Below are 130,357 nucleotides of genomic sequence, written 5' to 3'. Positions count from 1 at the left end.
TAACCCTAGCCCTAAACCTAACCCTAGCCCTAACCCTAACCCTAACCCTAAACCTAGCCCTAACCCTAATCCTATCCCTAAGTCTAACCCTAAGCCTAGCCCTAACCCTAACCCTAACCCTAGCCCTAAACCTAGCCCTAACCCTAATCCTATCCCTAAGTCTAACCCTAAGCCTAGCCCTAACCCTAGCCCTAACCCTAGGCCTAACCCTAGCCCTAACCCTAACCCTAGCCCTAACCCTATCCCTATCCCTAAGCCAAACCCTAACCCTAAGCCTAAACCTAACCCTAACCCTAGCCCTAGCCCTAACCCTATCCCTGTCCCTAACCCTAACCCTAGCCCTAACCCTATCCCTATCCCTAACCCTAACCCTAGCCCTATCCCTAAGCCCAACCCTAACCCTAACCCTAATCCAAACCCTAACCCTAACTCTAACCCTAACCCTAGCCCTAACCCTATCCCTAAGCCAAACCCTAACCCTAACCGTAGCCCTAACCCTAACCCGAGCCCTAACCCTATCCCTATCCCTATCCCTATCTCTATCACATTCCCTAGCCCTATCGCTATCCCTATCCCTATCCCTATCCCTATCCCTAGCCCTAGCCCTATTGCTAGCCCTATCCCTATCCTTAACCCTAACCCTAACCCTAGCCCTAGCCCTAATCCTCTCAGGTTGGGTTTTTGTTGGTTTTCCACGGTGGAAGCTGGGATTGCCTCCCCTCCTCCTGTGGGATGTCCATTAGTTGATTGTGATGTAATTAGCTCTCTTCCCGTTATCACTGATTTCCACAACTCCACCTTTCGACTCCATTTTTAAGGTGTTTTGGTTTTAATGACTTTCTCCATCTCTCAGTACTGGATGGACATGGGTTTGGTGTGTGTGTCTGTCCCTTCCCCTGGCCTCCGGCTGCCCCGGGGAAGGGCCCGCTGCCACTCACTGGCCCTGCTTGTCCGTGTTCACCGTGACCCGAGCCTGTGGTCGGGGCGGCGGTGCCAGTGGACAGCGTCCAGCAGAGTCTTCCATGGCCGCTGCTGGCCACCCCTCCACCACCCGTGTGAGGGGGGGTTGGCCCCGCCAGGAGGCTCCGTGGTGGGGCGTCCAACTGTGACCCAGGAGGTCAGGTTTGCTCCCTGTCAGGGCACAGGCCCCGGCTGCGGGCTGGTCCCCCATGCGGGGCGCCGGGGTGGCCCGTCCATGGTTCTCTCTCATCATGGATGCTTCTCTCTCTCCTTCTCCCTTCCTCTCTGACATCAATAAACGTCTATTTTTAAAGAGAGAGCGCGCTGGTTTGGGGTAAAGAAACCTGGCGGGTGCCTCAGGGGCCATCAGCCTTCACAGGACACGGGTCCTGCCAGCGTGACCACCCGGTGGGGGTGGGGGAGGCTGAGCGCGGGGGACACGGGGAGCGGAAGCCAGGGCTTCTCCAGGGGCCTCCCTGTCTGACCCGGCAGAGGGGCGGGGGGGGGGGGATGGGCTGATTAATCCGGCCGCAAAGCTTCTCAAACAGCAGAGAGGCCCCCGCAGCATGGAGCACAGCCAACACGGCGCCTGTGCTTGAAGCCTGGGCGCCTCCCCCACCCCCGTAAGTGTTCTCACAGCGACTGCACCTGAGGGGAGAGCGGGGCGTGGTGTCCATCCGGTGTCTCCCCCCGACCCCCTCTCTGCTTCCCCGGCCTTCGCTCTAAGTAGGTCAGGCTCCCTCCTCCTCCCACTGCGGTTCCCCGTCCGGCTGCCAATGTCCCAGCAGGCCCAGCGCCATGCCGGACCCACTAGGACCAGCTGTCCACTCGGCCGGGCCAGCCTGGGTCTCGGGCTCAGCGGGGACAGGGTGCAGCCAGGAGGCCGCTGCCAGGTGTCTGGGACTCTCGTCTCGAGTCCAAGGATGGCATTTGGGGGGGAGACACGCAATGCCCAGCACAGGCCGCACCTGGCAGAGACCCCGTGAGGAGCAAACAACGTGGAGCAAGTGTCCCAGGGCGACACCTGTCTGTGCCTCACCCGAGAGCCTCGCCCGTGGGGTCAGGGCAGGGGGCCCCTCGCTTGCAGCTGCGGGTGGTGCGGCGGCTGAGGAAGAAGTGGAGTCAGAAACAGAGCAGTTTTGTGGGGGAGCAGGGATGGTCCCTTCACTTTTTAAATGTTTGTATTGATCTCAGGGAGGAAGGAAGGGAGAGAGAAACATCCGTGATGAGAGAGAACCAGGGACCACGGCCCCCTGCGCGCCCCGCACGGGGACCGGCCCGCAGCCCCGGCGTGGCCCTGCCGGCCGGGATCGAACCTGGGCCCTTCAGTCCGCAGGTCGCGCTCTGTCCACTGAGCACACCGGCCAGGAGGGTTTCTCTTTTAAAAGCTTTAGGCAGACACACCCTTTCGCGCTTGGCCAGGAGCACACGCCTCTGCCGTGCGGGCACACGAGACGGAGATGCCCACGACCGGTCTCAGGGCAGTCGCTGGCCGCTGCTACCGGTCACTGCCTGTTACTCGAGTGACAGGAGGGGCGCGAGGAGGCACAGGTGGTTCCCGCAGCCGTAACTTCCAGGCACAAAACACCTTAAACTTTGAGCCAAACTCAGAGCCTGGAAGCCTGGGTGGCCTTGACTCGCCGCCGGACAAGCTCTGTGACTCCCGGCAGACGTGCCCCCTCCCCACCAGCTCCGGCGTCTTATCAAGCCGTGGCTTCGTTTCCCGCAAGGTTTCCGTCGAGGAGCCCGCACACCTTGCCCCTGAGCAGGCCCAGCGTGCGGGACGGTCTGAGGCTCAGGTCCTCGAGAGAACGGGAAACAGCCGCCGCCTGGCTCCGTGGCTGAGCGTCCACCTCTGACCAGGCGGCCAGGGCACCTGCCCGGGTGTGGGCTCCATCCCCAGTGGGGGGCCTGCAGTGGCAGCCCATCAGCGATCCTCTCTCATCACTGATGTCTCTCTCTCTCCCTCTCCCTTCCTCTCTGAGATAAACAAAAACATATTTAAAAAGAATAGCTAGACTCCTCCTTTAAAAAGAAAGAGAGAAAAAGAAGAGAGGAGCGATTCCTAGACCTCGCGCTCCAAGACGAGGGCGCCCCGCGGGGTCTGAGAGCCCCGGGCCCGCCCCTCGCTCAGCGAATCGCGGGGTGCACGCGGGGACCCTGAGCCCCGGAAACCCCGGCGGCCTTGGCCTCGTTCTGTGCTCTGCGTCCCCGTGTCCTCGGAGCAAAGCCAAGAGCCATCAAGGGAACTGGAGGGCGTGTTTTTCCACAAACTAAGGGATTTTGTGGCCCGAGGTGTTGAGGTTTCACAAGACGCTGTATGTGAGCCTCTCCCTCGGGAACAGCGAGTGCCAGGCCTGGGAAAGAGGCGGGGAGCGCCTCCCACGGCCTCCAGGTCCGGGCGACTGGGCGGAGGGGGACGCCGGGCCCACGCCTTTCAGGGGCTCAGGGCTGGAGCCACGGCGGCCACCATCGGGGACAGCGACGCCCGAGGCTTCCTGTCATTTCTCAGACACATCTGTCGCCGGGGCAACGCCTCCAAACAAGAACGGCGCGTCCGGTCACTCAGCGTGACCCTGCTCGCATGGGGGGAACAGAAAGGCAGGCGCCCGCGCTCCGCGTCCAGCCCACAAGGGTGCTGGGGGGGGGGTGCTGGGTGCTGGGTGGCTGCTGGGGGCTGGGGGGGAGCTGGGGGGGTGCTGGGGGCTTCGCCCGCGCCCTCTGCTCAGCCCCCACGGCACCCAGGAGGCGAGGGCAGTGCTCACCGGGTGTGGGAAGCCGCAGACTCCGCCCGTCATTAGCTCCCATGTCAGCCCCCCCTCCCGCCAACGTGCGCCTCGCCTCGCGGGGGACCCCGGGGAGATCAGCCTGAGCGAAGTGCCTGGGGGAAAGGCCACCGCCAGCGTCATGGATTAACTTGGGGGCCCTGGTATCACGGGGCCCCCACGCTGGAGTGTGCACGGGACTCCCTGGGGCGCGGCTATGGAGCGCCTGACCCAGCCCGCGCGGGTAACAAGCGCCCGCGAGTTGCGGTGCCGCTGGTTCTGGCGCCGCGTTCAGGGAAAATCCACGATTCACTGCGACGGCACCGCTCCACTCGCCATCAGTGAGAAAGGCGCCGCCAGTCAGCAGGCGGAGGCTTGGAGGACACCGAGCCACTGGTTTACCTGAGGCTGCAGGCGGTTTATTTCAGAGGCAGATCGGCTCCCGGAGCACCTGGGCCCACGGAGACAGGACACGGGCAGCCCCGCCACGGCCACCGGCGCGTGCAAGGACCTGAGCACCAACTGCATTTCCAGCGAAGACGGGATCAGCCTAGAAATGGAGAACACCACCACGGGGAACCCCACAGGTTCAGGAATTAAATGAAATCTGTCTGAACACGTGAGTCAAAGCAAAAGTCTCCAGGGAAATTAGAAAGGGTTTGAGTGGAATGAAAACAAAAATACAACATATAAAGGTTGTGCGTGACTGAGGCAGTGCTTACGGGGAAATTCTTAGCATTCGGGCAGGCGTGGGCCAAGGCCCGGGAGGCCCCACCAGATGCTTCCTCTGCATCTGATGGTCCCGACTGAATCACAGGGTGTCCACAGAGCAGCACGTCCACGGAGCAGGGCGTCCACGGAGCAGGGCGTCCACGGAGCAGCGCGTCCACAGAGCAGCGCATCCATGGAGCAGGGCGTCCACGGAGCAGGGCGTCCACGGAGCAGCGCGTCCACGGAGCAGGGCGTCCACGGAGCAGGGAGTCCACGGAGCAGCGTGTCCACGGAGCAGCGCGTCCATGGAGCAGGGCGTCCACAGAGCAGGGCGTCCACAGATCAGCGCGCCCACGGAGCAGGGTGTCCACGGAGCAGCGCGTCCACGGAGCAGGGTGGCCAAGCCAGCAGCTCCTGGAATATTCAGCCTCTGAAACAGAAGGGTCTGGGGAGCTGGGGTGCTGACTTTGTCCCCATGGGGCCCCCATTAGCATCAGTTCTGGGGGAGGGGTGCTCCGGCCACTGGCCACCAGCAGGCCCAGGCCAGCAGGATCCACTCTGTTGGTTAAAATCTGACTTTCATCAGAGGAACACGTGCTTTGGTTTTACAATGGAGCCGTCACCTTCGGGGAACACACATCGCCGTCTAGGCTGTGGCTCCGAGAGACGTCCCCTCCCAGTAGGTGGTCTCCGGGGGCCCTGGCCAGCCCTCCCAGCCGGGCAGAGCGGTGTGTCCCATGTCACCGCCATGGACTGGCCTCTATGCCTGAGCCACCCGAGGTCCCCTTTCCCGCCCCTGGAGCCGGGGCTGCCCCTCAGCAGGCACCCCCGGGGACGGGGGCCCAGGCAGGGTCCACGTGAGCTCCAGCCCCGCCCTGTGTTGGGGGGACGTCCTCGGCCTCCTGGACGGAGAAGCCAGGACACAGCCTCTCTGGCTGTTGTACTTTATGAGCCGTTGGTGCCGGCACATCAGCCAAGCACGGCCCTGCCTCAGAGGCCCCGCTGGGATCTGCCTTGGGCCGGGGCCGGGCCGGGCCGGGGCCGCACGGGGGTGCGGGACGCCGCGTGGGGCAGCCGAGTGTCTGTCATTCCAGGAAATCTCCGAACAGACTGTCAGTCCTCCTCGGCTCCAGTGTTTGCCTTTGTTTGGTTTCTAACGGTTGTTCTGAAGTTGTTATGACACTTGACCTCTTTCTGTTGATTTTTCGAGAATCCTCGTCAGGAAAATAAACAACAGTCTAGGAAAGTTGCGCGTGTCCCGGGCGGAACGCCTGTTGCGGCCGAGCCTGCTGCTGGCACGGCTGCTCCTCCCAGCCTTGCTCCGGGTCAGCCTGTCCCAGCCCTTCCAGCCTGGGCGGAGCAGAGCTGCGCACTCAGCATTCCTTTCAGCACCAAGCCCAGTAAACAAGGCGAGGCCGGCCCAGTGGCCGGGGGGGAGGGGGTGAGAGCGTGGCCCCGGGGACCCCCCCAAATGAAACTGACAGCGGGGCCCTGTCATCGCCTCAGGGCTCCAGGCTGCAGCTTCCTTGGGTACAAAAACGGAAGGAAAGTGTAACTTCTTAGAGCTGCTAGGACCTTCCCCCACAGCTGACCACGTGTGGAGCTGGCGTCCTGCTGCCCCGCGAGGACCCTACTGGCCGGGGGCTGCCCGGAGGGAGCACGGGCTGGGGCGGGTCCACCTAGAGAGACTGGGGGCTCCCTCGCGGCCACAAGGCTGGCGGTCTGCAGGCAGCACCCACCCAGCCCTTCCTCCGGTCACATCGCGGGGCATCCTGGGCCCGCAGGCGGAATTTCTCCATGTCCGGCTTTGTCCCGCCCTGGCTGCATCCTGGCTCGGCCAGTGGCTGCTGCTGACATGGAGCCTCTTCCTTCCCCTGTGGTCATGGCCCCCTGAGGCCGCCTCCTGGTCAGCTGGAGCCCACACTCCTCTAGGCAGGCACCATCGCTTGGTAACGGCTATGGCCGAACTGCCTCCCCAGACGCAAGAAGAGGTCTGGCCAAGGTCACAGAGCAGAAAGTGGTAGCGTGACCATCACACTGTGGCCCCCCCACCCCAACCCCCCACTGGCAGCCTGGTCTTTCTGCCGCGTTTACTGCCTCTCGACTCCCAGACCCTCCGTTCAAGGCCAACAGGTGCTCATGGTGAAATACACACAACGTGTGGTTCAGTCTCAGCCGCTGCAGAGGTGCAGTTCGGCACACGCTCAGCACATCCTCAGCACACGCTCAGCACACGCAGTGTGTGGCTGGCCCCCTGGCCCCAGAGCCTGTCATCACAGACAGGAAACCCGTCCCACTCAGCAGTCACTCGCTCCCCTGCTCCCGCCCGCCTCCACCTGCGTCATCTGCACGTGTCACCTCGGTGTCACCTCGAGAGCTCCTACTGCGCGCTGTTTCTGGTCCTACTGCGCGCTGTGTCTGGTCCCTTACTCACAAGGTGTTCGAAGCTCATCCATGTGGCCGCTGCCTCGGCCCCTCTCAGGGCTCCCGACCTCCCACCGAGCGCAGGGCTTTGCTCCGTCCGCCGGGGTGGACAGACCCGGGGTGGACAGACCCGGGGTGGACAGATGCCGGGTGGACAGGTGGTTGGCTCTGCCTCGGGTGCTGGCTGCTGCGTTGGTTTCCACATCATTTTCAGCCCCTTGGACGGCAGGCCTAGCAGTGGAGTCGCTGGTCACGAGGGAAGTTGAGGGTGATCTTGTCACCTGGGGTCGTGGTGATGCTGCGTTTAGACGGAACGTTGCAGCTTTTATGTTGATGGGAGGAAGTAGAAAGACTGTTCCATCGTGCTGAGCGACGATTCCACGGAACGGACCTGCCCTGTTTTGATAAATGAGGGGGGGGTGTGGAGCGAGGAGAGGGCGAGGGGCGCTCACCCCCCTGAGGGCTTCGACCCGGGCTCGCTCCTAAGGCTTGAGTTCCGGTCTGTTTTCCAGCGATTTCTCGGATTCCGGGACACAACACGTGACAAGACGCCTGTTCACTCTCCTTCACAGCGAAGGCCAAGGTCGCGGGGAGCAGGGTCCCAGCAGCCAGGGCAGGGGCGGCGCCACGTGTCCAGGGAGGTCTGGCCCAACAGCGGCGCTGCTTGGGAGGAAGGAGTCAGAAATAAGGTGGTTCCGACGACTTCAAAAATCAGCGGAATGCAGCGTTTTTCCTGATTTCCTGGAAAAGCTGTGCTCAGGGTCAGCGGTCAGCTGATCCGGGGAGAACGTGGGACAGTGAACGGGACGCGCAGGACCGTCCCCTCGGCGACCCTGACGTCAGGTGACACTGCAGCACAGGTCCCCAAAGGGATGGGTCGGGGTGCGGGCAGGGTTTACCCCAAAGTCCCAGAGGGGCGGCCCTGGGACACGGGGTGGGTGTTGGGACGGCAGTCAGGGCCTCGGCGCCTCCCCCACTCGCCCCCCCGCGTCTCCACTGAGGACAGAGGAGGGGCCAGGACAGAGGGTCCGCTCGCCCTGCAGGAGCGCCCGGCGGGGGTCGCGCACGGAGACCTGACCCTGCGACACCCACAGGTAGCTGCTCTGAGTCCGCTCGGAGCCAGGATGCTCTGAGTGCGCACTGGGCCCCGCGCCCCCTGCCGACCCCGTGCACCCCCACTCCGCCCCCCGCGCCCCCGCCCCCGCTGGCCCCCCTGCCCGGACGCCAGCTGACCGGCTGCCCTTGGATAAAGAGCTGCAGTGTTGGGGCCATTCCTGAAGATTCACAAAAAGGGAAAAACCCGACCTGTGGGGGCACAACTGCATTTCGTTGCCATTCGTGTTTTCCCTTCATCTCCCCACACGGCGAGGGCCCACGGGTGGGAGGGGACGCCCCCCGCCCCCCGCCCCCCGCTCTCCGCCCCGGGAGCAGCCGGGCAGGTGCGGAGCCAGCACCACGCGCTCCAGCCCCGCTCCCTCCGCATGAAAGCAACGCGCCCCGCAGGCCGGCCCCGCGCAGTGAGCCCGGAGGCCACCAGGGGGCGCTGCCGCCCGCGCTCTGGGCAGGGACTGCGCTGCACCTGGAGCCGGGAGCCTGGAGTCGGGGTCCCGTGGGGAGCCGGGGTCCCGTGAAGGAGGAGGGATCGGTCCGGAAAGCGGAAAGCGCGCCTGGAAGAGCGCAGGGCGGCCTCCAGGCCACGGGAGGGTCCAGGTCTGCAGCGAAAACCACAATGAGGGGCAGCTGTACAGAACCGGTTCCGTCTCGTTTCCGGGCCGGTGTCCCGGGGCCTGTGAGCGGGAGCTCCCACGCCAGCGCCGCAGACCTCACTCCCCCGTGACCCAGGCGCGGGGCGCCCCCGGCAGCCCCCCCGCAGCTGCTGGGGTGGCTGCTCCGGCTTCAGGACCCGGCGCAGCGGGGCCTGGTGCCCACACAACCCAGGGGGCCTGGGGGCCACCGTCACCACACCTTTTGGACACGGGGGGGGGGGGGTGACCTTTCCATAGTCAGCGCCAAACCAGCCACACCTGCCGGCACCACAGCACAGGCCCTGGACCGCGTCCACCCACATCCACACGATCAACACGGACCTACGCACGGATTTTAGAGCCGAAGGGAGAGGGGGCAGGATCGCCAGTGACGGAGAGTCAGCCACGGGCTGGCTCCGCGCGCCCCCCCTGGGGATCCAGCCCCCAACCCGGGCCTGTGCCCTGACCGGGAACTGAACCGTGACCTCCTGGTTCCTAGGTCGATGCTCAACCACTTCAATTCCTGCCGGGCCTGGAATTAAATTCTTAAAACCCTGTATGCACATGTTCAAGTATCCCTGAAGGCAGAGGATCCCCGAGTTTATGCCGAGTCCATCAGCGATCCCTCCACTCCCCTCCCACAGACACCCACACACAGTCCCCCCGGCCGTGTCACGCACACACAGCCCCCCGCCCGTGTCACGCACACGCCGCACCCCATGTCACGCACACACAGCCCCCCTGCCCGTGTCACGCACACACCGTACCCCGCCCGTGTCACACACACACAGTACCCCCGGCCGTGTCACGCACACAGTCCCCCTGCCCGTGTCACGCACACACAGTCCCCCATCGATGTCACGCACACACAGCCCCCCCCCCCCCCCCGCCCTTCAGTCTCCACAGGAAGCAGACGGCCCGGGTTACCAACATTAATGTTTATTATACTCCGGAGAGAGATGCAGGGAGCAGACTGCACACAGGGCGCACGAGCAGCCGTTCACACGCTGGATACACTTGACAACATGGGGCGGCACGGACACCGCGGCGTTCAGGCACGGGAGACGCGAGGGCTTCGGTGCCAAGGGCTTACAGGTTAACACTGAGGGACGCAGTGACTGGTTAATGAGGGGCCAGGGGAGCCTGGCCAGGACACCTGAGGGGCACACTGCCGGGAGCGCCCAGGACAGTGCCCTGTGCCCGCTGGTGCCCGGGACCAGGAGCCGGGGGAAGGGTCCTGCCCAGGCTGAGCCGGGCGGGCGGTGGGGCTCACCTAGGGCCCGACACCCCCAGGTGTGACACGCGAGGAGGCCTGTCGTACCGACCAGGGCCGGCTCCTGGGAGCCTGGGCGCCCGTGACCGTGGGGAGGGCACGTTGCCGCCGGACGGTCGGTTTGAGAGCAAAGGTGCCCGGCTTCTCGGGCGTCCGGGACGGGGACTGCGAGGGAGGCCCAGGTCCCTGACTCCCGTGGGCTGCGCGTCTCACCGTCTGGCTCTGGCTTCTCTGCAGGCCTGTCCATCTTCATCCGGAGGTCAGGGCCGGCCCTGCAGCCTTGGGTCAGACCTGGGTGTGAGCCCTCAGGGGCTGAGGCCTCTGGGGGCAGCACCAACCCGTCTGCTCCCCGATTCCCGCAGGAACCAGAACCTCGGCCCAGCAGTCCCTGCGGCCACAGGCACGAGAGGCGGAAGGCTGCCCGGGGGCCCGGGCGGAGTTTGGCACAGGAATGAGGCACTTGCGCTTGGTGCTTTGGTGGGAGCTGCCCGGGCCACCGCCCTCGCGGTCCCAGCCCCTCGCCCGAGGCGCTGGCTGGCTCCTGGAGCACAGAACGGGCCTCAGGCGGAGCCTGTGGGGCTGGGCTCAGAGGAAGGAGGCGGGGACGTCACTGGGACGGCACCTGCAGGGCCACCGGCTTCTCCTGAACTGAGACCACGTGCGGATCGGGCGATGGGCCCGGCACCGCCACGGCCGTGGCACATGCCCGACGGGGGAGGGGGCCCCAAACATCCACGAGAGAGATCCTCGCCGCCCCTCTGGAGCCGCAGACGTGGACGAGGGGCGGGACGGGAGCTTCCGGAGCTCAGCACGTCCCGCCTCTAGAACCTCCCGCCCCAGGAAGGACGGCGCCTGTCCTGGTGCCCCGGGCATGGCGGGCACAGCGGGCACAGCGGCTGCAGCCGACACCGCGCAGGTTACACAGAAACGGCATTTCACCTCCGTCCACGCCTTTCTCCCCTCGGCCTCGTGCACCTTCAGACCCGATGTGACGAGGCGGGTGGGGCTCTTGGCCACGGAGGTGCCCTTGTCCTCACAGCCCACCACGCGTCCCCTCTCGTGCCCTCGTGCCCAAGGGCCCACCTGCACGACCTTCGTCACAGGTGCGTGCCTGCTGAGGCAGAGGCCCCGGGGGCACAGGAGCCCTCGGCCACAGTGGGGGACGCTCTGGCGGCCCCTCAGGCCACGGCGGAACGGGCAGGCGGCCCCTCCCACAGGCCCTGCATGGGGAGCCTGCGTTTGCACACACGTCCCGGGTGCGGAGCTGGGCAGAGCCCTGGTGCCCAATTCTGCCCAGAAGGCCCGGCTGCGGACGCGCGGACGTGTCCGTCTCAGGAAGGGGCTGGGGAGGTGCTGGGTCTCTGGAAGCCGGAGGAGCCAGGTGTCGGGGTCACCCCAGGGGCCCAGCAGGGGCCCAGCCGGTGGCCCGGCCGGGAGGGGCTCAGATCTTCCTCGGGGAGCCGATCATGACCTTGGACACGAAGTTGACGATGGCGCTGGCGGGCTGCTCGGGGTCGTGCTCCGCAAACAGGTGGCACACGTTGTCGGTGGCGCTGCCCTGCTTCCGGGCCACAAACCCGAAGACTCTACGAAGAGAGGCGGGGTCAGGGTCCATCTCCTGTCCGGCCAGGGCCACGGTGAGCGGGCAGAGACCTGCAGGGCGCCATGCGGACCCCTGCCCGCCCCGCTGCGCCTTCGCGAACCCCGCGGCAGGAGGCTGCCACTGCCTCTGCAGTGAGGGCCCCGAGGGTGGGAGCAGGTCAGGGCCGCCCGCCGGGCCAGGACCTGGGTCACAGTGGCTGCCTGGTGCCCGGCCGCTGTCCTGAGCCCCGAACCTCTTGGGCGTCACATGCCGGGAGCACGGGCCACGCGGGGGCCAACACCAGCGACGGTGCTCGCCACCGACACGCCGACCCCACCCCGGTTCCTCCCCGGTCCCCACACCTGCGTCACACTGCACGCCCCTGGGGGCACGGGCACGGGGAGGCGCCTCAGATCTGCAGCCTCGGGCTGGCCCGGCCCTTCTCCTTCTTAGAAGAATGAAGGGGTTTTGAGTCCAGCCGTCCCCACCCAGGAGGGAGCGGCCCAGGGCACACAGGTCACCCGACGGCTTGCACATCCCCCCCCGCCCCCCTGCCCCGACCCCCTGGAACGCAGCCAGCTGCCGCCAGGGCCTGGGGCTCGAACCCACCCAGACCCGGGACCCCGCTGGCCTCCGGGAACTTGGTCAGACCCTGAAACAAGGGGGACCGTGAAGCAGGAATCCTAGGGCAGGGGGTGGGGGACAGCCCCCTGTGGGCGTGCAGGGCCCCACACTGCCCGCCCCAGAGTGAGGCATGAACTCGGTCCCTCTGAGCCTGTGGACACCAGGCACCGCGTCTCCGTCCCCCCAGCTCCGCCAGCTCACGCCGCCCTCGACGCCAGCCAGCCCCTGCCCGAGCGCACGCCCGAGCCCTGGCCCCGGGCAGCCATTTCCTCCCAGGGACCCCCTCGGAGGGAAGAAGCCGGGCACTCACCTGCACGCCTGGCTGTCCGCGACCCACCTGCCAGGTTAGAGAGAACAGTTAGGTCAGCGTCTGTGCGGGCTGGGGCGCACGCACGCACGCAGGGCACCCCCGCTCTTACTTCCTGTCCTGCGGGTCCAGCGCGCAGAAGATGACGCTGCTCACGGGGTAGTGCCTCCGGAAGAAGAGCCTGTGGGGGGGGATGGGAGGGGTGAGGCGCCGGCGGGCCCGGGGGACATGGCCGGCCCCCGTGTGTGGAGCGGGCAGGGGGCTGGGGGCACAGGCAGGAGTTGTCCCTGGGAACCCGCCCACGGCGCCCCCACGGCAGATGCGCTGGCAGGTGGTGAACGGTAAAGGGCTGAGCACGCTGGAGCCCCCGGAAGCCCCGTGAGCGCTGGGCCTGCCGGGCTCTGGCGGAACCACCACGACCCCCCTGCCCTGGCCGGGGTCACGGCCCAGCCCTCCTGCGCCCGCACATCCTCCAGGTCCTGGGGCCCCAGCCCCTCGTCCAGGGATGACGGGGGCGCGGACGGAGCGCTGGCTGTTCTGGGATGGAAGCTCTCCCTGGGGTGACCCAGCGCGGCCAGGGGAGGCCTGAGGGGCGCGCCGGGTGTGAGCAGAGCCTGCCCGCCCGCCCTGCCTGCCACTCACTTCCTCTGGTTGTCCGTCAGGGTGATGCCCTGGGCCGACACCTTGAAGTGCACGACCGTCGACAGGGGTGGCGGCTGCTGGGCCAGGGTGGCGCTCAGGGCCTTCTGCACGGCCTGGTGGCCCGTGAGCGACTCCATCTCCAGGGAGCCCAGGTACCACACGTTGCAGGCTGCGGACGGGACACGGTCAGCGCGTCGGACACGGGCCGGTGCCTGGGGCTCAGGACGACTCAACCCTCGGCCGTGCCAGGTGCCCTGAAAGCTGCCCTTGCCCGATTCCGAGGCGCGGAGAGCGAGTGACCCAGACACACACGGTGCCCAGGCCGATGGGGAATGAGCACCCCCCCTGTGCGCCTGGCGTCCCCGGGGCTGGGACCCTCCTCGGTGGCCTGGGCGGGCTGGACAGGAGCCCGCCACACGGAGCGAAGGACACGCCCGAGAGGGGGGCGTGCAGGGGGCAGCCGATCCATGATTCTCTCTCATCATCCATGTGTCTCTCTCTCCCTCTTCCCTCCTCTGAAATCAGTAAAAGTATTAAAACAACCCCGGCAAGTTCCGTTGTAGACACTGAGACACGGACTCCTAAGCTCACAGGGAGGCCACGCTGGATGGGAGGGGGAGCTGGAGACGCGGCGCCGCTGCAGCCGCCACAGAGCTGCAGCCTCAGGCCCCGTGGTGTCGATGCAGGAACAGACAGACGCACGGCAGGACAGACCCATGGACAGACAGGCCCACGGTCAGACAGACCCATGGACAGACAGGCCCACGGCAGGACAGACAGACCCACGGACAGACAGGCCCACGGCAGGACAGACAGACCCACGGACAGACAGGCCCACGGCAGGACAGACAGACCCACGGACAGACAGGCCCACGGCAGGACAGACAGACCCATGGACAGACAGACCCACAGCAGGACAGACCCACGGACAGACCCACAGCAGGACAGACAGACCCACGGCAGGAAAGACAGACCCACGGACAGACAGACTCATGGCAGGACAGACAGACCCACAGCAGGACAGACAGGCCCATGGCAGGACAGAGCTGGACCTGGACCCCCACACCCAGCCCCGACCCTTGTCAAAGGGGTGGAGGCAGCCAGCAGAGGAAAGATGGTCTTTCCAGCCAGCGCTGCTGGGACCGTGGGGCGTCCACATGGTTCTCTCTCATGGTGGATGTTTTTCTCTCTCTCCTCCCCCTTCCCCTCCGAAACCAATAAAAACATAAAAACCCAAACACTGCGTGATTCCACCGTGTGCGCCCCGGAGCAGGCAGAGCTGCGGGCGGTGAGGACGGTGGTCGCCGGGGCTGGGAGGGCGGGCGGGAGGCTGAGCCTGTCCGTGTGCACCTGTCCCACCCCCTCGACGCCACCGAGGGGCCCTCACGGAGTCCGTGGACCTGGTGGTGACGCGTCGGTGCAGGTCCCTCAGCCGTGAGGCCTGTACCACCCGGTGGGGTGTTTACAGCCGGGGGGGGGGGGTGCAGGGGAAGGGCTCTATGGGAACCCAGTGGCTTCTGCTCCATTTTGCGGTAACCCTAAAACTGTTCTATAAAAATAAAGTCTATGAAAGGGCTCTGGGGAGGCTGCCGGGTCGGGGGTGTCGCCATGGGGTGCGGGTGGGTGGGGGGCAGCGTGGGCTTACAGTGGCATCCAGAAGGGCAGGCCCCCCCATCCTGTCTCATGACATTTCCCCCAAACTCAGCACAGACGTGGCACGTACCCCCCGAGCTGGGCCACGTCGGAGCCCCAGGCATATTTCCAGCCGCGGAGCCGCCTTCCAGCCATGATGTGGAAGGAGCCGTCAGGCATGGAGAGGAGAGGAGCCCCAGACACCAGAGGGGACCCCAAACCCCGCTGCCGCCCGACCAGGGGAGACCGAGACCCACCTGCGCCCTGCTTCAGCAGCTCGGCTGCCGAGTTGGCCGCCGTCTGGGGCGGGCTGTCCGGGGCCTCCTCCAGCGGATCTGCGGGGAGGGGCAGGACACCGTGGCGCTGAGACGCTGAGCCAGGAGCGATCTCCCGACAACCCGCGACCCCGGCCGAGCGCCCGGACGGCCTGCCTGGCGGTCGGGAGCTTCTCCTGGCCATGCCGTCCAGCCGAGGCCGGCCCCCCATCTGAGAAAAGCCGGGGCCCGGCCAGCAAGGGGCGTCCTGACTCTGAACCTCAGAATGTATTCATAGCAGCGATTTTCAGGCTTTTCGTCTCACGGCACATAAAGTAAGGACTAAAATTCTGTGGCTCAGCAAGAAATATGTATTTTTCCGTCCTGTCAAGAGCAATAGGTGTGGCTTCATTCCTTCACACGGCGGCGGCTGGGTGGCTGGCCAATCATTGGACAGCCTCGGGGAGTAGAGGCCGGGCCGGGCCACAGGCAGGGCTGTGTGCGCCATAACCTCGCGGCACCGGTGGAAACCGTGGGCCTAAATCTACCTATATAACAGCCTGAGCGACCTTCCAACTGTAGACCGTCTGACCGGTAGCTATGACGCCCACTGGCCACCAGGGGGCAGGCGCTCAGCGCAGGAGCTGCCGAGCTGCGGTGACTTGGCAGCTGCGTTTCTCGGGTGACACACTGGAACCGAGTGGAGGGAGCCCGATTCCGGGGTGCGTCACCCGAGAACCGCCCTCTCGCAATCCGGGACCCCTCGGGGGGTGTCGGAGAGCCGGTTTCGGCTCGATCCCCGCAGGCCGGGCCGAGGGACCCACCTGAACACGACTCCGGGCACCGGCCTCTAGTGAGTTCTACAAGGTAAACAACATTGACCCGGGCTGTGAATTCGTCTTCACGGAAGAGAATAAAGTAACGTGACCGGAGCTGGGACACGGGGTTGGACACGCGTGGGCGTGTGCGCTGCTGCCTGTGCCCGTAGCTGTTCTCACACCCACGAAGGGAGCGGGCGCCCGCCCAGCGCCCTGAGCCGGCAGTGCCCCCGCTCCGCTGACTGCGGGATCACAGGTGAGGTCAGCGGCTCGAAGGACGGCATTTGCAGGTCTGAGCCGGAGCCTCTGCTGCCGGAGCCTTTGCTGCAGGAGCCTCCGCGAGGCCCGGTGTCATGGCGGCCGGTGAGGGCGCAGGGGCCGCCTTCCTGTCCCTGACCTGGTCGGCCCCTCGGCCTTCTCTAGGGCTCAGCCGGCTCTCCCCGGGCCTTTGGGGGTCCTGACCCCGCGTGGCTGACCCCGTGGCGATGCCCCCCCGCCCACCCCCCCACGTACCTCTGTCGGGGATGAGCAGCTTGCAGGGCAGCGCCAGGGGCGTGATGGAGTGCTGGCACACCAGGGCCGTCAGGCTCCCTGCGGGGGGCAGACAGGTCAGCGGGGCCCCGACAGGCACCGCCCGCCCAGGGAGCCCCCAGCCAACACGCTGCCTCGTGGGGGGACTTTGTGCAAAATGTCAGCAAACAGGGAGGGGAGGTGCGAGCGGCGAGGGTTCGTGGCAGACGCAGTCCTCAGGCTTCGTAAGAGTAAGCCACTGTCTGCGAGTCAGGGTGGCGACCTTCCCGGGTCTCTGGACGCGGCTCCAGGGCCGCGGGAGAGCACCCAGGCCTCGCCCAGCGCTCAGGGCCGCCCCACAGGCCTGCGGGGTCAGGGCTGCCTGCACAGAGGCCGGCCCGTCTCTGCTGCCCCCGCAGTTCCGGCCGCCCGGCTCTGCATTTGCTGGGCGTGGAGCAGGCTTTCCAGGGCCATTTCGCACCCGGTTCACTCAGGGGCGGGCGTGGGGGAGGAGCCTGGGGGGCGGGACTACAGGAGGCGCTGAGAGGGACGCTCCCAGGAGCAAAGGCCCCGCTGGGGCTGGTCCGGCCGCGCCCGCACTCACCGAAGTAGGGCTCGTTGGAGCAGCCCTTGAGCCGCACGCCCTTCGGGGTGCACTCGACCAGGAAGTGCCGGACCAGCTCGTCGGCCAAGTCACCGGCTGCGGAGGAGGTTAACCGAAAGGCAGAGCATTAGACACTGGGCGGGAGGGCGGGAGGGCAGTGGTCAGAAGTAGGAGGCGGCAGTCAGAGCGAGGACAGTGGTCAGAGGGAGGAGGCGGTGGTCAGAGGGAGGAGGCGGCGGTCAGAGCGAGGACAGTTGTCAGAGGGAGGAGGCGGTGGTCAGAGGGAGGAGGCGGCAGTCAGAGTGAGGACAGTTGTCAGAGGGAGGAGGCGGCGGTCAGAGCGAGGACAGTTGTCAGAGGGAGGAGGCGGTGGTCAGAGGGAGGAGGCGGCAGTCAGAGTGAGGACAGTTGTCAGAGGGAGGAGGCGGTGGTCAGAGGGAGGAGGCGGCAGTCAGAGGGAGGAGGCGGTGGTCAGAGGGAGGAGGCAGAGGTCAGAAGGAGGCGGCAGAGGTCAGAGGGAGGAGGCAGAGGTCAGAGGGAGGAGGCAGAGATCAGAGGGAGGAGGCGGCAGTCAGAGGGAGGAGGCAGAGGTCAGAAGGAGGAGGCAGAGGTCAGAGGGAGGAGGCGGCAGTCAGAGGGAGGAGGCAGAGGTCAGAAGGAGGAGGCAGAGGTCAGAGGGAGGAGGCAGTGGTCAGAGGGGGGAGGCGGCAGTCAGAGCGAGGACAGTTGTCAGAGGGAGGAGGCAGAGGTCAGAGGGAGGAGGCAGAGGTCAGAGGGAGGAGGTGGAGGTCAGAGGGAAGAGGCGGTGGTCGTGGTCAGACCAAGGAGCTGCTGGGAGGCCGCTCTGTGGCACATCCACGCTCATGTGGACGCAGCCATCTCGATCCCCTGAGCAGGAGGCAGGTGCTGTCCTCGCCTGAGAAGGACAGGTCACGCCTGCAGCCGCCAGGCCATGAGTCCTGGGGCGGGGCCGCACCGTGCACACAGTGTGCCCTTTATGTAAGGAAACGGGCGCGGGCCGCCTGCTGGGAGACATCCCGCTGGACGGGGGGAGCACCTGGCAGGGACCTGGGACAACCATCGGATCCCTGGACAGTGGGGAGGGCCACCGTTCAATGAGGAAGTGAAACTTACGAAGAATTAAGCTCCTTTTTCGCACGAGGACCGAGCTTAATGAAATGCACCCGAGAGGACAGATACCAAGAAGGCACCTGGGAGCACCGCGTCGCGAGGGCAGCGCAGAACCAGGATGTGGGGGCCGGCACCCACCTTTCCTGTTCAGCTGCAGGACGGAGGGTGGGGGCGTGGCCACCTTCATGGCCAGGCCGTAGGCGCCTCGGAAGGAGTGGCTGTCCCGGACGACGAAGGACCCGGGCTCCTTGTCCCTCAGCATGGCGATGGCTGCGGGGGGTGGGGGGGGCACGAGGGTCTGTGGGCGCACGTGCTTCCCCGTGATGCCCCGCGAAGCCCTCTTCTCCTCTGGCCACTGGGCCAGTGGGTGAGGGCCAGCTCCCGCTGGGGGAGGTCTCCGGGATGACACGCGGTGTTATTAGGCCCCCCAGGACGCAGACGCGAGAGGCGGCCCCTCCCTCTGGGTCACAGACCCCCGTCCAGTAGCCACCAGCAGCCGTGAGGCCCACACGCAGCCCCGGCTGGCAGCCAGGGCCCAGCGCACACAGCCTGGGGTGCGGGGGGGGGGGGGGACCAGCTAAAGAGGTTTCCACCCACATAGACCTGCCCTGAGGTGTGACTCAGGGTTCAATAGTTGATACAAATTCCAAGACGGGCCCGAGGGGTGGCTGTGCGCGCCTGGACGCTGGGAAGTCCTCCCAGGACCAGCACCGACTCGGGCGACAGCGGAGCTGGCACATCTGGGCTCCGTCTTTCCTGGGTGACAGGGGCATTTGGCTCGTAACTGTTCCCTAAAAATACCCCCTCCCTGCCGGGGCTGAGGAAGAGGGGCGCGTCGGGGTGACGGCACCCTCAGGCCGATGCTGCCCAGACACAGCCAGAGTTTCTCTCATAACAATTCTTAGAGTTTCTTCTATAGGGTTTGGTATTTACAAAAAAAAAAAAAGAGAGAGAGAGAGAAGGAAAAAACTAGGGATTTCAAGCATAAATACAAATTCCAGCCCCGAAGACGGGGCCCCCTCTGGGCAAAGGACAGACTAGTGAGGGGCAGGAAATGGCATCAGCGACGTCAGTGTCGGTCCGAGGCCGCCCCCATCCCCCACAGGCGCCTTCGGGGGCCCAGAGCAGCCGCAGGACAGCTGTGTCCCACCCGCTTCCTGCAGCCACTCCCTCCTGCGCTGTTTACGTTCATCTCAGAAGCGCCCAGGGAGCATGTCCCCACGTCGCACGGGGCCCGCTGGCGCCCTCCTGCCTCTTCCTGAAGCTCCCCCCTGGCTCTGATCGGAGAGGCGCACCCCGACCCTACAGACAAAGCAGCCCACAGCGCTCTGCCCGGGGGCGGCACACCCCACCCGTGGGCGCCCGTCGGACCGGCCTCCTTATAAGCGTCTAGAAGTGACGTGAGTCCAGCTCTAACATCACCAGGCGCACGGCAGCGGCTCTGAGATGAGCTGCACCCAAAGGGGCCGGCGCTGTGCGGCTGAGACTCGACGACAGGCGGTGCCCCCACCCCGGCGTCCTGCCCCGTATCCCGCCCCCTCCCCCCGCGTCCTGCCCTGTCCTCCTGCAGGGTCCCGCCCCGTCCCCACGCCAAGACCAGGGAGTCACCTGCCCGCGGCCACGCCTGCCTGCTTCCTGGGGAGCCCTGGTTTCCCGGCAGAGGAGGGGCAGCCCCGCCAGCCCAGCCCCTGGTCTAGAAGGCTGCTCTGGTGGAAGACGGGCCCACGTGGACTATTCTAGAACACGGTGCCCGACAACACTTGTGGTCAGCGTCTGTCCAGCGGCCGAGGGCCGAGGCGCCGGAGCTGACGGCCACAATCGTGGGGATTCTTGCGACCAGAGCGGGTGGCGGGTGGGGATGGAGGCCTGACCGCGGAGCCGGCTGGGCCACGGAGGCCAGCGCAGGGCGCGAGGGGGCTGGGCCGCGGGCTCCCAGGAGGACAACAGGGTCACTGACTCGGAGAAAAGCTTCTCTCCATCGCTTCTGCTGACGGACAGGCTGCACCAGGAAGCCGGCCGGGCTGTCCGCAGCCACTCAGCTCCTTGGTCCCGGCGGCTCCGGGAGCCCCGAGGCTGAGGCCCCGGCACAGAGGCCTGGCCGCCGGGGGCCGCCCCTCACCGAGCGACGCCGACCCCCCTCTCAGCCGCGACCCGGAAGCCGCGAGGGAACTCATTCCTGGGATCTGGGCGGCGTCTCCGGGCTCCTGGCCGGCCACGCCCTCCGCTCTGGGGGACGCCCTGGAGTGACCCCCACGTGGCTGTGACTCAGCCTCCCCAGGGCAGCAGGCCCCGTGGGCGGAACAGCACCCTGGGGACCACGATCCTGCTGGGAGGCCTCCTCCCCCCGGGGCCCCGCCCGGCTCCCAGGCGGCAGCTCGCCTACTCTTGTTCCCCTAAGAGCGACCCAGGACTGAGCTGCCCAGAACCACGGTGCAGCCCGGCCGGCGGGGCTCAGGGGCTGAGCGTCGGCCTGTGAACCAGGAGGTCAGGGTTCGGTTCCGGTCGGGGCACAGGCCCGGGGGGCGGGCTCGATCCCCAGTGTGGGGGGTGCGGGAGGCGGCCGATCCGTGATTCTCTCTCATCACGGATGTCTCTCTCTCCCTCCCTCCCCCCTCCTCTCTGACATCAATAAGAACATATTTAAAAACAAAAACCCACGACGGTGCCTGGACTCCTGAGCTGCCCGAGGCGCCCGGACAAGGGGTATGGGAGCGAGGGGCTGTCTGTCACCAGCCCCTGCCACTCAGCGCTCGCCTCTCCCTGTGGACAATTGCAGGTGTGCCCTGCAGATGCCCGGGACCCCAGTCCCCCCTCTCCCCCGGCCCCGCCTCACGCTGACCGAGCCCGCACACACCTTGCTCCCTGGAGATGTCCGCCTTGTACCAGAACTTGGAGGTGTCCTGCACAAAGCTCACCGTCACCTGCTTCTCACCCGGGTTTTCTGCAAAATGGGGTTGCAATGGGCGCTGTGAGGAGCGCTGTGTCACCAGCTCTCACCTCCCAGGGGCTGAGGGTCGTCCCCCCTGGGCTGATGGGGGTCTGGCACGGGCTGTTGAATAATGGGGGTGAGACACGGAAGTCGGGTCCGGGGAACATCCAACAACGCGTCCTTAGAAAGACGGGGGTTCAGCCGGCCCAAGGGGCTCAGTGGTTGAGCGTCACCTCATGAACCAGGAGGTCAGGGTTCGATTCCCGGTCAAGGCACAGGCCCGGGGGGGGGGGCGGGCTCAATCCCCAGTGGGGGGCGTGCAGGAGGCGGCCGATCCATGATTCTCTCTCATCGTTGATGTTTCTCTCTCCCCCTCTCCCTTCCTCTCTGGAGTCAATAAAAAGTCTCTCTATATTTTAAAAAGAACGGAGTTCTTCCTTCATTTAAAAAAAAAGCAGACAGACAGACGGGCACAAAGCAAGGCGAGCCGTGCTTCCCGGAGCCCAGCTCGTAAGAGTGTGAAAGAACGAACCGGAAACAAATGCGCTTAATTAGAGACCAAAGTTACTTCTCCAGCCCTGGTTCCGAGGGAAGGGGGTCGCCCACGGCAGGTGCTCCTCTCGGGGGCAGGGAGGCTCCCGGGACACGCAGCCGCCGCGGGGAGGGCGGTGGGAGGCGCCCGGCCCGGCACAGAGGCTCCCCGCTTCCCGAGGGCCCCCCCCCAGAGGGACCCACGTACCCGGAGAAGGAGCCGCCGCGGGGAGGACGGTGGGAGGCGCCCGGCCCGGCACAGAGGCTCCCCGCTTCCCGAGGGCCCCCCCCCAGAGGGACCCACGTACCCGGAGAAGGAGACGCCGCCTCGGGGGGCTTGGAGAAGTCGGGGAGCACGCTGGGGAAGGGGATGCTCATGGTGCTCCCGCTGTGGGGGCTGGAGAAGCCGCTGGAGGCTGGAGAGACGGAGCCCAGGGAGCGGTCGCCCTCCGAGGCCCGCTTCTTCTCGGGGAGCGGCGGCTGCCCGGGCCCCCCCGGGGGGAAGGGGGGCAGGAAGCCATTGTCCGCAGTCCCCCCCGGCGCCTCGGGCGACTCCGCCAGCGACAGCGCGGGGCCGTGGAAGGCGGGCGGGAGGTGCGGCCCGTCCTGGCCGGGACCCGGGAACTGGCTGGGGCCCAGGAGGCTCCGGGGGGGCCGGCTGCTCCCAGGCAGGGCCGGCGTGGGTTTGGGGCTGGTGTCCGCCCACGGGTGCTCAGCAGACACGGGGCTGTTCGGGAGGCAAAGCGTCAGGGCAGACGCAGGAAGAACACGAGTCAGACGGCGCGGGCCATGGGCCACGGGCCACCCTCCCACGGCCGGCCACGGCTGCCCGCTGACCTGTCCCTCCGGGAGCCGGGGCCGCTGCTGGAGGAGGCGCAGGAGGCGGCGAAGGCCCGCGGGAAGGGCGGCGCCGAGGGTCTGGGTCCCGCAGGGCTCTCGGACATCCCCACGGAGCGAGCGAGGGCCTCAGGGCTGCCACGTGGCTCTGGAGACAGGGCAGGGGCGGAGACTGTTCTGTCTGCAGGGAGCAGGCCCCCCGACGCCGGCCACACGCGAGTCACGTGGCGTCGGCCCCGCACAGCGCTCGGCAGGGACGCGTGAGCTGCTGTCCTCGCCGTGCAAGCGGGGGACCCGGCGACCCAGGGCCGTGTCACCAACAAGGGCAAGGCCACCTCCCAGCAAGCGCCGCCATGGGAGCCGTGGGAGCCGTGGGAGGGCACACAGCCCACACGCCCCCCCAGCTGGTCACTCAGGTCACTTCCCACCTGAGCACGGTGTTACCCGTGGCGTCTTCACCTGAAGGTGCAACCCGCCCAGCCCCCGTCATGCAGGGGAGAGGCCCTCACAGCTGCCTGTGGGACACCCAGCCCACCCGTCCCACGCATGCCACACGTCCCACGGATCCCACACGTCCCACGCATGCCACACGTCCCACGGATCCCACACGTCCCACGGATCCCACGCGTCCCACGGATCCCACCCGTCCCACGGATCCCACCCATCCCATGGATCCCACAGAAACTCCCACATCCCACTGATGAGAAGCTCATCCACCAGGGGCTGTGCCAGGACCAGGACAGGCCTCCAGGCCACGGATTCTGGGGACGTTTAAAACCATCACGGTCACAACAGCACGACTGAGACCCAAGCTGTTCTGCATTCTGCCCTGGAACGAGGGGCTGTGAGGAGCAGGGACATTAAGAGAGGCCACGAGCCAGTCGACACCACGCTGTGTCTCCAGCCTCAACGTTTCCACGTGGAACGTGTGGAACGGAGGCCAAGCGGAGGCCGTGGTCGGGCGGTGGCAGGCCACAGCTCTGGGGAGACAAAAACTGGGGTTCAGGGCTCAGAGCGAAGGGGCTGCAGAGGCGAGGGACCCTCGGAGCACTGTCTCCCTGCCCGGCATCCTGACTCCCAGGCCCAGGGGCAGAGCCAACGCGGCAACCGGGAGGACAACCAGGAGGAGGCGCTGCCGAGGAGCCAGGCGCGGAGTGTGGGCAGGGCGCTCTCAGCCCGGGACTCAAGGACCCACAGGCCAGAGACGGACGGACAGACACGCAGTTCTGTGGCAAGTCTCTAAAAGGACTGCCCGCCTGGCTGCCCGGCCCGGCTCTGGGCTCAGCTGCAGGGCCTGGGCACCATCAGAGGAGGGCGGGCTCCAGCCTCACGGGAACTTAGGGTGACGCTCCTGGGAGCCGCCTTCTGCGGGGCCTGTGCAGGGCCGGCCGTCTCCGCTCCGGACGGGAAGCCACTGTGGGTTCACAGGCCCTTCCCCGGGTCCGAGAGGGGCCCTTCCCCGGGTCTGCGGGGGGCCCTTCCCCGGGTCCGCGAGGGGCCCTTCCCCGGGTCTGAGAGGGGCCCTTCCCCGGGTCCGAGGGGGGCCCTTCCCCGGGTCTGCGGGGGGCCCTTCCCCGGGTCCGAGAGGGCCCTTCCCCAGGTCCGAGGGGGGCCCTGGGGCAGTGCCCAGCTTCCTGGGTGTGGCCCCCTGGGACGAGCATCGCAGTGTGGGGGACGCCCACCGGGACCCCGCACCTCAGCTCCGACCCCATCGGGGCCCAAGGAGCTTCCTTAGGTCCCTGCACCTCCCCACACAGCTGGCGTGGTCCTGGCCACACCCCCGTCCTCGCCTCCTCCCTTCCCTGCCACACCCGGGGGCGGCCCGGCCTCAGGGTCCTCTGTGTTTGGGACTCTGACCTGCCACTCACCCCCGGGTTCCCGGTGCCCGTGGGTGGCCTGGCCTGGGGACCAGGGCGCCGGCTCCCTCGCCCGGGATGTGGGGAGGAGGCCGTGCCCGGCTTCCCCTTCCCGCACTTCCTGCACCAGAGGGCGCGGGCGGAGGGGTCAGGGCTCCTCCGTGAGTCTATTTTAGGCTCCGGCTTGGGGGGGGGGGCTGGGCCGGATGACGCGGCTCCTGCTGTCCACTGTTTACATCGCGTGCGAGTGACAGGACGGGGGACCCACTGTGCGGAGCCCGCGTCCGCCGGGGCCGGGCACTGAGGGCACAGCCTGTGGCGGACACGGGAGACGCTGGCGCAGGGGCCACACGCACTCACGAAGTCGGGCAGGTGACGTCTTTAAAGACGAACATCAGCGTTTCCGTGTCCCGTGTTCCCGCCCAAAAGCTTACAAAGGTATAAGCCTCACTCGCCTGCCAATCGCTGTGAACTACAAACGGCCACTGAACGCCCATGTGGCCTTTAATGAGAATAAGGTCACGTTACGGAGGCCAAGGGGCCTTGCCTAGGCCCCGCCTGTGAGCCCGACCAACAGGCGTGTTCGTGATAAAGCGTGAGAGTAAGAGCATGTTTCTTCCCTCCTCCTCCCTCCTCCCCTCCCTCCCCCCTCCTCCCGCCCTCCTGTCTGCCATCTGTGGTCTGCGTCCTGCCCCCGCCCTCCGGGCGCCCCAGGGCCGTGCGGTCAGTAGGGGAGCCCGAGCCAGCCCTTCGTCTCCCCTTCGCTGCACTTCAGGGGGAATCTGGGAGGAAGAGCTCTGACCTGGGGTCCTGGTCTGGACTCCCCACCACAGTCCCAGGCCCCAGGGCATGACCTCTGGGACCTCTGGGGTCGCCTGGACAGACCGGGGAGTGGGTCTGCTTGGCTCGGAGCCCCCCCCCCCCCCGGGCCGGTTTTCCTGGGGATTTGCTGTCCCCTTCTCCGCGCTTCTCGCTGCCGCTCCAGATTCTCGCTTTCCAGTGGCCGTGAGGCTCACACACCACGTCCCGGACAAGCAGCCCTTCCTGCTGGCCAGCTACGCGGAGGCCCCGTGAAAGCAGCCTTTGTGCGGGAGGCTGTGGCGTGTTTCAGCCGAGCCCTCATTTTGCAATTCTTCTGTTAATTGTCTGCGAACAAGGAGCCATTTACCAGCCTCTGGGAGGCGGGGGACGGGCCAGCGGCCAGAGGGGCCGGCCGGTGGAGGCCGAGGAGGAGGCGCCATCTCGGGCCTTTCCTGGAGAAACCCCCGTCCCGCGTTCGGGCCACACACAGGCTCACGAGAACACGCACACGCCTTCCCGGCCTCGCCTCCTCTTACAGCCCACGTCACACACACACACGCGTGCTCCACGCGAGGCCCTTCCTGTGAGTCCCCGGAAAGCTTTCTCCTGGACCCGGTCTCAGCCTGTGGGTCCCGACCCCTTTGGGGGTCGAACGACCCTCTCACAGGGGTCGCCTAGGACCATGGGAAAACACGTCTATAATTCCGTACTGTTTTGTGATGAATCACTCTGCTTCAATTATGTTCAATCTGTAACAATGACATTGGGGGTCACAGCATGAGGAGCTGTATTACAGGGGCGCGGCCTCAGGAAGGCTGAGGACCGCTGTTCTAGAAGCATCCGAGGTCCCACTCCCCCGACGGGCTGGGTGTGCGGCCCACAGCACTCGGGGTCCCCGTCTGTGAGGTCCTCATGCAAAAGGGGAGCGATCCTTCAACACCTACGGCCCCTCTCCCTTCCCCCAGTCGCACAAGGACCAGAAAACGCGACCGAATGGCTCCCCCCCCCCCCGCCCCCCCGGACCCTCGCGAGGACGTCCCCTCTGGGAGGAGGCTCACCTCCCGCGGGCAGGCGCCCAGGAATTCCTTCCCTCACAGACTGTCTCCCGGCAACGTCCACAGGCAGGATGGTGCCCGCCTGCCCAGCGAGTCTCCGAGGGGCTGACCAGCCCCTGGCAACCCTGAGAGCGGCCTGGCGCCTGCCTCAGGGAGCTCCCGGGATGCACTCTTCCCTGCCTCTCAGGAGCTGCAGGGGCCGGGGGGCCTAGGCCGAGGATGGGGTGCACCCGAGGCTGGGGGTGCTGAGGGCTCCCAGAGCACCTGGGCCAAGAATGGGGTGCACCCAGAGCTGGGGTGCTGGGGCGGGGAGAGGCCGAGGGGTGGGGCGCACCTGGGGCTGGGGCGCTGGGGCGGGGAGAGGCCTCATCACAGCAAACCTGGCCCAGCCCCTGTGCTCCCTGAGTGCCCTTCCTTCCACGGGGGGAGCACACCCAGGGGCTCGACCGCCTCCCCCAGCTGCAGGCTCTGCGCCCTCAGCAGCTAAGGGAGGCTGCTCCCCATGTCAGAAAGCGGGGGCTGCTGCTTGTAAGGCCCCCAGGACCGCTGAGTCCCCCGGGGCCCCTCCCTGAGACGCCCCCCCCCCGCTGAGTCCCCCGGGGCCCCTCCCTGAGACGCCCCCCACCCCCCGCTGAGTCCCCAGGGACCCGAGTCCCCCTGGAACACGGGACCACACCACGCGTCCCTCCTCAGGTCTGCACTGCGTCCAGCCCAGCTGCACCTCCTGTGGACACGGCTCCCTGTGCCCATGCTCAGCGCCCACGTGCCCCCCACTCCACGCCCAGCACCGGGAAGCTCCCCGGATGCTGACGTGACCGGGCAGTAAAGCAAGACAGGAGGCACGCGCCCCCGACCCACATCCCGGCCTGTCAGTCCTGCCCACCTGGGCCCTGTGGGGACGGGGCACGGGGTGCACATGGGCAGCCCCCCTTCATCCCCGGGTTCGGGGTCCTCGCTACACAAACCCCTCCCTCCCCCGCGAAGCTCCACGCAGAGCCTGGTGCTATTTGGACCCAAAGCCTGTTAATCCCAGACCCGTCGGGAGGCCTGCCCCTCGGGGACACGGGCGCCCCACCCGTGAGCGTGCCCTGCCCCCCCCCCCGATCTATTTATGCGTCTGAGTAAACCCCAGAAGGTTCTGTCCCTGCAGCTACGACCCCCGCTTCCCCCATCGCCGAGGGCCCCGACTCAACCTCCCCAGCGAGCTGCGAGCTGCGAGGGGACCGCCCCTCACAAGGACAGACGAGCAGCAGTGGGACTGACGGACTGACGGACTGACGGACGCCGGGACGGCTCTGCGTCTGCCCTGGGCGATGCACGTGGCCGGGTCCCGAGACCCCGCCCCCAGAGCATTCCAGAAGCGTCTTTATCGTCACCGTCACTGGGTCGCCCAGGAGAGCTGGCTGCCCTGTGCTCTGCCCCTGCCCCCCGTCACCCCCGCCCCTCACACTCCGCCTGCGGGGCCCCGTCCGTCCTGACCTGGCTCCGGCACCCGCCCCTCCCTCTGGGCCGACAGGGGCCACACCAGCACGGCCCTGCCCAGGCGGCTGCCTCGTTGGGCCGATGGGGAGGCGGCACTGGTCCCGACTCCTCAGCGCCGTCCACGCTCCTGGCCGAGGCCGCGGCGCGGGAACAGGGCCGTGAGGTCTGTGGGCGGGTCCGCGGGGCCTGGGAGGAGCGGGTGGAGGAGCTCTCCGCGGTCCTGGGCCTCGGGGTCAAGTCCACGGGTTCCACGGACGGCCGTGCTCCCTCCGCACGGCACTGCCACGACTCCCTCAGCCACGCCGCCCGCCCCCCCCAGATCCACCGCGAGCAGCTTCCCGCCTTTGCCTGCTGTTTCCTTAAACCACAGGGAGGGGAGGCCAGAGACGGAGAAGGCACAGCTTCCGAAAGGGCCTTGAGCGCCACGCTCCGCACGGCCGCGGCTCACGGCTCAGTGTCACGGCTGTGGAGTCACAGGAGGCTCCACGGGGTTAACACCCGGGTCCCTGACACCTCCGCCCACTTTACAAGGACAATCCTGATGTCGGAGGACGGGCTCCAGGCTGCGAGCCCAGGACGTGCGGGGACAGCTGAGCCGCGGGCGCCCCAGGACGGAGCCTCATCCCACGGCCCCCAGGTGCCCCTGTTCTGAGGGCTCCCAGGCCCGGGAGGCCCCTGTCCCGCTGTAGCTGCACTCTTCCCACGCGAGGTCCCTCCCCCACGCCTGCTCCCTCCTCCCTCCCTCCTATCTCCTTCCTTCATCCTCCATCCTCCTCCCTCCTCCCTCCTCCCTCCCGCCTCTGCCTCCCCCACGGCCGCAGGGACATCTGACAGCCAGCGCCTAACTTCACAGCTGCACCACCTGACGGGGAGGGAGCCGTGGGCCTCATCGCCGCTCAGAACGCCCAGACCCTCAGCAGGACGCTCCAAGCTCGGCCGGAACCCCCGCGGCCGTCCTCGCCCGTCCTCGCCCGTCCTCGCCCACCAGGCAGGGTCCCCTCCCTCCGCACGCACACCAGCCGGGGCCTGTGTCTCCCGTGGTGAGAAAGCCACCGCCCTCCTAAGAGACAACTCCACGGCCACAGCGTGCGGGATCCACGGAAACGAGACGGTGCGTGACGGGCAGCGGAGCCCCAGCCACGGGAAACCTGGACAGACGTTACCGCCACTCGGCCCAGAGCGGCCCCCGGCCTCCGGCGGGAGAACAAGCGGGTGACCCTGGCCCCGGGCGTCTCCTCTGGCCACCGCCTGCTCTCCACAAGGCAGTGTTTTGGGGTCCCCCTCTTTGTTATTTATCCCCCTTCCTTCCAGCAGAATCCACCACGTCGGCCGGGTCAGCAGAATCAGAGGCAGCAGGACCCAGACACGGGCCGGCTCGGCCACCCTGTCCCCGCCCCTGCCCCTGCCCAGGCAGCCTGGAGCTCACCGCCCACGGAGGTGGGAAAAGTCGGAGGGGAGACTCAGGGAAGGACCCCACCGCTGCTGGGAGGCGGAGGGGAGGAGCCGGCCCGCCTTGGCCCTGTCCTGGGGGCCCCGGGGCAGGACGGGCCAGGCGCATTTTTTTCATTTTTCTGAATTTCTTGGTTTTAGCAAAAGAATGTGCTGCGCTGGGAAGCCGCCGGCGGCAAGCCCACATCTGTGAGCCAGGCTCTCGCCGGCCGGGAGCCACGCTCAGACAAAGCCGGCTGTCTTCCGAAGCTGCCCCAGCTCCGGGCGGGCGGGCGGGCGGGCGGGCGGGCGGGGCAAGGGACCCGGAGCCTCAGGGACCCCAGCGCTGCCTCCACGGGACAGAGCCCCCTCCTCCCAGTCCTGTCCCCCCTCCTGGCTGCAGACCCCTCCCCCAGATCAGGTTTCAGCATGGGAGCCCGCACGTGGCAGGAGGCTGCTGGTTGGGCGGAGCCTCACCTGGGCACCAGGGCAGATCGTCCAGGGAAGGGCCTGGGGCGTGGGGCGCGGTGGCGGTGCTCTGCCGGCAAGGCCCTGGGTGGCCAGCGGTGTCCCACACGCACTGGGGCAGGGCCCCTCTGCTTCTGCGTCCGGGGGGAGCTGGGGCGTCCCGGGGGGAGCTGGGGCGGGCGCGGGGCAGCCACCTCCCGGAGGCCCATTCAGAGGCGCCTTGAGCACTGGCCGAGGAGGGGCTGGCCTGGGCGGTGTGGGCGGGCTGGCGGTCAGTCCCGGGCAGTGGCTCCGCCCCGCTCAGCTATGTGCTCGCTTCCTCTGGAGTCTTCCCCCTTTTCCTTTCCCCGCCCTCTCATCTCATAAACTCCCAGCCAGCGAAACCCTTTGCTCTTCATTTCAGTCCCGGGCCAGCGCCACCCTGTAGGACACCCAGACCGGCCTGGGGGGTCCCCCACCCAGGACCTGCCCCTCAGGAGCCAGCTCCCCCAAAGTGGGACCTGGCTCCCTGGTCCGATGCTCACAGCGGAGAACCAACCCTCCAGCCGCCACCAGAGTCCGGGTCAGCCCTGCGCCTGCCCCCTGCCCCTGGGTGAGGGCACCGCCCCCCGAGGCCACCCCTGCCTGAGGGCTGGGAACCTTCCACCTGCCCCTGCCCTGCTCTTCCTGGCCCAGGTGGACTCCAACACCCTGCCCAGAGCCACCTGCAGGCTCTCACCTGCACTGAGCCCAGCACCGGCTGGGACCCCCTCACCAGCAGGCTGCTGGCCATCTAAACACACACTGGCCCTTTCCTCCCTTCTCTGCTCATATTCTGCCCTCTCTCTGAAAGGTCAGCCCCTGCAAACCAGCTGGTGAAGAACTCCTATACATTCATCAAAACCCATTTCAAATGGCCCCCACTGCTCTAGGACTTGGGACCCTGCCCCTCAGTCAGCATGCGCTCCATTCCGGAGGCCTGGACAAGTCCCTGGAGCAGAAGAGGGGCTCTGCCAGGTGTGTGGCCTTCGGGATGGAAGCCTTCCTCGGTTTACCCCCAAGCCCAGCGCGGAGCGGGCACCCACCCTCGCCTCACCTGCCTCCTGGTTGGGCAGCCCCACCCACCACCAGCTCCCAGTGCTGACACCACCCCCGCCCTCCCAGGACACGGTCCACCCCCCTCCCAGCCGGCACCGCCTCCCACACATTCGGAATGGGCCCAGGCGGTGCCCAGGCAGCAGCCCCGTGCAGCCCGGCCCACGGCCAGGGCAGGGCCAGGAAGAGCCCAGGACCCCCCGCGGTCGCAGCACTTCCTCTGCTTGTTTGTTTCCTGTGTCTCGCTTGGGGCAGAGGCTGTCGGAAATGCAGGCTCAGCGAGGGCGGCCAGCTTTCCCACGCCCCTCACTGCTGATGGGAGGAAGGCGAGCGGAGCGCCAGGCCCAGGAAGGGCTGGGACAGACGGACGGACAGACAGACAGACGGCGCTCCTCGTGGGCAGCAGCCACGGGGGGAGGGGTGTGCTCCGCGAGGGGCAGCTTTGCTGGTGCAAGTCACACGCGGCCCACGGGGCCGGGTCTCATCCGCAGCGGGGACGCCACAGGCCCCGGCTGGTCGCCACGGACGAGCGCGCAGCCTGAGCCGCCAGGCGGCCTCCGCACAGGCCCCCGGGGACCAGGCGCGGCCTCCCCGAGGGTCAGGCGCTCTCCGGTCCCTCACCCACGACTGACATCGGAAAACGAGGCCAACGTCTCACCGCGGCCTCTCCACGAGACGCCGCGTCACCGGGAGCGAGACGGGACGGACAACAGTGAGCCGCCCAGAGGGGGATGCGGCCGGGCCCCCCCTGCCCCCCGGGGCGCAGCCACTGCAGGTGGGAGCCCAGGGCCACTCCAGGCACAGCCTGGGACCCTCCCACCGACGGACAGGCAACCTGGGGCCCTGAGGTGAGGCCTAGACTGCTCAGCCATGAGGGGAGCCAGGGGGAGGGGGACAGGGGCGGGGGGAGGGAGGAGAGAAGGAAATCTCCACAGGCAGAGGCCTCAGGAAGGCCGGCTGTCCGGGTGCGAGAAGGTGGGAGCTGTGGGGGATCAGGAGGCAGACCCGTTGCCTAAGGTGCCTGGAGAGGGCGCAGGGAAGGGGGGAGTGTCCCCTGGGTGCCCCCTCCTGGCCCAGCCATCCTAAGGCACCAGCAGGACAGTGCTCCACGCCCGCCCAGCCCCTGGCATGCCCGCAGGCCCATGGGTCCCGGGGGGCTCTGTCTGCCTGGTGCCACTCAGTGAAGGGACCCAGGTTCCCCCACGACAGGCGCGTCCAGGAGGGCGGGGCCGGGACAGAGAGGGCGGGGCCGGGACAGAGAGGGCGCCTCCGTGACCCACACGCACGACAAACGAAGAGGAATCTTAGAAGCCCCAGTGACCAGGCCTCAGCCAGAGCCTGGGCCACTCTGCACCCTCCTCCCCCTGCCCCCCCCCCCCCCATCCCGGGAGCTGCTTGTCCAGCACCGGGAGGCCCTGCTAGGATCCAACTCCACGGTCGCAGAGAAGGAGCTGCAGACAGACAGACAGACCTCAGCGGCGCCCGCGTCACGCGGCCCCACCTCCTGCCCCCCAGGAGGCCCCGGCAGCTGCCCCTCCTGCACCGTCCTCTCCCGCCCTGCCCCCGCACGCCCTCCCCAAGGCCCTGCCTTTTCTCAAAAGGATGGCGTTCTCCTGGCTTTGGGGTTTTTACAAGCTCCCTCTTCCTCTACACGTGCATGTGTGTAAACACGCAGGAAGCCACGAAGACCTCGACCAGGCACAGCCGTGACCACACATACACACACATACACACGGTGCACACATGGTACACACACACATACACACACACACACACACGGGGGCCAGCAGGTTCCACTGTGAACACCCCAAGGCTCCGACAGGCTGGGCCACACCAGTCACCAGGGTGAGCCTGGCGCCCCGTCCACACCCCGACCTTCCGTGACTCAGGAGGCTGACCCTCCTCGGCTCCACCCCCACCTCCTCCCCAGGGAGTCCCGCGGCCTGCCCTCCCTCCGGGCTGCGAGGGTGCCGTCCGCACGGGGCCCGGCTCAGAGGCCTGGGAAGAGGACAGCCCGCAGGGCGCTGGCGGGCACTCCCAGGGGGGACACCCCCAGGTTTACAGGCAGGGCCGCCCACACATCGCCTGTCCCAGCGGCGGCCTGACCCCCAGGCGCCCTGAGACCAGGCGCCCTCTGTGGGTCCCGGATCCCAGTGCCTGCTCCTCCCACCCAGGCTCAGCCACGCGGCCAGCACCCCCGGGAGGGTCTGCAATCCAAAACTCATCTCACTCCCATGTGCACGAGCGAAGTCTCCCTTCACGGCCGAGCCGGCCCAGCGAGCAGTCATTTTTGCTCGTTCGCAGACGCCCAGCAGCGCCCGCACAGGGCAGGACGGTGAGCTCGGGGCGCCCACGCCGGCCGCCCTGTCCTGGTCCCCCACCTCCCTCCCGCCCGCGGGCTCAGAGCCAGGACGGCAGACACTGAGCGGACCCCGCGGGTCCATCAGAGTGACGGCCCGGTGCCGAGCGGCCGGAACGTCCAGAGGGGCGACAGGAGGTGCTCCCCAGCTCAGAGACAGGCCCCCTCAGCCACAGCAGCAGCAGCAGCAGGGCCCTGGCCGCCCGGGGGTGGCACGCACGGGGACGCGGCGCCTGTGTGGCTCGGTGTCGGACCGAGAGCTGTCCCTCGCCCCCCCCGCCCGCCCGCCTGCCTCTGCGGCTCATTTTCACACAGTTTCCAGCCGGCACCTTCCCTTTCCCGTGTTCCACCGGGGGGTGGGGAGGGGGTGACAGGAGCTGCCCCACCCCAGCCTGTGGGTCTCCACCCAGGGGGCCTGCCCAGGTCGCACACGCCACCGTCCCACCGGCTCCAGCCCCTGGCAGACATTCTCAGTCACATCACGAGGTGCCAAAGAGCGAGTCCGCAGGGAGGGGTGCAGGCCTGGCAGAATGTTCCGTGCCAGGCTTTGAGGACTGACCCCTTCTTCTGAAAACAAAACCACAGCCTCGCCCGCAAGTGCCTCTCCCCGGACGGGCACGGGGTCTCCTTGCTTCCTGGGGAAGGCGCGGCAGGGGGCTGAGCACCCCATCGCCGGCAGGTAACACTCCGCCTGCCCCGCCCGGGCCCCTGACACGCGGCGTGGAGCCCTCCAGAGGCTGCCCACCCCAGCCGCGGCCACGCCCCTGGAAGCTAGAGGGCAGGGCCCAGTGTCGAGGACACAGGAGCCAGGACAGGTCAGGGCACTGGGCGTGGCGAGGGCTGCCTCACCGCCTGAGCGCGGGGCCCCTTCCTCTTAAAGGGGGTCCCGTGTCTTCTCCCAACTCCGCGCTGCGCCCGCTGCCTGGCCGCCGAGGCCACTGTGACCTTCCCCAGGGGCCCGCCTCACAGACGCCCCACAGACACGCAGCCGCACTGGGCGGCAGGCGGAGACGCGTCGCCGATGCCACCCTCACCCTCGCTGAGACGTGGCACACACAGGAGACGCGCCTGGAGCGGGGGGGGGGGCGGCCCTTACCGTGAGCCGCTCGGTACAGGCTGCTGGCGCTGCCCATCGGGGGCCCGGGCGGGCTGAAGGCGGGGTGGTGCGGGGGCGTGGTCACTGGAAGAGACGCAGGGTGAGCAGGGCCGTGTCCCGGAGGCAGGGCGGGGACCGGGGTGCCCTTCCCTCCGTCCTCACCATACGGCGTCAGCGGAGACACGGGGAACGCCGGGGTGGGTGACGCGGAGCCGCTGCCAGTCTTGCTCGGAGAGAAGACCCTGCCGTCGACCACACATTCACCAAGGTTTGTGGGACGCGCGGGAGTCACCGTCTGAAAGCCACACGGCCGGGAGGCCGCCCTCCAGTCAGCATCTGAGGGTGGGGACGGGGGACGGGGACGGGGCTGGCTCCCCACCCACAGCCCCACCCGTGGGTCAGGGGCCGAGTGATTGAGAGTCGGCAGCCGCACCCCTGGGCCCCCCACCGCACCCCTGCCGCTCAGGAGCCCCTGGGGGGCGGGCGGGCGGGCGGGGAGGCCGGTGGGGGATGGGCTGCGGTGGGGGTGCCGTACCTCCTTGGCATCTGCTGGCGACAGGAAAGGCGCCCGGCCCGGAGCCTGCTCTACGCCCAGGGGTGTCCCCCACCCGCACTGGGAGAAGGCCGGCCCCCCAGTGTGGTTGTCGTACTGGCCGAGGCTCGGCTTCCGGAGCCTTCTGCGCAGCAGCTCGTCGCCCGGGGAGCCTGTGAGGAGAGACACACGGCTGCCCAACACTCCTGAGAGACACGCCTGCTTCCTGTCCACCTCCCGGGCCGGCGCCAGAGGGACTGTCTGCTCCGCGTCTGGAACTGTCTGCACACAGTAGGTGCTCAGGAGACACGGGGAGAAGGGACGCTGACCCAGTGACAGTGGGAGCCCCAGGGCCGGGCACAGGGAGGGGGGAGCCCCAGGGTCGGGCACAGGGAGGTGAAGGCCCGGGTATGAGACTCCTGCCTCCTGAACGAGCCCCTCTCCCCGGAACTGAGCTGCCTGGCTGGTGGGGGCAGGAGGGGTCTGAGGGAGGCGTCTCGCCATGTCCCGCTCGCATGTCCCGCTCCTACGTCGTAACTATCGCGGAAGGCGCAGACGGAAAGGCCCGCACGGGGAGGGGCTGGGACCCGCTGACAGGGGCCGGGCCGGCTCCCGTTCCTCCCGCGCATTTGAGTCTCTCCTTTGTCACCTGCCCCCCAACCGCGTGACTCACTGGCCTCCTCACACACGTCACCTCAGCAATCACAGCGCCACGGGGTCCCGGGCCGCCCACCCTCGGGCCCACCTCCTGTTTTCATGCTTAGGAATGCGAGGGGGTTTCCAGAACCCTCCATGGTGCCGGGTAACACGGGGAGATGCTCACGGCTTTCGTACGAAGTCGGAGCTGTGGCTCCTGGCCGGTCCCTGCCGCCCTCGTCCTGACCTCTAACCTCCACCCACCTGATCAGGTGAGTGAGTTGTTCTCCCGGGAGCCCTAAGGGGCTCCTCTCTCTACCCGGACATGGAGCCCCCCCACCCCCGGGGGCCGTCCTCCAGCCGCCTCACACCTGCGGGCGGCTCCTCGGCCGTGAACGAACTGCCTGCAGGTGTCCAAACAGACCCCGTGCCTGGGCGCTCACGCACGCGATTCCGTGGCCAGAAAGTTAAACAGCTCAACTGTCCGTCACCAAGGAGCGGACAGCCGCCCCCAACGGCCGTTCACACACGGAATATTGCTCAGCCCTGAGCAGGGACGAGCTCTGACCCACGACGATGCAGGGAAGTGGGAAACATGATGCTAGTGAGGGGCTCGGACCTGCCCACTCTGCCTGCTGTGCCCACTCTGCCTGCTGTGCCCGCTCTGCCTGCCCTCTGCCCGCTCTGCCTGCTGTGCCCACTCTGCCTGCTGTGCCCACTCTGCCTGCTGTGCCCGCTCTGCCTGCCCTCTGCCCGCTCTGCCTGCTGTGCCCTCTGCCCGCTGTGCCCTCTGCCCGCTGTGCCCTCTGCCTGCTGTGCCCGCTCTGCCCGCTGTGCCCTGTGCCTGCTGTGCCCGCTCTGCCCGCTGTGCCCTCTGCCTGCTGTGCCCGCTCTGCCCGCTGTGCCCTCTGCCCGCTGTGCCCTCTGCCTGCTGTGCCCCCTCTGCCTGCTGTGCCCCCTCTGCCTGCCCTTTGCCCGCTCTGCCTGCCTGAGGCCAACAGCCAGGCCTGTGTCTGGGCCACCTGTGGCTCGGGGTCAGCTGTGCACAGCCTTCCTGCCAGAAGGTCAAGGTCATTCCCGAATGCCACAAGGGTCTGAGGACTGGCGTCCGGTTTGCTGAGACGGAACCTGCCGGCGTGACCCCGGTTCTGAGCACGACGCCCCCTGAAGGCCGTGCTTCCTGCCACGGGGAGCAGAGGGCTGAGGGCTCCGCAGCTGAACTTGCGGGCGAGTGAGCAGGCGCGGAGAACGCTGCTGGTCTGGGGCCGAGGGTCACGTCCTTCCCTTCAAACGCCACGGAGTCCTTTTATATAAAGGAACTGAGATTCTCTCAAAGCAAAATTCCAGCTCCGGCCCCGGCCGGTGCTCAGTCCGCGGGAACGTCATCCCGCACCCCCAAGGGTTGCGGGTGCGATTCCTGGGCACACGCCTGGGCAGGGCTTCGATCTCTGGTTGGGGCACATGCAGGAGGCAGCGATCCATGTTCTCTCTCCCTTCCTCTCTCTAAAAAGCAGTAATAATATTAAAAATCTTTCAAAGGAACATTCCAGGAACGAAAGTGGCGAGTTTCCCAAACGATTTCAGCGCGAGCCGCGGAGCAGACACCCCAGCCCCCGCGCTCTGTCCCGCATCACCTCGAGGATGAGGAGTCCCTGGGGACTGCGTTCCACCAACGGGAAAACCACGAAGCTAAAGCCCCTGGGTGGTCCTCAGCCCTGACCTCCCCGCCCCCGTCCGCACGGTAGGTCACTGCCTGTCCACTACGGTCCTCTGCCTTCCCAGGTCCAGCGGCTGGGCAGGACGGCCGACCGGTCCTTCCCCCACATCTCGGGGACGAGGGCCCTGCAGCCCCGGCTCCCTGAGCATGGGCCGCTCGGCTGCAAGGGTGCACCCAGGGTCCCCACGAGGCTGCACTGCCCTGTGCTGGGCCCTGGAGCTCGCGCCCTGGATTCCGCCACCTCAGCCCCTGCTCTCCTGGACCTGCCTCTCTCCCCACCGTCCCTCCGCACGCCCCCTCCACCCACTGGCAGGGCCGTCTGCCCGGCGCTCAGCCACCTGCTCCTGCAGGGCAGCTCGGGGCCTCTCACCACCAGGATGGGGCCCCAGGGTACGCACAGGGCCAGCTTCCACCTCCACCCCCACTCCGTCCGAGGCCACGCTGCAGAACACGACGCGTGAGCGTGCGCCCGGGAAACGCCAGCTCACCTTGCTGCCCGGGGGGCCGGCCGGGGTCCCCTCCTCTGTCCTGCAGGCGGCCGCTGGCCCGGGGCCCGCCCCCCACGCCGTCTGGGGCCGAGGGGCTGCTGGCCAGGCTGCCCAGCTTGTTCATGTGGGTGGGGAGGGGCTCGAAGGTGGGGTCCAGCTCCAGGATCAGCCTGTTGAGCTGGTCGATGGACTGGTCGATGTCCAGGGTGGGGGAGCCCGGGGAGGGGTCCGGGCCGGGCTCCGGGCCAGTCCCGTTGACGGCGCTGACGCCTGGGAGGCTGGCTTTGCCGGCTCTGCCGGGAGTGGGCCGCTGGGTTTCAGGGGTGTGTGGTCCGGGGCCTGTGGCCACCCTGCTGCTGGCCCCCCGGGTGGGGATGACCGGGAGCCCGGGCTGGGCCGGCACCCCGCGGGCGCTGTCCCCCGTGCCTCGGGCCACAAGCCGGGCCTCCCCGTCAGAGGCGAAGCTGTACTGGTGGGTGGCCACCATCTGCTGCTGGCGCACCCAGGTCTGCGTGGAGTAGCCGCTCGGCTCGTAGGCCGGCATCTGGGCCAGCGCGCAGGGCGCCCGGAGCTCGGGCGGCGGCGGCTTGGGCTCGCAGCTCCCGAACGCCTCCCGGGCGAACAGGGGCTCCCCGCCGAGGCCCAGGTCCGGGACGGGGGCGCCGTGCGGGTCCTCCCCGGCGCTGCTGCCGAACCCGTCCGACAGGAGCGAGTTGTGGCTGCTCTGGTGGCCGGCGAAGGGGCCCAGGGCGGCCGCCGGGTGTCCCTCCGAGGAGGAGAGGGTCCCCACGCTGTCCACGCTGCGCAGGTCATGGCTGGGCACCTCGTCGTCCAGGATGTCCGTCTCCCGGTCCTTCGGCGCGGCGGCGTCCCCGTTCACGTGGACCTGGGCCGGCACGACGTGACGCGTCCCGCTGATCTTGCTACAAGCATCGGTCATGTCCTTGACGGGGCTTCCGGAATCTTCCAGGCCAAAGCCACTGAGCAGCTGGTCCAGCTCGGCCTTCTCCTGGGGGCTCAGGCCCCGCGGGGGTCCCGGGGCCAGGGGCTCCTCCGTCCGGTCCGTCCGCGCCGAGGCCGTGGAGTGGCCGGAGTCGCTGCTCACCGACAGGGTGTGGTCGCCGTGGTCCGGGCTGCTGGCGGCGGGGACGCCGGGGTCCAGGGCGCTCTTCTTCCGCACCTTGGCGTACAGGCTGCCGTCCACGGGGCCCTGCGTGTGCAGCACTGGGGGAGGGAACAGAGAGGCCGTCAGTCCCGGGGGACGGGGCCCTGGGAATGGGGTGGGCATCCGCCCAGACAGACAAACTCCGAACGGACAGCGCACAGCACCGCGTCCCCCAGACATGCACCCGAAAGCCCACGGACAGCAGCTCGGGTGACCAGTGTCTGCCCGGGATGTTTCTGCCTTTTTCCTTTTTTTTTAAAGGAATTTTTCTTTTTTAAAAAATATTTTTATTGATTCAGAGGAAGGAAGAGGGAGAGAGAGATAGAAACATCAGTGATGAGAGAGAATCATTGATCCGCTGCCTCCTGCACGCCCCCTACTGGGGCTGGAGCCCAGGCATGTGCCCTGACGGGAATCGAACCCGGGACCCTTCGGTCTGCAGGCCGATGCTCTATCCAACGAGCCAAACCAGCCAGGGCCGTGTCTGCCTTTTTAAGCAGCGACGGTCATTCAGAGTCGCCTGCCAGAAGGCTCGCTGTTAGTTCCACCACCAGGGGGGATGCTGAGCTCAGCCCTGCCTGCTCATCCCCAAAAATCCAGCAGGAACAGGGCCCCGAGGATCAGGCAGGCTTCCCTCCCCGCCGTCAGCACCCACGGAGCCCGGCCCACTCCTCCTGGACAAACAGCGCTGGGATCTGCTTAAGTCTCGTGTCCTCGATGGAGAAAGAAAGGGCAGGACCGGCCTCGGTCTCCCCGCCACTGGGGCGTCTCTGGGCCAGGACTCAGACACGGACGCCAACGCCGCCCCGATCGCCACTCAACGGCCAGGAAAGGAAACGGCGGCCTTGGATGTGCGGGGAGCCCACCCAGCGGCCAGCACCAAGGCCCCCTTGGAGGACCCGCCTTCCCGGGGCCAGGGCCTCGCTGGCCGTCACCCACAGACACGGCCTGTCCGCCGCCCAGGGACACGCAGGCGCAGCACGCAGAGCCGGAGGGAAGACGTGCCTCATTAGAGGGCGGCGACTGCGTAACCCCCCCCCGCCCCCCCAGCCCCTGGCCTCTGACAGGTACGTTCTCACAGGAGGGAGAGGTTCCCAGAAAACATTTCCAAAGCACCTGAGAAAACGAGGAAGCCCAGAAAAGATGAAAACTTCCTTCCCATCACGGCTGAACACAAATTAACCCGTGTCCACCTGTGCACTCAGGCGTGTGCCCAGGTGTGTACCCAGGCGTGGGCTCACACGCGTGTGCCCAGGTGTACGCTCATAGATGTGTTAAGGATCAGCCAGGTAGAGCCACTCCTTCCAAATGCTAACCACTGAGCCACCAAACAGGTGCAGAACTGAATGCAATACCCCCAGCCCTGCCTCCACCAAAAGCCACCCTGAAACAAGGTGGGCAAGCCGGCTGGCTATCAGCCACCTGGGCCCTCTCCCATCTCCGCCTCTATGAGTCTGTCCTCCTTGGTGACAGGTTTACTTAAAAAGCAACTTTTTGCCCAGCCGGTGTGGCTCAGCGGTTGAGCATGGAGCCAGGAACCAACAGGCCACCGGTTCGATTCCCAGTCGGGCACATGCCCGGGTTGCGGGCTCCACCCCCTGTGGGGGTGTGCAGGAGGCAGCCGATCCATGATGTCTCTCTCTCATCGATGTTTCCATCTCTCGATCCCTCTCCCTTCCCGTCTCTCTCTAAAAGAAAATCATTAAAATACATACATTTTAAAGAAAAGCAACTCTTCACTGTGAAAGAGCTGGAGTGCCCCTCCCTCCACAGCCCTCCTCGGAGAAGCGGCCGTCTCCGGCTGGATGGGGAGGGGTGTGTGCAGCTACCCCCCATTTTCTGAGACTCTTTGGAAATACTTTCCGAGAACCTCTCCCTTCTGTGGGGATGTGCCTCGCAGACGGCACAGGGCTCACCCAGCACAGGCCGGGCTGCTGGTGCTGACAGCCAGGGACCAGGGGCGCCCGGGGGTCCTCCTGGGGGGGTGGCCTGGGGAGGGACGGGAGCAGAGGGGAGGGGAGGCAGGTGCACCTCCCAGGCAGTCAAGGGGCAAGAGGCGGGAAGAGGGAGCGGACGGGAGAAGGGGTGTGGCCAGGCCAGGCTGCTCCAGGTGAGTTATTCCCACGTCCGAGGACAGCGAGCCTGAAACTGGCCTATGAAGCCCACAGCTCACTCCAGCGCCTCCCGGGAGCCAGGGCAGCGGCCCGGAGGCTCCCACCGCGTCCCCAGCAATGCGGAGCCGCAGGGGCGGGGCGGGGGAGCCCGCACAGGTGAGAATCGGAGGCTGGGGGGCCGTGGGGGCCTCCCTGCGGTGGAACCCCGCTGAACACCCCCGGGAATTCCAGCCCGCCGCGCCCCTGCTTCCCGCTCCTTAACTGAGGAATCCCAAACCCAACCCACCACTTTCTGTGCGATCAGCAATTTAAGGTCAGAAAGGAATTTGCCGGAATGTTTTCTCTGCCGTTTCACACGCGCACACGCCGTTCCTTAGCAACGACCAGAGCGCCCGGTCTCCATCCCCGCCCCCTCCCCCACCCATCCTGAGGCGGCTCCGTCCCAGGCAGAGGCCCGGGCTTGGCGGCTGCTGGGCGCACGTGCGCTTCGGCCCCGATCACCAGTGCGCCCGCCGGACCCCACGGCTGCTCAGCTCGCCCCCCAGACCCCGCCCATGAAGGACGGCCCCCGCCCGCCCGACCCGCTCCAGGACGGGCCTCCTCTGGACACGGCCCCAGCAGCCCCGTGGGTGCTCTCCCGGTGACTCGCTCCGCTGGCCACCAGCCACAGCAGCACGTCCAGCTGTCCCCACCGTGGAGGCGCTGGTGGGAACGTCTGCACAGCTCCCTGTGGCCACGGAGGGCGCCACGGCCTCGGCCCCCAGGACAAGTGTCCAGAGGAGAGACCGCCCCCCAGCTGCCTCTGCGCCGGACGCTCTGCGTGGACGCAGCCCCACAGGCTCGACTCCGCCCGGCACGGGGTGGGGGTGGGGGTCGGGGGGGAGGAGAAGCTGCAGGGAATGACGTGCAGAAGGAAGGTTCTGCTGGTTCTGGTGGGTTCGGGACAGGACAAACCCCTGCAACTGTGCACTAAACAGAGTGAACGTCACCGCATGTAAATCACACCTCCATGTAGAAATGACCGTGGGCCCGGCCACGTGGCTCTGTGGCCGAGCGTCAACCTAGGAACCAGGAGGTCAGGGTCTGATTCCCCGTCAGGGCACAGGCCCGGGTTGCGGGCTCGATCCCCAGTGCGGGGCGTGCAGGAGGCAGCCGAGCCAGGATTCTCTCTCATCACGGATGTTTCTCTCCCTCCCTCTCCCTTCCTCTCTGAAATCAATAAAAATGTGTTTCAAAAAATAAAATAAAAATGTTCACGAAATCAAGACAGAACTGAGACGCACGGCAGAACGAGCCGCCCTGCGGGCCCCCCCTCCTTGCTCTTGCCTCCCCGCTCCCCCCCCTCCGCCGCTCCCCCGCTCCCCCCCAGGACCTCCCGGGCCCCGTGGGCAGCGACCGGGCTCTTCCCTGGGAGGCTGGCCCGGCCCCGGCCGCCCTGTGCTAAGCTGGCGGCCTTTTCCGCCAGTGGCTCCGCTGCCTGTGTCCGCTCCCCTCCAGCCTTCCTGGCATCACCCGTCTGGGCTTGACCCGGGCCTGAGCACAGCGTGTGGCCTTGGGCGAGTTCCTGGGCCTCACCGAGGGCTGCCCTGGGGTCCCGGGGTCCGTTCTGGGGCGCAGAGGCCGGGGCACAGGAGAGTCCCCTCGTGTCTGACTAATGGCTCAGCTCAACGGACCTTATGCTCAGAGAACTACCCTGGAGAACGGCTTTAACAAATGTGTCCAGGCTCCGTAAGCCACTGGCACGACTCAGCCCGGCCCAGGCCTCCGGCAGACTGTCCGTCCGTCCTGGGCGGCTGCAGCCGCTCTAACTGCTACCAGATCTGCGTTCACTTCCATGCACCAGAGCCCGCCTCCTGCTGAGCTAAGACGCACCTGCCTTTGTAGGGAATACCTCCTGCGGCAGAGCCAACAGGGCTATGAGCCGCCCGCCCGCCCGCCCGCGCTGGGCTTCTGAGCACATCCCTGCAGCCGGCAGAGACCCCGCGGCTGACGGTCAGCAGCACCGCGCCCTTTGCCTCTTTTTCAAACAGGAGCAGCCAAGGATGGTGACAGACCACCGCGTCCCCACGGTGTGACGTGCGGCCTGCCCCCCGACAGGTAAACGCCACTGCTCTCCGGGGGGTTTCTAGACGTGCCCCCCACAGCACCTACTTCTCTTCCTGAGGGTGCACGCCCAGCGAGCCCAAGCTCAGAGCGAGCCCCGAACTCAGAGCCGAGCCCCAAACTCAGAGCCGAGCCCCAAGTTCAGAGCAGCCTGAGCGGCCAGGCAGGAGGCTCTCGGCAGTGCCACGGCCGCCGTGCCTGCCAAGGGGCTGCTGAGAGGTGCCGCCTGGAGCACCCGAGCTCTGCAAATGTTTTCTAGAAACGAGCGGCCTCTAGATTCTTGGAGAAACAGATCAGAGTAAAAGCCAGCGGAGGAGTGAGGCGCTGCGGCCAGAGCAGCCGCCTCCGGGAAGGGGCGTGCCCGAGGGACCCACCTCGGGGAGGTCCGGCTCCGGGTGTCCCAGGGCGGCTCCGGAAGGCAGACACCGCGGTGGGCCACGGAGGGGCTGCGGCTGGCATATCCTGGACATGGCGACTGGACGAGGCGGCTGCGGGGGCCAGCGCGGCCCCTCTCCCGAGCCCCAACCTGCTGGCCTGCCCAGGGCACCGGCCTGGCAGCCTCTGCAGTGCAGCGGGGCCTCTCAGACACGCCCGCCTCAAACCTTCCATCCCTCGAGGCAGCAGTCGCCCTGCTGACCCGAGAACCAAGTCTCCCGAGGCGGGCGGCACGGCCCCTCCCGCCATAGAAACCCGGGGCTGTCGCTCAGCTCCCAGCCTCCTCCGCGCCCACCGCCACCATCTCCTGCCTCAGACGCTCTGTCTGCTGTGCACCCCGAGGCAGAACGGCTGTCCCGGTGCCAGGGGCTTTGCAGAAGCCACCCACCCTCACCCAGACACTTACATGCACGCACACAGCCACGCACACACGCACACACACGCACACGCCTGCCTACCTTCCACGCCGCCCAGCAGCCCCTTGAGTCTATGTGGGACCCGCTTTTCCTTTTCCGGGAAGAAAGCTCCAGCCCAGAGCAGCAGCATCCTGGGGGGCGTGGCTCCCCAGGGCCGGCCCCCCCCCCCCCCCCCAGACCCAGCACCGCCTCCCTCCCCCCACAGGAGGTGGAGGCGCCTGTTGGCTGAGCGGGGACTTGGACTCCCCAAAAGGCCGGGCAATGCAAACAGGAGGTGGGGCTCCGCGCACTCAGGGCTGGAGAAATTTGAACCCTGGAGGCCGAGGAGGCAGGGCCAGGCACCAGGCCTCCCCCGCCCTGCCAGGCAGTGCCAAGCGCGGTCCTGGGCCAGCTTCTGCAACCACTGCCTCCTCTGAACGCCAGCCAGGACGCGGCCTCCGCCTCCCTCTCCTGGGCCCTGCGAGGTCCCACGGGGGGGCCGTCACCCCGAAGCGGCGTTCCCCTCACAATTCCCTCCCCCCCCCCTCACGGGCAGCTTTCCCTCCCGGGGCCCTGGGTCTGCTTGCTCTGCACGCCTTCGGAGGAAGGCCCAGGCCTGTGCTGAGACAAGAGGGAGGCGAGAACCTGCACCCACGACGGGGGAGGGGCTGTGTGGGGGCCCTTCTCTCTCAGCTCCTGGTTCCACGTATCACGTATTTAAAGGCGGCGCTCTTTCCTGCCAGGATGTCCGAGCCCCACAAGGAGGAAGTGCACCTGCAGGGAGAGGCCTGGGCCCGCCCGTCACCAGGGTCTGGTCTCAGTCGGTGGTTGAAAGAGATGAACCACCGAGTTCTCAGGAGCCCAGGAGACTCTGTGCCCACGGACATCCGTCGCCTCCGGTGGCCTCTCCCCGTAATCCCTTCCCTCCTTCACGGCGGCCCAACCAGAGTGCGCATCCGAGGTGAACGGAGAACAGGTGTGGGAAGGGGGGCTCGTGAACACAGACGTGACGCAGCCCGAGCCCAGGCCAGCAGCGACACAGAAACAAACCGGAAGGCCTGCTGCCACGGCCGCCCGCCCCGGCCCTGACGCCTCGTGTGCAACGGGAAGGGATGGGGCGGGGAGTGGTCCCTGGCGACAGGCGGCTACACCATCGGCAGGGAAGCTCCCAGGTGGTCGTCTTACCGACTGGCCACCGCCCATCACAGCCCCACCAAGAGCCTGACCCAAGTCGCCAAGCCTGAGCTCGCAAGCACCCCAAACCCCTAAGGGCGGGGTACTGCCCTCTACACAGAAGGTGTGGTTCCCAGCCTCCCGGCCCCTCGGGGACCGTCCTGACCCAACGTGTGGCAACGATGCCAGATCCCCAGACGCACCTTCCCCGTCAGCTCCCAGGTTCTCGTACGAGTCCCAGCGGATCAGCGGGTCGGCCGTGTTGAAGTCCACGCTCACGCCATGGTTGCTGCGGAAATGCTCACAGCCTGCAGGGGGCGGGGACACGGATTGGTCAGCCGAGCTGGCGGCTCTGGGGCTGGGCACCTGGTCAGCCCTGCCCTCCAGGCCTGGCATCGCCACGTGAGCACCCACCAACCCGGACACATCACCGCAACGGCTCTGCAGGAAGGAAAGGCAGGCGCTGGCCCTCAGCCCACGCGTGCGGCCGGGCTCAGAAGCTCCCGGCTGTCGGGGGCTGAGCCAGGAGGGCGACCAGCTCACACAGCGAGTGCACGCGGGGTTGAGAGGCCACACGCAGGGATCTCAGGGTGGGAACGAGCCAGAAGCCGAGGATGAAGGGCTGGTGGCTCTTCCAGTGCATTTTCAGAAGCAGGAAAACCTACTTTAAACACAAGTGTTTGCGACTGCAGAACGTGTCATCTTCTTTAGAAACATCGGCTGTTCGGTAAGGAGAAGCGTAAACATTTGGCGTAACCGCCCCCAGGAGGAGGGACAGAACTTAGGGGACAGGACGTGGCCCGTCCTCGCCGCTAATAGCCTGCGATGACCTGTATCAGGAGCCTGCACGGTGTGGCTCAGTGGGTACAGCGTCAGCCAGGGACTGAAGGGTCGCAGGTTTGATTCCGATCAAGGGCACGCACCTGGGTCGCAGGCCGGGTTCCCGGGCCGATCAGAGGCAACTGATCGATGTGTGTCTCTCACATCGATGTTTCTCTCTCTGTGTCTCCCCCTCCCTTCACTCTCTCTAAAACTCAATGGAAAAAATATCCGCAGGTCAGGATTTAAAAAAAAACCCACAACAAATAAAAAAAACCTGTATCATGAAAATTTCCAAACACGGGCAAAGGTGGGCGACATCCAGGGACCCCATGCCAGCCCCGCAGGCCAGCCCCGCCCTGCACCCACCTTGGATCCTCTCGGGGGAGGCCGAGAACACAAGCTCAATCTTCCCGCTGGCAGGAAAGCGATCGTCTGCAACAGAGAGAGAGCGACGTCAGCGGCACGCGGGGGGTGAGGGACGGGGCGCGGAGGCCGGTGTCCCCCCACCCGGCCAGGACACGCAGCCCAGAGCCGCCCCAGCGCCCGCACGGACACGTCGGCGGCTCGCTGCTTCTCTAGAACGCCTGCTGTGCTGTCAGCTGTCAGTCCTTCCTGGCACTGGTCACAGTTTGGTCCAATGGGTCGTTAGGGGAGGGGCAGGGAGAAGAGAGAATCCCACGGGCACCTGCGGGCACCTCCACACTGTCCGCCTCCGTCCGCGGGGCCTCACCTTGGCAGGCGCTGTCCAGGTCCTGCTTCCCGAACACCAGGCTGCAGCCCTGCACGGCGCCCGTGTGGAACTGCAGGCGGAAGATGACGTCGCGGGTGGCCGAGCGGTACTTCTTGTGGTAGCACTTCACCTGGGGAGAGGAACGCAGGCTGCAGACAGCCCCTCCTCCCTCCGCCTGCGACAGCACGGGGCGCGCACGGGACAGCCGAGGAGAGCTGGGCTGTGCACGGAGGCCGAGGAGAGCTGGGCTGTGCACGGAGGCCGAGGAGGCCGGGGCTGTGCACGGAGGCTGAGGAGGCTGGGGCACAGGTCACACCGGGCTGTCCCCAGGGGACCCACCCCGGTGCGCAATGCCCAGGTCTCAGTCCTCGATGGCCACCCCGGCCACGTAGACGCCCCGCAGGCAGTCTCCTGGGAGACGTGTGCCGCGTGGAATCCATGGCCTCTTTCTCCTCAACATCAACAAATGCTCGTGAGGAAGAGTTTCTGTCGTCTGAACTCTCCGTGTTCCCACAAAAGAAGCAGGTGGTCATTACCGTGTGTGTGATGTGCAGCATGCGTATGAGTGGGCTGCGATTAGAGAGAGACGGGGGGGGGGCACAGGAAGGGAGAGAGAGAGAGGAAGGCAGGGGGTGGGGGCGGGGAGAGGCACAGAGAGAGGAAGGCAGGAGACAGGAGGGGGGCAGAGAGAGACACAGAGGGAGAGGAAGGCAGGGGACGGTCTGTGAGGTTCGCGCGTCTGAAGGTGAGGAACAGCTAGAACATGCTGTGTGGCCGGCACGCACACCCTCCAGCCTTGCTCTCTACCAGCCACAGGCGACCTGCCGTGCTCAGGGTGGACTCTGAGCCGTGGCGGCACGTAGGGGGCGGGTCCCTATGTGAGGGATGCTGACCTGCGGCCCCTGAGCTGCTGTTGGCAGGTGCTGGTCTCTCGCAGCCCCGCCCAGTCCCTGGCCGCACCGAGGCAGCTCTCATCTCCATCCACAGCAGCCAAGCACCTGGCCCGGGGGCGAGGTTTGAGGGCCAGCCTGGAGCACCTGCCGGGCTCAGGGTCGGCCAGTCCTGCTCCCCACGCCCGAGGCCAGCCTCCCCAGATGCACCCCCGAATCATCTCAGCTCCCGCGTGGGCAACACAGACCGCAAAAACTGGGGGACCCCCAGTGCACCCCCGACCGGGAGAGTCAGCCGTTTCACCGGCTGTGCGGGTGGCTGTCTAGACAGGCCTCAGGAATGTCTCCCGAGAAAGCGCCGGCCGCAGCGGGCTGGCTGGTCCTCCCGCAGCCCGCGCCCCGAGTCCACGGAGCCGACGACTGGGGCTCCGCTGGCCCTTCATTCCCGCAGGCGGGTCGGCAGGTGCTGCTGCCCCTGAACCCCCGAGGCCCCGGCGCTGGGACCACAGGCGGGAGGAGCCCAGCCCCGCAGCCCGGGGGACTCGGACAGTCAGGGGAAGGACGTACACGCAGGAACCTGGGAGGTGGAGACAGGAGGCCCCGAAACAGCCGCCTGGAGCCAGGACAGGGAGGAGGCAAGCCCTGCCCTCCACTCGCAGGAAGCAGCGCACAGGGTCTCTGCTCCTGGAGGCCCTGGGAGCGTCCCGACCGGAGCCTGCAGCCTGCAGCCTGGGCCCGAGCCCAGCGGCCACAGCGCAGGATGAGACACGCAGGACGCGACGTGTTTACCGGCGAGCGGGCTCTGGGCACCGGCCAGGCCCCCACGGGCCGGCCCCACGCATTCCTCACCCGGTGACATAACGCCCCCGTGTTTACGGCGCCTGCGCCCTGCCCCCCCTCCCGCGGAGGAGCTGTCAGCGCCAGGTGTGCGGGGGCAGGAGGAGGGACAAGCACAGCTCCACTCGCCCGCGCCTTCCCGCCCCCTCCCCGGCCAGCATGGGCAGGGCCAGGCCGCCTCCCCTGGGGCCCAGGAGCCGCCCAAGGGCCTCAGCGGCCAAGCTCTTGAGGGAAACGAAGGCCGCACATGCACCCGCCCCGGAAAGGCTGGGGCTCCTTCCACTCCGCCCACTTTCGCCACGTGAAGAGGTGCCAACCGCGGGCAGCCAGGCGCACGGGGCTCACAAGTGCCCGCAGGTCACGGGGACACGGAGGGAGGACCGGAGGGGACTGGAACCCGTCTTGCCGCTCAGACTCAGCAACCAAAGGGCCCCGGCTCGGGGACACGCCCACCTGGCTCCCGGGACACGCCCACCCCCTCAGGGACACGCCCACCCCACTCAGGGACACGCCCACCCCGCTCAGGGACACGCCCACCCCACTCAGGGATACGCCTACCCGGCTCCCGGGACACGCCCACCCCGCTCAGGGACACGCCCACCCCACTCAGGGACACGCCTACCCGGCTCCCGGGACACGCCCACCCCGCTCAGGGAAAGGCCCAGCATCTTTTCTTCCTGCGCTGATTCCTCGGGTCATTTTCGGGAGGGTCCGGCCCTGGGATGTGCACAGCGGCACGGGCGGGACCCCAGGGGCCCCTGGTCCTCGGCTGTGCCAGGAGCCCCGCCCCCACCTAGGAACCTGCAGCTCGTCCCTGCGCCTGGGCAGTCCACCAGGCCCCTGGCCCGCAGACCCCGGCGCCTCCCAGCCCTGGAATCTGAGCTCGGGGCGTGGGTCTGCCCGGCCATTCACCAGCGGTGCCGGGGACCCAGGGAACCGGCCTCACTGGGAACCTTCCAGGAGGGTTGCTGGGTGAACACAGGGAGACAGGCGGACCCGCGCCCCCGGATTCGGACGCTGGAGCGCTGCCCCGCGTCTGAGGCTGTGCTCAGAGCTATGTCTCTAGGAGGTGATGGCGGGGAGGTCACCAGGGCCTGACCCATGTGACGGCCTCACAGGAGAGGCGAGGAGGACAGAGCGGGGTGCACAGGGGCAGCCCGTCCATGATTGTCTCTCATCGTTGATGTTTGTCTCTCCCCCTCCCTGTCTGAAATCAATAAAAATACACTTAAAAAACAAACAAAAAACTAAGCCCGGCCATGAGAAACCTCGCCTCCCGTCCGGGCTCCTCGGTGGCTGAGAACGTGGGTTCAGGATGGGACCCTCAGTGCTCCCGCTGGGGAGCGGACGCCAGAGCTTTCGCTGGGACATTGGGGTGGCCAAGCGCTCAGCTCCATGCCTTGCTGCTGCCTCACCCCTTCTCATCCCCTCAGGACCTGAGGGCCCTCTTTCCCGTGGCCCCTCCCCCATGACCCTTCCCCCACAGGCCCCTCCCTTTCAGTGGCCAGGGAGGCTGGACAGACCTGAGGCCCCAGCCAGAGGGCTGCTCCTCTGGTAAGTGTGTGCAGGGTGTGGGTGTGCCCAGGGTGTGGGTGTGCCCAGGGTGTGGGTGCCCAGGGTGTGGGTGTGCCCAGGGTGTGGGTGCCCAGGGTGTGGGTGTGCCCAGGGTGTCGGTGTGCCCAGGGTGTGGGTGCCTGTGGTGTGGGTGCCCAGGGTGTGGGTGCCCAGGGTGTGGGTGCCTGTGGTGTGGGTGTGCCCAGGGTGTCGGTGTGCCCAGGGTGTGGGTGTGCTCAGGGTGTGGGTGTGCTCAGGGTGTGGGTGCCTGTGGTGTGGGTGCCTGTGGTGTGGATGTGCTCAGGGTGTGGGTGCCTGTGGTGTGGGTGCCTGTGGTGTGGGTGCCCAGGGTGTCGGTGTGCCCAGGGTGTGGGTGTGCTCAGGGTGTGAGTGCCTGTGGTGTGGGTGCCCAGGGTGTCGGTGTACCCAGGGGTCTGTCCTCCTGACCCCACTGGCTTGATACTGTGAGAATTCAGGTGGGACACGATGGAGTTCACAGCCACTAAGAAACAGTCTTAAAACCCATATTTTTAGGGGAAATTCATGAGGATCCTCAAACGATGAATGAATCATTTGTAATAAAACAAAAACCTATCCCTTGGACCGTGTCACTGTCCTGGGCCACACAAGCTCCACACAAGCTAATCTCTGCACCCGCCTCCCAGAATCACTTCACGCGTGTGACGTTTTCTATGGTCAGGATGCACGAAAGGCCATGATGGGCCAGCTGGTTCCACCTGAGAACCGGCCCAGGAATCAGAGCCTGCTCGAGGAATCGGCGTCTGAGCATTAGCCGCCCGCGAGGACCCCGCTGAATCTCACACTCGGCTGCCAAAGGCAGGTCCACGACTTATATCCTCCCCTGAAGGCCTCTGACCAACAACGGCTGCACCTCACGGGCGGGAACGTGGCCGCGGGGAGGGCAGTGGCTGACACGCACTGAGCGGCCGTGAACGTGGCCGCGGGGAGGGCAGTGGCTGACACGCACTGAGTGGCCGTGAACGTGGCTGCGGGGAGGGCAGTGGCTGACACGTACTGAGTGGCCGTGAACGTGGCCGCGGGGAGGGCAGTGGCTGACACATACTGAGTGGCCATGAACGTGGCCGCAGGGAGGGCAGTGGCTGACACGCACTGAGCGGCCGTGAACGTGGCCGCGGGGAGGGCAGTGGCTGACACGCACTGAGTGGCCGTGAACGTGGCCGCGGGGAGGGCAGTGGCTGACACGCACTGAGTGGCCGTGAACGTGGCCGTGGGGGCGCAGTGGCTGACACGCACTGAGTGGCGGTGAACGTGGCCGCGGGGGCGCAGTGGCTGACACATACTGAGCGGCTGGGATAGACTCTGTCCCTCTTGGTACAGCGGCTTCCCTCAGATTAATCAGCTGCCTTGAGGTAACGGCTACTCCCCCCTTCGCACAGGTTTCTGGGGCCAAGGTTCCCTGTCCCTGTTCTAGGGTGACTCCCCCCGAGCGGTGGCCGGGGTGCCGGGGGCCAGCACTCACCATGACGTCCCCTTTCAGGAGCTGGGCCGGCTCTATGGCGATGTAGATGCGACTCGGGTTTTCGGGGCCAACGTTGCTTTGGAAAAACAAGGAGGTGATGGTCACGTCATCTCAGGGCTTCCGGGGAGGCATTTGGAGAAAAGCAACCCGACAACTGGAAGTTCAGAGTCACACAGGGTACCCCGAGGGCCCGGCCGGCTCCTGGGATCCTCGGGGACAGGGCTCAGGCGCGGAAGCTGCCGCCGGGCAGGAGCCGAGGCCTCGGCAGGGACCGCGGGCCACCCGAGCACACGGGCACACGCAGGACGCGGGGCCCACGCCGCGGCCCCGGAATTAGCGGAGGGCGCTGTCCCCCGGCCCGGGCCCAGCGAGCCAGAAGCGAGAGCAGCTGGTTTTCAGTGGCGACAGGGGTGGGGGCACTTGTCGCCTCCCCGCACTCTCTGAATGTTCACAAGGTGCCTAGGCCAACACCAAACAGCCCAGAATGGGTGCAAATTCTGAGCTTGGTCTGGCCGGCGTGGCTCAGTGGCTGAGCATCAACCTACGAACCAGGAGGTCACGGTTCAATTCCCGGTCAGGGCACAGGCCCGGTTGTGCGCTCGATCCCCAGTGCGGGGTGTGCAGGAGGCAGCCGATCCCTGATCTCTCATCATTGGTGTCTCTCTCCCTCTCTGAAATCAATAAAAATGTATTAAAAAGAAAAAACAAGTTCTGAGTACAGTGGGGCCTTGACTTACGAGTTTAATTCGTCCCGTGACAGAACTCGTAACTCAAATCACTCGTCTGTCAAATCAAAAAGTGGACGAGTGAGACCATGATGCCGGGCTGATGTTGTGGCGTTCGCTGTGACGTTCGCTGCGCCAGCTAGCGGTGGGGCATCTGAAGCTGGCTCGTAACCCAAATTTTAGCTCGCAACTCAAAGCAAAAAATCGGCCGAGAGATAGCTCGTATCTCGAAAAACTCGTTAGTCGGGACACTCGTAAGTCAAGGCCCCACTGTGTGTGCATCTATCCTGTGTAAAATGCAAGTGAAGCCCTGACCGGTTTGGCTCAGTGGATAGAGCGTTGGCCTGCGGACTGAAGGGTCCCGGGTTTGATTCCGGTCAAGGGCATGTACCTTGGTTGCGGGCACATCCCCAGTAGGGGGTGTGCAGGAGGCAGCTGATGGATGTTTCTCTCTCATCGATGCTTCTAACTCTCTATCCCTCTCCCTTCTTCTCTGTAAAAAATCAATAAAATGTATTTTAAATAAATAAAATGCAAAGGGCAGAGAAAGGCCAACGGTAAAGGCCGTCACAGGGCAGGACGTGCTTCCTTCCCCACAGCACGTGGGCCCCGCCCTCTGTCCACGCCCCACTGTGAGCCTGACAGCCACCCAGGCGGTGGCGTGTGGCATGTGGCGTGTGGAGGTGTGGCGCGTGGCATGTGGCGGTGGCATGTGGCATGTGGCGGTGTGGCATGTGGCGGTGTGGCATGTGGCGGTGTGGCGTGTGGCATGTGGCATGTGGAGGTGTGGTGTGTGGCAGTGTGGCCGTGTGGCGTGTGGCATGTGGCGGTGTGGCGTGTGGCGTGTGGCGGTGGTGAAGCTGGGCTGGGACGCAGCACCAGCCACCGAGGAGCACTGACCGCGGGCATCCTCTGCCCACGCCCTCCTGTTGCAGAGCTGGCCCGACTGCCCGATGCCACTCCCGGCACAAGCCCACGAGGCCGACGCACTTACTAGATCCCCGAGGTGTAGACGGGCTGCATGGCCTGGTACAGCTTCAGGAAGGGCCGGCACACTGCAGGGGGAAGAGAGGGAGGGAGAGAGAGAGAGAGAGAGGGAGAGCGAGGGAGAGAGAGGGAGAGCGAGGGAGAGGGAGAGAGAGAGAGATCGATTTTCCGTGAGCCTGAGGAACCACGCAGGGCTGCGGGGAGGGTGACAGGGAAAGGTGCATGAGCCGGCGCCCACTAGCTGCCTTTGGCTTGGACTCAGCGCCGCAGTCGGACGGCAGCGTGAGGGGCCCGGGGTCGCCTGGGCTGTCTGTCCTTCCTGATAAGCGAGTGGCCCCACCTCGCACAGGGAGCTCTGTCCAGTCCTGGCCAGGGGGCCTGGGCCTCAGGATGGAGGGGTGCCCGCACAGTGCAGGGACGGGGGACCTCGAGCCCCCGGTGGGGACACTCACCCCCGCCCGTGTCGAAGTTGGGGGTGCCGTGCAGGATGACGAAATGCAGGAAGAGGGGCGAGGCGTTCATCTTCACTGTCCCCGACAGCAGCCCGCTGAGAAACTGGACGTACCTGCAAGGCACCGGCAGTGAGCGCCCAGGTGGCACCTCATGGCCCGCCCCGCGTGGGACCCAGACGGCGGCCATGCAGCCCGTGCGTCTCCGGTGGTGCCTGCACGTCCCACATGTGCCCGTGACCGTCAGGGGGCGGTTCTACAGGGACGAGTCTGCCCGGGCAGCGTGGCCCAGTGGTTGAGCATCGACCTATGAACCAGGAGGTCACAGTTCCCTTCCCGGTCAGGGCACACAGGGAGGCGGCCGATCCATGGTCCTCTCTCATCATTGAGGTTCCTGTCTCTTTCCCGCTCCCTTCCTCTCTCTCTAAAGTCAATAAAAATATATTTAAAAATAATAAAAAAATAAAAATAATTAACGGGATGTTTCCTCCCTGGGCCCTGGGGCTCGGGGTGTGGGAGGGGCCGGAGCGGGGCCCAGCCTGCCCGATGCTGCCCGACCATGGCCCCTCCCACCTCCCGGGGGGGGGCCTGACTCCAAGCACCAGGAAACCCCCCAATATCCGACCATGGCATGGGTGTCCCCCGCCCAGGACGGCCGCCGTCCGACCGAACCACCAGCAGGCTCAGCCTCACTTATATATTTTTTAAAAATCTCTAAGTTCCGCCTGCAATTCCCGCACTGTGCTCCATTAGTTCAAAATAGGCCGCTGGGTTTGTGCATGAAGCAACCTGAGCCGGTTAAACACAAAGTTAGGCGACCCGGCTGCCAGCCCTGCTTCGGGGAAGGTGCCGAGTTCCTCTCCCGGTGCTCCCACCGTCCTGGTGGCGAACAGCTCCTCTGTCCTGCAGCATAAACGGGGGCTCCCCAGGGTCACCCGGGGGTGGGAGCCCTGGGATCAGAGGGCTGGCTGCTGCCAGGCCTGGCCACCAGGGGGCTCCACACACCTCCCCTTTCATCCAGGGACTGCCTGTCAGAGCCACCAGGTCAGCAGGAGGGCGGCCCTGCCTCCCGCTCCTGGCCGCCCGGCCGCCCGGGGCCCTCTGTCTGCCGGTGCACCCGTGGGCCCTCATGGCCGCCCCCTCCCCCTCCGGCGGGACACGTACCGCTTCTGCGAGGGCTGCATGAGAGCGGAGACCTTGTCGTCGTAATACTTCTTCATGGCAAACCTGTCGAGGGCCTGGTCGGCGCTGGGGAGGAGAGACGGCCTGTCACCCCGCGCGGACACGACCAAGGCCGGTGACAGGCACATTCTGGGCTGTGCTGGGCCCGGCACCCACCAGGTCCCCATTTTTTGCGGCACCATGAGAGCCACCTTCGCCTCTCCTCCCGGACCCGCGTCCCCACAGACACGCCGAGGCCACAGAGGACCCAGGCGCAGGCCCCAACCCCGTAGGAAGCAGCAGCCCCGCCCAGGGCTGTGGCCCCAGCGGACACTGCACGGCCCCCAGGGGCGCCGGCCTGGCCCCCGCACGGCCCCGGCCACACGCCTCCGATAGGGGAGCGGGCCAGACTGGTGGGCGGACCACGTGTCAGCGTCACAGGGGGGCGGACGCGCCCGAGGCCACCCTCCGTGGGCACCCCCCCCCCGTGCCCCAAAGGCGTGTTGGGGACCCACAGGGGCAGCCGAGTGCTTCCACGGGGAGTCACGGCCCGAACAGGCTCAGAGGTCAGAACCCGCGGCGCCGGGAGGAGCCCAGGCCCTCGGGCGCCACGGCTGTTTGTGCCGTGACTCACTCCACGCCGGCTCCTCCGGGAACCCCTCCCGGGCACAGGGGCTGCCTCACCCCCCGCTGCCCCCGATTTCAGCACAGCCCCTGGGCTGTGAGGCCAGACGGCGTCACCCAGCTCAGGGCCGCCCAGAGCTCCCTGGAAAGTCGGGTCTGAGTGGGGCCTCTGCTTAGAGAAACGTGGGTGCTCGCAGCTCCAGAATCGCGTCAGAAATGGGGCCCGGGCAGGGGCCAGGCTGGAGGCACCGAGCAGCGGGAGGACGGTGGCCGCCCCCTTGGGCCCACACGGGCCGCTGGGCTGGGACCCGGGCGCGGTGGTGGCGGGGGCACCGGCTCTCACGTGCTGAGAACACGGTTTCGTAGAAAAGACGCCCGTCCCTTGTCTGACAGCCCCTTGTGTTAGTGAACGCGCTGGTGTGGCTCCCGGGGCGTGGCTCCCGGGGCGTGGCTCCCGGGGCGAGTGGTGAGCAGGGCCCTGCCGCCCACGCGTGTCTCCAGGAGCCGGTGCGGATGCTCTTCCCGCTCTGCGCCCGGAACTTTCCGCTTGGATCTCGGAGCGGAGTCTGTGGCCCGAGGAGCCCGCTCCCTGGACGACCGGGAGGGACCTTGAGGCCCAGTCGTGACAGGCCCAGCTGTGACTGCTGCCGCGGCCGCGTCGGCGGAGGGTCCGCAGCAGCCGCCGCTGCCCTAGGGCAGGGTGGGCGGTGGGAACCGCTTCCTGCGAGGGCCCTGTGGGCGCGTATGACATCACCCGGCCACACAGAGTCACCCCCTTAGGTCAGCGGCCGCGCTTGGTCAACGTGCAGCTAACCCCGCGTCTTGGCAGGGCCAGACCACATGCCTGGGGGGGCCGGATACAGCCCGCAGCCGCACGTCCCACCCGTCCTAGAACCGGGGGCCCCTGGACAGGCAGCCCCGGCCAAGGCTGAAACTGTGACCTTCTCCGCGTGGGACGGAGCGAGCTGCGCACCCCCCCCCCCCCCAAGGGCGTCCGGAGACAAGGAGGAGAGAGCGAGCCGGTCGCCAAAGCTCTGAGCGGTCCCTCCGCCCCCGACAGGCGCCCAGTCCTGCCGCTCCGGCCGCCCCGCCCTGTGGCTGCACTGGGTGCCCCACGGGCACCAGCACCAGGACCCGCCACCAGCCCCGGGAGACAGCCAGCACCCTGTCACGGGCGGCGTGTCCACCGCGGGGCCGTGCGGCTGACCCGAGTGCGAGGGCTCGGAAAGGGCTCCCAGCCGCCTGCGGGTGACGAGTGAGGAAGCTCTCGGTCTCATTTCCAGCCTCCCTCCCCCCCCCCCCCCCCGCCCCCCGGCTGTCGGGTGGGGACAGAGCCACGTTGTTGGGGCAGGAACACGGGGCTCTGTCAGGGGCCGCCGGGAACCTGGTCCCCGTCCAAGTGCCTCTGGCCTCGCGCACACAGGGCTCATTATCGAGGCCTCCTCCCCGCGGGGTTTCCTCCTGGCGCCCCGCTCCCCGTGTTTCCAGGGAAAACAGTGGAAGCCGGTCGGCCTCCTGCAGGGGAGGAGGGGGCCGGCCTCCCCTGAACGGCTTCTGTTTCCTCGGACGCAGCCGCACAAAGCGGCCATTGAGACGCCAGGACCGCGCAGGCGGCCGCGGGGACACGCTTCTCACGGGACTCGGGGCGCACGGCTCCGGGGTCCTGGGCGCCCTGCACGCTGGCCGGCAGGAGGCTGGCCCACGCCCCCTCACTCGCTCTGCTCCCGTTTTCGTCCCGGGGGCGGCAGCTCCCACACCCAGGACGACGGCTCCTCCCAGGACGGCTCTTCCAGGCCCGAGAGCCGCCGCCCAGGCTCCTGGGCCAGCGCCCGACCCCCAGCCCTGACCCCGCCTCCGGGGACTCGAGGGGCCGATGCGAGCACACCCAGCGCCCAGCGCGCGGCCACCTCTCTCGGCGGCGGCGCCCACGGAGCCGGCTGTGCTCCTGCTTTGAGGCTGCGGCCTGGGTGGCAGTGCGCTCACGGTGTCCCCAGGCTCCAGGAGGCCGTCGGCGTGTCACACGCGTGCACACGCCTGTCTGAGAGCACGGCCTGCGCCCGGGGACGCCGAGGGACAGGCCAGCCCCGCCTCCCGCCCGCCCGGCCCTGCCACGCCTCCTACCTGGCGGAGACGTTGGTGAAGTGCATGTAGGAGGCGATGACCACGCCGATGCGGCCCTTCCCGCCCTGCGGAGACAGAGGCCAGTGTTCCGCGCCCTCGCCCCGCGCCGGCAGGGCCAGGCTTCCCCGTGGCGATGACGAGGCGCCAGCGTGAGGGGCCGCGGCCCCCGGGCAGCAGGGGCACGCACCCTGGGGCCCAGGGCAGAGGCGGGTGCCCCTCCCACCGCGCCTCGGCCACCCCGCGAGGACGCACACGTCAGGTCCCCGTCGGGCGGGCGTCCTGCCCACAAGGTCCATCAGTGACCAGAACTCGGGGGGGGGGGGGGGAGTCCGAGCAGCGTGCTCTGGAGCGCCCTTCTCTTCTTTACAAAAGGGGCGCTCCTGGGAGGAGGGGCGCCTGCTCACCGTGCCCTGTTAGTCCCTAAGGCCCGCGGCCACCCAGGGACCTGGTCCCACAGACCTGCAGCCGCCTGGGGCCCAGAGGGACTGTGAGGGGAGAGGGCACCCCCACCAGGGCCCAGGAGGGACTGTGAGGGGAGAGGGCACCCCCTCCCGGGCCCAGGAGGGACTGTGAGGGGAGAGGGCACCCCCACCCAGGCCCAGGAGGGACTGTGAGGGGAGAGGGCACCCCCTCCCGGGCCCAGGAGGGACTGTGAGGGGAGAGGGCACCCCCACCAGGGCCCAGGAGGGGTTCTGTGAGGGGAAGGGCGGGGAGGGAGGACTCACCCTGCAGTGGATGACGACCACGTGGTGCGGGTGGCCCTGGAGCCAGGACTCCTGGGCCTTGCAGATGGCACACACCTTGTCCAGGGGCGGCGCGTGCAGCTCGGGCCAGCCCACGTCCAGCACCTGCAAGGACAGCGGCTCAGAGGCGGCTCTGGGGCGGGTCCCCCATGGTGGAGACGTGGCCGCGGGGGCCCGGGGAGAAGACACAAAGGCCTCGCCCGGCCGGCGGGGCTCAGGTCAGGGGCTGAGCGTCGACCTATGAGCCAGGAGGTCAGGGTTCGCTCCCGGGCAGGGCTCAGGCCGGTTGGGGTTGGACCCCAGTGCGGGGCTTGCAGGAGGCAGCCGGTCCATGGCTCTCTCATCACTTAAGCTTCTCTCTCTCTCTCCCGCTTCCTTCCTCTCGGAAATAAATGGAAATAAAATGAAATGAAGCGACGCCTGGGAGAGACGGGAACTCCTGGGATCCACACTCGTTTCAGGCAGAAACAGTTCAACGAGAAGAGGTCGCCGCGGACACGTGTGCCCGGTCTCGCCATCGAGTCAGGTCGGGAGCGAGCAGAGGGGCACCCGCAGGACGGGCACCCTGAGACGCGGCAGACGCGGAGGGTGGGGCGGGGCGGGGGCGGGCGCACCTTCCGGTTGAGCCTGGCCAGGTCGTATCTCTTTTCCGAGAGGTTCAGCACCTGCGGGGGGGAGACGAGGGGTCGGACGCGCTGCCCACGCACAGGGTGCGGGTGGAGGCGTCACAGAGGGTGACGTGTACAGGCGTGTCATCGTCACAGAATAAAACAAACATGCCAGGCTGGGCACGCGATCCGGGCTCCCGGGGGAGGGGCCACACGGAGGGGCTGCCCTGCCCGGGCTGGAGGCCAGGCCCGCGAGCGCCAGGGCGTCACTGAGGACCCGCAGCGTCACGGAGAAGTGGGCGGGGACCAGCCTCGCCACCCCCACCCTACCCCCTCCTCCCCCTCCTCCTCCCCCTTCCCCTCCCCCTCCCCTTCCCTCTCAGGAGGACAGCCCAGCAGCAGGGGCCGAGTGTGGAGGGGCCGGGGAGCAGCGCGGAGGGGCTGACACTGGCAGGGGGCTGCCCAGGGCCAGGCGGGCCGTGGGGGTGCCTCGACCGGAACGGGCTGCCCCTCGGGCCCTGGACGTCACCCACCGGCCGCCCGAGGCGTGGTCTGTGGGTCCTGAGGCTGTGTGTCCCCTGTCCATCAGAGGACAGCACCCAGGTGTCCCCGGGAGAGCGAGGGCACCGGGTGTCGCTCAGGGCTGTATGTGACACCCACATGTCGCCTCAGAGTTTCAAAAAGGTCCTTGTCCCCAAAGGCAGGGCCCCCACCCACCCCAGCCACTCTGCCGGGGGGGGGGGTGTCTCTGGACCCAGCGAGGCTGCACCCATCGTGAAGGTGACCCCTCCAGACCCCAGACCTCCTGTGGGGAGGGGACTCAGAGTCTGGCCTGGGGAGAGGAGGGAGCGAGACACGGAGGGCGGGTGACAGCCCAGGCGGCCACAGCTCTCCCTGCCATGGCCGGGGACCAGGGAGAGCGTGACCAGGAGAGTGTGACCAGGAGAGCGTGACCAGGAGAGTGTGACCAGGAGAGCGTGACCAGGAGAGTGTGACCAGGAGAGTGTGACCAGGAGAGCAGCGGGTTGGGGCGAGGGGGCAGGGCCTCCCCCTGCAGCACTAACTGCTGAGCGGGCCTCCCCGCGGCTGGGCTCAGTCCTCTGAGGAGGCTGATAAGGACCACGAGACAGTCACGCTCATCCTGGTCGTCAGGGGAGATCATGGCTGCGATTAGGGAGCCTGGGGGCCAGGAGGGGGTTACACTCAGCAGAGGCCACACGGGACGGGGGCAGCAGGACACGCCGCACGGGGCGTGTGAACACGGAGGGCGGGCCGCACGGGGCGTGGGACATGGAGGGCGGGCCCAGGACATGGCAGTCCTGTGCGCTCCTCACCCTCATGGTGCGTTTCAGGGGGACGGAACCTCTTCTGGGCCGGCCTGCCCGTGCTCGGGGAGCCCCACCCATTCTGGTGTCCGCCCTCCGAGGACAAACGCCGCCGCCCGTGCGCCCGGCACTCCTCCTGGTAACCAGCTCTGGTCACCATGACCTGCGGCCGGCGGCCCCTCATCACAGCGCCGCCCACTTCTCAGCCAGCGCAGTGCCTTCTGGCCACACCCTTATCCAGCATCCCCCGCCCCCCGCTCAGCGTCCCCCCCCCTCAGCGCCCCGCCCCCCCCCGCCCCCGCTCACCAGGTAGTTGTCGCCGTGCTTGGACTGCAGCATGTGCGTCACCTCCTGCAGGCTGTGCAGGTAGGACTCCTCGGAGCAGCCCGCGGGGAAGGACACGGCGATGATGCGCTCGGTGACGTAGGTGAGGTCCAGCTCGCCGTCCTCCATGGTGGGGCTCGGCGCTGGGCTAGGGGAGAGGCTGGCGGCACCGGCCAAGCAGCAGGCGTGAGGGTGTGAGGGCGCGGCCACGGGCTCGCGGACCCGACGGCGGGGGCTCGCGGACCTGCCGAGTCTGCTTTCTGGGTGTGGGCTGGTCACAGACACGCAGGCGGCTCTCCGTGCTCGGGGCCCGGGGACGCCGCCGGGGGCCTGGCGGGAGGCGGGTCTGGGGGAGCCTGGCCCTGCGCGACCCTCACCGTCCCCGCTCCCCGCTGTCAGCTCAGCACCTGGCAGCTGAGACGAGTGAATGGCAGGGGTGGGTGCAGCCTGGTGTGCAGGTGGCACCCTGGGGCAGGGGAGGAACCTCAGTGCATATGGAGGGGCTGGAAGGACTGTGGCCCTGGGAGGAGGGGCTGGGCTGTCACCTGAGATGAGGACACAGGTGTGAGGGGTGGGGGGGCAGGGAGCCGGGCAGGCGTGGCAGCCAGCAGAGGGTGCAGGCGAGGGCGAGGGCAAGGGCTGGCTGTGCCGGGCGCGTGGGACCAGACCTCCCATCCCTGTGCTGGGGGGACCGCGCTGGGCACCCCAGGTCTGCAGGGGCGTGTGGGATGGAGGGAGAGCGTCCAGGGGAGGGGTGCGCGGTCACCCCGCATGGTGGCAGCCACAGTGAAGCCACAGAGGATGGGGCGTCGGGGGGCAGGTGAGTCCAGCTTGGCCAAGGCTGCGGCCACCAGCTGTGGGGTTTGTGGCGACTGTCGGTCTATTTACTACCCTCATTACCCGAGTTTCTCTCTTCATTTTGGAGAAATTCAAAAACATACAAAATGGTGTCCCAGCCCTGCAGCACCCATCCTCTGGCTCCGAAATGAACTCAGCCCGCCCCCCACCCCGCTCCCGCCGGCGCCCAGGGCTCTGCAGGGACCCCAGGTCGTGTGTCGTTTGGTGGGCAAATGCGTCCGTCTGTTTCTGGAGGAGAAGGACGCCGTGGAGAAGTACCTGCGGCGCCATTTCCACCCGACAGCAGCCGCGGCCCCATCACCGGCAGGGTCGCCCTGGTGTCTGACTCTGACTCGTTACCAAGAGGCGCCCCCGCCTCACGCGCCCGGCGCAGGCGCAGGGCCTGCTGCTTTCAGATGCCGAGGCCCACGTCTGTGAGCACGTGAGGCACGAAAGGACGTGGCCCTCGCCGTGGCCTCGAGGGCCTCCACGCGTGGAGCGCGGGCTGTGGCCGCCCCCCCAGGCCCTGCTCTGACGGAGGCGCGTGGAGCTCGCCGCACTCGCCAGCTTCCAGGATCTGGGCGCGAAAGCCGGGAGGCCGCGTCCAGACACGGGACGTAAATGGGACCCGTGTCCCCATGAACATTTGCTTTAAAAATCAGAGACCAAGGTGACGGCAGCGCAGACGAGCCCAGGCCCGGGCCTCCCGCGGGGTCCGGCCGAGGACAGGGACGCGGGCGGGGGCTGGCGGACACTCACCGGGACGGTCGGTGGCAGCGGGGAGAAGCGGACGGCGAGGCGGGCCCCGGAGCCTGCGGAGGAGAGAGCACGGTCACCCCAGGCCTCCGGGCCTGCGTCCGCGTCGCACACCCCAAGGAGGGCGCTGGCGGCCACGCCTCGGTTTATCAGGAAGGGACGGTCCCGCCGGGAGGATGGCCGGCCTATCAGCCATCTGGGCCCCAGGACAAGTGTCACAATCCATGAGCCACGGGGGCGGCTCCCCAGAGGGGCAGGGAGAGGCCCCGCGCAGGGCAGGGCCCCGGCACGTGTGACAGCTCGTCTCCGCCGACAGGAGGCGCTCTCGGCGCAGCGGAGGCCGCCATTCTCCGGTCAGCGAGCGCGGGCAGCACCCGGAGAGAACCTGCGCCCACTTCTCTTTCCGAGCCTGTCCGACGGGAAGGAAGGCTTCGGGGTTGCGACTGCCCCTGTGCCCGAGTGTGTGCGTGCACGCGTGTGTCATGCACCAAGACGGCAGAGACAGGAGATGCCCCCACAGTCCTCCCCAAAGCCCTCCTCGGCCTGGGCCCCTTTCTCTCCTGCCTCCGGGGAGCCCGCACCCCCCGGGACCCTGCTCTGTGGACCAGCCCAGCGGGCGCACAGCTACTGGGTGACGCGGGTCCTGCGAGCAGGGCGCCCAGAGCCCGCCTCTGTGGACGGAGCCCCCTCGCAGACAGGCCGACACCCCCTCCCCTGAGGTCCCCCCTGGGCACCTGCGCACTGGCTCCCACAGGAGGGAAGGGGATGAAACCGGGGCTATTTCAGGGTCCACCAGACACACTTTCCTGAAATCTCGACAAGCCAACTCCTACGCCAGCGCCAACCACAGAGGCGTGATCCTGGCCCCCGAACGGAGGCAGGACCGGACGGCGCCCTCCCCCCACCGGCCCCCAAACCCCACTCGTCCACACGGGCCGGGGCCTTCCCTGGCTGACGTGTTCCCTCCAGTCGTCTGGCCCGCGAGGAGGGGTCTGGGCGCTGGCCGAGATGACCACACAGGACGTGTTCGCCACGGGCCAGTCAGACCGGGGCCCGGGGGTTCTGATGACAGAGCCGCTCCCTGTGCCCACAGGGTCACGCCCAGGCTGTGCCGTCGCCCGGGGCTGCACCCCGACCCGGCCACTGGCCCCAGGCCCTGCCCTCACGCCTGCACGGCTCAGGCTAGACCAGCTCCGACAGGGAGAGGATTTGCCCAGCAGGACAGCGAGGGTCACGGTGAGCGCGCAGCACACGGTGCAGAGGCTTTAGGTCTCGAGAGACGTGACCCGAGTCGCCAGCTCAGGGCGGCCCGTCAGCGAGACGAGCCCAGAGGCCTGGGCATGTGACTCGGCAGCTCAGGATGTGCCCCGAGGACGTGCTGGGACCGGCCGCGTCTGCATGGATGGGCTCCCCACATGGACACGCTCCCCACACGGACGGGCTCCCCACACGGACGGGCTCCCCACACGGACGGGCCCCCCACACGGACGGGCTCCCCACACGGACGGGCTCCCCACACGGACGGGCTCCCCACACGGACGGGCCCCCCACACGGACGGGCTCCCCACACGGACGGGCCCCCACACGGACGGGCTCCCCACACGGACGGGCTCCCCACACGGACTGGCTCCCCACACGGACGGGCCCCCCACACGGACACGCTCCCTGCACTGCGAGAGCCGGTAGCAGCAAGCACAGCAGCCCCGTCAGCCACACGCAGGGTCCCGCGGGGTCAGCCGGGGCGGGCGTGTGGGCAGGTAACACTCACACCGGGAAGGGTCCGTGACTCAGACGCACGCCCGGTGACATCTGGACAGATGGCAATGGCCTCAGTGTGTTTCCGGAATGCTCTGTCGCATTTTTCTTTATGTGCAGGTTTGCAGCGTGGACCTGAGCCCATGTGACCATTCCTCAGCAGAGGACAGTGACCCTTGACCTGAGCCACACAAACCACTCCGTCCACAGAGGCAGAGCCAGAGGGCTTCCCGGGCGCTACCCTAAGGGCCGGCGGGCCGGACGCCTTGTCTTGGTCCTGGTTCCCCCTTAGACGGTCCGGTCCAAACCCAGACTCGGGCACTCTGCACCCCGGACCCCCGTCTGCAGAGCAGGGCCCCCAGGAGCCAACGCCTCCTCCGCCCACGGGACCTGCTCTCACGTGGCCTCTGGGAACCGGGAGACGGAGAGGAACTGTGAGCCGAGGAGGAAGTGCCGCATGAGGGTCACTCAGAGGGCAGTGGCCCATGTCGGGGCAGGCGGGTGCTTCCCGAAGACACACGTGTGCACATATATGCACACGCACAAGCACACACCCATGCGCACACGTGCATGCATGTGCACAAGCGCACACTCACACACACACATGCACACGCACAGCGGGCCTGCCACGGGTGTGCGTCCTGCAGGCAGAAGGGAGCCTGGAGAGCACAGTCACAGGCAGCACCTGTGTAGGGGTCGATGCTCCGGCAACGCTCCCTCGTCCCCTGCGATGGGTGAGGGCGGCGCCTGGCCTGGCATGAGTCCCCAGTGAGCCAGCCCCTGCCCCACAGCCACCCTCACTCTCCATCCCTGCCCCACAGCCACCCTCACGCTCCGTCCCTGCCCCACAGCCACCCTCACGCTCCGTCCCTGCCCCTCAGTCCCCCCACGGGCCACTCCCTCCTGCCCCAGGGCCTTTGCACGTGCCATGCGGGGCTGGAACGCTCCCACGTCCTGGGCAAGCCTCACCTGGTTGACTAACTCCCGACCCTCAGCCTCTCAGCTCAGACAGCCTCTCCCAGCAAAGGGACCCCGATCCCCCTTCACGTCCCGCTGCCATGGTCTCCTTCACACACAGGCCTCAACACAGAACGACCCTGGTGGGGATCCCTGTCCACACTCTGCGTCCCCAGGGAGCCGCCCACCTGCCCGTCCCGCCAGCAGCCCAGCAGCAGCGCAGCGGCCCACAACCCGGGTCCGCAGGGGGAGGGCGGGTCTGGTCATGTGAGAGGCGCAGGGTGCTGGCCGTTCGTTTCAGGTGAACCCTCGTTCGCCTTCCTTTTAGGGACAGAAAGTCCCCGAGTGGCTGACCAGACGGCATCTCACAGCAGCGTGGGAGGCGCGGCTGTAGTGGACGGACCTACGGGCAGGGCTGGGGCTCATTCGGGAAGAAATGCCCTGGCACAGCCCCTGCTGAGCACCAGCAACAGAGAGATCGGGGAGCACCCCCCCCCCGCCGCCTGGCTCCCCGCGGTGACCCCTGACTGGGGGCTCAGCAGCTGTGCCGACTGGGGTCCCGGGTCCCCACATTCCCACTAACGCTGTCTCCTGGCGCCCCGCCTCCCAAGACGGGCACCCGGCCGACCTCTGCCAGGAGCCGCCTCACCTGGCTGACGAAGTCCTGACCCTCAGCCTCTCCCGCCGGCCCCTCCTGCTCACCTGGGGAAGGGCAGCCTGCGGCCGCTGGGCCAGAGAGGCGCCAGGCCGGCCCCTGCCGCCCGCCTGCTCGCGCCCTCTCTGGCTTCTGGACGAGAAGCAACAGACGATCCCTGGCCGGTGCCGCCCCGGGGTCCAGGATGAGGCCCGGGGATGCGGCGAGAACGCCCACATTCCGGAGCCACGAGCAGCGAGCCCCTCTCAGGAGCGCACCGGCCCTGACGCCCTGCGAGCCGCTCCGTGGGAAGGAGCAGAGGGGACGTTGCGTAACGTGACCGAGCCGGGCCGACGAGGAAGCAGGCTGCCCGGGGCCCGGCCGCGGGGTCCGCACGATCAGCGGAAACCTCCACACCTGGTCAGTGTCCCCGGGGGACGGACGTGAGCCCTTTCTCAAAGGCCACGCTCAGCGGCACACCTGGAGGCGCCGTTCCTTCCTTCCTTCTGCGGACGGGTGTCCCCAGCCTGCCCTCCCAGCACCGGGAGCGAGGCCACCCCCACCCTCTCCCAGCCGCCCGCCTGGGGGTGCACCTGGCCTCCCCGGGACTCAGCTTCCTCGCCTGGGGCTGGGCTGAGCCAGGGTCAAACGAGGAGGCTCGTGTGCGGCCGAGAGCGGCAGGGCCATCCTGAGCGGGAAGCAAACACCAGCCATGAGGCGGAACCTTGTTCTCGGTGCCGCGGGGCCTGCACTCGCCTCCCCGCGTCCCCAGTCCTTTCCCAGGAGAGCGCGGGCCCCTTTCCCCAGAAGGCGCTGCCTGGAGCGCAGGAGGCGGCCGGTCAGCGATTCTCTCCCCTCCCTGAGGTTTCCATCTCTCTCTTCCTTTCCCAAACCAACAAAAACGCCTTAATAATAATTAAAGAAAGAGACGCTGCCCAGGCAAACGAGAGAGGAGCTAGGTGTGTGTGACCGACCCCAGGTCCCAGAGACGGGGAGGGAGGGGCCTCTGCACCCGCCAGGACCGGACCGGGCTGGGTCGTGGCCGAGCTGACAGAAGGCGTCCCAGAGTGAGTTCCCAAACCGGAGGCACCACGCCTGCCCACACGTGCTCCCACCGCCCCGAGGCCTCGGGGTGCCCACACGGCCCGGCTCCCCCTCATGCAGGAAGTGGGGGCAGCTGTGCTGCCAGGCGGGCCCACCGGGGAGGCGTCAGTGTCCCTCCTGACAGGACACGGCCTCTGTGCGGTTCCTGCGTCAGGTCAGTTTCAGAGCGACTGAACAGACAGGGGACAGCGTCTGGGCACAGAACTGGAGCCAGAGGTGCCGTCTGGGCACAGAACTGGAGCTGGAGGTGCCGTCTGGGCACAGAACTGGAGCTGGAGGTGCCATCTGGGCACAGGCCTGGGGGTGGGGGTGGGGGGCGCGGGCGGACCGGAGGGTGGATGCTCAGGTGATCCGTGAGCCTCCTGGCGCTTTCCTAGCGGCTCCAGAAAGCCCAGGCGGGGATTCTGAGGGTTCACTTGGGGGTGCGCTGCTCCAAACTAGGACAGGGGACCCCCAGCACCCGGACTGAACTCCCCGACAGGGCTGGTGGCGCCTCAAAGGCAGAAGGTGACTCCTGTCTGTTTCAGACACAAACGCTACAGTTTTAAGTGAAAGAAACGGGGTTTAGGAGTCGGCAAGCAAACGGCTACTTCAGCTCAAGAACCAGTAACAAGTTCGGGTCGTTCCTACCTGTCGGGCGCGATGGCTGTGCCCGCGGGTCCCGTCCTCATCGCTGTCACCACAAGGCGAGCGTAACGGTCACAGCACAGCCCGAGCCCAGAGCCCGCTGAGCCGCCGGCACCGCTCTCACGGCTCTCCCAGCACCAGAGCCGCGACCCCTCACCTCCCCGGCTTTGCCAAAAGGGAGCTGAGCCCAGGCCTGGCGAGGGGAGGCCAGGCACCAAAGCCAGGCAGCTGGTGGGCGCAGAGCTGGGACCGGGCAGCCCCGGCCACGACCCTCCCAGCTGGGCCTCTCGTACTCCCTGCCTCTCGAGTTCAGATGAAAATTGACCACAGTCACAGGGAGGCAGTCGGAAAGTGGGCCGGGTCTGGCCTCTGTGACGGGCAAGTCAGGGAAAAGGACAGATCTTAGGTGGTAAAATGGGGCCGTCTGAAGACCCCTAATCAATCAACACATAATGAATCCCTAACTAATTCTTAATTAATCCCTAACCAACACCTAATCAATCAATCCAACCCTAAGTAATACCTATCCAATACCTAATCAACCCCTAATAAACACCTAATGAATCCCTAATCAATCAACACCTAATCAACTCCTAACCAATCCTTAATCAATCCCTAACCAATATCTAATCAACACCTAATCAATCCCCAATCTATCCCTAATCAATACCTAATTAATCCACAATCAACCAACACATAATGAATCCCTAATCAATCAATCCTTAATCAATCCTACTAAATACCTAATCAACATCTAATCAACCCCAACGAATCCCTAATCAATCAACACCTAATCAACTACAGTTGTCCTGTCCTGGCGCCCAGGACAGCATCTTACGCCCATGAGTGCCACAAGCATCCAGCACTACAGTTGGGCCATTTTCAACCGTGAAAGCACCAACAAAAAGCACAAAACCACAAAAAATAATGCCCTGACTACAGCCCACAAAGACCCTGTCCCCACCAGCCTGCGAGCTGAATTGGGGTGCAGAGCGGTGGTGCCCAGGCAGGAGGGCGCACGCGGGTACCACACCCACCGCGGCAGCCGGCAAACCCGCCAACCAAACCACACCCACAGGGATCGGCCGGAAGGCGATCAGCACGGATCTGCAGACGCTCCGGTCCCGGGTTCACCGACAAACACCAGGGAGACTCGCCAGCTCTGACGTCCCCGCATGCATCCGTCCCAGTGACGTCACGGAGGAACGCCCCCGCAGCCTCGGGTCACACCGCTGAGCACGTGACTGGCTCCTCGTGGAGGAGCCGGCAGGGTGGCCGTGGCTCGGCCGTCTCACCACGGACGGAGCTCACCTCCTCACACCCATCACATCACACTCCTCCTCCTGACCTCAGGAAGTTCTTCCTGACGATGAATCAGCGCCTGCACCCATGGCAGGGCGGGGCCGATGTCTTCCCAGAGCAGCCGGTCGCCCTCACGTTAGTCGTCCCCGGACAGGGGAGGGTCCCAGGGGAGCGGCGTGCGCCTGGCTCGTGTGGAACCGCCCTCAGCGGCTGCTCAGGAGCCAACGTTGCCGTTAGAACACAACGTGTCACGCCTGCGTCTCGTGCTGATGAACTAACCCAGCGGGTTTAGGGTCTTTCCAGAGTCGCCAGCCTGGAGGCCGCCCCCGGCCCAGAGCCCTGAGCCCCAGGGATGGCCATGGGCTTGGCCGGCCGCTCCGTCCGAGGATGGCCATTGGGTCGGCTTCCTACAGTCAGATGATCTGCTTCGGGGCCAGACACAGCCAAAGGGTGTCCCTCCCACTCACGCGCGGGGTGTTCCTCCTCCCCCGGCGCCGCATCGAAGGACGGGCTCCACGCCCGCAGGGCCCCCTCTTGGGTCTGAGGAGCCCCGGTCAGGTCAGGTGCCCTGGCCTGCACCTCCCGTTGGCGGTGGGGGGGCCTGGGCTTGGTGGCTATGGGCTCGGCCGAGGGCAGCCCCTTCCTGAGGCCCGTGACCTGCCAGCTTCCTCCTGTGGCCACGGGGGGAGGGGGGCACGGCCCAGGGGGATCTGAAACTTGGCACCCCGCTCTGCCCCCTCAGCATGCGCCACAGGAACCCTCGCTGCGGAAAACCTCGCGTCAACGTTTAACCCGAGGGAGGTGCGTGCAGGGGAAGGAGGTGGACGCTCGCTGCTTCTCCTTACGCGCCAGCTCTCAGGACGCCGCCGGCACCGCCCACGGTGGCTGAGGGGGTTGGGCTGCTTTCTCTTTTTTTTTCTTTTCTCGTCTTCTTTTTTTAAACTATGTTTTTATTGATTTCCGAGAGGAAGGGAGAGGAAGAGAGAGAGAGAAGCACCAATGATGAGAGAGAGTCAACCATCGGCTGCCTCCTGCACGCCCCCTACTGGGGATCGAGCCCACAACCCGGGCCTGTGCCCTGGACCAGAATCGAACCCGGGACCCTTCAGTCTGCAGACCGACGCTCTGTCCACTGAGCCACACCGGCCAGGCGGCTGTTGATTAAAGTACTTTCAAAAGCCTATTGTTTAGACCAGAAAAGGACGCCTTGGCCCCAAGTCACAACGCTGATGGGCGATGTCAACACCGACGCTGGACCCCAAGCCCAGGGCCAGGCCAGCGGGCTCCCCACCTGGGTGCCCCGAGGGGCTGGGGGAGACGCCCGCTGGCAGAAATGCACAGGGCCCAGAACCACACCCCTCTGCCCAGGGGCGTCTCGAAGGGGATAGTTCTCATGAGGACGGGCTTCTTGTGTTTACAGAGCTGCTTCCTCAGCCTCCGGGGCGTAAGCGCAGTGGTCCCCGTTCTAAACGGTCCCCGTTCTAAACGCCGCCGAGGAGGGTGAGCAAGACTAAGGACAGCCGCCCCCCCCCCCTCCGGGCGTCCGGCTTTCAGAGGGCCTTGCTCAGTGGCCGAGACTCGTATGTTGGTGGGGGGACAGGCTGCTGTGTGTGTTTTCCATCAGTGCCTCTCCTGCAGGCAAAAGGCCCTCAGATCTGAATGCTGCGCGGATCTGAGGCCTGTTCTGACCCCGAATTGCAACGCTGCCTCTGACTCACAGACGGAACAGAGCAGCGATTCAGCCGTGAGCACCTGCGGCCGGAGGTTAACCATTAGCCAGGCCCTGCCCTGCCCTGGCACCAGCCGACACCGGACGAGCGTGGCCTGCACAGTCCCCCCTGCCACCCCCCGGGCGCCTGGCTGCCACCAACCGCGGCCGTGAAGAGGCGGCCGGGCCGGCACGGTGGCGGCTCCTCTCCAACTGCGAGGATTTCCCTCTCAGGGGGTCAGGCACGAGGAAGCGGCCAGGAGTTCCCGTGAAGGGAAACCCAATGTGCCCCGGTTTCAACCGCCGCCTTTCCCAGAAGTCCCGGCGCCTCTTACCCGCCAACGCGGACAGGAGCGCGGCGGTGCTGTTCGCGTGGGAGGGGCGGTCAGAGGCGCAGGTGCCGGCTTCCTGGGAAACCCGGGCCGCCGGGGCCAAGGTCAGGCCTCCTGCAGCCTGAACCGGGGGCCTCTCGGGAACAGCCTGGGCTCCGGCCAGGGTCCCGCCGTCTTCACTCCCCCCGGGACGGGAGGGTCCCTTTCTCGCCAGCACGTGGGCTCAGAGGCGGGCTCTCCCGTGGGGGCGGCGCCACGGCTCCACCTCACGCCTGCCCACCTTCCTACACACGACCTTCACCGGTCCCTGCCTCCGGAATCTCCGTGCTCACCCTCCTCACCGGCCTCCCAGTGCCCTCCGTGGCATCCCGGGCGTGCAGGCACACACACACATGCTATGCATGTACCTATGCACAACACTGCAGACATGCACACACACCACGCCCACCCACGGCGCGTGCGTGTACATGCCATAGGTACATGCAGGCACACATGGGTGTGTGTGCCATGCACACAGCGTGCATGCATGTACGTGCGCACACGGTGCAGGGTCACACAAAGGTGCAGCAGCTGCCAGACCTCAGCGGCCTCCGGCCTCGGGGCAACCTGAGCCCGGGTGTCACCTTTCACAGCGGCCGCCCTTGTCCTCACTCCCACTGAACAACAGGAGCGCAGCCACCAGCTCAGGAAACACGGGCTTGGATTTCAGAGCGATTCTTAGACGGCCTCCTCCCGCGAGAAACCGCAGGCCCGCCAGGTGAGGCCTGCACCTGCGCCCAGCTGGGTGGCGCTGCCCTGCCCCCCCACCTGTTGGGGCCACGGCCTCCTGCAAGGACGAGGCCACCTGGAAACAGGACTCAGCCTGGACGAGAGCTGACCCCACGGCAGCCCCTCGTGTGCCCGCTGTCATGCCCGTGCCGTCTCCTGTGAGCGCCCACAGTGACGCACACGCATGTAAGTGTAGAGACCGCTGGGGCACGCGTGACTCCGCCATGGGGGCCGGACCACCTCCCTGGTCCCTCCAGATCCGTCCCCTAGAAGCACAGGGACCATGTTCCACAGGACCCACACGCGTGACTAACGGGCAACTGGCCACCAGCTGTCCTGTCCTCCCCGCGGCCTCCACGCCGCAGCCGCAGGAAGCCACACGCCCTGACGTGGTCCAAGTCCCTCAACCAACCACTGGGCTCCCCCTGGGCCCGGCCCGGCCAGGTCACCCCCACACCCATTCCCACCTCACCAAGACCTCCCGAGGGTAAACGAGGCCCCGAGGCCCAGGCACCAGCCCCGACACGGCACCGAACACCCACTAACTCCTCTCAAGCTCCACGGACGGAGCCGCAGGGCTTGTCCTCACAGGTGACCCTTCCCTTGACTTAAAAATGTGGCAGATGAAACCGCAGACGCAGCACAGCATAGCCTTTTCTCCCCAGTGGCTGCCCGCCCCGCTGCGGCCCCTGAGCCGTGACCTTGGGGAGCCCCGCTGCGACCCCTGAGCCGTGACCTTGGGGAGCCCCGCTGCGGCCCCTGGGCCGTGACCTTGGGGAGCCCCGCTGCGACCCCTGGGCCGTGACCTTGGGGAGCCCCGCTGCGACCCCTGGGCCGTGACCTTGGGGAGCCCCGCTGCGGCCCCTGGGCCGTGACCTTGGGGAGCCCCGCTGCGGCCCCTGGGCCGTGACCTTGGGGAGCCCCGCTGCGGCCCCTGGGCCGTGACCTTGGGGAGCCCCGCTGCGGCCCCTGGGCCATGACCTTGGGGAGCCCCGGCAGCCCGGCTCTTCCTGTCTCAGCTGGCTGAGCTGAGTGACCTGGGCCGGAGTCTAACCGGGTCTGACACGAGTGCTCCATGACGGTCACGAAGGAAGGGACAGAAATGGGAGCTCCGGTGGCCTGGTCTGGCCCCACCCAAACCGGGGAGTCCCAAGGTCACCTCTGGGGCGTGGGTGTCGTCGTCCAAAATGTGGGGCCCAGGTACTGGAAGGTTCTGGGCAGGAGAGGGAAAGGCTCGGTGCTTTCTGCCTGGGGGGGGCGGGGGGCCTGGGACCAAGGCTCCTGGGCCGAGTGGGAGCCGCCGGGGGAGGGGGGAAGGGGGGCTGCCCCTTGGCTCACGGCCAGACCGGCCTCCTTCCTCCCTGAGCTCCTTCCACGCAGGGAACGGAGGCAGCAGCTACCGGGCCAGGAGGCTGTGGCCGCCGCTCCGGCCAGAGCTGTGTGTGCGGACGGGGATGCAGTCCCTCAGCCACCGCGGTCCTCACCCAGGACAGACGCGCCAATGTCCTGAGGCCACCGCTAGCCCAGGCCCAGGAGGCACGGCCACAGGCTGCACCGCTGGCTCGGCTTCCTCGTCTAAGAACTGGGGGTGCCAGGAGCGTGGGGGGTGCCGGGAGCATGTGGGGGGACAGGAGCGTGTGGGGGGCCGGGAGCGTGTGGGGGGGCCGGGAGCGTGTGGGGGGGCCGGGAGCATGTGGGGGGACAGGAGCGTGTGGGGGGGCCGGGAGCGTGTGGGGGGGCCGGGAGCATGTGGGGGGCCGGGAGCGTGTGGGGGGCCGGGAGCGTGTGGGGGGCCGGGAGCGTGTGGTGCTCTGAGGGCAGTGGCGCCGACAGGCTCGCCGCGTGCAGGACGGTAGGCAGGACCCAGCACCCAGGCGCAGCCCCCACTCTCCCCCTGACGCCCGCCCCGTCCTGAGTTCGCTGCCGGGCGCACAGCACGGAGCCGGGCTGCGGTCTGACTAACCGGCCTGTGGCTGCGGGGGCGGCCGGCGACCTGGTCCGGCCGCAGAGGCTATTTATAGCTCCCTCGCTACCAAGTTCCTCAAGGAGCCGGCGCGCGGCCATTCCTTCTGGACCGGTAATCACTGGGCAGGATCTGACTCATGCCCTCGTCCGGGGCAGGGCACCCTGCTGGCACCCGCCCTCTCACTCACACACATGCACGCACACACAAGTGTATACGCACACACATGCGCACACATGCACACTCATGCAGCAGCCCTCCCCTCTCCAGAACCAGACTTCTCTGCTGGTGTCATCTACCAACACATGCACGTGCACAGGTATGTATACACATGCGCGCGCACACATGTACACGCATGTGCATGCATAGTCATGCACAGGAATGTATACACGTGCACACACACAGAAGCCCCTCCGTTTTCCAGAACCACTGGCTTCAGCTCACTTCTCCCCCTGGGAGGCCCGGCAAGCAGGACCCCGCCTTCTGCTGTTTGCAGATTCACGGGGACATTAATGTTGGGGGAGAGAATACGTGGGCAAACGAATGTGACACAGAACAAAACAACTGAAAACCAGGGGCTTTGGAGACACGGAGCCGGCAGCGGACGCCGCGGTCATGGAGCCCTGGGGGTAATTCCACCCGTCAGCACCCACGCGGCCACGCGTGTCCTGGCACCACAAGAGGAATCGGGCCCTGCTCTGGAGAGATCCTGGCCTGGCCGCAGGCCATGGAGCCTTGCAGCCACAGGAGGAAGTGGGCTGTCGAGCCACGAAAAGAAATGAGGAACCTTGTAGGCATGTGACTTCGTGGAAGAGGCCCTCTGGCGAGCCCACGTGCTGAGTGACTCCAGCTCTGGGGCGTCCTGGAAAAGGCGGAACCACAGGCCCGGGACCGGGGGCCGGGGGTCAGGGGTCAGAGGGGAGGAGGGGCAGGGAGCACAGGCGTCTCAGGAGGTGAGCGTTCGGTGACACCGTAACGGTGGACACATGTCATCGTGCCGTCGTCCACACGCACTGAAGGCACAGCACCTAGACCAGCCCTGAGGCCACCGGGGCTCTGGGTAACAAGGTACGGACAGAGCGCCCAACCCAGGGCCCTGGCCGGCTCATGGGCTAGAGCGCCCCCCGCCCCCCGATACTCCAAGGTTGGGGTGTGGCCCCCGTCAGGCACACACAAGGATCAGCCAGTGAGCGCAGGAGTACGTGGAACAACAGGTGGCGTTTCCATGTCCCCCTCTCTGAAATCAATTAAAAGATTGTTTAAAACAAAGAAAGAATCCGTAACACCAGGCCAGGCCTCCACGCACACGCTGCTGCGGGCTGACTGGGGTGTGGGCGTGGGGACTCGGGCCATCTGCCCCGTTACCCCGTGAGTCTAAAAGTCACGCCTGTCAGTTCCGTGTTCAGCTCATTGTCGGGACGGTGTGTGGAGGACAGATGGAAAGCGCTATGAAATCTCAGATGTGATATCCAAACCACGGCCACTAGGGGTGCAGTGTCCTGGGCCCCGCCATGCCCCCTGAGGCCAGACAGCCTGGTCCGAGTGTCCCCTGAGAGCGCTCCTGGGGCCCCGAATCGCTCGGGCCCGGCACACACCGATCCCGCCCACGCGGAGCAGAGCCCCTCACGCCGACCGGGCCATCCCTCACCGGCCCACACGTCTCCCGGCCAGGCACCGGTTCCTCACGGCGATAAACAGCGACACGCGCTCCGGGAGGGACGTCCACCACCACAGACTTAGGGGCCTGGCTCGGGCCTGGGGGGCCGGGTCCCCAGCTCAGCCAGGGCCTCCCCGTCCAGAGGCGTGATCGCACCGCCTGCCTGTGCGCAGACACGTCAGGGAGACCGCCCCTGGAGCCACCTTGCCATGAACGTGCACACGCGCTCCCAGCGAGAAGGGCCGTCGGGGGTGGGCAGTGCTGGCCAAGGGAGAGCCAGTGTTAAATCAGCAGCTGCACACGCCGGACCGAAAGGCCGCCAGTAAGCGGACGCACGGCCTGTGTTCCCTCCTCGCAGCCCCACCAGGTCCCAGGACGGGGCCCACGTGGGAACGGCCAGGTTTCCGCGTCCCGACTCCGTCCTTCGAAGGAGGAGGAAGGCAGCCAACAGCCTGACCGAGCCACGGAGGGGCCGGGACACACGCCTGTTGTCACTGGGCCTCGGGCTGCAGGTCCCGGTACTGTGTCCCTCCGCTGACCACAGGGGCCGAGCGCCCAGCTTCTGTGGGTGCCAAGCTGGCACCCACAGGCCCAGGACCCCTGCCCCGGCCGTGATCCCACCCCTGCCTGCGGCCCCACCCCTCGGGGCCACCTCCTTAGCCTGTAGACACCATGGGACTCCCCGAGGCCGTGTCAGGGGTCAGGGGAGCTCAGGCATGGCCAGTGCTCACCCTCCCTCCCCTCCGCTCCGCTCACAGGCCCCAAGGCCCTCAGCCTCCTGCTGCGCCGGGTGGGTCATGTCTAGGCTGCTCGGCCTCCCCACCGGCAGGAAGGACCGATGGACACTTCTTCACGCGGGCTCTGCAGGCACCCAACCCCCTCCTGACGGAGCTGAAGACACACGCAGCCACCACCACGTGCTCTGCCCGCCACCATCCAGCCACGCGGCTGCCCCTCCCCGAACGCGAGGAGACAGGCCAGGCCCCGCCCCTGGGCACACTCACAGGTTCCCAGGTCACCGCTGGGCTGGCACTGTGTCTTCCGGTCACCTCAACCCCTCGCCTCGTCCTGCGCCTGGGGCACCGCGTCCCACAGGGGCTGCTCCGGGCAGATCCAGGAAGGAGAGGGGACTCGCTGGGTCCAAACTCCACGCGCCTCCCCACAGGAGCGGCTCCCTGGGCAGCAGGAGCCCCCGGGGAGGGGGGGAGAGGGGACAATGGGGCAGGCAGGGACTCGGGGAGGCCTGAGGCCCCAGAGGCCTGGTCCGAGTCACTTTATGGCCTTCTTGTGGCTCCATGTGGGGCCCCGTCACCGTTACCAAGGGCGACCATAAACAAATAGGCTGCACCCAGCCACACCTGCCGACGTGGCACCTGCCGCCGCTGGTATCAGCAGCCTGTCCCACAGCAGCAGGCGGCCAGGGGGACAGGTGGACAAGGGGACAGGCGGACAGGTGGCCAGGCGGATAGATGGCCAGGTGGGCAGGCAGACAGATGGTCCAGTGGACAGGCGGACAGATGGTCCACTGGACAGGTGGATAGATGGACAGGTGGACAGGTGACAGGACAGAGGGGCCTTGCACCTGGAGCCATTGTGCCCGGGAAAGGGAGTATGTGGCTGTGTGTCTGGCTGTGAGTCCACGTGACCACGTCTGTGTGTTTACACGGGTTTGGGTGATGAGAGTGCGTGTGGGGCGTGCGGTTGACTGTGGACAACTGCAACCTCAGAGAGTGAACCCGTGCTTACGGGGTCGACTGGACCCTGAACCACAGACCCAGCTCCGTGGCTGCCGTTTCACAGTAAACCCTCCTGTGGGCGACGACCAACGCCTTCCCACCAGTTCCTCTAGAAGCCGCGTGCAGCTGGCGCCACGCCCGCCATCGTGTGGGTCACGTGGACGAGCGCCCCGGAACCCCACGGACACGTGCACGGCGGCCGAGGCTGAGCCCTCACCCTTGTGCACGTGTCCACACGTAGCCGCGACAGCCACAGACGGGCTCACACTGACCTCCTCAGCGCGGCCGGAACGAGCCCCCGATGGTCTTGAGCAGCGGGCGTTCACGCCCCAGCCCCGCAGGCTGCGCCGGGCCAGGCGGCCCAGGGCGGCTCCCCCAGGCCCCTCCGGGTGTGTGGACGCTGCCTGCCGCGCCCTCACCTGGCTGCCCCTCCGGGTGTGTGGACGCTGCCTGCTGCCCTCTGGGTGGGCCTGCGTCCTCCTCGCTCCTGAGGACACGCGTCACCGCAGACCCGCCCCGTGACCTCGTGCTGCCTCTTGCAGAGGCCCCCACCACAGCAAGGCCTCCCGCCTGCAGGGGGCTGGGGGACAGTGGGGGGAAGCAGCGCAGGCGTGGCCTGGCCAGAGCTGGAGCGCCCCCAGCACCGCCGGGAGCTACCTGCCCCTGCCTGGCAGAGGACAGAGGAAGGACCTCACCTGGTGACTCAGGAAGAACCTGCTGGGGACCCACGGGCAGTGCTGTCACCCTGCTCAGAGGGAGGAGCTGAGACCCAGGTCCTGTCGCCACTCGGGCCAGACCCCATCCACGCGGAGCCAGGGCCTGCGCTCACCCGAGGCCCCTCCGTCCCCCGAGGCGACGGGCCTGTGCTCACCCAAAGCCCCTCCGTCCCCCGAGACGATGGGCCTGCGTCAGGCCTGCACAGGCGGCGCCCAGGACCCAGCTGCAGGGCAGCCTCGTCGCGGCTCCCGGGGACCAGCTGCGCCCGCCGGCTCCAGGGGCGGCTGAGCGTCTATGGGCCTCTGTTCCCCGGGCACGTCGGGGCTTGGGAATGAGAGGGGCTCTGTCCGCGCGGGGCCTTCTCTCCCGCATGGAAGCTGCATTCTCAGAGAAATGAATACGGCCCCCCCGCCCCCCCTAATAAAAGCGAAAGCTTATCTGCCTCCCAGCCAACTGCCAACTCCTGCAGCTACAAACGGCACAATCAGTGAGACCTAAGACTTCTGGAACATTCTTCGAATCAAAGAATTCAATCCCCTGAGTGGTTGGCTGGGCCGCCTTTGAGAAATGGAGCCACCAGCAGTGGGCTCGGGTCCGCGGCCACAGGTCAGGGCGGCCGGGCAGCAATACCTTCACGGGTATATACACCCACACCCACACATGCACTGCCATGCACTCACACATGTACACCCACATGCACACCCACACATGCACTGCCATGCACTCACACATGTACACCCACATGCACACCCACAATGCACTGCCATGCACTCACACATGCACACCCACACATGCACTGCCATGCACTCACACGTGCATACCCACACATGCACACACACATCCACACACTCACACATGCACTGCCATGCACTCACACGTGCACACTCACACATGCACACCCACACATCCACAGCCACACACTCACACATGCACACTCACACATGTACTGCCATGCACTCACATGTGTACACCCACACATGCACACTCACACATATCCAGTCACACGCTCACACATGCACACCCATACATGCACTGCCATGCACTCACGCATGTACACCCACACATGCACACTCACACACATCTAGTCACACACTCACAAATGCACACCCATACATGCACTCGCACGTGTACACCCCCGCACATGCATGTTACACATGTGCACGGTCATGCAGACTCACACGCACACATACTCACAACGTGCACCCGTGTGCATCACGCATGCACTGGCATGTGCAAACATACTCGCTCATGCGTGCGCACCCACACACATGCAGGAATGACACAGGACAGCAGCATCCCTGCCTGGCTCCCCTCGGCCCCCCGCATGGTGAGGAGTCAGTCACAAGCTGTGCTGGACGAGGCTCCCTCGGAAGGGGACCCTCAGGGGTTGGGGGCTCATTTAAACCCTCACAGGGGCTGAGGGACCCTCGCTGAGACCCGCGCCATTTCCCCAGGTGGCACCGACCCCACGCCCACCGCACATGGGACCTTGGCTCCCACAGCCTCAGGGGACAGGTGCAGAGCACACTTCACAGGGGCGCCCGTGAGGGCACAGGCCACACCAGGCCGTTGCACACCAGTCCTGCCCACGAGCGTGCGAGCAGGAGCCTCCTGGCCTCCGCGGAGAGGCCAGGCCTCCCAGAGCGAGACCCGGAGTCAGACCAGACGCCCGTGCACCACACAGCTCCACACGCAAGTCATGGGACATCTCAGGAGAGGGCGGGCGGCGTGGAGAGGGCGGGGGGTGTGGCTGGGCGGGTGCCCTCACAGCAGAGGTCTGCACTATTCTTGGCCGTCATGGTCCCCAATTCTCCACAGCGCAGCTTACAAAGAAAAGTCACTCGCTCTCTTCCCGGAAAGAACACGGCTGGCCTCGCCTGCAGTTCTTCACCTTCGTGTCTGTGAGTGTGTGCACCTGACACACGTGCGTGCCTTGTCTGTGCCTGCCTGAGCATGTGTGTGTGAACTGCGTCTGCGTGTATTCATCTGTGTGTGCGTGCAAGTGCACGCATGACTGCACATTGTGTGTGTTGGTACACCTGTGTGCCTGTCTGCGGCTGTGCATGTGTGAGCGTGCACATGGGTGTGAACTGTATGTGCCTACACATATCCGTGTGTGTGTGTGTGTGTGTGTGTGTGGTGGGGAGGGCGGGGGAAACCAGGTCCCTGGTCCACCGTGCACAATGCACCCTGGGAAGCCAGCTCACGGCACGAAGCCGCCTCCACACGTGTCCTTCCCAGTCGGGAGGACCAGGTGGGATCTCAAGACACTGGCCCACGAAGTCCACAGCTCCCTGGACCCAGAACGGCCGCCCGCGGACATCTGATGGGCCCACAAAGGCGGCCCCACGGCGGGTCACGTGTGCAGAGAATTTGGGGGTGCGCACCTGGTGACTGAGTGAAAACCGGGCCTGTCCAGGGAGCCAGCAGCTCCCCGCTAACCGAGTCCCTCAACCCACCCAAGCTCCCGCCTCCCCGGCTTCCCGCGGGTCCAGCACTGACTCCAGGGAACACGCAGAGGCAAGGCCACTCCCCCAGCTCAGGGCCCCCCCTCCCACGACAGCCTCGCCCCCAACCAATCTACACAACTCCCCCCGCAACTCCTCCAGGCCAGGCCGCGCCCGGCCCGCCCCTCTGCCCCGAGGCAGCGTGTGCTGGGAGAAGGGCGCGAGGTGGCCAGGACAGAGGCAGCTCTCCTCTGACCCCAGATGCTTGAGCGTCGTTTCCTATAGCTCAGCCGCGACACTGTGGGGAGCACCGGCAGCTGTGCTGGTTCCTTCCGCCCCGTGGCCCCTCCCAGGCATCTCGCTGGTGGGAGCGAGGAGGAAGGGCCGGCGGGAAGGCCGGGGAGGGGGCTTACCTGGGCTTCACATCGCCTGTGGGCAGAGGACTTGCAGGCTGGAAGAGAGGAGAGCGCGCTCAGCGGTCTGGCAGCAACACCTCTGACATCACCAAACCCTCCGCCCCTGAGAAGGCCGGACGGGGGAGGTTCCCGCCCCCGGGCAGCGCCGGGCTCGTCCGTCGGGGCCACGTGTGCAAGGACCCGCCACCCCTGCACGGCCGCCACGGTCGGATGGGCCAGGCGGATGGGCCGGGAGGATGGGGCACATCCCAGGGGTTCCCAGGGTGCTGGGGGCCGACCAGCCCGGGACTCGGGACTGGACTTAGCGAGAAAGTCCACGTTCCACTCAGCCGAGAACTGACCGTCGGACTAAGTCCACGTCTGAATCCCTGGGACCCTCCCCGGGGCCACCGGCCGACCCGAGCGGCAGCTGTCAGTCGGGCCTGACCAGCAGGCTTCCCGCCGGAACCAATGTGACCTCCTAGCCCTGCCCTCCAGGGCGCCACGGGCTGACACCCCTGCTCTGGGCGGGGACATGCCCCCCCCAACGTTCCCGGCAGGGACAGCGGGACACCAGGCTCCGTGTGGACCCCGGGGCACCCCTCCCGCCCAGGTGAACCCCGGGGTGGCGGTGGGGTGAGGGGCAGGGCCTGGGCCTGGGGCGTGTGAGCTGGGGCATACGGGCCTCCCCAGGGGGCTGCCCAGGCAGGGCCAGCGACCCTCCTGCCTGTGTCTCCCCCAGGGTCACGGCGGTGCCACGGGGAACGGTTCAGGGACCTGCTCCGAAATGGCAGGCAGCCTGTGGGGTCCCAGATGACAAGCCTCAGAGGCCAGAACACACGCCCCAAACCAGGTTGGCGTGTGGAGGCCCCAGCGTCTCAGGCCACCTTCCCTCCTCCCTGCGCCGGCACCACATGGGCCACGTCGGGGCCGCGGCTGGTGGTCCCGGGTCTGGGGGCGGAGAAGGGCCTGGTTGTTCAGTGCGTGGGGTCTAGTTTCTGAACTGCCTGTCTGTGCCTCTGAGGTGAGTGAAGTTACTGATCCCGCACCTAACGCCCCCCCGCCCCCAGGGGCTGAGAGCCTCTCAGAGACGCGCTCACACTGAGCGGAGGGCTCCCCCGGATGAAAGGCGCAGCCCGGCCGCCGCTGGGGCTGCTGGTCAGGCAGGTCCCGTGCACCAAAAGGTCGCTGCTCGATTCCCTGTCGGGCACTCGATTCCCAGGGTGTGGGCTCGCACGCAGGGGGCAGGATTGACGTTTCTCTCTCTCTCTTCCTCTCTCTCTAAAAATCAATTAAGTTAAAGCCCAGCTGGTGTGACTCAGTGGTTGGGCATCGACCTAGGACCAGGAGGTCAGGGTTCGATTCCCTGTCAGGGCACAGGCCCGGGTTGAGGGCTGGATCCCCAGTGTGGGGGGCGTGCAGGAGGCAGCCGATCCATGATTCTCTCTCATCACTGATGTTTCTATTTCTCTCCCTCTCCCTTCCTCTCTGAGATCAATAAAACTTTTTGTTTTATAAATAATCCTATCTAATAAAAGAGAAACATGGTAATTAGCATACGTCCGCTACCCTTCCCACTGGCTAATCAGCAAGATATGCAAATTAACTGCCAGCCAAGATGGTGGCCGGCAGCCAGGCAGCTTGAAACTAACATGAGGCTTGCTTGCTTCAGTGATGGAGGACTCCAACGTTCCCCGCCTGCCTTGCCGGCCTCTGAGCTTGCAGTTTGAAACATTGTTACAAATATAGAAGCTAAACAAAACCCCAGAAACCTGCTTTCAGCCCACCAGTATCTCAGAGCTGGAGTTGATACAGTGTTTCAATTATAGAACCCAAACAAACCAGATACCTGCTTTCAGCAGCAGAGGCCTCAGAGCTGGAGCCAGAGCTAAAGCTGGCCCAGAATAAAAAAAAAGAAAAAAAAAAGAAAAAAAGGAGCAGTTGGGAGTTTCAGTCACCCGCCAGCCTGAAAACAGCCCTCAGCCCCTCAATCAGACTGGCCAGGCACCCCAGTGGGGACCCCAACCCTGAAGGGTGTGTGACCAGCTGCAAACAGCCATCATCACCTCACCCAGGCTGGTCAGGCACCCCAGTGGGGACCCCAACCCTGAAGGGTGTGTGACCAGCTGCAAACAACCATCATCCTCTCACCCAGGCTGGCCAGGCATCCCAGTGGGGAACCCCACCCTGATCCAGGACACCCTTCTGGGCAAACCAGCCAGCCCCACCTGTGCACCAGGCCTCTACCCTATATAGTAAAAGGGTAATATGCCTCCCAGCACCAGGATAAGCGGAGCTGAGAGGCCTCCCGGCACCGGGATCAGTGTGACAGGGGGCAGCGCCCAAACCCCCTGATCGCCCTGCAGCTCTGTGTGTGACAGGGGGCGGGGCCACAACCTCCCTATCTGCCCTGCTCTGTTCGTGACAGGAGAAGGCGCCCCTACCCCCTGATCAGCCCTGCTCTGTGCCTGATAGAGGGGAGCTCCCCAACCCCCTGATCGCCCTGCGGCTCTGTGTGTGACAGGGTGCGGCGCCTCAACCCCCTGATCAGCCCTGCTGTGTGTGTGACAGGGTGTGGCGCCCCAAGCCCCTGCCCCCCACGGGCCCTGCTCTGTGTGTGATGGGGTAGAACCATAACCTCCCCATCAGCCCTGCCCTGAGTGTGACAGTGGCGGCGCCCCAACCCCCTGATCGACCCTGCTCTGTGCGTGACAGGGTACGGAGCCCCAACCACCCTGATGGGCCCTGCTCTGTGAGTGACAGGGGGCAGCGCCCCAACCCCCTGATTGGCCCTGCTCTGTGCATGACAGGGGGTGGCGCCGCAACCTCCCCATCAACCCTGCCTTAAGTGTGACAGGGGGCAGTGCCCCTACCCCCCAACCGGCCCTACCCTGAGCATGACTGAGGGTGGCATCACAACCTCCCGATCGCCCTGCTCTGTGCATGACAGGGGGCGGCGCCCCAACTCCCCAATCGGCCCTGCTCTGAGCCCGACCAGGGGCTGCACCTAGGGATTGGGCCTGCCCTCTGCCACCCGGGAGCAGGCCTAAGCCAGCAGGTCATTATCTCCCAAGGGGTCCCAGACTGTGAGAGGGCACAGGCCGGGCTGAGGGAACCCCCCTCCCCCACCCCAAGTGCACAAATTTTTGTGCACCGGGCCTCTAGTAATAAATAAAAAGGTATTTAAAATTATTTTTAAAGATGCAGATGGAAAACCATCGTCTCTCGGGGTCGCTGTCGGAAGCCGGTGTCCGGCCGGGCTGCACACAGGGGCGGGGCCTCCCTGCCCGGCCGACCGGCAGCCCCACCCCCACCTGCTCCGAGCCGCCTGGCTCGCACCTGCCGGCTGCCGCCCGCTGTCGGAGGTGTAATTGGCAAACAAAGCCGTGAGTATGTAGAGCGGAAAGTGATGATCTGCTACCTTGTCAAACCTCTACCACAGCAGAGGTACCCGCCCCTCGCCACCCACAGGTTCCGCCCACGTCGGGGGCGGGCGGCGAGCGGACCGCCCTCCCGGGGACGCTGGCCTCGTGGCTGTTTTCAGGCTGGCGGGTGACTGAAACTCCGGGCACCACGGGTGGAGGGGACTTCTTGCCACCTCACTGCGCTGGCGCCAGGACCCCGGCTCCCCAGGCTGGACCTCGACGGGGCTCCCCTGGCCTCGCGGACGGTTCCGCCTGCATCACCCAGTGCGCGGACCCCACAGAGCGACTCCCCTTCTCCCTGTGGGTCCTGTGGTCCTGCTCCCCTGGAGAACCTGCCCCCCCCCCCCCAGCCAACTGGGCGCAGACGCAGAGGAGGACCGCCCCCTGCTGAGTCGCAGGTATCAGCGCGGAAAACCCACAGCACCCCCCTCACTACCCGGTGACGGGGAACAGCGCGGCCTGGGCGCCTGTCGGCCGTGAGAAAAGGAGGCCACCCACGCAACCAAAAACTACACGTCCCCAAATAAACACGGGGCCAGGGAAGACCGCGGGTCTGCACGCTGACGCGGGGCAGTGATTCTAGCAGGCAAGGAGCAGCACAGAAAACCACACGCGGCACACGAAACCGCAGAAGCAGACATGGGCCATGGCGACCACACGGAGGCCTGGGCACAGGGGCCCTCACAGCCCACGTGAGAAAGGACGGCCGCGCCCTGGCCCGTGGCTCCGCGGTCAGAGCATCGGACGCGCCCTGAAGGAGCCTGGGCTCAAGCCCCATCGAGGGCAGGTACCTGGGTTCCAGGTTCGGTCCCAGGCTCCGGTCGGGGCATGTGCAAGAGGCAACCCATTGATGTCTCTCTCTCAAGTCGATGTTTCTCTCCCTCTCTCTCTCTCTCTCCTCCCTTCCTTTCACTCTCTCTCAATGGGAAAAACATCCTCAGGTATTAACAGAAAGGGAGGGAGGGAGGGAGGAGGGAAGGAAGGAGGGAGAGAGGGAGAGGGAGGGAGGGAGGGAGGGAGGATGGGCCCACAGGAAGTCACGTGGGAAAACTGGCTCACTCATGAAAAATAACAGAAATGACATGAATTCCAATGGGATGAGCCGTGAAGGGGGGTCAGGAGGGGAAGCAGAAGTGACGCTGAAATAGAACGTGTGCACCTTCCTGACCGGGGAGGGGAGACGCCCTGACACGAAAGCTCCCCCCACAGGCCTGCGAGCGGTCGGACCAGCAGCTGCCGGGCGCGTGACGCAAACGGTGGAGAAACGACACCGACAAGGTCAGATCCGCTAAACACGGCACAGGCTCAGCTGCCGTGACAGCCCGGACGTCCACGTTTATAACAATGAAGTCTTAGGAATCAACGAGGAAAAAGCGGGTATTTTAAATGCGCGAGGATGTGAAAGGCTGTGTACTGAACAAACAACGGGCGCTTTCCTGCTTGTTTAGATGCTCGGCCTCCAGGTGGACGGAGCTCAGATGGCGGAGGGGCCACTCTCGTCAGCGCCTCGCAAGCAGGGCCCCTGAGTGGCGGCAGAGGGGGGGTGGCCAGCCGGACGGTGCAGGCTGCAAAGACCACCTCCCCGGCCGCCTCCCACCCCTGCACCCCCAGCTGAGGCCCCCCAACACAGAGCCCCCCACTGAGCCCCCACACTGAGCCCCCCCAACACTGAGGGCCCCCAACACTGAGCCCCCCCAACACTGAGGGCCCCCCACACTGAGCCCCCCAACACTGAGCCCCACACACTGAGGCCCCCCCCACTGAGGCCCCCACACTGAGGCCCCCCCACACTGAGGCCCCCCCCACTGAGGCCCCCCCCACTGAGGCCCCCACACTGAGCCCCCCCAACACTGAGCCCCACACACTGAGGCCCCCCTCACTGAGGCCCCCCCAACACTGAGCCCCACACACTGAGGCCCCCCCCACTGAGGCCCCCACACTGAGGCCCCCCCCCACACTGAGGCCCCCACACTGAGGCCCCCCCACACTGAGGCCCCCACACTGAGGCTCTGTGTCCCGGGGAGGGATCCCGTACCCAGGGCACTGGCGCGGCCACGGACCACATTGTTACTTGTTGTCCTGGAACCTCTATTCCTCCTGGGTCTCCGGGAGCCTTGGGAACCGGCCGCTCCCAGGGCTTGTGGGGCCTTTATTCACCAGGGAGCTGAGCCCCGCACCCCGCCCGCCGCCCTCAGGGCTGCCGCTCTCCCTCCTGCGTCCCCAGGACGGACTCCGGGGGCTCAGGGGACACCAGAGCTGCTCTCGCCGGGTCACCAGGCGTCATCAGGGTGTCACAGCAGCCCGGCCGGCGCGGCTCACTGGCCGACCTGGGAACCAGGAGGTCAGGGTGTGAATCCCCGTCAGGGCACAGGCCGGGGTGCAGGCTCGACCCCCAGTGCGGGGCGTGCAGGAGCCGCCAATCCAGGAGGTGCTCTCATCATGGACGTTTCTCCCCCTTCCCTCCCTCTCTGACATCAATAAAAATATATATTTTTAAAAAACAGCAAGTCCCATGGGTCACATGGCGTCTTTGCTCCCTGACACAGACCTCACCAGAGGGCCCTGAGCAGGACAGGCGCGTTTCTTCGGGGTAAACTTTGGTAAAAGAGCAGAGAGTAAAAAACTCGGCCCCAGCCGAGCGGCCTCGGGGCAGGGAGCGGCCTCGGGGCCCATCAGATCCATCCTCAGCCGGCTCGGTTCCGTGGTCCCCCCGCCCCCCCCCCCCCCCCCCCCCGCTCCCCGGGGAATTCCTCGGAGCAGGAGCCTGAGCAAACACGGCCACCCGCCCGGCGGGGACGGGCTGCGGGGAATTCCAGGCCGAACCGCGGAAACCCCCGCGCTGCCGGCTGCTCGCTGGTCCGTCGCCCAGAAGGCGGGGCAGCTCACCTGGGACGCCGGCGGCGGTGGGCACCTCGCTGCGCGGGCCGGCCGTGCGCTCCTCGGGCTGGAAGGCAAAGGGAGCGGTCACTCTGGCGCAGGGGCTGCGCGCCCCTCTCCGGGGCCACCGCGGGGCGCAGACCGCGAGGCGCTGCCGGGGGCCTTCCCCGCCCATGGGGTCCCCGGGTCCCTGGCCGCCCGTCAGCGTGCCCGACGCCGGGGTCCCCGCTCGCAAACCCCCCACCCGCCACCCCGAAGCGTCAACCCCGCCCACGACCCTGTTCCCGCCTCCAGGTGAGAAGCTGACACCACCTCCACCCGCGCAGGGGAGCCCACGCGCGTCCCAGCCCCGCTGCTCCCCGGGAGAAGTGACTAACCCCGCCCCTAAGGAGAGGCTGGCACAGCCGGACAGGACGGAGGCTCCCGGGAAAGCCGGGGCATCGAGTCCACACACACACACACACACACACACACACACACACACACGGCACCGGCTCGCGTGTGTGGCTCGAGGCCCACGGCGGAGGGTGACCGTGTACAGATCCAAGTTGCCTTGGAAGCCAGCGCCAGGCCCTGCGCCCGTTTCCGAGCCGCGGCCCGGGCTCCGTCAGTAAGTCCTGTCCTCGCGACTCTCCAAGGGGTCACTCACCCCAGAGAAACCGAATTCACAGAGAAGAGGTGCTGTTTTCAAGAATGTGAAACCGCCCGTCAGCGCGGCTCAACGATTGAGCATCAACCTGTGAACAGGAGGTCAGGGTCCGATTCCCAGTCGGGGCACAGACCCGGGTTGTGGGCTGCATCCCCAGCGTGGGGCGTGCAGGAGGCGGCCAATCCATGATCTTCTCATCATGGATGTTAAAAAAAAAAGAATGTGAAAAAGAAGTACAACTACTTTGGAAAACAATTTTTTATAAATATTTTCATTTTTTAAATATATTTTTATTGATTTCAGAGAGGAAGGGAGGGAGAGAAACATCAGTGATGAGGGAGAACCATGGACTGGCTGCCTCCTGCACGCCCCACACTGGGGACCGAGCCCACAACCCGGGCATGTACCCTGACTGGGAATTGAACCCTGACCTCCTGGTTCATAGGTCAGCGCTCAACCTCTGAGCCACACCAGCCAGGCAATTTCTTAATAATAATTTTAAATCTACACCAACCACAGGACTCCACAACGCCACTCCTCCAGACGCTAAAAAAATGAAATGCCAATGTCCACAGACGACTGCAAGCGTGGGCCCAGCCGGCTGCTCCAAGGGCTCCTGACGGGACACAGTCCCACGTCCACCCAAAGCTGCCTGGGTGAACCACGTGGTACCTGTGTGCAGGGAACACGGGTCCGACACACACGAGAGCAAACCGCCCACACACGGCACATCGCGGCCAACATCCAGGGCAGGAGGGAGCTGAGCGGGAGGCTCGGTGCACGGGGCGTGGACCTCCGTGCAGGACGCTCACGAGCGGCAAACACACGTCCGCTCTTCTGGGGCAGAAACAAGCCGCCGCCGCTGCCCCGGGCCCTGCGCGAGAACGGCTCCGGGAGGCAGGGCAGGGGCCCGCAGCCACCGCGTGAGGGGTGCCGCAGTCCAGGCAGCAGACACAGGAACCCACGAGACAGCACCCGAGGCAGAACGCTGCCCAGGGCACCTACCGTCCTCCAGGGTCCCTCTGAGGCTTCCATGCACATGCACATGTGCACATGTGTGTGTGTGTGCACACACGTGTGTGAGGGAGCCACCCAAGGCTGAGGCAAGCAGCGGCATCACGGATTGGAGGAGCCGTGCTCAGCACCCACACAGAGCTGGGAACGGTGCCTGTCCCCACAGCCAGGCCTGAGGACGATGAGGTATTGCCGAGGAAGGGGGGGTGGGGGGGACTGCCTGCTGTGGTTATTCACTCTCGACCGGGCACCACCCCTGTTGCACCTACACATCTGAAAAGCAGTGCCCAGCCCGGCCGTAGCTCAGTGGTCAGAGCGTCGGCCTGGGCACCGAGAGGTCACTGGTTTGGTTCCCGTCAGGGCCCAGGCCCAGGTTGTGAGTGCAGTCCCCACAGGTAACGATTGACGTCTATCACTTTTCTCTTGTAGATTTGAAAAGTATATGTGTTTTTCGTGATTTCAGAGAGAGGAAGGGTGAGGGAGTGATGGAAACATCAGTGATGACAAGGATCATCCATCGGCCACCTCCTGCACGCCCCACAGGGAACGGAACCTGAAACCTGGGCATGTGCCCCACCCACTGAGCCACACGGCTGGACTGATGTTTATCTCTTGCATCGATGTTTCTCTCTCCCTCTCCCTTCCTCTCTCTCTAAAATCAATAAAAACATTTAAAGACACAAGAGAATAAAAAGCAGTACCGAAAGGATCAAACTCTCTCCAAAGAACTGAACTGCATCCCATAACAAAGCAAAATATCTGCAGGAACGAAGACACCCAGCACCCAACCAGGCAAAACTCGCCATGTCGGTATCGGGTCAGACATCCCCTGGCACCCATCGGAAATGACCAGCACGCAAAGCAACCGCCCACGAGGAGGCTCGGTCACCGGACAGGGACCCCAAACGGATAGAACCAGCAGAGATATGGCAGCCGGACTGAGAGCCACGATGAGGCAGGGCTGTCATAACTGTGTTCCTCATGTTCAAAGGGTCAATAGGATCCTCAAAGGTATGACGATCCGGCCCAGCCGGCGGGGCTCAGTGGTTGAGCGTCGACCTATGAACCAAGAGGTCACAGTTCAATTCCCGGTCAGGGCACAGGCCCGGGTTGCGGGCTGATCCCAGTGTGGGGCGTGCAGGAGGCAGCCGATCCATGATTCTCTCTCATCATGGATGTTTCTATCTCACTCTCCCTTCCCTTCCTCTCTGAAATCAATAAAAATATTAAAAATAATAATAATAAGTAAAAAATAAAAGATCCAAATCAATCATCTATAGAAAAGAAATCTAAAAATAAGAGGTGAAAATACACGGATGGGCTACTGGTGGAATGGACACTGCAGAACACAGATCAGACCTCAGAGAACAGCTCCCCAAAATGAAGCTCAGGACGGAGGCCTGCCCGAGGAAACGAATAAACACACACACAGCGTCAGGGGGCAGAGCCGCGGGACAGCTTTACGCAGCCTAACGTGTGTAACTGGAGCTTCTGAAAAGGTGGGGGGGGGGGGGGGGGTTGAAGAAATAATGGCCCAAACTTTTCCAAACTATAAACCCACAGACTCAAGAAACTCATCAAATCCCAAATACAAGAAATGCAACGGAAGCCACACCCGGGCCCACGATCATCAGATTCCTCAAACCCAGCGACAGAGAGAGAATCATGGACGCACCAGCAAGGGGGAAAGGTGCGTTACATACTCCAACCAACCATTAGCAGGACGGCCGATTTCTCAATTTAAAAACAGCAGGCCTGGCCGGCGGGGCTCTGGGGTTGATCATCGACCTATGCACCAGGAGGTCACAGTTCGATTCTCAGTCAGGGCACATGCCCGGGTTGCGGGCTCGATCCCTAGGAGGGGGCGTGCAGGAGGCAGCCGATCAATGATTTCTCTCTCACCATTGGTGTTTCTATCTCTCTCTCCCTCTCCCTCCCTCTGTGAAATTAAAAAAAATAATAAAATAGCAGTGAAAAGACAGTGGATCAACACCAAACACTGAGGAAGCTGCCAATCTAGAATTCTGTACCCAGCAAAAACGCCTTTTAAAAATGAAAGTGAGCCCTAACCGGTGTGGCTCAGTGGATAGAGCGTCGGCCTGCGGACTCAAGGGTCCCAGGTTCGATTCTGGCCAAGGGCATGTGCCTTGGTTGCGGGCACATCCCCAGTAGGGGGTGTGCAGGAGGCAGCTGATGGATGTTTCTGTCCCATCGATGTTTCTAACCCTCTATCCCTCTCCCTTCCTCTCTGTAAAAAATCAATAAAATATAAAAAAATGAAAGTGAAGTCAAACGTTCTTCAGATCTACAAAAGCTTCAGCCACTCCCACCTTCCCATGTGCGCGGACCCTCCCCGTGTCCCCTGCTGGTCAAGGTCTCTGCTGGTGACTCGAGTTCCCCTCGTGACCACTGCTAGTCCCCCGACCCCCTGCCCCCGGGCCTCCTGAGCCAAGCTCCACAGCAGTCCTCTCACTTACCCGCGTGGCTCCTGGTGGATTTTTTGTCTGTTTTTTTAAATTCTCACCCGAGGATTTTTTTTTGAGAGAGAGAGAGAAAGCAAGGGAGGGAGGAGAATGGGAGAGAGAAAGAGAAAAACACTGATGTCGGGGAGAAACTTCGACTGGTTGCCTCCCGCACTCGCCCTGACCTGGGCTGGGTCGAACTGGCAGCCGAGGCCGTACCCGTGACCGGGAATCAAACCCATGACCTTCGGTCCAAGGGCTGGCGCGCTAACCACTGAGTGGCCGGCCCGGGCTCTCTTGGTGGCTGGCTGGTCTTGTCAAACCTGCCCAACGAGGCAAGTGTCCTGAACCCAGGGACGCCTTCACACGCTTCAGGCCCCTGGAGTCAGGAAGGACGTGCCTCCGGCCGCGGGCGGAGCTGCGGGAAGTGAGCAAATGCCGGCCAGGTGTGAGCAGGGCAGCCCCGCCGCGGGAGGCACCTGGGCGGAGATTTCACAGCAGCTCCGCCTGAGCCGCAGCCCGGACCCAGTACAGCAGATGCCCCGGGGGTGGGGCCGCAAGTGGATTTTTCAAAGCCCCCCGCCCCCACGGCCACCGTGACTCGCACGTGCAGCGGGACTGGGAGCCACCACGAGGGACACCGGCCGGGCCAGCGTGGCTCAGGGTGGAGCATCAGCCTGTGAGCCAGGAGGTTCAGTCCCCGCCAGGCACACGCCCTCTCATCGCTGATGGTTCCCTCTCCCCCCCTCTCCCTTTCTCTCTGAAATCCATAAAAATATATTAAAATCAAAACAAAACAAACCACACAGCCCGGGCTGAGGGGTCCGGGCTCCGCGGGTCCGGCCCAGGCTTAGACAAGGGGGTGAGCGCTCAGGCGCTGACGGCCGGCTGCAGCCAATCCCCGGCTGGCACACACTCCCCCAGACCCCGGCTTCCGTCCACACTCCTCTTCCGTCCGCACGGCCACGTCCCCGACTCAGGACACCGGCCCTCGTCCCTGTCCTCCAGGCTCTGCCCGGCGCTGAAGACAGTGAACTGCGGGCCTCAAGGAACACGTGTTGCCCGAATGAATTGGCCAGAGTCTGAGGGCCGCGGCCGGACACTGTGACCTTTGATTCCTTACAGATGTCATTCCACCGGAGGAGGGCCTGTGTTCCCCAGGTCGGAACCAGGCGGACGGACGGCAGAGCTGCGCTGGGCTGAGCTCCCAGCGCAGACCCTGCGGCCGCATCTGCTGCCGGCGTTGGCACAGAACCTCTCCGCTGAGAGCAGCGAGGAGCTGGGATTAGATGCCTTTGTTCTCACCTGAGATACACTTTCATTGCTCCCAGAGGCGGGCGTGAGCCGGGGGGGAGGGGAGGCCGCCACACTGGAGCAGTTAGCAGGCTCAGCTCAGGAATCTAAATGGCATTTAATTGCTGGGAGCAGACCCACCGTGGGGAAGGAGCAGGCGGAGGCTGGTCCACAGGACCCCCCTGGGGTGCCTGGCAATTAGTGCTGGTCTGGAGGGCGAGGTGTTTTCAGAAAGAAAAGTCTCTGCAAATCTGAGCAAGGACGTGCTGGCGTGGGTGCTGGGCCGAGCCCGCCCTCTGCTCCACACTGACCTCCGGCCTCCCCAGGAGCGCTGGGGTAACACACGGCCATGCACAGGCCAGGGCGGCGCGGCCCCTCGATCCCTCCTCTCCGCACGAGGGCTCAGGCTGCGTTCAGATCTGGGAAACCTCCGCACGTGCCAGGGAGGCAGCCGCCGAGCAAAAACACAACTCGGCTCCACTCGGAAGTTCCAGGGCAACTTCCCACTCGGCAGAGCGGCCCCCAAACCTCGGGGGTCTCCTGCCTGGAGACGTGTCCAGCACCGGTGGCCACAGGACCCAGAGGGGGGCACCCGCCCCACACGGAGCGCCCCAGCTGCCCAGCCCGCCTCTGGCTGATGCCTGAGCAACCGCTGAGGGATGCGGAGGTGCTGACACTGGGAAGACTCCTCACGGGCAAGTTTCTGGGCAAGTGGCCGCCATAAAGGCCGAAAGATGAGACTCAAGGAAAGGGCCGCCGAGCCCCGCCCGCGTCTGCCGGTGTGAGACCCTGTAATGTGCCCGTGACCTTGCACCCTCGCAACAGGCCAACAGCCCACATCCGCGCAGAGCTAAGCGCCTTTGCAGGAAACACGGGCTGGGCTGCTGCGAGCCCATCTGGGCCCAGGTCCTGCTTCCGTCCCGGAACGGAACCCAAGGAAGCGTGTCCGAGAGGCCGCTGGGTTGGAAGATTCAGGCTGAAGCCATCCAGACTCCCACTCCATGGGGCTCCCCCGGCGCCTGCCGCCCACCAGGCAAGACCCCCCTTCCCGCTCTCATCCTCTCCTGCGTGCACACACAGGGAACACAAGCGCGCACCCTGGGCATATGAGCGCGCACGGGCACGCGCAGACAGGGCGCACGGGCACGCGCAGACCAGGGTATGAGCACGGGACGCGCGCGCCAGCCGGAAAGAGCCGAGGGGAACCCCGCGCCATCCCCCTGCCCCCGCTCGGAGCGCCCCACACCCACTCACTTGGCGCCGCTGCCTGCGCGCCCGCGTCCGGCGCACGCATCCTCCAGGCGGCCCCCGGGTCAGGGCGCGCAGCCGCATGGCCTCTCCCGGCGCCCAGAGAGCCCGGCCTGGCCAGGCAAGGACGGCGGCGGTGCCCCGTGCCCCGCAGGAGTGCCGCGGCGCCTGCGAGTCCCAGGAAAAGTTCCCCGCCAGCGCCTGGAACGGAGGCGGCCGCCACCTCCACCTCCGCCTCGCAGTCAGAAGTCAGCGGCGGGAACAAAAGCCAGCGAGCAGCGAGCGCATGGTCCCTGGCGAACCTCCATCTGACACGAATTAGCCCTCCCTCCCCCGCCCGCCCCGCGGCTCCAGGGCCTGCACACAGGCTGCTCAGCCAAACCCAGGGCCTCGTGCGCTACCGCGCCGCCCCGGGCAGGGGCGCAGCAAGCCTCCCGCGCTCAGACAGGATTCCCGCGCCTCAGGCGAGGGTGCAGCCGGAGCAGGAGTTCAGACCGCTCCAGGGACGCACACCCAGGCGCTGAAAACCAAGCCCGCAGATGCCGGACTGGGGGGTTTTAAATGTTGAAGCCATCCGGTCACCCCAGTAAGGACCTCCCACGCTGCAGGTGCGGACCCCCAGCCCCTCTCCGACTCCCCACCCCCAGCGCCCCCGAAAAATCACATCCCACTTTCAGTCCCGTTCTCCTCTCTGGGTCTGCAATTTCATTTTGTTATACACATACATATACATATTTTATTGATGTCAGAGAGGAAGGGAAAGGAGAGGCAGATAGAAACACCAAAGATGAGAGAGAATCATGGACCGGCTGCCTCCTGCACGCCCCCTACTGGGGATGGAGCCGGCAACCCGGGTATGTGCCCTGACCAGAATCCAATCAGGGACCTTCAGTCCGCAGGCCAGCGCTCTATCCACAGAGCTAAACTGGCCAGGGCTGGGTCTGCAGTTCTAGAAGGAAATGTGAAGCCTGGCGTTTGGGAGGGAAGGCTACCGGCGTGGTGGGGGCGGGGTGTCACATGACCAGGGACCAGGCACCTGGAAAGTGGGAAGGCACTTTGCCGGACGGACAGCCCCAGGGGAGGTGGGCATGGTCCGCAGAGAGCACAGCTCCTGCCGGCCTGGCCGACCCCGCAGAACTGGGCAGCCAGGGGCGCTGTGATGGGCGCTGTGATGGGCGCCGTGACGGGTGCCACCACCTGCAGTGGAGCTGGGCTCTCCAACAGAGGAAGCTCTGGCCTCCGGGCATGATGGGAGGAAGGAAAAGCTGCCCAGATGGTGCGTGTGTCAGTTGAGGCCACCCCCCCTCCCCGTGGGGCGCAGTGGCCCAGACCCCGCCTGCCTCGGCACCCATGGGCGTGCGGCTCTAACCTGTGGTCCGTCCACGGTGCAGGCCTGTGTGGGTCTCACCCCCCCAAATTCAGATTGTTGACTCTGCTTGCAACTCCTGATGCCTGGTCCTGGAGAGCAGTCTGGGTGGCCGGGGCGGCCTTTATGGCTAACACATGTGCGCATTCCAGCCCGGACTCGCGGCATTAACCTCTCAGGCTCTGGCTGAGCACCGCCTGTCCGTTTCTGCGGGGGTGGGGGTGGGGGACAGCCGAGCCGCCACAACCTCCGACCACAGACGACCACAGACGACCGGGAGCACCCGTGCGGCTGGCTCCTCCCCAGAGACACTGGCTCCTGGCTTCCTCCCCCTCAGATGGGGCCTTAACCCAGCTCCCCGTTCAGTCCTCGTCTAGGCCCGTTCAGCACCGCGCGCCTTTCTCATGGCCACTCGGGCGTTTGGTTTGCAGACACAGCCCCGCCCCTGGGATGGCAGGGCCCCCAGAACACACCTGAGTGGCCTTCTTGTCCGGTTCCCCAACATCTGGCACAGACAGACGCAGGGCGTGGGGACGAGCTGAGCCAGGAGCAGGCTGTTCTGCCTGTGGCGCTGGGTGCAAACGCCCTCCCAGAGTCGGGGAGATCCAGCGGGCTCTGGCCCAGCAGCCCAGCAGGAACCTGCAGGTCAGGCTGTGAGCCCGATGCCCAGGCCGGCCGACCAGGCGACTCCTTGACCCTCTCCCACTTCTTTAAAAGGCACAACATTCAGACCCCCCCCCCCCCCCCAGTATTACTAATAAGCCACGTCTGTGATTCACCTCCCAGATGGTGCGGCACAGGCAGGTGAGCTAGCAGTCAGGACGTGGGCTCAGGCCAGGCCCAGCTTCCCCAAACTCAAATCAGGGAACCCTGCCTGACTCCCAGCTCTGCCAGCCCCTCCCCCCGCCCCCCAGCACCATCCCTCCCTCCAGCCCTGCTTACACCCTGGGCTCTGCCCGCTCTGAGCCCTGCAGGTCGCTCTGCGCGCTGGAGATCGCTGCCTGAGCCCAGGTCTCCGTCCAGCCAACGAACCAAAATCTCCTGGTCTTGGCTACGGAGTCCCAGGCAACTCCCCCCCCCGCCCCCTCCCGTGTCACGCGGCTTCTTTTAAGGAACAAGGTGGTGCCCCCGACACCCTTCGCCTCCGGTCTGGCACGTGCCCAGAACCCCGAGCTGGTCCTCATTCCCGCCTCCCCATTCACTTCCTTCCCGCTGCCTCCGAAAAGCACAGAAAACGCACTTTCTGGGCAAAGTCAGCTTCCAGGGTGAGCTTCCGCCTCCCGCTCAGAACAGGAACGCAGAGCAGGGCAGGACCAGTCACAGGGCACCCCTCAGTGACTAGGGCACCCTCCGTCCTGCCCAGGGGTCTGCCCGCTCTTCTCTTCCCCGCCCCCCCTCGGCCTTCCTGACCCTCGGCCTCCTGGGTCTGGAGGAGGAAGGGCTGGTGGACATGGGGGCCCGGGAGGGTGAGGCAGGAGGGGCGTGGGGCTCCTGCTCATGGACACGGAGGCCTCCACCTCAGAGACAGAAGCAAACCCCACGCTGCCCCCGCCCCTGCCTCTGCCCCTCGGAGGCCAGAGCTCCGGGTTCCTCAGAAAAGGGACTGACCCTCACCGCCCCCTCCGGGGAAAGCGCCTGGCGGGGGGGGGGGGGGGGGGCGTGGGAACAGCGCAGACACCATCAGCTGGTGAATGGGAACCACAACTTCTGTGTCCAGAGGTGCCAGGCAGGGCCCTCCCCTCCCAGCCTCCGTCTCGCTGCATCTCACACCCAGAGGCCACTGAGGTCCCAGAGCTGACCCCCCAGAGCTCCCCCACCCCTTCCCCCGTCCACTCGTCCGCTGCCCCCGACACAGCCCCGGACCGCGAGTGGACAAGCGAGCCAGGCCGTCCTGTCCTCACCTCAGAGCTGGGACGGGGTCGGGGCCCACGCCCGCCAGGCACCTCTGCCGTCACGTCGGCCAGCGCACCCCAACAGGGTCAGCCAGCTCCTTGAGAGCTCGAGACCCTCCACGCGGGAGGATTCCGCCCGCTCAGCGCCCCGCCCGCTGGACAGAGGAGCGTCCGCTTCCTGGTTCCCTCCGCCTTTTCAACGCCCCCCTGCCCCCCCGCCGCCGTTTCAAATGCTCCCATTTCACAGTGACCATTTCTTTCATAAGCAAAGCCACGAACTGTTTAAAGCTATAAATTAGGAAGGCTTTATTAACATGAGGGTTTTTTAAAATGTGTTTTTGTTAATCCTCACCAAGGGTATTTTTCCCAGTGACTTTTTTCTTTTTTTAGAGAGAGTGTGGGGGAGGGGGGGAGAGGGAAGGAGTGAGAGAGAAACATGGATGTCTTTCCCTTAACTCGGAGGGAAATCTGCAGGGTGGTGAGGCCTGGGGAAAGGCCTCGAGGGCCCGAGGAGGGCCGTCGTGTGTCTGGGGGGCCAGCAGAGCAGGGCCTGGGAGGGGTGCAGTGAGGACACAGCCCCCCTCCACCCCCGCCTGTGCTAGAGGCTCCGCCCCAAGGCCCCACACCTGCAGGACTTGCTCGGAGGGGGCGAGGACGGGGCAGTGCCGAGTCGCCAGTCGGGCCGCACCGACCTGGAATTAACCCGGTCCCCTTGGGCCAGACACTGCACCGGCGGGAGCGTCACCCCAGGAGGCGGGGCCAGGGCACGGGATGCTCTGCCCGCTGGGGTCACTAGCCAAAGGGGGTGCCAAGTCAGCACCGCCTCAGCGAGCCCCGTGCCCGCCAGGAGGTCCCGCGGACGGAGGCAGGGCCCCCACTAGACACGGAACCGAACAGCACGGATTCCGAGGAAGTTGGGTGTTTTCACCCGTTAACACGTCTTAGCTCCTACTTCCAGGAGCTGTTTATCTTGCTGCCACTGTGCGTCTGCGTTTACTCTCGGGCGGGCGTGATGGCTTCCTTATCATCTAAAAACCCTCCTATTGCCCTGGCCGGTGGCTCAGTGGTCAGAGTGTCGGCCCTCAGACCAAAGGGTCTCGGGCGCCATTCCCAGTCAAGGGCACCTGCCTGGGTGGCAGGCTCTATCCCTGGCTCGGGGTGGGGCACGTGCGGAAGCAACCACTTTATGTGTCTCTCTCACATCGGTGTCTCTCTCTCTCTTTCCCTCTCCCCCTCCCTCCCACCCTTCCACTCTCTCTCTAAAAAAAAAAAAAAAAAAAAAAAAATCAATGGAAGAAGTAACCTGGGGTGAACATGACCAAAAACAAAGTTTTAAAAACCCTCACGTTCCTACAGCTTTCATAGCTCACGGCTGTAAAAACGAGTGGCTTTGATTATGAAATGGACACTGTCAGTCGCTGTACTTACACGTTTCTTCTCTTCACGAGTGAGTCTGTGACCAGCCGACACGCTCACGCGGGTGGACACCGGCTCATCCACCGCGGCGGGGGCGAGGGGAACCCTCACGGCCCGTCGGCGGAACCGCGGCAGATTCCTGGGAAGGAGCGGAGGAGACGGGAGCCACCCCCCACCGCCAGCCTGTCGGTGGGTCCCATACCGGCTCATGCTGAACCCCTGAGACCACGGTGTGTCCGCTGTACCCGAATGGAAATGGCACACAGTCAGCGTCGGGGAGGGTTTTTATCTGGTTTCTGGGGGCACAGAGTCTCAGCCGAGTGGCGGGGGGCTGGGCGGGAATCGGGGAGCTGTGGATGTGCGCCCCGGCCATGACCTCACGCCGAGGCGGGGAGAGTCAGAAAAGCATCCGAGGGAAGCGGCACGGGCATCCTGGTTTGGGTGGAACGTGAACGCGTACGAGTCTCACGTGAAGGACACTCTCTCCACCGCCCTCACGATGTCCACCTTCAGCGGCCGCGGGGCCGTCCTGCCAGGGCAGCCGGGGGACACGCCTGTGCAGGCCCGTCCGGCTCACCCGCCCGGGGCCGCGCCTCGGCCTCCTCTCACGTGTCCCCCGCGTGTCCGCGGGCCGCACGTGACGTCGGGAATGAGGACCGTAGTCAACCAGACAGACGCCCGGTCCCGAGGCCCCACCCGCGGCCCCGCCTGGGCGGCCCGGGAACTGGCTTCCTATCTGCTGCCCTTTGGTTTCTGATTAGCTGGCTGGCTGTGAGTCACACCCTCCACCCGCCCCCCCCATGACCCCAGCTCCCTGGGGCACAGGCCTGAGGGGCGGGGCCCTGGAAAACGGGGCACGAGGTAACCGCTCGCCCGCACGTTTGGAGGCGAAGGGCTTCTCTCGGGCAGGTGGAGGGGAGCAGCCTATGCTGCCCTGGTGCAAAGAGCCCTGGGGGCACCCGGCCTCGAGCCCAGGCTGCCCTGAGCAGACGCCTTCCCAGCCCAGCCCAGCTCCCAGCGTACCCTCCTGACAAGCCCAATTCAGTGCTTTTCTCCCCTGAGGCTGTTTTGGCTGCAAGACAGACTGGAACAGAATAGCAGGGATTTGACACATAAAAGGACTATTAACGATGCGTCCAAGTTAATCTCGAGCCAGGAAGCCGTCTGGAGTTCAGCACCCAGGGAGCCGGCGGCACAAAACACAGCCGACAGCCAAATCCCTGCTCTGCCTCCACCACAGGAGTTGGCGACACGTGTATACGTGCATACACACACACGTGTACACACATGCATACACACCGTGCCGTGCACACATGCGTGTACCTTGCAGCCATGTATGGGTACACTTGCATGCACTTATACACAGCACACAGGTGCACGCACAGGCATGTGTACAGATGCATGGGGACATGCACACGCATAAAGGGGGAGGCAGTAGGGGCGTGTGAAGGGTGTGCTTGGATTCTCCCGAACTCCGGCTCCCTCTTCTATGGAATAAACCCACTGGCTGTACTTCTGCCAATCACTGAAGGTTTGTGCATTTTTTTACACACAGTGACAGCCTGTAGAATGCGCCGGAATTTCTTCACCACAGCTCAATTTTGTAAGCACTGACTGACTTCTCTGCCAGCCAAACAGGGCACTCCAGGGCATTCGGAAATATCCGGAATGTTTTGAACCCTCACCCCGACTCCCAGTGGGAGGAGGCGAGGACACTGTACGGTGATGGCCAAGCCTCCAACCAGGAGTGATGCCACCCGAACGCTGCGACGTGTGCACTCACGGCTGGGGAGGCACAGCTGCTGTCACAGGTGTGTCTGCGGAATTTTCCAGAGAGAGCCTACCTGGAAGGGTGCCCGATTTCAGGAGGCTGGGTGCAGGAGGGAGTGAACGGTCCGCTGGGCATCCCCGGCCGGCCTGGCTGCCTGGCCACCTGGCCGGAGCCTCTGGACCATTCCCACCCACACGAGAATGGCAGGTGGGCTGTGTGGACCCTCTGCTACCCTCCCCGCAGGCAAGAGCCAGCAGCTGCCCGTTCCCGGGCCCATGTGGGCTCCCACACGAAGGGATGGCAACCCCAGCAAGCCCCAGGCGGCCTCACAGCGGCGGACACTCCAGGTCACCCCACCTGGTGACCCTCCCCAGGTAACCCCCCCAGGTAACCCCCGCAGGACGCTTCCCGCAGACGCTCTCTCCTCTTAGCCGAGTGCAAGAGACAAAGCCCCCTGCCGGCTCCCCTCCTTTCGAGATGACATGACTCCCCACAGAGGGTCCCACCCCATACCCCAGACTCTGGGTGCCCCTTCCCCAGCAGTGCCTCCAGCCCGGCCGATGAGGGCAGAGAGCGGCCACCAGGGCTTCCTTCTAGGAAGTGGGGTACACGCCCACCTGCCTTCGCCTGCTTGTGAAGTTAGACTGTTTCCTCGCTGGAAAGCCGGGGCCCAGTCGCCCCAACCCCACTCAGCAGGCGTCGTGTGCACAGAGGAAGGGCAGGGACGGGGTGGGGGTGGCCTCATGCCCGTCCCGCCTCTGTCCTGCCCACCAACAACCTCGTGGGGCCTCTGTGCACCTGGAGGGAAAGCTGAGCCCCCACAGGGGTCAGAGTTTGTGTCCAAGAACCGGGGCAGGAGGGGGCTCTGCACAACCTCAGGGAGCCCCGCCCCAGGGAGCAGATCGTGGGCCAGGGCGTGGGGAAACCAGCCGGCTCCCCCGCAGCCCAGACACCCCAGGGAGCCCCAAGAAGGCGCGGTGACAACTTCCATCACACAGACAACGTCCCTCGGCTTCCAGGCCCACGGTGGGCACCTCCCAGTGAACACGCAGCCACGGGCCCCACACTCCTTATCGCGGGCGGATGGGCACGGGGGCCACGGTGGGCGCCTTCCAGTGAACACGCAGCCACGGGCCCCACACTCCTTATCGCGGGCGGACGGGCACGGGGGCCACGGTGGGCACCTCCCAGTGAACACGCAGCCACGGGCCCCACATCCTTATCGCGGGTGCATGGGCACGGGGGTCACGGTGGGCGCCTCCCAGTGAACACGCAGCCACGGGCCCCACACTCCTTATCGCGGGCGGACGGGCACGGGGGCCACGGAGGCAGGTCAGGAGGAGGCATGAGCGCCGTGAACGTTGGGTGCAGGTCCCACGGCCACACACGGAGGATGAGGCCAGAGGCAGGGCCAGAGGACAGTCCCACCAGCCGGGGAGACGGCCTTCCGGCCAGCCCTCCCTCAGGCCTTGGCCAAGGTCAAGGGCGTGACCCCTGGCGCCCTGACGCCAATCCCAGGGCTCTGAAGGCTGCTATCTGCTGCTGGGAACCAGGCGAGGCCGTCAGCCGGGGCCTCAGCCTGCGGCTCTGAGGGCCTGCGGGGACATCTGAGGACAGCGACTACCTCTCGGGTCTGTGAGAGGCACGGAGGGCGGCCTGGAAAGTGAACGGGGGGGGGGGGGGGGCACCTCGCTCTCTTCCTCCAGAAGAGGAGAATCAGCCTCCAGAAGGTTCCAATGGGGGGTGGGGGGTATGGGATGGTCTCCCATTGAGAAGATAGGGAGGCTCCAAGTGAGGTCACGCCTCATCCAAGGTCGTGAGTGAGGTCACGCCTCATCCAAGGTCATGGTGAGGTCACGCCTCTTCCAAGGTCGTGAGTGAGGTCACTCCTCACCGAAGGGTTCACAGTTCCTCCCAAGCTCTTATCACACAGAAACGCCAGAAGCCTCAGGCCTCCCACGTCCTTGGAGGAGCTCAGATCTCAGTGAGGAGAGAGAGGAGCACAGGGCACCCCTGCCCCTCGCCCCGCCCCCGACCCCAGACAACACAGGACAGACCCCCGGGTGGCAGGAGAGGCAGCGTGGGGCCAGGGTGCTCGGGTCCCTGCCCAGGGGGTCTGTCCGGGGGACGCAGAGGGACCGTCACACACGCACAGCCATCACGGGGCCTGAGCGCGTGCACGGACGCGGTCAGAGGGCACCGCTCCCCCGGGGCCTGTGTTGGGGATTATTCCGATTTAAACGGGGGTGCGGAGGGTCGTTGCCACTCAGCTCGCCCAAACCTCACCACCTCCATCTGTGAAAATCGCGGCCTCACAGGCAGCAAGGGCAAAGGGGGACCCGGGTAGCCCGGCTGCTGTGGAAATGGGGTGCACATGCGCCCCACTTTTAGAAAATGAGGCTCAGGTGCTACGAGGTTTCCCCACACAGCCCAGCACAGGGCCCCCTTCCTTAGGGCGGGGGCCCTGGACTCTCCTCGGGGAAGGGGGGACCCCGAGGGCGAGGCCTCATCACTGTGGCTGCACCCCGCTGCTCAAGCCAGCAGGACCCAGCACCCGGGGTGCCAAAGGCCTGGGGGCTCAGCCCCACCCTCCTCAGGAACGGGGGGGGGGCACTGCTTTTCCTGCAGCCAGGCCCCCGGCCCCGTGCCCAGCCCAGGCTGCATGGGCCTCGCTCCCTGCCTCAGGGTTTTCCCGTTTTCACCCCAAATGGCCCCAGTTCTTCCTCAACCCGGCCACACCCTCTGTCCCCCGCGGGCTGCGCTCTGGGGTCACAGGGACCCCCGATTTCCCCCTCAGCTCCCGCAGCGCCCCCCGAGGAAGCGGGGCCCGGAGCCCCCTGGCCAGGGAGCCCTGTGAGGAGGGCGCATGCGAGGTGCCCGCCCGCCTGCCCTCCACACCTGGCGCCTCAGCAAACGCCCAGGAAGTCGGCGTCCTGGGCCAGTGGCTCCGGGCGGGGCAGGGCCCGGGCGGGCCTTCCCGCTGGAGACGGAACATACTCTCGGGGTAAAGATTAACCAGCGGCCACCAGCTGGCCTGGGCCCGGCCCCGCCCCTTGGGCCTCCCGCAGGCACAGGCCTTCCCAGCGTGTCGCCATCACCACGTCCCGGGCCGAGCCAGAGCAGGCCGGTCTGCTCCCCGAGACACGGAGAAGCAGGGCCACCGGGCAACTGCTCCCCAGATCACAGGCGCGGCAGCGGCTCCCAGACGGGACCATTCACCCAAAGGAAAGCCAGGCTCCAGAGACAGCTCGGGCCTTTAGCCGAAAATAACACCAAGCAACCCGAAGGCTCTTTTTTTTTTAAACAAAAGCCATTCTTCCCGCTTTCTCATCGCATTCATCACGGAGTTTACACGATCTGTCAAAACCAGGGAGACGCCGGGCCCCTCGCCCCTCCCCGCGGGCCTGGCTGCTGCCGCGGGCTCCCCGCCCAGCGCGCAGACACGAGTGGACGCCGGCGGGACCCCATGACCAGGCTGGACGACACACGTGGAGGGGCTTCAGAGAGTCTGTGCTCACGTCCGGGGGGAGCCCACGGGTGCGAAGCAGGGGCCCCACGGAGCCGCCGAGCCCCTCGGCACCTGATGACACGCAGATGCGTCCGCCACGCGGCGAAGACCATGCGGCTGGAGGGGACGGTCTGACACCTGCTGCCGCGGGTGGGCCCTGGGGGCATGGCGCTGAGGAAGCCAGCGGTCACAGGGCAGGCACTGTGCAAGCCCACTGGCAGGAGGCCCCTAAAGCGGCCGATTCATCCGACAGAAAGGAGCCGGTGGTGCCGGGGCGGGGGGGGGGGGGGGGGGGGGAGCGAGTGTGTGATGGGGACAGAGGCCCAGCTTTGCAGGAGGCTGAGCTGGGGACGGACGTGGTAACGGCCACACAAAATGTGAGAGTACGTAGTGCCACCGAGCTGTGCACTTAGAAGTGATCAGGCCCGGCCGGCGGGGCTCAGGGGGTGAGCGCTGACCTATGAACCAGGAGGTCAGGGTTCGGTTCCCGGTCAGGGCACATGCCCGGTTGCGGGCTCCCTCCCCCGTGTGGGGTGTGCAGGAGGCAGCCGGTCCATGATTCTCTCTCATCATTGATGTTCCTGTCTCTCTCTCTCCCTCTCCTTTCCTCTCTGACATCAATAACAATATATTTTTTAAATAAAATAAAAATGATTAAAATAGTAAATTTTACGTCACATGTATTTGCCACAATCAAAAGAAGTTTGTGTTCTTTGACCTCGAGCGGCCTGGACGTCCTCCAAGGACATGACTGGTCGGGCTCCTGCCCCACGACGAGCCGACAGGGCTGACCGCAGGCTGTGGTGACCGCAGGTCCATGGTCGCCGCAGACAGGGCACCCACTGTGCTGTCGCCCACACGCGTGAGCGCAGCTGTGACGGTGGAAAGGCTGTCCCAGCCTCGTCGACGCCAAAAGGCACCAGGTAGTGCACTTGCTCTCAGCTTGTAAACTGGACACAGAGCGTGCCCGGCGCAAGCGGGGGACACGCTGCGGGCAGCACCTCCTTCCTGCGCCCCTTCTCCATCTGCTCGGAGACTGCGCGAGCGCACGGAAATGACGAATCACTTTGTGGACAAGGTCAAAGGACAACTTAGGAGCAACTTAGGACACGTCCATGATCTGAGAACCTCCTGCCCTGAGCACCCCTGCCCCCCCCCCCCACCTCCCGCCGCCCCTGCTGTCTCACAGGCCTGCCCGTGGGATCAGACAGGACGGACTCCATGCTCCAGCAGGGCCCGGGCTGTGGAGACCCAGGACCCCAGTAAGGAGGGCCCAGAGCCGCACGCTGGACAAACAGCCCAATCACACAAACCACACCCGCAGGGAGCGTGTGGTGAGTCCCGAGAGCCGGCCGTGTCCGGGGCTGCAGGGAGGGGACCACGGGGCAGTCACCGTGACAAAGGGCAGCTTTGCCCAGGTTTGTGGCTGCTGGGCCTGGCCGTCCCCTCCCAGCCGCCGCCTGAAGCCTGAACTGTACCTTTGATCCGTGTCCAGAATCATCCGTGGGGCGGGGGCGCTCAGGGAGGTGATGGATTACAACGGAGCAGAGCGCCAGGCCCCAGTCAATGGGGCCCTTTTGTTCAGCTCAGGGAGGAATGTGTGCAGAACTCAGGCGCCCGCTAATGGCCCAGCCCGGCCCCAGGGCGAGCAGCCAGATGTGGGCCTGCTCCCCATCCAGCTGCGGTGAGAGAGGGGACACCCCCCAGCGGGGCCCAGGGCCCTCCTCTCTGTGTCTTCCAAACCTCAGACCTGGAGAGCCGGGGCCCGTGTTCACCACACTCGCGGGCGCTACCACACAGGAGGTGCGGCCCTGGGCCCACCTGGAGGGTCCCCTGTGCAGGCGCAGCCTGGCCGGAGGGGAGCAGCCTGGCCTGGAGGGGAGCAGCCTGGCCTGGAGGGGAGCAGCCTGGCCGGAGGAGAGCAGCCTGGCCGGAGGGGAGCAGCCTGGCCTGGAGGGGAGCAGCCTGGCCGGAGGGGAGCAGCCTGGCCGGAGGGGAGCAGCCTGGCCTGGAGGGGAGCAGCCTGGCCGGAGGAGAGCAGCCTGGCCGGAGGGGAGCAGCCTGGCCTGGAGGGGAGCAGCCTGGCCGGAGGGGAGCAGCCTGGCCGGAGGGGAGCAGCCTGGCCTGGAGGGGAGCAGCCTGGCCTGGAGGGGAGCAGCCTGGCCGGAGGGGAGCAGCCTGGCCGGAGGGAAGGCTGGCAGCGGTGCCCAGAGTCTGATACACGTGAGAACAAGGCCGCTGCAGGGACACGTGGGGAGCTATTCTCTCTCCCAGGACAGAGGAAGAGGAAGGCAGTAGCCTCCACGTGCGAATTAGAGCCCGAATTAGAGCTGTGGAGGAAGGAAGGGCTGTACAGGGAGGCGCAGCCCCCCCAGCACCCCCCCTCCCGCCCCCAGGAAGCAGCTGCGGCAGGAACCGTGGACAGCTGTGGCCCGGGCTCCTCAAAACTTTGCCCAGACGGGGAGGGGGGGGCAGGTGGGGGGCCTTGGAGACCCCTGGTCTTAGGAAGAAGTCCCAGCACTGCAAAGGGACCTGGGTTCCAATCGGGGACCCCACCCAGCACCGCACCCCCACACCCACTCGCAGCTCGGGTCCCTAGGGATTTAGGGGGTCCTCACCTTCTGTGGACGATGGCCAGGCCCAGGCTCTGTCCCCAGACACATCTGGGTTCCAACCTGACCTGGACCACCAGGCCTGGGGCAGGCACGTTTTTTAAGCTCAGCGAGTCTCTGCCCAATCCCAAGAAAAGGAGGCAAAGCCACGCCTTGCAAGGCTGGGAGTGTCGGGTCATGCCCAGCAAGCCCCCAGGTGCGCGTGAGTGACCCCAGTCACAGGAAGGCCTGTTCTTGCAAGGTGACTGAGCTGGGAGCAGGGGGTCCTGCTGCCTACCCAGGGGACATAGTAGCAAAGGTGTATCTCCCGGAGGTGGTGGCTCTGAAGACTGCTCCCTCAGAGGGCCTTTTCATGGCCACTGACAGGGACACCAGACACATACATGTCTTTATTATTTAGCCCATTTGGGACAAAATATATTGATTCCGGATCACTACCTTCTTTTTTTTTTAATTAGCATAACTCTTTATAAAAGTCTAGGGGTCACCATGACGACCGTCAATCCCTCAGTGACACTCATGGCATCTAACTGGCCACCTGCCTCCGCTGGCCCCTCCCTCCTGTCCAGCAGGGGCAGCCCCAGCAGGAGTCTGGGACACCAGTGGGTGGGGCTGGTAGGGAGCAAGGTGGTGGCGGGACATCACTGCTCCCACCTGAGCTCCCTGACTCACGGCAGCCAGGATGGCGGGAGGGTCGCACGACAGCCAGAGCCAGAGGGCTGGCCCAGCCCCCGTCCTCGGTTCCCTGGCCTGTGAGAAGGGCCCCCACCAGTGCCGGGTCAGAAACGCTCCCGTCTCGGCCTCTCCCCTCCCAGGCCATTTGTACCCGCCCCCCCAGCAAGACCACAGCCCACGCACAGACTCTGACCCCGTGACCCTGAGCTCCCAGGGTCACATCTGCAAGTGGCTCCATTTGAAACCACGAGGTACCAAAGCTACTTATAAAGGCCAGTCTGCATCCAGAGGCACCAGCGGCCCGGCTTTTCCTTCCGCTGGGGGCTCCACCGGGGGAGGCCTGCTGTGAGGACAGGATCCAGGCACCTGGACAGGTGCAGGCCCCCCCCCCACCGTCCGGCCAATCCCCGGCACACGCCCCACTCCACGCTCTCTGCCTCAGTTTGCACGTCTGCAAAATGGATCTTAACCCCAACTACCCCCCAGGGTTGTCATTTGGAAGACATGAACGCAGGCAGAGCCCTCAGCACCAGCAAACACTCACGCACAGGCTGTGGCTCTGTGTCTGAGGCCGGACTGGCTCTGTTTCACAGGAGGGTCCCTACCGCCTTGTCCCAAGGGCAGGACTGTCCAGAGGCCCAGGTCCCCGCCCAGCAGCCCTCCCAGAACTGCCTTTCTTAATACCTGTTGATTGATTTGCAAATAGAAGGCCCGGGGCCCAAAGGCGGAAGACAAAACCTCCAGGACGAGCACATCCAGTTCCCAAGGCACCAGCCACGCACCTCAGGGCCGTCACAGCCCAACGCCTCCGGGAAGCACCCAGGCTTGCGCCCGACTCCCACACTGCACTGCAGCTGGGGTGAGCGCCCCGCAGGTCCTGCCTCACGTCACTGCCAGGAGCCAAAGAGGAGCGGGGCCTCTACCCCGGGATCAAAGCTGTGAGGGGCTGGGCGCCCTCGGGGCTGCGGCTGATCGTAGGCAGCCCCCGCCCCCCCCCCAGGTGTTCCCCCCCAGGTGCTCGCCGCCAGGTGCTCCCGCCCACACCCCGCGGCGCATTATGTTCCTGCCGGTTAGAGAGGGGGTCGCCCACTGGCCTCCCGGAACGAGGGGGCTCTGTCCTTCCCGCCACCGACTTTCAAGTCGCTTCCAGCAAAGGAGCCAGCGCAGGGCGCACGGACCCGCCCGAGACCCTGGCCCTCTTCCCGCTTGTCAGCGGCGGCAGCACATGCCACAGGTGGCCGCCTCCCCCGGCGACAGAGGGGGCGCAGGGGCCCTCCGCCTGCCCCCGCAGGGAAAGTGGGGACACACGCGCCCCGAGACTGCGGCCCGGGCGGGAGGCGTCCCGGCTCGGCTCCCCGCCCCGCAGTCCCGGACGGTCCTGGAGAGTGAAGTCCACTCGGGCAGCGGCGCTCCGGCCTGCGCCCCGGACCCAGACCCGTCCCCAGACCCGTCCCCCCACCTCCGCCCGCGCCCCGACCCCGGCCCCAGCCCCCAGTCCCGCCCCAGCAAGTCCCTGCGCGCCCCGATCCCCGCCCCGCGCCCCCAGACCGTGTCTCCACTCCCTGTCCGGGACCGCGGCCGAGCCCGGTCCCCTCGCGCCCCGATTCCCCTGCCCGCGCGCCCCAACCCCTCCCCGGGGCGCAGACGCGGGCGCCGGACCCGAAACAAAGAGGGCGGCGCGGCCCCTCCGGTACCTGGCGAGCGGCGGTCCCGCGGCGATGGCGCAGCAGCCCGGGCGCCGACAGGAGGAGCGGGCGTCCTCCCGGCTCGAGGCCGCCGCAGGGCCCCCTCGAGGCCGCGAAGGGCAATCGCGCCGCCCGCGCCGCGCTGGCCGGTTGGCCTCGCCGCCCTAACAGTGCGGCCGAGCGGGGCGGGCCGGGGTCCCGTGCGCCCCAGGGGCCTCCTGGTGGGGGCCGGGGACTAGGGGACCCATGGAGCAGCGAGTGTCCCGGGGCTGCCTCCCTCGTGGGCGGGCTGAGTGCTGGGTCCTGCACAACTTCCCTCCCTGGTCCCTCCTCCCCTCCGAGGACAGGGCTCAGAGTGGACGCTCCCTGCCCGCCGGCAGCTTCCAGGCCCCTGGGGTCCTGCCACGGGGACCCTCCCAGGCCCGGCCCCTGGAGGGAGGGAGGAGGCAAGACTTCAGGGGTCACGTGACTTCTTCAAGGGCAGCATCCAGAGAGGCCAGGGGCAGACAGGGAAGGAGTCCGGGCAGTGGGATGCTCAGAGCAGTGGAGGCAGGTAGATGCCGGCCTCCCCAAGACCCAGGGGCCCCACTCAGCTCTGCCTCAGTTTCCCCGCGGCAGAAGTCTGGGGAGTGGGCAGCAGGCTCTCAGAGACACTGCAGTAAAGGCAGGCCCTTCTGCACCCACAGGGGATGCAGGGAAACCCCAGGACACCAGGAAGCGCCAGCAGGAAAGCTCTCCACCCTCCCTCCAGCACCAGGGACGAGACTGTCCGCCACCCCACCCGGAGGAGGGCGGGCCTGGGAGTGTTTTAGCAGGAGCAGCCCCCATTCAGGACGCCACACCGAAACCCGCCCTTGCCCTCGCCCTCCCGGTGGGGCCCTGCAGTGCTGCCCCTGCTGGGAGCAGGCGAAGAAAGGGAGCTACAGGCAGGGGGCCGGGTTCCCCCTGAGAAGCGAAGTCCAGGCACTCAGATTCCACTCTGACCCTGCACCACCCCTAGGGAGACCGGAGGCCCCTGCCGTGCTGGGCGGTCGTTATGTCTAGAGACACGTGGCTCCCCCTGACTGGGCTGGCCATTCGTTCCACCTTCCAGGGGCCCGGAGGAGGCAGGACGCCCCAGAGAAGGAGCCTCCAGGGGTGCGGAGGGCACAGCCAGCTGACCCCTGAGTGGGGCTGAGGCTGGTACCTTTTTCTGTGCCCTCTTTATTGAGAGGGAACCAGGTTAAAGTCCTCCGTAACTTGCGCGGCTGGCGGCGTGGCTCAGGTGGTTGGGCACCATCCCATGCACCAAGAGGTCACCTGTTCGATTCCCGGTCAGGGCATAGCACCAGGTTGCAGGCTCAATCCCCTGCAACCCAGGAGGTGGGCAGGAGGCAGCCAATTGATGCCTCCCTCTCCCTCTTCCTTCCTCTCGTTCTAACATCAATAAAAAACATGTCTTATATAATAAAAAGCTAATATGCAAATCAACCAAACAGAACAATTGGCCGCTATGACACACACTGACCACCAGGGGGAGCATCTGCCCCCTGGTGGTCAGTGCGCTCCCACAGGGGGAGTGCTGCTCAGCCAGAAGCTGGGCTCACGGCTGGCGAGCGCAGCGGCGGTGGCGGGAGCCTCTCCCCCCTCCACGACAGCACTAAGGATGTCCGACTGACGGCTTAGACCTGCTCCCCGCGGGCTCCCGGACTGCGAGAGGGTGCAGGCCAGTCTGAGGGACCCCCTCTAGTTAAAAAGTAATAATGAGGCAGCTTGCCGGAAGTCCCCCAGCCGATCAGAGCAGAGCACCGCCCCAGCCGCCCGCTCCGCCGCCCGCTCTGCACAGCTGGACCAACGTACTCTTTGATGAAACACCTTCCCTACAGGACGGCTTCAGGCCAACACCGCCCATCGCCCGGCACCACGGAACCTGCCACAGGGCAAGGTCGTCTGGGTGGAATGACTAAGTGAACTTGAACTTCGTCGGGTCTGAAATTGACAGGTTTGCCACAACCTCACAGCTGGAAAGCTGGGGCTCTTCACTGCCCTCTGGCCGCCTCTCCTAATCTCCCCTGGAAGGCTGCCCTGACGTCCCCTGCCAGCTGGGACGCCTCGTTTCAGGGACCACATCTCGCACGTTCACACGGAGCCTGGCCTCGCACTCCCCGCGCGTCCCTGAGAGGGAGAAGGCACGCCGGCGGTGTCCTCGCGCTGACCCGAGCGCGGCCTCCCGGGCTCCCCCAAGCGCAGACACCCACATCCTCCCGGTGGGAGGCTCCCGGGCCAGGCCTCCCCACTTCACAGGCCGCAACCATGAGTTTCCAAGAATTTAAACAAAAGCGGGGCCTGTGGCAATTATCTGGAAGAGGGAAAGCACATTTTTTCCATTCTTACCGTCCCAGATACCTCAAATCCAAAAACAAAGTCTCAAGATGGAGCCGAGGGGAAGCAGCCCCCGCCAAGAGCCCTGAGCCTCCCGCAGGCGCAGGCGGAGGAGGGGCAGGGGGCTCCCTGTCTCCCCCCTCCCCCCTCGGGCCGCTCCCCTCCTCTCAGCCAGGCGTGCGGGGGCATTTGCTGGGAGCCTGTCGCTGCATAAGGATGGCCTCAGCGATGGCCAGGGGCCAACAGCTTGTGTCCCAGGACCAAGGGGGTATGTGGGCCAGGCCTTGGATCTGTTCTCCCTTTTCTTTCTGCCACTGAGCGTTCTTTTCCAAAGAGCCGCTTAAGGAGGCAGCAGGAACGTGGCGGGAGATGCGGCTTCCGGCTCCAGGGCACGGCACGGAGCGTGAGCACCGCCTGCGGGTCCCTGAGACACCGCGTGCCCCCCCCCCCCCCCGCCCCGGACACGCCAGCCGCTCCTCCCTGCCCTGCTCTCCCCGGACATGGCCTCACCTTCCCCATCCCAGGCCCACAGGGGGCCTCGGTTCCCCCCAGGCCCACGCACCAGCCTCTGCAGAACGGGGGAGCCCTCAGCCTGGACGCAGTGACCTCTGGGCTGCCGACCGGGTCCTGGGAAGAGGCGACAGTCACTCTAGGCGGCCGTGCTGTCCGGGGGCCAGGCCGTCGGTCCTGATGGGAGCCCCGGAGGGGGGACCTCACACCAGGCTCCTTCGCCCCGGGGCCATCCCCACAGGAGGCTGCTGCCTGTGTCCGAAACGGGTCACCCCAGGGTGTGCGGGCGCCCGTGAGGGAAGGTGAAGGCGCCGACTGCTACCACATGCGCAGCGGCGGAAGCAGCAGGGATGTCGGCCAGAATTTAGGGTACAGGCGGCAGAGGCGGGGGGCCGTGCGGTACATGAGCAGCTTATTCTCGTAATGTCACTGGCCAATTACTGCATGATTTTCCACATGAACAACTGTCAGCCGACTTTTGCTCCTCCCTGTATAACAACGTCTGACTTTTATCCCGAGGATATAACAGGAAAAATACAATCACTTTATCCACTGCATTTTATAAAATCAGACCGAGTGCACATGTACGCAGTATTTTATAACAACAGCAATCGAATCACAGATCTGTGACCGTCTGACGCCGTGTCCTGGGGGTGCCGCTAACTGGCCATCCCACAGGAGGGTGGTGGAGTCGGTGGCGGTCCGATCCGTGGGCTCCCGTTGTTCTCACGGGCACCTAACCCGGGGCCCGCGGAGGGGTGGAGCGGTGCGTGGAGAGGGGGGATTCCCGCACAGCGCCAGGGCAGGCCCAGGGGACCGGGTCGCCCAGCACAGCCTGCGGGAGGGGAGCCCTCAGGCAGCACCCTCAGCCTCGGCTGAGAACCTGTGTTCTCCGAACTGGGGGGTGGGGGCTGGCCACCGCCCCAACCGGACTGGAACCGCGGCGAGCTTGGGTCCCCTGGCCGAGCACACAGTCCTCACAACCCGCATGGCGTCCCCGTGGCCCCGGGATACGGTATTTCCCCACCAGAGAACAGAAGACGGAAGCAGCTACGCCAGGAGGCCAGGGCCTAGGGCAGTGGGCACAGAGCCCCTCCCCGCCACACCCTCAGCCGTGTCCTGTCTGGTGCTCACAGCCCCACCTGCAGGGCCCCAGACAACCACGCGCTGGGCCAGAGGGCACCGGTATGGGGAAGCTGGGCTCCTGCCCTCACTGGGCCCTGGAGGCTGGGAAAGCCCTTTGCAAACCCGGCCGCAACCCAGGCGGACATCTCGGAGGAGTCAGCGTGGAGAACCAGCCACCGCGCTGAGGACCAAGCGGGAACTGATCCCCGCCCGCTGGCTGCACAGAGTCCCAGCCACCACCGACACCACGCGTGGACGTGGAGGAGAGCCTGGGGCTCAGGTGCTAGAGGCCACGGAGGGGGCAGGAGGAGGAGGAGGGCTCCCCGGCCAGGGCCCCACCAGCGCCTCTCCCTGAGGATCACAGGGGCCGCAGGGCGCCTCGTGGTATCTTTGGCCACTTCCCACCTGTGCCATGAATCAGAGGCCGTTAGGGACTGAACTGTGTCCCCCCAAACCCACATACTGGGGTCCTACTTCTGTAACCTCAGAACCTGACGGGATTTAGAGACGGGGTGTTTGTAGGTGATGAAATAAGGCCCAGGTTCTGCCCTGACACTGAGCCCAGCCCAGGGCCCAGCGGCTCGCTGGAGGTGGGGGCCCGTCAGCCAGGCCCCCGGAGCCCTGCTCCCATGACTCGCGCTGGTCCCCGGGCAGGCCCGGGCTGGGGGGACTGTCCAGTCTTCCCGCTTCCACACTGGACGCTGCAGAGAAATGACCGTCAGAGCAGCAGCCGCTGGCTGAGGCTGTGGGTTTGCTGCGTTTTTGCACGTTAACAATCATGACTCTCGGGAGAATCACTCAGATGCTACTCAGCAGCTTTCCACGGAGAACCGACACACCTCGCATACGGGCGAGGCGCTGGGGCCCGTCCTGGCCCGGCAGGGCCTGTCCTCCCGGCCTCCGCGCAGACATCCTGGTCCTAGGGGACTCCGGCTCTGACCCCCAACCCAGTCCCATCAGCCTTTGGCCCGGGCCCGGCCCTCACAGCTCAGAGCTCCCGCGCTTGAGGCGGGCTTTCCATCCCCTAGCACCTTCCTGCTTCCATGCCCCGTGGCCTCTGCACGGCGCACCCGTTTCCAAGCCTCGGACCACAGTTCTGGGCAATGGCACCATTTTCTGCGGATGACGGGTCTGGAGGGAGGAGGGGTGAGCCCGCAGCCACCAACCTGCAGGTGCCCAGGTCCCTCTGCCGCCACTGGGAGCTCTGTGACCAGGAGCCGGAGCCTCCCTCAGATCTGTACCCGAGCGGGTATCCTCCATGCACACCGGCAGCCCCCACACTCAGCGTCGGATGAAACGCCAGCTGTGCAGATGCCACCCGCCAGCCACCAGGAGGGTCAGGGGGACGCTGGGAAGGCGCCCGCACCTCTGAGCTGGGCATCCGCCTCCCTGCCTGCTGAGCCCCTGCCGGGCCTGCCAGGGGCCACGGGAAATTAGGGCCCTGGAAGGTAAGACCAGAGCACTGTGAGTGCTCCCCGCCCCCCCCCCCTCCCGCACACACACCCAGACACGTTCCAGGATTATATATAAAATCGTACTACTGTGAGGCCTTGGCTTACGAGCGTCCCGACTAACGAGTTTTTTGAGATACCAGCTGTCTCTGGGCCGATTTTTTGCGTTGAGTTGACAGAGTAATTTGAGTTAACGAGCTCCTTAATGAGCTCGGTCTCAGAAGGAATTAAACTCGTAAGTCAAGGCCCCACTGTACTTTCCAACGTAAGACTCCTCCTAGACACACCTTCCTTCGAAACAGGGGGGTGGCTTTGAAAAGCGCACATGCACGCTCTGGGGAATGCATCGGCTGCTCTTGGAGGCCTCTCCCTCCCCCCCAAACCCCTGGCTCCAGGACGCCTCCGGTCAGCAACTGGGAGGCAGTGCGAGGGCTGCTCGGGGATGGCCCAAGACCCCTCTGACCTCAGGCCCTGTGCTCTGTTGGTTCTGGTTCTGGTTCTGAAGTTTGAGAGCGCCCCTCTGGCTGACCTGCGGCCGACCTACGATGAAGATAAAGCCAGGTGCTCTCCCTCCGGCCCGGCGTCTCCCTGCAGAGCTGAGGGGCCCTGCACCCCCAAATGGCACCCCTGTCTCCTCGTAACAGGAGGTCCCTGGGGTACAGCCTGGAGCCAGCAGGACGCCTGGAGGGGAAATCCTAGCACGGCCAGTGATTTGCTGTGCGGCTTGGCAAGGTAAGGAACCTCTCTGTGCCTCTGCTTCTTCCTGGCTGGTTTAAGGGCTCAGCACTGAGCCAGCCAATCAGCACGTGCCCCGTGCTGGGCTGCCAGCCAATCCCAGCCCTGCGGGCGATGTTGGCCCTCACCACTCTCCTGGGGCTGGAATGTGACCCGCACTCAGGGGAGCCCCAGACGGGAGCAGCAGAGATCCTGTGGCAGAAGCCGCTCGCTGGGCCCCCTCCCCGCTGGGCCCCCTCCCCGCTGGGCCCCCCTCCCCGCTGGGCCCCCTCCCCGCTGGGCCCCCCTCCCCGCTGGGCCCCCTCCCCGCTGGGCCCCCCTCCCCGCTGGGCCCCCCTCCCCGCTGGGCCCCCCGCCCCGCTGGGCCCCCTCCCGATGTGGAGCCAGGCCTGGGAGGGAATGGGGGCCTGCCTTCCGCACAGCCCTGCTGGGGGAGGGGCGGCCGAGGAGGATCCTGGCCGAGCTCTGCATTCCAGGCGAATTCCAGCCCAGGAATGTGCTGCCGGGGGCTGCCTGTTCGGTCCTGGCCGCCCAGGAGGTGTGTTGGCAGAGAGCTGAGCTCTGTCACCTGGAGCTTCGTCAGGAGCCCCCTTTCTGCTTCGCTGGGGGGGGGGTGCCTATAGGGGGATGGGGGGAGGGGGGGGAGCCTGTGTGTGTGGGGGGGGGGCAGGGAAGAATCTGAGTGAATTAGGAATCTGATGCCCAGCGGTCCTGGGGGGAAGGCCAGCTGCCGGCCCGGGGCCCAGCTCACTGCTCCCCCGCAGAACCGGCGGCCTGACCGGAAGTGGGGGGCACAGGGAGTGAGTGGGGTTCACAGCTGCAGACTGCTGTGCGGCCTGAGAGCAGCCTGAACACGGGGCGGGAGACAGCACGTCCGGTCCAGAAAGGAGGCTTGGAAGGAGCTGCACTCAACCCCGCTCCCCACAAAGGGCAGGAGACTCCCCATGTGCCCCTCACTGAGCCCCCCAGGAATCTCCTCTGGTGCCCAGGCCCCCACACTCACTCATTACTCCCTCACTCAGCCCCAGAGGCTGCCAAGCAGCACCCAAGAAACCCCAGCCCTCGGGGGGAACCCTGAGAAAACCCAACCCCCCAGTGTGGAACCCTGAGAAACCACAGCTCCCCATGGTTTCACCCCAAATCCCCAGGCCCACAGGGTTACATCCATAGAAACCGCCGGGGTCCCGCAGGCCATACTCTGAGAAACGGCAGGATCCCCAGGGTTGCACCCCAAGAACTATCAGGACCTCCAGGGTTTCTGAGCATGTGCAAGTGTGAGTGTGCATGACTCATGTCCAATATGTGCGTGTGAACAGACATGTGCATGTGCACACACACACACACACGTGCATTCAGAAACAAAGTCGTGCCCCTGTAGACAAAGGCAGAGTGGTTGCAGGACCCGTGGTTCCGGGGAGACCAGGCACTGCCTCCACTCCCTTCTCTGGCGGGGGGACTTCCAGTCACTGGGCCGTCTGGAGGGGTCCCTCCTCCCTCCCACAGTCGCTGGGGGAGGAGCTGGTGGCTCAGGGCCTCCAGCACTGGCTCCCTTGGTGAGAGCCTGGGGCAGACTTAGAAAACTATACAAACAAAGTCTTCCCAGTTCCAAAGTCTCAGAAGGAAAGCCATCGAGCAGCTGTGCACCACCTCCGTCTCCGGGGACAGGACAGCCCCCCACCCCCGTGGCCCCTCCCACGCAGCTAGCTCGCCACCCACCTCCCTCCTTGGCCCATTTCCCCGATTCCAACCACATTCCGACCAAGTTTCTACGGTGACTCAGGAAGGACCTTGGCAATAGATTTCGGGTCCAAGTCCAAGGCCAGGCACCAAGGCCAGCGTCTGTTCAATGTCCACCGTCTCCCCCTCAGCCACTGCTCCTCCCGTTTTATATGAGAAGCTCACTCCCAGCGCAGAGAAAACCGGGGGAACAGCCAGCACGTGCCGCACGCTCCCCCCGCCCCCCTCAACCACCCCCTCCCCCCAACCCTGGTCAGACGCCAGCCAGGCCTCTGTTTTCCTGGCGGCTCTCAGGCCCGAGCTCTGATAAAGTGGCCCAGCCAGTCTAGCTTCCCCCATTGCCCACAGGCCGCGGCCTGACCCCGGTGGCTGCGGGCACGTCACCGTCACCGTCACTGTCACCTCCTGGAGGGCTGCTTCTGTCCTTGCGCCCGAAAGAGCGGGATGAACGCCTTCCCTGTGCCGCCGCCGGGCAAGTTCGAAGGCAGAGGTGGGCGTCCAGCACTCACACCAACAGGTGCAGGGCCCCAGGCGGGCAGTGTGTCCTCTCCCCTGTCCCCGGGGCGGAGCCTCCGGACTTGCCAGGCACACCGGTCACGGGGGCGGGGGCTCGAGGTCTGGAGCGGGACCCAGATCGGGCACTTCTCACAGACCCAGGGCACCGGGGCCGCGGGTCTGGGCCGCGCCCAGGGCCTGTGCAGGAGGGAGGGTGGCAGCCTGAGAGACGGCGGGGCAGTGAGCAGTGCCATTCTGATGCCCCTGCCTGGCCCAGGACTCCCCCTGGGGAGCCAGGCTGCTCCGGGCGGGGCCTGGTCCGCCTCCGCCTCTTGCTGGTGGCCTCGCCCGGGGCGGCACTGGGCCACCTTGGGGTCCGTAGGTGACGGGCCACCTCACTGACCCGGAGGGCCCTGTGCGAGCAGAGCCTGCGTTTGCAGGAATTGGGATCGTGGCGTCGAGGCATCTGTGACCGCCAGCCCAGTGTGAGTCCGGGGCTGGGCCGAGGTCACACTGTGGGTGGGGGCCCCGGGCCGGCTTTGTCCTCGGACGGAACCGCAGACAGGCCGGGAAACCACTCACTCGGTGCCTTCAGCACCGGCCGAGCTCAGAGCTGTGTCAGCTCTGCCAGGTGCTCACAGCCCAGAGGGAAGCGAAATAGGTACAAAATAAAAACAAGTGGACCCACTCCCACCCCGGAGGAACCCAGAGCCTGGGCCCCAAACCGCCTCCTTCCCAGAGCCGCAAAGCCGACACCTGACTGATTCCTCGGCCACACTGTGTCCCCCACCCGAGGCCGCGACCTCTCTTAGCGGCCAGAGAGGAGCTGCTCTGGAGGCCTGGCCGGGAGGTGCTGGCCGCTGGGAGGGCAGGACTCCTGGCCTGTTTCAGCCTAAAGCCTCAGGCTCCCCACGGAGGCTCAGTGAGAGGCTCCGCCGCCTCTGGGCACCACACTGCGGATGGCGTTCATGCTGTTAATCATATTTAAGCCAAAAATGCGCCCTAGCCCCAGTGTGCCCCCCACCCCTCCCATCCGTCAGGGAGACACCAGGAATGAAATGGCAACATTGTAAACGGTCGCAGGAGCCAGGCCTCTAAAATAGACTGGAAATTACAGGACGCCAGTGGGACCCAAGGAAGCCTGAGGTTCCCACGGCCAGGCCTGCTGGGGTGTGGGTGTGAGGAGCCCAGCTCCCCCGTGTTCGGGAGGATGGGGGGGTACCCAGTCCCGGGCCCCAGGGAAAACCCAAGCTGGGTGCCTGGGTGCAGGGTGCGGGGAGCGGGGTGCGGGTACAGGGTGCGGGGTGGGGGGTGTGGGGTGCGGGGTGCGGATGCGGGTGCAGGGTGCGGGTGCGGGGTGCGGGTACAGGGTGCGGGTGCGGGGAGCGGGGGGTGCGGGGAATGGGGTGCGGGTGCGGGTGCGGGGTGCGGGTGCGGGGTGCGGGGTGGGCTGTGAGCTCCTGGCCTCGCCTGCCTCTCAGGCCTTGCGTTTGGCAGCGGGATGGCTGTGGGAGGCGGCTCTCGCGGTGGGACAGTGGTTGTTTGTGGGGACGGCGTGGCCACAGGTGGCTGGGAGGCGGTTACGCGGGTGCGCCCATACCATGGTCATTCGCTGGGCGTGGGAGCCCTTTGCTGTGTGTTCCCGGGAGGCACTGTGGAGGGAGGAGCGAGGCCGTAAACCCGTTAACGGTGACGACACTGACTAATGTCACCGAACGTTTACTAGGTGGAAAGCCAGGGGAAAACAAACTTTCAAAAAATGTGTAAGCCATTTGGGGGTTTCCCGTTTTATAGACGTAACGGACCAGGTTACGTACGCACAGGGTTAGGGGCACGGCCTGGCGACCCGACTCACATGCGCCCTGAGGTGTGACCACAGAAGCCCGTCGGCCCCGATGGCGGGAGAAAAAGGAAAAGAAACGATATCCATGTTCTTTGTTCTGCGGCCACGTTCTGTGACGGAGCCTCACCAAGGTCGCCACCGTCACCGCCCACTGTGCCCGACGCCTCCATCTCGGCCCCGGCGTGGTGCCCTCCGACCCCTTCTCCCATGGTGCCCGCCCGCCCCTTCCTCCTGCAGCCACGGCTCTGCTCCTGTGTCCGTGCGCGTGCTGCTGGGTGTGCTTTCCAAGGTCTCACGTGTGAGAGGCCACGCAGTGCGTGTCTTTCTCCGCTGGCTTCTCCCTAGCGTGACCCCCTCGGGCCCCTCCACGGCTGGCATGGTGAGACTCGCTCTCTTTACGGCCGAGTCGTTCCATTGTAGATGCACACGCCCATCCGCTTCGGCGCCATCCCATCACCCGTGGGTGGACTCCGAGCTGCTCCCACGTCTTGGCCACCGTGAAGAACGCCACAGCTGGGGTGCAGATGTGGGGGTGCGTGCATTTTGGGGGGGTAGTGTTTTCTTTCCTCAGATACACCCAGAAGGGAATCGCGGGTCGGATGGTGGTTCTATTTTTAACTTTTGAGGAACCTCACGCTGTTTGCATAGTGGCCGCAGCAGCAGCATTTGCATCTCGCTGACATTCACAGGGTGGGAAGTGGGGTCACCCATCCCCCCAACCCCACCACCCCCTCGCCTGTGGGCCTCCTGAGCCAGGCCGAGCACGGGTCAGACGACGGGCGCGGAGCACTGAACGCTCACTCCCTGGCCCTCACGGAGGAGCCGGGACGCTGTTGGAAGCTCTCTCCTCTTTACTGTACGGACTTCAGCCTCCATCGTATTGAGCCAGCAACGCCCCAGAGTTTCTCCCCCGAACAGATCCGGTGCCTTTAAGACGTGTGGAGCAGCAGGCCCGAGGCGGTCACAGCAGGTGGCACCTGCCGAGCCAGCCCACCTGCAGCTGCCCGCCCTCCCGCTCTCTCTCTCTCTCGGTGTTTGCTATTCTTAGCCCGGCCCCGACGCTTCCCGTCAGCAGCATGCAAAGCGAGGCTGCCGCAGCCGGGCACAAGGACAGCCTGCCGGTCAGCAGTGACGCGACGGCCCAGGGGCAGCGCTCAGCCTCCTGCCTGTGCCTTCTGCGTCCTGTGACAGCCGGCGTTGCCCTGCACGCTCCCCAAGGCCCTGGGCCGGGTCACTGTCCCCACGTGAAAGGTAGAGGTGACAAAGCAGCGCGGCCAGGCTGCAGAGGGTCATAAGCCCAGTTACTGCGTCCCCTCCTCCCCCAGGGACTCTGCTGGCCCTCCAGCAGCCCTCACGCCTGCCAGGAGGCCCTACGCTCCCTGGAGAAAGCTCACAGGTACAGCATCACTGCGGGGAGACCCAGAGGTGTGAGGATGGACACAGGCCCCCCAAGTAACTGGAAAGAGCAGAGCCACCAGGAGCAGCCACCCCGCCATCCCCACCCCACCTCACCCAGGCCCCATCTGCCCCCAGCCCAGTCCCCAGGGCCACATCTGTGCTGAGTGACATGTGCCCTCTGAAAAGCCATGAAGCGAACTGTCCCAGGATTGACAGGTGCTCTCAACACGTCCGCATAGAGAGCGAGGCCACCCGGCCGGCCTGGGACTGCCGTCTGTGAGGCTCCGTCCGGCTGTTTAAACAAACTCGAAAGGCGCGTCAGAGGGCCCGGTGACAGAGGCCAGGGGTGGCCCGTCCCCACCTGGAAAGGCCCAGGAAGGGAGGTCACCGGGAAGGGGGCGAAGGGCAGGGTGTGCCCATGCAGGGACCACCTCCTGGGCCCTCCGAGCAGGAGCGGGGGTGATGGATGCACCCGGGACAGAGACACCTCATGGAGGAGGTCTGTGCGAGCAGGTCAGGGTGGAGTCAGCAGCCACCCTAAGTCCGTGAGGCCTGAGGGCTGTGACCTGGAGCCCTCAGCTCCCAGCACTGGGCAGTCCTGCCAGGAGCAGGTCACTGCAGGCAGATTCGTGGGGGCAGAGCCATCAACTCCTCCCCCCAGTGCCACTGCCCCTCCCCGGGGGGCCCAGCCAGAGCCACCAGGGCCGGCCCATCATGCCCAGGGATGACCTCTCCAGTCCCTGTGCCCTCACTGCTCACTGGGGGGACTTGGAAGGCACTGGACACAGGACAGGGAGTGAAAGTCAGTGACGTCAGTAGTAGTGCCACGGGCAGAAGTGCGCATGGTGGGCGTGAGTGACGCTGGAGGGGACTGGGGGAAGGAGAGGGGGGCCAGAGGCTGCGAGGTCCCCAGCCTCTGTGCACTGATGTGGTGACACAGCCACTCACTTCTGTGTGTGCTGCACGGGGACAGCACAGCCGCACGCCACATGGAACCACACAGGCCTTCCTGGGATTCCCTCCAGATGCACCGCGTGTCTACACATCCTGGCTTCCTAACCGGCTGCTGGAGGCGAGTAAACATTTTAACCAGCACAGACGGTGCCGGCTTTAGCTCCGTGCGCTGTTTCATCCTGTAAGTCTCTGGCCCACGGCACAGGTGCCAGGGATGTTCGTGTCCTCCCTCCGGCAGTGACTGTGGGGCCGCTGGAGCGCCTGCTCCCCGTCTCCTGGTTGTTTAAACGCTGGGTTGGGCGTTCCCGGGCTCCAGACCCACAGCCCAGGGGATCGCAGTCCAGTTCAAACCCCCTTCTCATGGGAGAAGGCACCCCTGACCTGGCCCTGTTAGTCCACCTTCAAAGCCGTTTTCCTTCTCACGCGCCAGCACCCAGTCCTCGCTGGTCCCCCTCGCACTGACATCGGAGAGACTGAGTATTTGAATGTGAGCCCCAGTGGACCGGGACACCCGGGGTTCAGCCGGGGCGCAGACCCGCGCGGGCTGCCTGAGCGGGCGCTGCGGGCCAGGCCCATGCTGTGCGCTCGGCGCTCACGCCGCCTTCACAGGCGAGGCCGAGGCTCAGCCGGCACCGGACCGTTTCACAGAGCGACTGAAATACGGAATGTTAAGACAAAGGGCATCGTTGTTTGCCTACATCTCTTATACATCGTTTCGAACAGTTACCTAGGGCTGTTCTGGATCTTACTTTAAAAGATAGACTGGTTTGTATTATATGCAAGTAGAAAATTTGACTTTTTCCAAGAGCAACCCATAAATTTTTAAATCATCTTTCACTCGTATTAAACATGTGGTTTTTGCATCGCCAAGAATGTCCGGATAGTTTATGACGTTCAGAAACCCACAGCGCTGGTCGTTACTTAAAACACAGGTGCGGCGTCGGGGGGAGTGTTCTGCCTGAGTTGCTGTTCTTGGATATTTCGATGTAGAAAGCTTGTAAGTAGAAGAGCAGAACTTTGTCCTTGAGTCTTACACTATGATTTTCTCTCTCGTGTGTGATGGTTTTAACATTGCATAATATTAGTTCTTCGTTAAATCGTTAAAAATTTACGTCTTCGATATTTGCTCCCCTCCTGTGGCAGAGGGAGCGAGGGAACCTGGAACGGTGAGGTGTGGCAGGTTGAAAAGCGCGGCTGGGCAAATCGGAACATTCTGGAAGCCGTGGCTGGAGGGGAGAGCCCGGTGGAATTCCTGAAGGCTCACTGGGCACACGGGGACCCACTGGGCACTGCACTGGTGAGGACACACTGCCCACTCTGGGCACGCTGATCTGCCTGGCGCCCTACGCCGGCCACCTGGGTGGTGCTGTGCTGGCCACCTGCTGCCAAGGCCGCCCCACATGCACCCGACGACCTCATCTACTCTCAGGGCTGCAACTGTCATCTACCAGCCATGGGTACCCCAAAGGGTACCCCAGCCCAGGCTCTTCCTGAACCTCAGTCCCAGAGGCACCTTCACCAGGTCCTCAGGGACCAACCCAGTGCCCTGGCTCAGACCCACGGCTCCTCACATCTGCGTCCCCGCAGGCCCTGTCTTCCCAGCAGGCCAGGCTGGTGCGATCCATCTGCTTGCCTTCAGGGCCTCTGCGACCCCTCCATTAGCCATGAGTTTTGTTCTGTTGATTTCATGTCCTAGATTCCTCTCCAAACCCTCCATCTTCTCGGTTCCGCCACATGCCTCAGGTCAGCCGATCTGGCTAACTCCTGCCACATCTTTAAAATATATTTTAATTGATTTCGGAGAGATGAGAAGGGAAAGGGAGAGAGAGAAACATCAATGAGAGAATCATCGATCGGCTGCCTCCTGCACGCCCCACACTGGGGATCGAGCCTGCAACCACTCAACCACTGAGCCACACCAGCCAGGCTCGCCCACATTTCTTAGAAAGTGCCCTGAACAGGCTCGGTCCTTCCCGTGGGGGAGCTGGTCTTGGATGCTCTGTGGGGACAGGTTACCCCGGCTCCCTGGGCTCCAAGGTTATCCCCGGGGTTGGGGTCCAGAGAAGGTTCCGGTGAGAATTCTCTCGCAGACACCACTGGGTTGAGTCCCAGGCACATCCCTGCCATATGGAGTTCTGCACTGAAAAGTTCACAGTGTGTCTTGTAAAACCGTGTGGAATGCAGGCCGACTATAAGGAGCAATAAATCCCCCTCGGACTGCGTTCCAGGAAACGCTTGGTCTCCACCATCAGAGGCGCCTGCTTTTTGTTGTCAGAGCTTCAGGTCTGCGTGCATGGGTCTCCTCTGCTGAGGCGCCGGGAAAGGGGGACCAGAGTCGTCAGCCGAGAACCGTAACTGCCGGCTCTGCTCTGAGGCCACGGCCCGTGCTCCTCGGGGCTCCCTCACCCCACGGTGGGGGCCCCAGCTTTGTATCCTGTCATTACCTCCTGGTCTTCGCCCTCATGTTAGTACAGTGGGGCCTTGACTTACGAGTTTAATTCGTTCCGAGACCGAGCTCGTTAAGGAGCTCGTTAACTCAAAGTACTCTATCAACTCAACGCAAAAAATCGCGGAGAGACAGACAGCTGGTATCTCAAAACACTCGTTAGTCGGGACCCCCGTAAGTCAGGGCCCCACTGTACCAAGTTGCAACTTCACTTCCCCTGAGAGAGGAGCGTAGCCCTCTGCTGCGCCTTCTCCACGCCGCTGTTCCCATCTCGTTCAGACCCCCCGCTCTCAGGCTGGGAGAACGTCACTCTTCCTTTGTGTCCCCTTGGCACCCCGACTTTCCTCTGCCAACTCAGCTCCCAAACCACCCTCAGTGCGATCTTCCCGAGACTCACGTGGTGGGTGAGCTCTGACAAGTGAGGTTCTTACGCGTGCAATGTGTGCACATATGAATGCCCACATGCACGAACACATGTGAATGCATACGTATCCGCACACAGTGTGTACACACATGTGCATGTATGTGCATGTGTACGGATGCACATGTGTGTACATTACTTACCCAGGGAGAGAACGGCTGTGTTGAGCCTGGGCTTTGCTATGAGCAGCGAAGTACTCAGAGTCACACGCACCTAAAGGCTCTAAACACCCTGAGGGGCTGGGCGGAGGCTCGTTGCCTCTGAAACAGAGTCGGGTTTGTGCTGCAGCCGAGCTGGGCAAGTTCGAGTCAGGGCCCCGCTGGAGCAGACGGTGAGGGGCCACGGCGGGGCCCCAGCTGAGAGGAGAGGCCCTGCCCATCTCGGGGAGCGGCTGCTTAGCACCCCGAGGGGAGGTGCTGAGGAATGACAGCGGGTGGCATCTGCCACAGCCACGGGCGCTTCCCTTGTGGCTAAGGAAGGGCCTCGCACCCGGAGCTCTCGCCTCCTTCCTTATCTCCTGGAGGCGTCGTGAGAACTGGGGCCCGGGGTCGATGTGGGGTGGCCGCCGTCCCCAGGCCCCAGGCAGCTTCCACACAGACATCCTGTCACTGCCCACGGCTCTGGCCGCCTTTGACCTTGCTGTGAACCCGCAGTGAGGGCCTCTCCCCAGTGGCCGGGCCACTGTAAACACTCAGGATGATCGTAATGACAAGAACCGTGGCGGCTGCGGCAGGAGGCGGCCAGACCCCAGACTCACTGGGGACTGCAGGACGCCGGGTCCCGGGCTCGCGGGCACGGGGAGTTCATCAATCAGGATAATTAGGTGCTGCTCCGAGTATGTGGGATTCTTTGTCAGCGCGCGCAGCGTTTATGGGAAGCAGGACGATGGCTGACCACCCCGGCCACACACACAGAACTCAGGGCACGGACCTGGCACGGCGCCTCCTTCCCATGCCCACCCCCCCCCAACCTGGCCCCCCTGGACCACATATTCCTGTCCGTCCTCCCTGCACGTAGGTGGGAATGGCAGCCAGGACGCCGCTGGTGGGGAAGGCTCCCTGGAGATGCAGGCCCAGAGCTAGGCTTTGGGAAGGAGAGGCTAACACATCAGTGTCACCCTGAGTCGGGGCCACGCTGAGCTCCCCACGGCGTCACCTCCATCCTCACAGCCGGAGAAGGAACCTGGGAGCCCGAGTGTGAACCACAACCCCAGTCTCCACAGACCCGTGGGTCAGTCAGGCCGGGCTCTGCTGCTGTAACAAACATCCCCGAATCTCAGGGCTTGTTTCCATGCAGGCGAGGCCCCGTGCGGCCCGTGGCTGTGCAGGCAGCCACGCCTGTGTGTTTGTCAGCCCTTGGGCCGCTCCTGCATCCTGCTTGCCATCTCCACGGAGGTGGCCTGTGCCTTCCCACAGGGCAGACAAGTTCATGGAAGCCCCTCCTCCACGCACACCCGCATTCCAGCTTTCAGATGCCTGGAGATGGGGGGCCGCTGTGTGTCTGCAGGCAGTCACTGGGTCCTTCCACTTCCCACAGCACTCCAGTGGCCCACGTGGCCCTTCACCGTCTGCTCCATCGGGGCCCCGACTCAAACTTGCTCAGTGCAGCTGGGAAGTCCAGCAGAAACCAGCCAAGCCCACAAGGCCCTGCCCCAGGGCCCCGCCAGTGGTGGGGGTGAGGTCATCAGGCCTCCTGTAGCCTGAAACTTGGACACAGCAAGTCTCTGCCCACGGATAAAACCCAGACCTCCCTGCCTGCCCTTCCTTTGATCTAGCGGCCAAGGGCCGAGTTGGGCTGTGGACAGGATGGGAGCTAGGACCCTGGTGCCCATGGTGACTTTAGGATCAGCCGGAGGGCCCACCACAGAGCCCAGTTGCAGAGTGAGGCCGACAGGAATCCCCGCGTACCCGTCAGAGGGGGAGGTTGGCACCAACGCAGGTGGTCAGGGCCCCCATGGCCGGCCCTGGTCAGCTCAGAGTGGCGGGTGTCCTGACCATGACCCTCGAGTCGGACCCGTCCAGACCCTCTGGCTCTGAGATTGGAGCTGGGAGGAGGGGAGGATGGCGGGAGCGACGGAGGACCACGCCCCAGGCAGCGGGGGCACCGCCCCAGTGACGCGCACGGGCGCTGGAATCGCCCTCAGAAGGAGATGAGCCCTGTGAGCCATGTGCATGGCACACCCTCCCACCCAGCTCGCAATGTCGGCCACAAACTGCCCAGAAGAAGGGCCCAAACAAGGAACTTTAACAACAGGGTTGACCTTGAAGGAGCCCTAAGCCCTGACTCCTGTGGGGCTGGACCCCGATGCCATTATGGGGACACGTTCGCATGTGAGTAAAAGGCGAGGATGGCTTCCTCCTGGGCCCTGGTACCAGACGTTCGTTAGACGTGATCCTAGCTGTTGCTTGGAGGTATGATTTAGACGAGATGAAGAGGAGATCCGTGGACTTTGAGTAAATACAGCAGCTCACGCTCACAGTGTGTGGGCCTCGCCTCACCAGCCCAAGGGCTCCCGGGAAAGGCTGGCCTCCCTGAGCAGGAGCGGGCGGCTCCAGAGCCTCGGACACTGACTGCCCTGGAGAGCCTGCAGATGTGGCCTGGCGCTCACGCTCCACGCCTGTGAGAGCCAGTCCCCCGAGGAATCACACTCTCCCCTCACTCCCTCTCTGCCCCACCGGCTCCGTTTCTCTGAAGACCCCTGATAGCTCAGCTCATAACATGTGAGCTGACACAGAACCGTTTTGTTCAGAAACCAATGGGAAGAGCTCCATGTGACGAGGGCCCCCTCTGAGCTGCTGCGCAGACAGGACAGGCCTCTCCTGGCCGCAGGCCGTGTCTGCAGGACGCCGACATGCCCTTCCTGGACGCAGAGCTGCTGTGGACTTGCCCTCAGTCCGCAAAACACACCACGCAGGAGACCCCAGGCCCACGCCGAGCCCCCGCCCCCGTCGAAGCTGTGCTGCGCACACCCCAATACGGCACGAACATTCTCCTGACGTCGCCTCGGGCATGGATCACGCTGCAGGCGGGAAGCCGCATTGCGCACACTGACTTGGGCCTCATGGAGCATTCCCTGTTACCGGGTTACACGTGGGCGTTACGCCAACAGTGGGCTTTGACGGATGTGTAATCAAGAATCAAATAAAGATGCCTGGCTGGTGTGGCTCATTTGGTTGCACATTGACCTATGAACCTAGAGGTCACAGTTTGAATGCCCGTCAGGGTACATGCCCCGGCTTGAGGACATGATCCCCAGTGTGGGGCATGTAGGAGGCAGCTGATCAATTGTTGATGTTTCTCTCTCTCCCTCTCTCTCTAAAAAAAAAAAAAAAAAAAAAAATCAATAAAAAATGCTTTAAAAAAAGAATCAAATAAAGAGAAAGTTACAGCACAGAGTCACCCACTGGTGAAATGGTGGGATTTGGTGCCAGACAAAACCGGGTGCTCCCTCGGCACGTTCCTGGTGTGTCTGCCTCAGTTTCCTCACGGTGACCAGACCTGCCTACTTCGTGGCTGGTTAGAATGTTAAATGACCAAAGGAGATGCGGGGGGCGGGGGGGGGGGCGGTAAAATGGCCCGTGGAGCCAGTGACTGCAGATGTCGGCCCCTCTGAGGGTGTCGGTGGGAGGTCAGACCCAGCGGGACTGGGGGCAGCAGGAAGCATGACGCCCGGGCGCTAGGGCTTCCCACCCAGGCCGGCTGGCACCCCAGCTGCTGCCCGGCTGTTTTTTACCAGGACACCTGCTGTTTTCCCATGAAGCCAGCACTGAGTTCAACCAAGCCGAGCCCCCCCTGCCCAACTGACCATCAGCCAGACGCTCGCCCGGAGCCAGGTGGAGGCGGTCTGGCCGGACGGCGAAGGGCTAAGCCGATTACCGCACAGCGTGCCGGTCAGGGAAGATGTACTGTCCCCGTTAGCGGCGGCGGGCGGAGAACAGGATCTGCGTCCGGTGTTCTCGATGGGCAGCCCGGCCAGGTCGGAGCTCGGCACCGTGCCCACCCGTCACGTCCATCGGGGGTGGGCTCGGGCTCTGGCCGCTGTGCGTTCTCAGACCATCCAGGCGTCGCCCGTTCTCCTTCACTCTGATCGTCGCTGGAAATGCCAGTTTCCTGAGCGTTCGATGCTTTCCCAGGAGCAATCAAGGGGGAGACGATGTGGCTGCGGACCCTGCAACCTGAGTGCAGAAGCTGCCATTTCCCCTCTGAGTGCCAGACGGAACAGGGGGCCTCGAGGCGGCCGCGGCCCCTCGGCACCTCCCGCGGCGCATTGGGAAGGCCGTGAAATCGGAGGCACCAGGCGGAGGCGATGACCGACACCCCAGACACAGCCGGCAGCCCTTGATCCGGGGACACCCTCTCCGCTCCCATTACTTTTGATTGTTATTCGTACAATTTCCTTTTTATGCATCTTATGACGTAGGAGACATATAATGTGGGCCACATGTGCACTTTCCGCTAATGCTCAGAGGATCCAAGAATCAGGACAGAGAATTACAAGGCTATAAAAACAATCACATCCGGAGATCCACTAAGAGCTTTAGCTCCACATCTTCTCCCCAAATGTCCGCGTCCACAGAGAGCCTGCGCCCGGGGGAGGCTTTCAAAGACCTTTCACGAGGACTGTTTACAGTTAGAAGACCCAGACAGGCTCATGTTTAAAAAGATGTGAAGACTAAAAATGTTCCTGCCCAGAGAACTCCTCATCTTCCGTGCGATGTGTGCAGCTCAGATGGGAATCAGACTATTTGAACTAGAAGGTTTCCACTCTCCGGGGCAACACCCATTTCACAGAGGGCGGGAGTGTGGGAGACGGCGTGGGGCTTCCGCCTGTGTTCAGGCCTCGCTGCGCCACCCGAGCTCTCTGGCAGCGCCAGGCCTTTCGGTATCTCCTGCCCACCCCGAGCACCGAGACTCCAGGTTAGGGACTGGCTCTCGTCAGCACAGCGCCGTGACCACACATCTGAGGCATGCTCACCGACTATGGACACCCGTGTCCCCGGCTCTCCTCCACCCGAGTCCTTGTGTGACTCGCCCCCACCCCCCTCTCCTTCTCCCAAGGTTGCCGCTGTGCTGACCTCGAGTGTCATCGCTCAGTCCCGCTCAGTCTTGTATACAGTGCCCCACCCCCGTCCGCGGTGTTGCCTTCGTGGTTTCAGTTGCCAGTGGTCAACCACAGTCTGAAAATATTAAATAGAAAATCCCAGAGATAAGCAACTCATACGTTTTAGATCACATCCCGTTCTGAGTGGCGGTGAATCTTCCCACCCTCTGGCTGTGCTGAGTCCCAGCACAGGGCGTCAGCAGGCTGGTTGCCCGGGAGCAGCTCCGCGGAGGAGCCCCTGGAGACGCTGGGCTCAGGGCACGTTCACATCCGGGCCTCAGTGGAAGGGCCGCATTCGGATTCCAGACACGCAAAGGCCAAAGGAGCCCACTCCACGACCCACCCCCAGGAGACGCGGAAGCACTGCACTGAGCTGGACAGCAGGCACTGGCTGGTGCAAGGGAGCGTTTGCGAGAATAACCTCACTGGAAAGGTGAGCATCAGCCACGGTGCTAGATCAGCCACTGACAGAGCTGGTGAGAAGGTTAAAAGGCGCGAGGAGGAAAGTGACCGTAATTAGGACAGTGACGTCCGACCACAAGCTATGGGCCGGGAGGGGCGTGCTGTGGCCTGGGAACGGGAGGGAACAAGTTGTTATCCACTTAAAATGGAATTAGGCTGCTACCTGGGAGCTGACAGGCCCCACAAACTGGAGCACAAGGTACACGAATGAGGAACGATAAGCACCACTGAAGAAAGTCATCGAACCGCGAGGAAGACGGCCCGGAGGGAGGACGAGAGGAGGCTCAAACCTGCAGGAACCGCGAAGGACCTGACTTGCAGCGGGTGCACACCATCAATAAACACTTTAAATGTAAATGGACTCATTCTCCAATCAAAGACAAGTGGCGGATGAGTAGGAAAACAGGGCCCACCTACACGCTGCCTGCAGGCGACTCATTGCAGGTGTGAGGACACGCAGACTGAAGGGAAGGGATGCAAACAGAATCAAAAGGAGGTTGGAGCAGCTGCATGCATAGCAGCAAAATCAGCTTTCAAAACAACACTGTAATGAGAGACAAAGACGGGAGTTACAGAGTGATACAGGGGTCAATCCAAAAGAGGACCTAACATCTAAATAACAAAAGCATAATATGCTAATTAGACCAGAAGTCCTTCTGGACGTCCCTCTGGACAACCTTCCAGACGCGCCGGGGCCAGAGGGAAGCCAGTGCTGGCAGCCAGGGGAAGGAAGGTCTACTCTTGCACGAATTTTGTGCATAGGCCTCTAGTTTGTAACTATGTACGCACTCAACACAAAAGCACCTGAATATATAAAGTAAATATTAACAGATCTGAAAGGAGAAACAGACAATAATAGTGGGGGTTTTAATACCCACCCCACTTACATCAATGGACAAATCATCAGACAGAAAATCCACAAGGAACTGTCAGCCTTAAAGGACCTCACACCACATGGACTGATATACAGGACATTCCATCCCAAAGCAACAGAACACACATTGGTTCTCAAGGGCACACAACTCATTTTCCAGGATAAAACATATGCTCGGCCACAAAACAAGTCTTAATCAATTCAAGAAGATTGAACTCATATGAACCAACTTTTTGAATCAAATGGTATGAAACCAAAAATTAACTACAAGAAGAAAACTGGAAATTTCACAAATATATGAAGATTAAACAACATGCTACTGAATGACCAATGGGCCAAAGAAGAACTCAAAAGAGAAAGAAAAAAGCGCCCGAGATGAGCAAAGATGGAAGCACGGCATGCCAAAATGTGCGGGTGCCCAAAGCAGCTGTAAGATCAGAGATAAACGTCAACACAGAAACAAGACTCAGACAACCCAGCGTTGCACCTCAAGGAGCTAGAAAAGGAAGAAAAAATAAAGCCCAAAATCAGTAGAAGGAAGGAAATAATAAAGATCAGAGAAGAAATCAATGAAATACAGACTTAAAGGGCAACAGAGAAGAAGAAAAGAGCTAAGAGCTGGTTCTTTGAAAAGATAAACAAAATGGACAAACCCATAGCGAGACTCAACAAGAAAAAAGATATTGGACTCAAATAAAATCAGAAATGAAAGAGGTGATTGTAGTAGAGCTCAGGAAGTATGTCTCAGCGTTGTGGCTGTTGCAATGGTGTGAGCACACTCCACCATGACATGCTTCCT

At 65.3% G+C, this 130,357-nt stretch overlaps 1 protein-coding gene across 6 annotated transcripts; it reads right to left on the bottom strand.

Annotated features, from left to right (window-relative positions):
* Positions 1-9,526: 9,526 nt before the first annotated feature.
* TNS3 (tensin 3) lies at positions 9,527-107,872 on the bottom strand. Of its 6 annotated transcripts, XM_059655959.1 has the most exons (29): positions 107,655-107,872; positions 79,771-79,808; positions 61,654-61,706; positions 60,040-60,217; positions 58,415-58,465; positions 57,783-57,905; positions 57,058-57,122; positions 54,316-54,399; positions 53,155-53,267; positions 52,710-52,770; positions 50,991-51,066; positions 46,209-46,338; positions 45,845-45,910; positions 44,860-44,964; positions 37,272-38,495; positions 34,434-34,603; positions 34,061-34,193; positions 33,899-33,982; positions 22,280-22,427; positions 21,751-22,169; positions 20,837-20,923; positions 18,121-18,252; positions 16,852-16,947; positions 16,251-16,328; positions 14,923-15,000; positions 13,034-13,202; positions 12,504-12,572; positions 12,395-12,421; positions 9,527-11,464 (listed from the first exon to the last, which is right to left on the bottom strand). In XM_059655959.1, the coding sequence occupies exons 4-29, from the start codon at positions 60,184-60,186 to the stop codon at positions 11,320-11,322; spliced, it is 4,080 nt and encodes a 1,359-aa protein (XP_059511942.1). In that variant the 5' UTR covers positions 60,187-60,217; positions 61,654-61,706; positions 79,771-79,808; positions 107,655-107,872; the 3' UTR covers positions 9,527-11,319. The 6 variants fall into 6 exon arrangements, with proteins under 6 accessions (XP_059511942.1, XP_059511938.1, XP_059511941.1 ...); XM_059655955.1 differs by lacking the exon at positions 107,655-107,872 and having other exon boundaries at positions 60,040-60,205; XM_059655958.1 differs by lacking the exons at positions 79,771-79,808; positions 107,655-107,872 and adding an exon at positions 75,462-75,690.
* Between the last annotated feature and the right edge of the window lie 22,485 nt (positions 107,873-130,357).

This window comes from Myotis daubentonii, chromosome 10, assembly GCF_963259705.1.
Source record: "Myotis daubentonii chromosome 10, mMyoDau2.1, whole genome shotgun sequence".
In the NCBI taxonomy this organism is placed as follows: Eukaryota; Metazoa; Chordata; class Mammalia; order Chiroptera; family Vespertilionidae; genus Myotis; species Myotis daubentonii.
Note: the sequence above shows the minus strand (reverse complement) of the source record. Positions and strands in the feature narration are given on the sequence as shown.

Bases quoted from the DNA above. Each gene is read 5' to 3' on its own strand.
- TNS3 (XM_059655959.1), bottom strand. From the start codon at position 60,186: ATGGAGGACGGCGAGCTGGACCTCACCTACGTCACCGAGCGCATCATC. The intron at 22,170-22,279 runs GTCAGCGGGCAG...CCTCCCGAACAG, and splicing joins CCCGGCTCCCGGAGGGACAG to CCCCGTGTCTGCTGAGCACC. The intron at 16,329-16,851 runs GTGAGTGCGGGC...TGCCCCCCGCAG, and splicing joins CTCCAACGAGCCCTACTTCG to GGAGCCTGACGGCCCTGGTG.